General features: G+C 43.3%; 3 protein-coding genes and 1 long non-coding RNA gene across 7 annotated transcripts; all 4 read right to left on the reverse strand.

Annotated features, from left to right (window-relative positions):
• Positions 1-25,585: 25,585 nt before the first annotated feature.
• On the reverse strand, positions 25,586-29,973 carry RPS15A (ribosomal protein S15a). The gene is made up of 5 exons (XM_058849498.1): positions 29,829-29,973; positions 28,605-28,742; positions 28,370-28,449; positions 26,834-26,919; positions 25,586-25,721 (listed from the first exon to the last, which is right to left on the reverse strand). Exons 2-5 carry the CDS (start codon positions 28,735-28,737, stop codon positions 25,628-25,630), a joined length of 393 nt encoding a protein of 130 aa, XP_058705481.1. The 5' UTR covers positions 28,738-28,742; positions 29,829-29,973; the 3' UTR covers positions 25,586-25,627.
• A 400-nt stretch (positions 29,974-30,373) lies between these two features.
• Positions 30,374-36,867, reverse strand: ARL6IP1 (ADP ribosylation factor like GTPase 6 interacting protein 1). Of its 2 annotated transcripts, none has more exons than XM_058849497.1 (6): positions 36,737-36,867; positions 35,093-35,226; positions 33,350-33,466; positions 32,364-32,481; positions 31,656-31,740; positions 30,374-31,437 (listed from the first exon to the last, which is right to left on the reverse strand). In XM_058849497.1, exons 1-6 carry the CDS (start codon positions 36,770-36,772, stop codon positions 31,319-31,321), a joined length of 609 nt encoding a protein of 202 aa, XP_058705480.1. In that variant the 5' UTR covers positions 36,773-36,867; the 3' UTR covers positions 30,374-31,318. The 2 variants fall into 2 exon arrangements, with proteins under 2 accessions (XP_058705480.1, XP_058705479.1); XM_058849496.1 differs by having other exon boundaries at positions 33,347-33,466.
• Positions 36,868-41,737: 4,870 nt separating this feature from the next.
• Positions 41,738-99,854, reverse strand: SMG1 (SMG1 nonsense mediated mRNA decay associated PI3K related kinase). Of its 3 annotated transcripts, none has more exons than XM_058849442.1 (63): positions 99,553-99,854; positions 90,972-91,135; positions 87,881-88,036; positions 85,178-85,314; positions 82,929-82,987; positions 82,005-82,218; positions 81,113-81,238; positions 80,947-81,019; positions 80,124-80,221; positions 78,456-78,629; positions 77,250-77,474; positions 77,040-77,141; positions 76,348-76,617; positions 75,665-75,795; positions 74,800-74,961; positions 74,210-74,328; positions 73,695-73,782; positions 73,511-73,612; positions 72,836-72,976; positions 72,334-72,533; positions 71,896-72,092; positions 71,062-71,229; positions 70,129-70,283; positions 69,517-69,662; positions 68,662-68,863; positions 67,640-67,749; positions 67,104-67,251; positions 66,604-66,763; positions 65,861-65,981; positions 64,977-65,225; positions 64,414-64,698; positions 63,267-63,411; positions 62,855-62,993; positions 62,335-62,565; positions 62,059-62,236; positions 61,273-61,434; positions 60,787-61,004; positions 60,456-60,610; positions 59,336-59,558; positions 58,144-58,390; positions 57,323-57,552; positions 56,529-56,777; positions 56,008-56,146; positions 55,811-55,920; positions 54,984-55,202; positions 54,366-54,556; positions 53,600-53,772; positions 52,948-53,227; positions 51,962-52,234; positions 51,615-51,849; positions 50,187-50,413; positions 49,382-49,532; positions 49,100-49,289; positions 48,402-48,871; positions 47,250-47,387; positions 46,226-46,378; positions 45,714-45,893; positions 45,276-45,503; positions 44,642-44,853; positions 44,343-44,449; positions 43,848-44,027; positions 43,619-43,725; positions 41,738-42,988 (listed from the first exon to the last, which is right to left on the reverse strand). In XM_058849442.1, the coding sequence occupies exons 1-63, from the start codon at positions 99,639-99,641 to the stop codon at positions 42,911-42,913; spliced, it is 10,989 nt and encodes a 3,662-aa protein (XP_058705425.1). In that variant the 5' UTR covers positions 99,642-99,854; the 3' UTR covers positions 41,738-42,910. The 3 variants fall into 3 exon arrangements, with proteins under 3 accessions (XP_058705425.1, XP_058705424.1, XP_058705426.1); XM_058849441.1 differs by having other exon boundaries at positions 64,977-65,243; XM_058849443.1 differs by lacking the exon at positions 90,972-91,135 and having other exon boundaries at positions 64,977-65,243.
• Positions 99,855-101,508: 1,654 nt separating this feature from the next.
• On the reverse strand, positions 101,509-117,008 carry LOC131584699 (uncharacterized). Its single transcript, XR_009278785.1, has 3 exons — positions 116,886-117,008; positions 106,057-106,198; positions 101,509-101,698 (listed from the first exon to the last, which is right to left on the reverse strand). It is a non-coding gene; the product is annotated as an uncharacterized LOC131584699 (long non-coding RNA).
• Positions 117,009-137,344: the final 20,336 nt, after the last annotated feature.

Genomic DNA, 137,344 nt, shown 5'->3' on the forward strand with positions numbered 1-137,344 from the left:
TGGATCTCCACAGCTCTCCCACAGCTCTCCCCCTCCTGCAGGAACCATGGCAAACACTGGCACTTGATTCACTCCTGCTGAGTGAGACTTTCAGTCAAATTAAGAGAAATGCACAGGGAGAGCTCACAGGTTATTGCAGCTGGGATAACTCTTTACCTTTCCTTGCCAGAAATGTCAACACAAACAGGGTGAGCTATGAACTCAGGAGAGTCGCTGGTATTTGCCAGCTGGCTCCATCAAACTTCGTACGAGATGTGATAACAGACATGCCACACTGCCTCCCATCAGCCAGCTCCTGTCAGCCTCATCACAAGTAAAAATTATTGCCGTTTTCAAAAATTTATGTGTTTACCTATTTGTTTCTTCCTTTTTGGGAATCTGTCCAAAGAAACCAAGAGCAATTCTCCCTTTTCCCAAGCTCCAGATTAAAAGAGATCAGAAGCACTTAAAAATCCAATATGAAGGGATTCAGACACTACAACACAGGAATCACTTGTCTTGTGCCTGAAACACATTAAAAAAGTGAGGTGAAGGGAGGGTATCCTGGGAGAGATGCCAGTTAGTCTTTTCTATAAGATGCAGAAGTGTTTGATAGAGAGGGGTCTACAGCACAGAAACCAGGGCAGCCCCTTCTCCAGTCTGCTCAGGACCAGCCACCTCTGGCAGGCTGAAGAGCATCAGGCCATACCCTCAGGGATGTGTTGCTCCATTCTGTGTCACCATCATCTGAAGTCTTTGTCAGGACAGTCAAGTGTGCTCCCATATTAATGACCAAGTAGCTTGTGATAGAAGCCATTGTTTGAAATAATCCATTATTCCTGCATTCATTAATTTAGACACTTGAGCAGTAAAGGAAATGTACAGTGGGATGTTGCACGATGTGTTTGTGCTTAGGCTTACAGAACATGCTATGGTGCATTTTTGTCTACCCAATAAATCACACAAACTGCTGCTGTGTCTCATGTATTCCAATATATTAAATGCAATAGTCTCTTTTATATTCTTCAGCACAGAGGAGGATCTCACACTGGCTATGGAGATTGCTCCTAATGTCATTGAAAGTCAGCAGCCAAAAATCCCTGAAGTACTGAATGTCAGTGGCAATATTATGGTACATGGACAGATGAACATGATGTCAAGCTCTGTGTCTGCTCCAGAAGAAAAGCACTGCATGGGGAACAGAAGCCTGTGCAGGATGGTGGCTGCTGCAGAGGGATTCCTGGAGCTGCTCCCACGATAACTATTAAACCACAAATCCTCATTTCACAGCAATGCTAGACAGTTTTCTAGGAATCATCCCTTAGGAAATGAGGCTATCTCATCAGCAGTGCAGAACTGGCTGCTCTGTAAATCCATATTGCAGTTTTGAAGTAGTGGAGAGCTGCTGCCCCTCAGAACACGCCAGGCTCCCAGCGGAGAGCCCAGCACAGCTCCGCGCTGGCTCCCTGGTCCCTGCCCCTCCGGAACGCCCCAGTGGCCTCCACAGAAACCAGAACTGGGTCAGTTCTCCCTCCCAGAGCCCGTCGGGGCGCTCCCATCACGTCTGGGGACACTTCTCCATGGCCGTGGAGCCAGCAGCAGGCCCTGACTCAGTGCCCGAGCAGGGGCGCAGAGCCTCAGGGCCGGGACCCTTCCCGCAGGATCCGCTGTCAAACAGGAGGGACGCAGCCCCCAGCCTGGCCACCGGGCTCTGGCAGCGCAGATTATGGGGACAAAAGGTCCAGCTGCCATTTACAGGACATTTTCCAGGGAGAGCAGCAGAGCTGTCGGTGCACGGCAGGTCTGACAGTGCCATCTACCGAGCCCGCTCCGCAGCCCCAGCTCCATCCAGCGCTCCGCCGAGGGACACACGGGCTGCCACAGAGCCAGGGACAGCCCAGGAACGGGAAATCTTTTGGCTTTCAGTAATTGTTTCTCCTGTTTCGCTCCAGGTTTAGCAAGCATTGCACAGCTGTAGCACAGAGCAGTCAACAAGGCTCGGCTCTGGGACAGACTGACAGACACAAGTACATCCCCGTGCTTTTGGGAGCCACCACAACGTGCAATACTCTTCACTTGTTTTAGTTAACAGAGGCAGAATGAACTAATTGTGGCACTCGGTCTGGGAGCTGCACTAATTTAGAAGAACAGCGAACGTTTTGACAAAGTGACATAAGCTACCGAGCTTGTTTTAATGAGGGCAGAGGCTGTGAGAGCAGAGAGGAGGAAAGCGGCAGCAGTGTTAATGCCAGCACCTCCATCTTCATTAGCCCGTCCCGAGGCTGCAGTGGGGCCACATGCAACTCTTGGTAAGAGCAGTGATCTTTGTTTGAAAACAAAATTTAGAGTATGGCAGAGAAAATAGTGGTGCCAGCCTTTATACCAAGTTAGGTAACAAAACCTCCACAGGTAGAAAGCAACACAGTGCAATAAAGCAAAAAGTGGCGTCTCTTTTTTAACGTCCTGTAGTGTTTCCAAATCCCAGGAGTGAAGGAATGCAGATGGATTCATCTGACAGCTGCCTGCAAGGAGCACAGAGGAGCTGTGGCTGCAGAGGAGGTAGAAAGGGCTGCCAGCATCACAGAGCTGAGTCCAGCCCTTTTCAGCTGCTGGCACAGCTGGTGACATTTGCTGTTATGTTCCCATTCGTTTTTCAGCTCCTCTAATATTTCCTAGCTGGACAGGCTGGGTGGTGACTTGGCACTCGGTGCTGTGCCACACAAGCCCGACCAGCACCACCACAAGCTACGTGGCCAGTCTGTCCTGGCTCCCCTCCCGAGGCTGCCTCGTACCTCGGCTATACAGAACTTCTCATCTGCTCTTTTCCCCTCCTCCACCAAAGAATATGTCTAAATTATTTTCTTTCCCCTTGTAATATTTGGGAGTTTTAAAATTATCTGTTGCCAGAGACTAATCCCACCCTCCTAAAATCCCAGCACATGAGCCCTCTTCACAGGCAGCCACCTGCCCTCTGCAAATATCCCCCCAAAGGCAGGTTTTAAACACCACACCCCTCTATTCTTCGGGCTCAGTCCCACAAATTAATAAAAACTCAGGTCACAACCCAACATCTCAGTATTAAAGCACAGATTAAAAGCAAGTTTGAGTCCTATTTTCTGCTACCTGCAGTTCACACTGACCGGGGAACTTTGGTCCATATATTAGCCACTCGAGAAACTAAGAAATTATGAATTCCACTTGCACATCATGAACTATTTGTTCTGGTCAGACTAGGAATTATTTAGGGAAGAAACTCACAATAGTTTTTTGAGAGTTTAGCAATTTCCTCACAGGCCATTTTCAGACAGAACAAAGGAGGAATTCATCCAACAACTTAACTAATCACAAATTAATTTCTCATGTGTAACAGAAGGACTTTCCACTCAGATGTACCTCTTATGTGAAGGTTCCAGAACACTTTGCACACAGCAATGCAGCAGCACAACTGTGCTGTCAGAAAGGAGAAACTTGCTGTTATAGAAACTGAAAACAATGAACCAAAGCTAGGCACTGAAAAGTAACTAAAATACCCAAGGTAAAGAGTAACTGGAAATTGTGACTTTCAGATAATGAGAGCTCAAAAGATTTGTCGGGGAAACATTTCTTGTTCTGCAAGGGGAAAAAAAGACAAAAAGAGACAAAAAGTACATTTCCCCTTTCCTAGTTTATCCCAAGAAGTCAGGTCGAGACCAACATTTTCACAAACAAACAAACAATACCAACAAGCTTTGAGGAGTGCCATCAATGATCCTGAATGCTCTATTGCAGAATCAAGCAGATTTGCCAAACATATTTAAAAAAAAAAACTTTGAATCCTGTTTCTGCAGTTTCAGACAGTCCCCAGCAAAATCCAGTTTGGGAGACTTGGAGGAACAAGTACTTCCTTGTGACCTCCCTTTCTGAAAAACACTGAGTTCCTACTCTAATTGCAGAGAATTAGAACACAATCAGAACCACCCAGCTGATGAAACTGAGCTGGGATGTGCGGGGCGAGCGCGGCCGCAGCTCTGGCCCTCTCAGGGCAGCTGTGGGGAGCAGCAGAGCTGGTGACACAGCAGAGCTGGTGACACAGCACAACTGGTGACACAACACAGCTGGTGACACAGCACAGCTGGTGACAGCAGCACTGTGAGCCCTGCAGAACAGGAGAATCCCAGCTGTGCTCAGCACAGCCCTCCTGGGCACCACCCTGCAGAGGATGCCGAGACATGGGCAGGTTGCAGGTCACCTGCTCAGCTCACCATGGCCAGGACAGCCCTGCACAGGCAGCATCCAGCCCAAAGCATTCCAGCCGAGCACTTAACCCCAGGAAAGGCTTTGCTTTTTGCCGTGGAGTGAGGTTAAACTGAGTAGATGTGTCTGTGTCTGTGGGCTGGCCAGGGCTGATGGCTGTGCTTTGCTGTGACCCACAGAGTGCTGTGCAAGAGTGCAGGTGACAGCAGCTGTCGGTGATAGCCACCAAAAACAGCCTTGACAACGCCAGTGAAGCCTCACACAAACTGAGGCCTTAAAAATAGAGCTACAGCTGAATCCCCTTTCCAAGAGAGGCCTGTATGACACAGGTACAATAACAGCTGTGCTCCCTGTTACTGAAAATGGATTTCTCAGCTACATGCTGAGCACTCTGTCACTGGTAGTGAGGCAAACCTGACTCAATGCATTTTGGTTTCTAGTTTTGAGCTTGGACGTGTCTATTTTGCTTCCTTGAGGAAAGAGGCTTGTTTTCCTCTGCGTCACCAAGGTCTCCTCACCTTCTGAGGTGAGAATGCCAGGGTGGTGCTGAGTAGCTTCACATGGAGAGGTGACAACACAGCTCACAAGGAACACAGCCAGAGGGGGCTTCACCCCTTTGAAGTAACCCTACCAGACAGTTCAGCTTCATTTAGATAACTGTGAGCAATACGGCCCAAAACTTGTATCAGTATCCTCTGCTTACACCAATCAAAATTTTTGACCTGTAGTGTCAGGCATAAAATAGAGTTTGCATGGTAATGTACTTATCTAAAATGCCTCCTTATATTTAACTTAACTTTCAAAAACACTCAACTAGAATATCCTGTCAAAGGATAAAGTAAAGTTAGAATTTCAGAAGAGGCTGTTCAGTTGTTTTAATCATCTACTCCAGTTCTAAATTCCTACTGTATAAATAATACGTATTTTAATCATGTCACATAAATTAACTCCACATACAAAAGTGAAATCAAATACTTCAATTAAGGTTTGTGTGGTAGAAATATCCTCATCTAAATGAGCTCAAAGGAAAGCACTCTCAAGACTTGAAAATAATTTTCATTCTTTATCTCAGCACAGAGAGATTTGAGCTGAGGGAGGTTGGAGATGTGCTGCTCCAGCAGTTCAGGGTGTCCCCAGTGCTTTGCAGAAGCTCTGAGCCTTCTGGCCCTGGTTCCCCTCAGCTCATCTGCACCCAGACTGCTCCTGTCCTCCTCCTGCTCCTCGGCCAAGGCCAGCCTTTCCCCTTGCCCCATGTCCTGTGCTGCTGAAACCACTGCATCAGCCTGGCCCTCCCAGCACTGATAATGCCCAAATCCCTGCAGAAGAAATCTCAGAAAGAGCTTTAATTTCCTTAATCTCCTTGGTGGGGTCAGGCATGCCTGGGCCCTGCTGGCTGAGGATTGGGCTGTGTCCCCTGGGACACCCTGCACGTTTCCCCACAGGTGCTGCAGCTGCATTCATCCACACCCAGCCCTCCTCCCTGCCCTGCCACACGTGTCACAACATATCACAGAGACCACTTATCACTTGGTGATTAATAACACATCATTTAGTCCTAGTCCCAGCAAAAATCCCACACCACCTTCAGCCCTGAAGATATATTGCAAAAGCTTTGTCATCATCACCTCAATATTCCCAGCTCAGTGAGAAACCCAGTGTTCTTCCAAAAAGCTAGCACAGGATTTTCTTGGAAGAAAAGTGTAGGTGACATCAGTAGCCCAAGAACTTCCACAAATTTTAAAAAAAACCCTCAGATTTCAGAGCAGCTCTGGCTCTCAAAGCATCTGCCTTAAAAAGTTGATTTTGGTGGCTACTTAAAAGCAGAGCAAACTTCAATTGTCACACAATCAGCACAGCCAATTGAATTAGAGAAGCATATTTATGCACCTAACAAGTTTGAATCTGCAGGAAAACCTGCTGGGGGCGATTTGAAAAGACTAATGAGGCTTTTCCCATCACCAGACGGGTATATTCCCCTTTAAAGGTTTATGAGCATGTCATTTAGTTTCACTACAGCTTTTGCAAAATCATTAATGAACTTGTGAAAACAATTAGAGAGATAAAAGGCCAAGAAATTTATGTGTTAGTCTGAAACCTGTGATAATTCAGAGTAGGCAAGGCAGAGGAGAATGCACTGCTTTGAAGGCATCAGACAGAAGATCCTGGTGGTTTACGCTTTTTAAAATTATCATCCCTAGTTTTGCTCCTGATAATCTTCAAGTGGAAAAATATCTTTTTAGAACTTGATCTTGGAGACTCTGTTGCTTATTAAAAGAAGAGGGACAGCAGAACAATCTTGTTAGGGTGAACAGAAAGACATGAATGTCAGGCCATATAAAACACACCTCATTAATATCTGCATGAAGTGAATGGCAGAGGCATGAATGCTATAAAGACTGCATCTGCCTTTGATCTTTTGAAGCTACCTTTGAATAAGTCCCAACCAACTACAGATTGCAGAAGAAAAGCAAATGTTCAAAGGCAGAAAGGACCTAGAATCACAGACTCAGTGCCACAGCAGCCTTTTCTTACTCTGGGCATGCATGGATTACTTTGGCAAATGAGCCCACCAAACACTGTGACCAGTGAATACATTGAGTACTTTCCCCTGCAAAGGCATTTTCTTTTCTGTGCCAGGCTTACAGGAACAGGAATAGTCATGGAGAAAGCCCTGTTCTGTTTTAGAACACCACATTCTCCTTGCGAGCAACTCCAGCTCCCAGCAGCACAAATATCCTTCACGGGTGTCTGTGCTATCAGAGCTCTGGGCATCAGCACATCTGGGGCTCCCACACCCCGGCCACGGCTGGGGCTGGACATCCCAAGGGTCTGTCCCCAAGGATCTGTCCCCAGCACAGCCCAAGGGTCTGTCCCCAAGGGTCTGTCCCCAAGGGACTGTTCCCAGCACAGCACAGGACAGGACTGAGCTGCAGAAAGGTGTCCAACCTCCCTCCTGCTGTCAAACTGCTCCCCTGCTTCCCCAGCTGCTTGGCAGCCCTCAGCCCACCTCCTGCAGCAGAGACAGGACCTGCTCTTCAGCTCAGTGCCCGTGCTCCAGCTGATAGCATAAACCTCTTGTCTGTCTCCATTACTAAGGAATAACCAATTAATTTTAGAGAGGCTGCTCTGGGAACAAAAAAGAAAGTAGTGACCAGCTTCCTAAAGTGACAAGCAAGGTATAATTTTTCTCTCCTGTATATAAAGACTGTTGTATTCTCAGCCCTGTGCAATTGAGCCTGTGCCTGGGCATTCACCATCATTCCTCCAAGTGGTTTCTTTACTTCACTAGCTCCTCTCAGACATACAACTGCTAATTCAGAAAATGGAGACTGCACGCTTTACTTCTTCCCCTTTCCCTTGGAAACACCACAAGTTTGGCCAGCTATGTGTCAAAAAATACACCTAAATACAGGTAAAAAACATCAATTCTGCACGATTTACACGTTAAGTTTGAAAATAAAATCCAGTAGAAACTTGCTGTCTCTGGGAAAGTCTGAAAATTGAATCCCTTCTCCTCTGCACATTAATGACCTGGAACCAGCAAATGGGATCACAGTAGTCTGTCCCATCACAGCCTCATGGCTTAGGTAATGTCTGAAAAGCATTTGGACCACAGGAAGGGGAGCATTTCCAGTGCAGTTTCATTTCTTAGGTGACTATGTCACTTGCAGAAATAGAGCTTGGCTGCCTCCGTTATGCCATCATTTATAAGTGGTTTAACCTACGTGCTGGGCTCTCTTTTCCAGTAGCTATGGACAATTCTAGTTTGGGTTCAGAGTCCCAAGCTCGAGACAAGTACACTGAACTCCTGGCTGGGAGTCAAGTTGTCTTGGAGCAAAAGAACGAGTACAAATGGCTCAGAGTCAACATACAGCGATAGAAAAAAAGTAGGACATTTTACCATCCCCTACACTCACACAAACTGGACTGCACTAAGCAGGATTGGTCCAGAGCCCAGAAAAAGTACTGGAGATCTTGGCAATGACTCCAGTGATTTTAAATCATTTCTGTGGTGAGTGAGAAACGCTAGCTAGAATCTTCAGCCTCTAGGATCCACCTCTAGGAAGAGCTGCATTATACCCTCTGCTTCAACAATCAGCATCTTGCACAGACCCTTGTGCACACCAGCTGACACTGCAGCCCCTGCTGCCACTCCATAAATCTGCACATTTCCATGCTTGCTCCACTGTATCAGAATCTGGCCCTGCCTCTGTGTCTGGCAGGGAAATTGCATTGAAAGGTTCTCCACACTAGTCATTTCTCCTTTCCTCAGTCTTCTCCCTGCTCCAGTCTTCTAATTGCCTTGTTTGGATTCTCCTCTCATCCCTCAAATCTTCCTGATGGGAATAAAATACACAGTAGATGACAACTTTCAAGTCATTTTCATGTCACGTCTGATAGCTGCAGTAGGAAGGTTATTGATACTATTATTAATTCTTTCATTTCTATTTTCCCTATACATTTCTGCCCCCAGCAAACCCTCAGTATAAAATTATTTCCTGAACCGTTTCCAGCCTGTTCCTGATGTTGCTCTCAGAATGATCTGAAGACAGATAATACAGCTGTCATTTTTCAAGGCTCCACTGCCATGCTTTGATAAAACCCAAATCGTGGTTTTGATGGTGCCAGACTTTACAAGCCTATTAAGCTGTCTCTGCCAAGAGATGGTTTTCCCTTTACAAGTTCTAGGCTGACACAGGGTTTCCACGCTCTCCACAACATTTAACATCCCATCTCCACCCAATTGTCTGCCTTTTTTTTTTTTTTTAATCTGACTGCCATTATAGCAGCAGACTCAAATGAAAAAATCAGCACAACCACAAGAAGCAATCACTTTATTTGTCCTCAAGCAGGGTGTCAAGGACAAATATTTGCATTTAAACAGGAAAATATAAGCTATGTAAAAAAAACCCAGATACCCTGCCTTCTGGTTTGGATTTCTGTACCTTTTTTTCCTGCTGAAAGATCTCACATTCCGTCCTAAATCTCACAAGTCCCTCTTAAATCTGAGAAATTAGAAGCTATGCATATGGCCAAGAAATGCATTGAAATCCCAGCAGCTTTAATGAGACTCAGACACTGAAGACAGTAGAGATGTAGAACAGTTGGGAAGAACAAGACTTACATTTCATTCTGGCGCTGTTTGATTATTTCAGACATTTATTATTCTGATCTGCAACCCAGGTCTTACAGGAGATACCTGGCCTTCTCTTGTCCCCCTAGATTTTGCTCATGTGGACTACACTGCACAGAGGGCAGTCACATTAATTTAACCTTTACTTAAACATCAACTGGGCATGCTACCTATCTTCTGAGAGTTTTCAAGAGTTTCACCAATTCTTGCTGTAAGCTGCTAAATAAAAGAGAGTTTATAACAAAGACAAATGATTCATCAAAGCAAAGTGATGTCCCCTGCCAGCAGCACACAGCCTGTGAGCAGAGCCCACCAGCATTTGCACCAGCTCTGCAGTCAAAGCAAAAGCCTGGTACCCTGCACTGGCACAAGGGGAGGACAGACAGATACAGCCATCTGTGCCATCTGCTGCTAGACCACTTAGATCATCCCCAAAATGTGCACTGTGCCTGCATCATGGAACTGGCTCATGTTCCCAGACACTGTGGCAGTGTCTGTCACTGGGAATGTGCTGCCCAAGGGGACTGCTAGGGCACCGAGCAGAAGTTTGTACTCTGAATAGCAAGACCACAGCTGCCTTCAATGCAAGGGTCAGGCAACACAGTTCACTTCAAATTCTTCCCTTCCAAGCTTTCTAGAGTCCTGGAAGAGCCAGCAAAAAAGGGGGACAATATTGTTTGTTCAATTGTTTTTCCATTCATTACACATACTTACAACCAAGAGACTTCTGCAACTAGATAAGCAGCTGAGCCACATTTACACTTGCTCCTAAATCACTGACTTCCCAGTAACTGCTTCAGGATGGCAAGAACATCAAGTTAAGAAGCAGTAATTTTCCAGCATGAAGAGATGAGGTCATATCTGTCTATTCTGCTTTAGATTTTCCAGTGCAAGAGTGAGCCCTGTCTTTTTATGCATTGCAGGCGCCTTTCAAGCACACTGTAAGTTGTTTTCTAACGAGCTGGAACATCTTGCTTGATGACATCTCTGTTCAGATTGTTATTTTCCTCCAGCTGGGTCAGGGCTTTCTGACTCTGACACAATGAGAAAAGCACACACATTTGCCATGATTTATATGTTGCAAAGACTCAAGTGTCCACGCTGGCAGATGCAGTGCTCTGGCATCCATCCTTCTTCCAACCACTTGCTTCCCCTTCCTACCCAACTCTGTCCACAAGGGGACATTCCCCTTCCTGCCTTCAGCTTCAGGAGAGCAGAGCCAGTCACGGTCCTTGCACATGACAACGTGTCATTTTCTGGCCCACAAGACAATGTGAGAGAAGCAGCTCATGTCTGGCACCGAGGAGCAGCAGCACCAGGTACCCTGCACAGATGTGTCCTGCCGAGCAGCCAGCAGCATGTGACACAGCCACAGCTGCTGCCAGGTGAGCTCTCCTCTCACCACTCACAGATCCTCATCCAGCACTTGGCCAATTTGCAGTTATTTGCTTTTACAGTGTCTCTTGCTTGACAAACCTACCCATGCTGCAGCGTTTCACAAATAGCCATGCAGGGCTTTTCCCTTCAAAGGGAATTCCCAGCGATGCCGCTGTTTCCACTCCGTTACTCTTCCTCCACTGACACCAGGTGTCCACCCTCCCCAGCAGGCACAGAGCAGCAGATGTGTGGCAGACCATGTTGCACGATTTGTTAAATCAAGGTTAGAAAAAACAATAATAAGCCTGTCTGTCACGGTTTAATTACAGTTATGCTCTGACAGGAAGAATTTGCCATTCAAGCCTTTCATGGCACTCTCCCAGAAATAGATGAGGACCCCAAGAACATCAACAAATTTACCCTCACATCATCCCTGCTGGGTGAAGCAAAATCCATTTTACAGAGAGGAACATGAAATGGGGTGTATGCCTACAGAAATCCATGGCACACAGAATCTACCAACCCCTCTGATGTCACAGCAACAGAGTCTCGTGTTGGAAACTGAGGCCTCCTATCACAGTGGGGTAACTCATTTAACCCATGTGAAAAATTCTACCTAAAATGTCACAGTGCTTTATCAAGTTTTGTGCTGTTGTGCTTGATTTATCAGCAGAAAAACAGAACAGAGGTGATTCTTGCCTTCTTTCCCTCCCGGCCTGCCTTCAGATTATTCAGTAATTTGACAACAGAGTGCAAAAGCCATCCTGTCCTTCTCAGCCATTCTCCTTAGAGAGACTGGCTCTTGCTTTACACTGGTTACACCAAAGATGGCAAAAAATATCAACTGCATAGTAAAGATGTCTATCAAGTTCCACCAAGGGAGTTTTAGGTTGGACATTAGGAAAAATCTCTTCACTGAGAGAATTGTCAAGTATTGGAATAGGATGCCCACAAAAATGATGGAGTCACCATTGCTGGAGTTATTTAAAGATGTGTGGGAGACACAGTTTAGTGGTGGACTTGACAGTGCTGGGCTAATGGTTGGGCTCAATTATCTTAAAGATTTTGTTCAGCCTTAAAGATTCTATTACTCTAAAATTCTGTCCCAGCAAACTGCAGGAAAATTTCTCTGCCCCTTCATATGCAGAGACATGTGAGAAAGCAGTGGAGCCACCATCACCCAAGTGATGTAGCTTTCATCTGCTCTACAATTTCCACTGTCCATCCCAGGCAGCCCAGGCAAAGGAGAGCAAAATGTCAGCCAGAAATGGAATATGTTGGAAAAAGGACAGCAGCACAACTACATTAAACACCCCAAATAATCCTGCAGGGAATGTGCAGCCTGAACAGGAGCGAGCCCTCCAGGAGCAGCAAGGCTCTGAAGGGTGCACACAGAAGAGCAAGGCACAGGTCATCAAGAATTTGGTCTCCTCTCACCCTGACTTTGATGAGGTCCTCAAAAATATGGGGATGGAGAAATTGGAATTAGGGTCTACTTGAAAGTCAAAGGACAACTATAAGGTAGAGCAGTGCTTCAGCTGGTATTTAGGGGCTGGACTGTGCTCCCACTCTCAAATTATAGAGCTAAGAGCTCAACAAATGCATTGCCTGGACATCCTGCTTCTGGCCAGAGATTGTGTGGTGGCCACTGCCACCTCGTGGCACTGTCACCTGCACAGGGCCCCAAAGACCGAGTAAAGACTCCTCACCCTGTCACTCAGCCATGAACAACCCAGCTTAAAACAAAGGAGCTCTCTGGAGTGCACAGTGGCATAGAAGCAAGAGGAGACCAGACTGTAGTTTTCCCCAGCTGGAACACTCTTGCAAAACATCCTCTGCCTAATTCCAGGCCAGTTTATTCAGGCCAGGACTTCAATGCTTGTCCCTGTCAAGACATTTTTGCCAGTACAACAGAACAAAGCAGGTTCTGCTGCATTCAAAGCACACTTGTAACTAAGATTTTTTACATGTGGTACAGTTGCCCTTTAAAAAAGGGAAATCTAACATTTACAAGAAGAATAAGGCCTGGAGCGATGTGAAGTTTTCTGTTCTGATGCACGGCTGAGAAAACAAAACACCTGTACCGCCAGAGAATTTGTTCAGGGTGTATTGGGCTGTATCTCCTGTAGATAAGGTGGTGCTGGGATCATCCCAGCTGTCCCTGCTGCCTCAGAAGCTGTTCCAACAAGATCACTCGACACATATTTGGTAGGAGCTGAGGCAGAGCACTGTTTTCATGGTCTACACACACGCCTTTGGGCAAGAGTCACCACGGGTTAATCCAGGCAGCACAACAGCAGGAAACATTTCCTCTAGGGGCAAATCAAACCTTTTCCAATCTTCCCTTCCACAACTCAATAACATAGCATAGTTTTTGTAAAAATGTGAGTGAAACATGCAAGTTATATCCTGAAGATGGAACAGCCACTTTCAGGTGTCCAGCAGAAGACAGTCTGACCATGTCTTATTTTTCCCTGCCAGGTTATGTGGGAGACACACGGAGCAGGCACCCTTGTAATTTTAACTTTCATCTGCCTAACCCCAGCTCCTGGGGAAATGTGAGCAGAAACCCTCCCTCTTGCTGCTGTGTGACCCTGCCTACGGGCTCCTGTGACATTTACTGTTGTGGTCTCCCTCACACTGTAGGCTGTCTCCCAGAGTCTTTTCATTTTGGAACGTGTGGAGTAAATGGAAACACTGACAGGGAGAGTAATTTAGGCATCCTGAATCCAAGCTACCATTAAAACACTGGCACACACAGGAACACACACTGATATCCTAAGGAACGATAACCAATCTGAAAAACAATAGGCAATTTTCCTCTGTCTCCTGCTCTTTTTATGGCTCATACTACCTGTCTTAAGTAGCTTTTAAAGAGCCCATACTGCAGCATGGCAGAGAGGAGGGGGAAACCCAAAGTATGCTACAAAACATTCTCCCTCAAATTCTGCCCATCAAAGGGAATTAAATCTCCAGCTGCCTAACATTTAAGAAATATCAAGTAAAATGGTGAGAATAGACTGCAAAATGCTGGGTTTTGCCATTATGCTCACTACTGAGGGAAACATTTTTGATGGGGTGACCTTTGCATCGAGCTGTGTTCATACTGAAACGCATTCTGCAGATCATGAAAAAAAGCTGCTCCTTTTGACAGCTGAACTCAATACATAAGAACTATTTAAGAGAAGCTTCTTTACAAACAGTGGGTGGCAGATGACAATTAGGTTTTTTTCTTCTATTGTGGTACGGGGTGGGGGGTATGGGAAATTATCACCATTAGTCACAGTGTGCTTGATACAGCAACAAAGAAGGCCCAGGCTCTCTCTGTCTCCTTTCCCATGTTTTATTTTCCCTGTGTATCTGCACACATCACCTCTGTTCCCCCGTACATGCGCACACACTCTCATTCTTCAGTCTGTTCCAAATTTTGTCTCCCTTTGCTTTAATTCAACCCTAAATATATTAAATATTTAAATATGCTAAATGCAAATCTGACCAGCTTCCTGAGCTGTTGGCAGCGTTTTGCATTGGACCTTGAAGATCAGGATGAAAAAGTTGAATCCAAGTAAGACAGGGATTAAAAGAGGAGGAGGAGAAAAAGAGCAGTGCAGGGAAGAGAGGAGGCACAGCACAGATCCTCCAGCAGCACTCAGTATCAGGGACAGCAGGGGCTGGGACAGAGGGAATGGGGGAGCTGGGACAGAGGGAATGGGGGAGCTGGGACAGAAGGAATGGGGGAGCTGGGACAGAGGGAATGGGGGAGCTGGGACAGAGGGAATGGGGGAGCTGGGACAGAAGGAATGGGGGAGCTGGGACAGAAGGAATGGAGAGCTGGGACAGAAGGAATGGGGGAGCTGGGACAGAAGGAATGGGGGAGCTGGGACAGAAGGAATGGAGAGCTGGGACAGAGGGAATGGGGGGGCTGGGACAGAAGGAATGGGGGAGCTCCAGCTGGGCAGGGCTGGGGGGTCCTGCCTGCAGCCCCTTAAACCTTGGGTGGGCCAGGAGCTGTGCTGGGCCAGCAGTCCAACCTCCTCAGGAGCAGTGAGGTCCTCCAGACATGCCTGGCCCATCTGAGCCCACAGGCTGGACACGGCACCAGGAGAGCAGCCTGGAAAGGGCAAAGATCCCAAAATCCCTGGGAGAGGGGCCCAGTGTCCCCTCAGCCATGGGTAGAGGTGGCCTGGGAGGGAACAGCAAACCCAGGTGCTTCTTGGCCACAGAAAGGCCATTTTCAAAGTTTTAGAAGTACCATCCCATGTGAGGATCCCCAAAGCATCACCTGCCTCTGTGGAGAGCTCCTCATGGCTCTCCTCTGCCCCACCATCTGAGCCTGGAAGCACCAGTGAAGCCCAAAGGGGTTCAGGAGCACCAATAAAGCTCAGCTGGGTTCAGGAGCCCCAGTAAAGCCCAGCTGAGTCTTCCCATCACCTCCCCTTCATTCCCAATGACCCCACCAGCAAGGACCCTGCTCTGAGCTGCAGTCCTCAGCAGGAAAAGCTGTAGCGCTCTCTTGTTGTGTTCCCTGTTTCTATCAGTACTTGGTGACTTCATTGTGTTCTGGACTGAATTTGAGGACCCTTCCTGAGCACCAGACAATGTCCTGGGCTGAGTATGTGGCACCTTTTTGCTAAGAAAAGGACTAATTTCACCAGACTATTTTTTTATTTTATTTATAGTATATTTATTTTATTTTAAAGGTTTTTTTTTCCTCAGGTTGGCACACACCACATCAGACTGATGGGGCAGAAGCCACAAGGGCTCAGACCCATGTTCGGCATGGGCCCGAGGATGCCATGGGAGACAGACACAAAGACATTTATTGAGCACATTCCCATCAGGCAAGAAAGTACACAAAAGGGCAAGAAAAACTAATAAAAAAATCCTATCAAGAAGTTATTTGGCCATAAATGAACATCAGGGTGTCAGCATCAGATATGATGGTTCTCAAATACTTTCCCCTGAAGGTCAGGCAGCCCTTTAATAAAATTTGAGAATCACAGCTGTAAAGTCTACTCCTGCCTCTGTTCTTTGCCTGCAGAGAGAATATATATGCATGAATCTCTATTTCAGATAGCTGGGGCTAAGGATAACTCAAAAGATCTTCAGAAAAGGATAAAAACATCCTTTGTCAAACTGCAGCTCCCAAACCATGATTTTGGTTGAAAATAGGCACAGGCGTATGAAAAGCTACACAGAGCGTACAAAAGGCAACAAACAAAAGTATGTGAATTCAGGACGGCTGAATCATTTTAATATCAGCTGAAGCTTTGAAAATGTGATTAGCATATAGTTAGGAGACACTTCTCCTTTGCATCTAAAAATACCGTGCCAGCTCTGGAAGAGAGCAGCCACCAGCAGAGCAGGAGTTGCATAAGCCTCCCTCAGCCATTGTCTACAGGGAGCAAAAGGGCCCCAGGTGCTTCCTTGGTGTTGTGGAAATAGCAGTTAGTTAATTTAGCAGTTTGATTTTTATGACACTTAGCATAACAAACACATCAAGGTCAGCCTGAAATAGTCAAAAGACATACATATTCACACCAGACACTGACATCCTTTGATAAAAGGCTGTGCATCTCCTGTAGCACTTAAAAAGTGATACCTATTTTTAAATGAAGCAGGAAGCAGCATAAAGAGCCCTGGTTTGTGGCTGTGATTTGCATAAGTCCCCACACAGCGGGGACGATGACGATGGCCATGGGCTGCTCTTGAACCGGCCCAGCTGGCAGCGCTGCCTCTCTGGGCCAGCAGAGCCTGCTGGGGCTGGGCCTGTGCCAGCCAAAACCTTCCCTGCCATTGTTGGAGCTCTGGATGGGGCCTGGCTTGCACGGCCCTTCAGCGTGGGGAGGTTTGCTGAGGAAGGCCAGATCCCCACAGGCTGCCCCGTAAAGGGCAGCAGCTCGGGGCCGAGGACCCAGGCCGGAGCCAGGATCAGCCCTCATCCTTCAGACAGGCCATAAATTGCTTTATCCTTCAGACTGGGTGCTAAAGGCAAGGACCTGAATGTCTCCTGGACTGCAAGGGAAACCTGAAATCTCCATCTGCCTCAAGCCTGGGCACGGGCCCTTTGCTTTCCCCCGTGCCCTCCCCAGCTGAGCCCCAGCCCAGCCCGCTCCCCACAGCCCATGTGCTGCCCAGATAATCCCGGGCCTTGCTCTGGGCAGCCGGCTGCTTTTACTTAAGGCAATTCTATGCTTTTCATTGTGTTTTTAATTTTCATTTCGCTGAGATTCACTCCCACGACCGTGTTCTCTGGCTTCTTCCAGTTTCTGTCCTTTATTTTTACTGCTGGAGTCAGAGATGATTATCTCCAAGAAAGAGATTTCAGCTGCCTTATATTGATGGTAACTGCTGGTTTTCCTGCTTTGTCTGATTTTCCATGCAAGATGCTTTTCATGTAGTTCTAACTGTTGCAAATTGTTCGCCAAGTCTCCAAGTTTCTCTTTCCCTGCTGTGGAAAGTGCCGGCATTCCTAAAAGGAGGGGATTGCAGCCCCTGGCAGGCCCGAAGGATCAATCTGTTCAGCCTTGGAGAGGAGCACAGAAACCCCCAGGAATGCAGGCTGCTCTGGGGCACCGTGGCCTCCCCAGGTGGTTTCCTGGTGTCCCCAAGCACCTCTGTTTGTGTGTCCCAGGCTGGCACAGCTCCTGAGAGACAGCAAGGGGATCACAGGCTCCTAGCAGCCAGCATGTTCCAGAGCTGATATACAAGCTGTGGCACCTCCATCCTTGACAGCATGTTCTCCAGCATGAAATGGAGATCCTCCACCCCACTGGAAAAATGCCCAGGTAGCAGGGAAGCACTGCTGAAGCCCAGGACTAAAGGCACTGATGCCACCCGAAGTTAGAATGAGCTGGACCTGGCCAAAACTATCCTTCTAGAGCATCTTTTGGTCTGCCCCAGGAGGTTTATTGAGGTGCCACATGAATCTCCAACTCGAACTAAGCATCTTCCTCCTCCTTTCAGACAGAGATGCCCTCTCCACCTCTCCAGCAGCAGTGTTAGCCTTGCCCACGCCTCTTTCCTAGCACCGCTGTTGGGTGCTCAGCTGCTCCCTCAGCCACCTTTCCCAGGTCCCAGCAGCCTCACTGCTCTGACACAGTGCCATAGTGCCACGAGCTCCCTCACTTGCACGGGCACCTGAAGCTGGGCAAGCAGACAGCCCTGTAAGAGAAGGCATGGGCAGGAGAGCAGTGTCCCCACATTGCCACAGGTCACCTGCAGCCACAAAAGATCCAGCAAGTTCCAGCTGGTCATGATGCCCGTGCTCTGCAGGAGGCACTTGTCTGACTTCAGACAAGCCAGCACTGTAACCTCAGCATGGCAGTTTTCCCTCCCTGCCAATTTGTCAGCTCCCTCTGCTGACATTAACTGCCTGCTCATCTCTCAGCTCTGCAATGCCTCCCACACACCAAAAGCCAGCAGGACTGTGCCCATATCAGACCCTCACAACATCCCCCAGGCTTGGGAAATAATCTGTGTCAGGGCAATGCAACAGAGCAAGCACTACTGAAAGTTGCTGCTGCCTCAGCATTTTTATTTTCAATCAAAGCAGCATTTTTTATTTTTTGTAATAGTTTTTCCCCCTTTGGCATTTTCATTAAAAGACCAACAGGAAAAAAAATCCTCAACAATCCCAGAGTGGAAGTTATAAGCAGCCTGACACCTGGTAATGAGATATTTCAAGCTCTGGTCTGGCACTTTTATGGTATTTCTGGACCAAGCACTCAATCAAGTAGGTTTAGAACAGAAAGTTTGTTACTCCCAGGTTTTTCATCTTATATTTCAGCAGTGGAAGAATACAGTTCAATAAGACAGGCAAATACCTAGCAAGTAAACACTTTTACCACAGTATAATTATTCCCCTCGATGAAAAGGCTTGTGAGATGGCTCCTGGGACAGTGCTCAGCATTCACAGCCAACCTGAGTACACCTTGGCTTCTTATTTGAAATGCCTCATGACTTTTCTTAAGGAAGGAGGGCTCTAGCAGTCTCCTTGTCTGCCCACCCTGTTGTCTTCCCTTCCCCAAGCAGCAGTTCAATCCACCAGACACCTTCACCCAAAGCTGAAGCAGGACAATAGAGGTGCAAGATTGTCCATATCCACACATTATTCTTACATTAAAATGTTTGCAGAAGAGATGAGAAGCTGCTGTTTCAAAGCAACAATGCAAAGATGATGCCCACTGAACCACTCACGTGCCAGATTTCTCTGGAAGCTCTTGCAGGGAGACCCTTCTCCCTGTGCTGGCTGGCAGTGCCTGCCCAACACAGACTCAACAAAGCTTTCCCTCCCTCCTCGTTCCAGGGTCTTGGGGAGGATATGGGAACAGCAGCATGTGGGGCCCTCACTGAACTGCTCAATGCTTTTAAAGTTACTGCAGGCCCTCACTCCCTGAGGATGAGAAGTGCCAGACCCGTGGCAGGAGAAGGGACAGGGCTGCAGACCCCAGCATAGGCAGCACCACCCAGCACCATCCCTGCTCCGAGCAGGCACCTGGAACTGCAGAGCAGCAGGACAAGGCTCAGATGGGCAGGTTCCCATCAGCAAGAGGGAAGGTAACCTGCACATTCCAGCAGCCAACCTTATCCCCACCTGGCTCCTCAGGAGATAGTAAAGCTTTCACACAGTCACCCTCACACCTGGGGCTGAATTCCTGGGAGATAATCAGAATGTTTCCACTCCCACCCCAGCCACAACTCCAGTTAAGGCTGTTGGCTGTGGTCACCCTGCCAGGAGTCCTGGGGAGGCTGGCAAGGGATGTTTTGCCCTTGTAGGATCTCTGCAGCACCCAAAAGCAGAGCAGAGCCACCACGGGCAGGCCACTGGCGAGCAGTGAGACAGAGAAGAGCCAGTGGCCGCTCGTGCTGCTCTCGTTTTTGTCCTGTTTGATGTGAGGAAGGGAAAGTTTGTCCAAAGCACAGCCATGCCTGGGCCCCTCACTCACTGCCACAGCAGCTGACACCACCCAAACACCAGTGCTAATTGCAGAGACAGCAGAATCATCTGCATTCTGCCCACAACAACCCATTGTTATTTTTATGCACACACACACAGATACAAGTAAAGAACCCTTCTCATTTCAAGCTGTGCTATTATGCTAACTACAGAGAAATAAATATGCCACACTGTAGCTAATAAGTGTCATTCACATCAGTATTTATTCCAAACATGTTTCCCCCATCACGTCTGTTCTGCCTGGAACTGCTCATCACTAAAGAGGAGACCTTTATTTCTAGTGATTTAAGCAGACAGGAGAGAGTTAGCAATTAAAGCACACTTTTGTACAGTTTAATTCTTTTTATTTCAGCTATCAGGGAGCATTATGTGCTATCTCTATTTCTGGAGCCACCACCCACCAGCACTGGGTTTGTAATTTAGCAATTTGCAAGGTGGTTTCTCTGGCCTGGGGCTGACTCCAGATGTGCCATGGGCTTGTGGCTCTCAGCCCCACATCCCGTTCCACAGGAGAGGGTCTCTCTTAAGAAAATGGGATTCTCAGGAAAATCATTTTTGTTTATGCTCAGATACCTTCCTGCACTCCAGCACTTCACTCTCAGCCAGTGCCTGCATTAGGTGCTGACTGCTGGTGGCTGCTGTCCCAAGAGCTGTCCCAGGAGCTGTCCCAGGAGCTGTCCCAGTCTCCCACAGCCACACCAGGAGCTGCCAGCAGCCCAGCACAGATCCAGGCACCTCCGGCTCTTCCCCTCTGGGATTATTTCTCTGCTCATCAAAGGCTGGCAAGGACTGAATGTCATTCAAGGAAAGTATTTCAGAGCTAAAAATAGTCTCCTGATTTTTGCTTCCCTCACAGAGCAAACACCTGCCTGCAGATGAATCCAGTGACACACATCTCCTCTTTCACCTGATGTAACACTACACAAAGCTTCACATAAAACCCCAACTCCTGCTACCTGGGCTGGACTAGAATGTTAAACTGGAAATAGAACCGAGTCAGAAATCACCACCAGTATGGAAAACAAGCAAGGCTTTGGCTTCTGCCCAAGAGGGACAGATCCATCAGCCCATCCTGAACGAGCAAACACAGGTCCCAGCACGAACACCACGAGGTGTGCAGTTGGCTCCAACACCCACAGCCTGCCCCAGTGAGGTAAAAATGGTATCAGACTTGAGCAGTGCAGATGCTTAACAGAGGGGCTAATGTTGCTGCCCTGAGGAAGGAATCCCAGGGACTGAAGGAGGGCCAGTGCTAATTACCAGCCAAAACAGACATGTGGCTCATGTGTGAGGATCTTGCTATGCAGGAACAGGGCTGGGCATGTTACTGCAAGTGAGGAGACAAGCATCCATGTGAATTGCAGAGGTGGAGGGAGAAAAGGAAAAAATAACCTTTCATTTCTCCCTTTTTTTTCCATTCTCATGGTTAAAGGCCTGATTTGTGAAGATACTGAAAACCTAAAGTTGTCGTTTATGTTTCTGGACTTTGCCTTTTAAACTGGCACAAACAGAACATGGACCAAACACCAATTGAGCTCCATCCATGGAGCTAGTGAGACTAAGTGCCCAGAGGTGGGCCCCAGGAGCAACTTTTCTTTTAACATCACCCATCAACTACTCTTCCCCTACTCCCAGATAGAACCCTTGCCTCCTCCTGCTTACAGCCTGCTCCAGCTGAAAGCAGAGTTAACTTGCATCAGTGGAAAACAATGAGAATGGTTGTGCCACGTTTCTTCCCCACAAACAAAGGGGCTAATCCCCAATCTAAGGGGCGAGTCTAATCTAGCTGTGAAGGTGAGGATGGAGGAGTGTTGCACATAAACATTTCTACCCAAGATCATACCAAGTGTTTCAGTACTTTTGCCTTTTTCATATTTTCTTATATTAAGGCAAGAGAGACATCTAGAGATGACAGGCAGGGGATTGCAAGCTCCTAGAAAAAGACTTTTCTGGATAATGTGTAACACAGTTTGCTCACAGAGTGGGAACAATAAATCAAGTGAATTAAATATGAAAAAAATCAACCAGTAGTCATAAATTATAAAGGTCCAGGAAGAAATAGCAATGGATTACAGAGTAGCAGGAATGCTCTCCATTTCCATAGCCCTCACACAGAATTTCCCCCAGTCTGTTAAAAAAGCAGTCTGAGAGTTGGGAGGTGTCACATACCCTACTAGAGCACCTTGTCCAAAAGCACACCATGTCATAGAAATGCATACACAATGATTAAGTGCAGCATCAGCAGATAAAAGTCTCAATAAAATGTAACTAAACTAGACTAAGAATTTGAATCCTGCCCCAGTACAAACATACCAACAGCATCACTGATCCCAATTCCATCACATGCTTGATTAGATGGGCTGTCCTGAGGACCAGGAAAATTACAGCACATTATTGCTTTAATACAGAGCAGCACCTGAGCAGAGAAAACATCAGAGGCATGAACAAAAACGGAGGCCACCAGCCCCTGAAATCCCTTAACTAGAATAGTTCTCCAGACTAGACTGTGGTTAAATCCATCCAGATATTTACTGAGAGATGGATATTTACATTATTTAGCAGTAAGACATAGCCTTGTCCTAAATCTAAATTAGCTAAGTAGCATTAGACAAAAGTTTGAAGAGGAAAAAGTGAATTTCCAGTGAAGCCACTGTCACACACCAGGCTTCTTAGCCTGCTGCAGTATCTTGAAGATCCACACTAATTCTCATCTCCAATACTACCTTAAACTAGACTCAAAGCATCAAAGACAGAAAAAACTCTCATTGTGGAGCAGGGCACCGAAATCAGGATACTCCTCCACCCATCTCCTTCAATGCCCAGTGATTGCAGGTCGGATGCTGCCCTCTGTTGACACCTTCTCATACACCAGTAAATAGGTGTTTTTCTGGATCCACAGCAGGCAGGTAGACTGAACATCCTTCATCCTCTTCTTAAGCCATGGCATACAGAGCAATGGCACCCCGAAATACTGATCTGACCGCAGAGGTGAGACTGCGCTGTACCTTGCAGGGGCATCACCAACCTTCTCTCAACTACTTCCAATTTACTCATTTTCACACCTAAATTAAGTTCTGACCCCATTCTACCCCCTGGGACTGGACTATTGATGCTGGCACTGCCTGTGGCCAGCTGAGCAGCAGGAAGGGGCTGCAGGCAGGCCAGCTCCAGAGCTCTGTGTGAGTGGCTGCTCCACGGCAGCAGGTACGGAGCAAGGGCTCAGGATTGGTGTGCAGGGCAGAGGTGACACCATCGCTTCCAGCTCTGTCTTGGACCACAGGGGACCCAGGACAGCACCAGGGCAAAGCTTGGTAACTCAGGGGCTTCCTCAGGGATGCCCACCCTGCCAGTTTTCCCCCATGAAAGTCAGCTGCCTCTGTCCCACAAGGGATAACTCCATCACTGATGTTCCCTCTGCCCCACAGGGACCAAACCCCTTCTCTGAACTAACACTTGCCCCTGACCACCTGCTGTAATCCACCCTGCACTTCTGGCTTTGTGCCATTTCCCCTCTCACCTCTATCAATCCTTTTCTTACCCAAAATGCTTTTACCTGCAAACTGGCATTATACATGCCCTCAGCCCACTAAACATCGCCAAGCTTAAAAAAATATACCACTTTCAGATTTTAAACATGTCTGGGAGTAAGAATTCCTGCAAACCCAGTTAAAGCTGTTGTGCTGTCATGATCTCTCCCAACAGTTCCCAAGCCCACCTTCCAAAGTTTATGGCTCTCAGCCAGCAGCTGAGGAGTGAAGCTCTCAGCAGTGAAGTGCAAGCTCACAGATCATCTCAGGAACTCAAACCAGCCACAGCAGCTTCCACATGTGGTAAGCCTGGATGCAGTTACTTTTGTAGATATACTGTGGAAAAGGTGCTTCTGCTGCTGCTTCCTTTCCTCCAAGGCATTCTTGTTACATCAGAGCTCTAATTTCCATTTAATAATTCTATAAAAGTTGCTGGGCTGGCTTGTGGAATAAATTTACAGTGATCTGTCAACTGAGAACATCAGAAATTGTTACCTCAGGAGTTTCTGTGGGAGTAAAGGACACACACAGCTAAGCTGGGTCAGAAAAACTACCACATCCTGTGTAAAACTGATTTAAAACAGCTGTCAAACTAGCAGAAAACTTGCCATAGTAAATTCATCCAAAGGAAGCCTTAAAACTGTCATTGGCCTTAAAACTCTCATTGGCCTTCTTCCACTAGGTATAAGAAATGTGTTCTATTCTAGACTTGATAAAAATCAAGATTTTATAAAAAATAGTGCAATCTTGATACAATCTTCAGTTACTCTGAGCAAGAACAAAAACTCAGGTGTCAGTGCCTGGTACTGCAGAATGAAATCCATTATGGACAGGAAAAACCCCACCTGTCACTAAATAACTCCATTTGACAACAAAATAGGGGTTGAAATAGACTCTTGACTTTGTAACTACTCTCAGTGATGGTATCTTCATCAAAGCAGATTTGTTTCCAGTCCAACTGAGAACCAGTGATCCCATTTGAATGTTTCAATGCCATCTCCAATCCACACTTTGTGACCTTAACCATCACATCTGTGACCCAGCAGGTAAACCAGCTTTAGCCTGTGCCCCTGCTCTTCTCGGCCAGGCTCATTAGGACACTGGTGCCACCACGCTTCCTGCAAGCACTTTCAAAGCTCTGCTGGCTCTCATGTTCCTCCAGAGGCACCACATCAAACACACTGCAGTCTGTCAGAGCAAAGACCTTTTGCTTTACAGTATCACCTTCTCCTTTTCTCCATAAAGAGTAACAGACTGAACCAACAGAGGTTACAGAGTTATTGAGTTCAGGTGCCTGAAGGGTCGCTTCCATGCCAAGGTTTGTGATGAAGTATCACCTTCAAGGCATGACACTTCCAGCTCAAGCAACTGTACAGAGAGAAGGGGATGCATCACCAAGAAGGAAAACTCAGTTTCCAACTGTTTGTATCAGAACCACAAACTGACCAGCTGGTTGAGTTGAAACAGGCTTGCTACATCTCCATGTGCTCCTTCCTGGTGAGACTCCAAACAAGAAGTGAAATAAGGCAGGGCACTTCCAGCTGTTTTTGGAGGACAATGCCATCAGCCCAGCTTGCTTCCCATCCTCTACCAACTCAAGTTGTACTGCTCCATGTACTGCCTTGAAATACATCCGATTTCTCTGCATCAAGGACATTGTGCTGTCACATGCTTGAAGCAAACACCAACTCATTCAATACTAAATACTCCCTACCTGTAGGTTCAGACAATCTTACTTCCTCACTCTGAAAACTTAGAAGAAATCTCAAACAGCTTTGCTTCTATGTGCCAACATACAAAGCAGCTGCACAGCAACTACTCTACCCCAAATTCTGGTGTTTTGAAACACTTTCTAAGTAGAGATTTGAAGGAAAATAATTATTCAACCTCCCAACCTCAGTTACTCCTTTCACTCTATGATGTGGAACAAGTTTGTGATCTGAAATCAAACTTTGACCATCTTAATTATTCCAGAATCCCACACCCCACAACTTTTTTTAACCATTAACAGGAAATACCTTCTGGCAAGACATCTACTATTGAGCCAAAAAGTGAAACTCTAGAATCACACACGGATGTGGAGACAGGTATTGAACACCTGTGAGGTGAGGCCGTGCAGGACAGCTGGGATTAGCATTAGTTCAGCACTAGAGCTCTCCTGCTGAGATCTCTACAGTGACCCCAAACTGCCACTCCAGTGGTAACTTTTAGAAGTACATTATATCCTTAACAGAAATAGAATTGTGACCAGGGATGGTGTGGAATCCAAACATCACTTGAAGTGAAGCTGGAACCTGAGCACTATTGAAGATCTGTAACAAGAACTATCACAGGCAGTGTTTGAAGTCATTAAAATACCGACTGGAAACATCAGAGTCCATTTGAACAATTTATTAGTATCCTCTTTTTTTACAAGTTTTAGAAAAAGAATCCCAGGATTTTGCCTCCTGTGTGTTTTCGTCTCGCCTCCTCATGGTCCATGATGCCAGCTGAGGTTGTCAGTACAATATACCTGCCAAGAGAGAGCAAATGGTCAGTTCATCTCCCTGCTCCAGGCTGCTGCAGAGCTGGCAACTTCATCTCTGTTACAACAGCAAGGCCTGTTCCTGTAAGAAAGGGCCCAATGCAGTGAGATCTCATTATCAACAGTACAAAAGCAGCTCCTCTCCCAAGCACAGCTCTGCAGCACACACAGCACAGTGACAACTTCTGTGCTCCAACTATTTGCCTCTTTCCTTGCTTATTCCCACTGGGCTGTCCCTGCCCAGTGCTGGACAGGTTTCTAGACCAAGTCCACTTCTGTCCTCCACAGCTGCTGCTACCCAGTGCAGGCAGAGGTGCCAGAGTGCCAGACAGCTCCTCAGCTGGGATCTCTGCCTCAGTGCTGAGCACTGCCTGCTGCAGGATCTGCACCTGCAGCTGCTGTCACTGCTAATGCCAACATCTTCATTATCAACACACCTCACCCACACAGCTCCATGTCTGAGAACCTCTGTCTTAAAATCCCAGTGACAACACAGAGTAGCTACACAGGGCCAGCTGAAGCAGGAATTGCTGCTGGAGCTTTAAGAACAGGAACAGCACCCAACTGTTAATCCCTCCTTTGATAGGACAGACTGGCTGAGGCCCTGGAGACTTCCAGCTCTTGATTCTGCACACTTTGTGAAGAAAAGATACACTGCATAATAGTAAGATTACCTGTGTGGTGGAGACTGATTCAACAGAGGCTCTAAGTCCCTCATCACTTCATATCTGATTAATGTGCACATGATCTGGACATATGACTTCAAGTAGTACAATCTACTTCCACTGACCGGGTAACCTACATAACTCCTTCCCCATTTAAAAATGGCCATTCATAAAACCAAAACAAGTATGAGAAGTCCTATTTTCCATTAAACTGTGAAATGGTGAAACAAGGATTTTCACAAAGCCAAGCAGAAACAGATCCTTGCTTAGCAGTGACCCTTTGAAACTGGTTTAAAAGGGCATTTATATGGAGGATGTATTTTTAGACTGGAATTTAACTCCAGGCTGATCAGAGGAAAGGTGTCATGTGAATCTAACTCAGGCAGTTTGTGAGTGTAACAGTTTTACACATAACACACCCTTCCTCATACTCACCCAAACTGACGGGAAGGCAGCAGGTTGTTCTGCCACTTTTCCAAATCCTTCAGCTGCACATCAAATCTGGGACTGATTACACCACACTGTAAAAGAGGATTCCATTACAAACTGAAGAACTTTATGGATTTGCACATCTCTGATCCCAGCTCCCTGCCTGAAGAACTTTACCAAGTGCTGTCTCACACACTCCCTTCCTTAGCACAGGATGAGTGGTGCTTCCTCCCACCTGGGACCCTCCCACCCAGCAACTCCACACCTGTTAACTTCCTCAGCCTCTCTCCCTCCTCCTCACCTGAACAGCCTTAAACTGCTGCTCAAGCTACACCACCCAAGTAATCCCACACCTGAGAGAGCACAAAAGCACACTGTAACATCAGCAAAATTCCTGAGATTGCTCAGGGATATTCTACCTCTAACCATCATACAAAATAAACCCCATGTAAACTTTAAACAGGAAGAAATTAACATGCATAGAGATTACTGGAATTTTCAAGATAGTTGTATTACTGACCAAGACCACCAGGCACCACCACCAGTAACCTCACTGGCTCCAATGATCTTAACAATTATCCAACACCAAACCAGAAGCACACCTTCCTGCACTATGCACATTTTTATGTGCTAAACAACTGTTCCCTTGTTGCAATGATTGAGAGAAACACTCTATCCATTAGCCTGGAAGATCCATTATAAAATCATCCTGGAAGAGTTCAAGGAACACTACTCTCAAACCTGACCTACATCACTTATTACAGACACATAACACTGTAATTGCTGCAGTAATTTGGGGGTGTCAGGATTACCTGCCTTATACACTCATGCAATTTTCAGATGGCGTATTTATTCCTATCATATCATACCCCAACATATTCTGACCAAGTAATTTTTTTATTTCTTTACTGAAGAGCCAACTCTCACTTCAAAAGCTTAACTGTAAACAATGATGCACAGCAAGACACCACAGAACTACACAGCTCAGTAGTTTGAGACATAAGCATTTAAAAATTTCCAAACATTCACAAATGCCTCATATGCCCCAGGAACTTCACAAGCACCAATTAATGTAACATTCGACTTTCCCTCACTGCAGGCAAAGCCCACCTGGCAGCAGGAGAAAGGTTTGTCTTCCCCCCATCTGCAGGTATCAAACATCACCTGGAAACCAACTCAGCTCCTATCTCTTAAGACAAGTCTTCCAGATAGCTTAAATATCAAAGAAACTGAGAAAGCACAAGGCAGACAGAAAGCCTTTGAAGAGAGAGAAATACACAGCACTTGCAAGGAGGCTTCCCTGAAAGCGTATCTTACATATTCAGTTTAAAAGAAATGTAATTAGCAACCCATATTACTTTGAACCCAGACAAATTAACCACCCTTTTAACTGGTAACATCCATGCTACTCTTATTCACACGGATTCAACAAACACCACCTTCTTTATAAGCAGTTCTTTTAGAAATAGAGCAGACAAACATAAAATAAAGACTCATTTAAACACTGCATTAAAGAACTGAATTTGGGAAGACAAATCCTACCTTGTTGAGTCTGCCTGTGAGGTTGACAACAATCTTCCCAGCTCTGTGATCATCAATTATCTCAAATTCACCAATGTAACCTGCAGGAGAACAGCAGTCAAAGACACATATAACACCTAGCTACAAAAACACAACTAATGAACTGCGTTGCACCAAGCTACTTCAAGCACCTTGATTTACTTCTTTTACCCCAGCAGCACCCCCAGACACCCAGGAGAGCAGGGCCAGGACTTACCGTGCTTCATCATCACGGTCAGGAAGCGGACGATCACTTTGGAGCACGGCCGGATGAGCACCTGGCGTTTCCCACGCTTCTCTGCGTTGTTGATGCTTTTGAGAGCATCGGCCAGAACGTTCATCCGCACCATGGTGCCTGCAGGGAGAGCAGCACGTATTGCACCGGCTCTTCAGCACACAAATACTGAGCAGCGCTTCTTCCCAAGCTAATTTTAGATCAAAGAGATCCAACACTGACAGAAAGTTGCATCAAAACTTAAAAAGCACTCTCAAGCTAAATAAGCGAACCAAGTCACACACTCAGCTGTGATCAAGAAGAGTTACCACTACCATAAAAAGTCAGGAAACCTGACACAGTTAAACTTGACTCTATCAAAGCACACACACGATTCCAAAACCACCATCCAGACACCATGTCAGCAAGATAAGATGACACCATGTCATCTCCCCAGATAAATCGGTTTGGCCTTCAAACCCAGCTGCAAATACCACTCCGGTGCAATAACGAGATCCTACATAGTATTAAATCAACAGATGCTGCTCTGCTCACTGATCTGCAATAAACCTGTAAGATGAACAAACACAACGCTGCGGAAAGGAAAGCCGGCAGCAGCTCTCAGATGCTCGCGAAAAGGAGCCTCGGAGCACCCCAGCACGGCAGGGATGACCTGGCACTGCTACCCCTCTCTGACAGACCCCGGGCGCTGCCAGCACCGTCCCCAGGGTGTCCCTGTCCCGGGCACTGGGGCGGATCGTGCGACACGTGAGGACTTTCACCACTGAGACACCGACCCCGCGCGAGCCAACTCCCGCCCCCGGCCGAGAGCCGCCAGCCCCCCGCGCCGGGGCCGCCTCCTCCCCGGGCCCCGACCGCGCCCGCTCCCCCGCGCTCCGCTACCTCCTCCCCGGCCCCGCCGCTCGACCCGCACGCCCTACGGTGCACCAGCCCCGCGGCTGCCCCGCGCCCTGCCCGGCCCAGCTCCCCACAGCTCCGGCCCGGGCATCGCTGCGGAGCGCGGGGCCACGGCCGGGAGGCGCCGACCCCCCTCCCCGCATTCCGGGGGCTCCGGACGGCGCCAGGACCGGTGCCGGCGGCTCAAACCGGGCCAGGCGGGTGGGGCGGTGCCCGCTGCCCCCGGCGGCACGGGCGGGGCGGGCGCGGGGCTCGGATGGCGCCGGGACGGGGCGGATGCGGCGCGACCGCGGCTCCGGCCCCACTCACCGAGAGCGCGATGGCGGAAAAGGAAGAGCCCGGGCCGCGCGGGGTGATGGGAGGGCCATCGGCGGGGGGAGATATCGCGAGACTTCGCGCCTCAAGCCTGGCCCTCCCCATTGGCCGAGGCCCCGCGCCGCACTTCCGGAGCGACGCCGCCGCCCCGCTTCCATAGCAACGGGGACGCTTCGCGCGAGTACGGCGGGGCGGCAGGGACAAAAAGCTGCGTTCCGCCAGGCAGAGCGGGTGGCCCAGAAGCCCAGAGCTGCGACACCGCGACACGGGGACACCGCGACACGGGGACACCGCGACACGGCGCTGCAGTGAGCAAAGAGCCGGCTGATGGATGGGCTGTGGTCTGTACTCCAAAGGGGCACACGTGCAGCAGCGAGGCCGGTGTCAGTGTGTTCTCCAGCTCCGCGACACTGCGCTCTCCCACAGACAGGCTGTGCCCGCTCAGCACCGCACTCCCTCAACCCTTCCCACACCTCCTGCTTAACTGAAAAATGCACTGACACCCTTTTCTGTACATTGACAAGGAGAAAGTCTTCAAGTAGTTTCTCTTTAGTCTGTATTTACCTATTCAACAGTTACAATAGACACTGAAGAGAGTTCATTTTAAAACAGTAAACTTTTAAAACATTAACACAGGTTTTAGCTTTTTAAAGAAAAAAAGTTCAGTTTTAAAAAAGGAGGGAGAGATCATAGAAAAGCACAAACAATTCAGGCTTATTTACAGAGTCAAACTCAGCATATTCAGAGTGATTTTGTGTACAGACAAACATTCATTAAACCAAACGTGCTACAAGGCTCCATGACAACAGCAGTTTCCAGAACAATCAGCTGTTAAGGTTACACACACCTGCACTCATTTTCTACAGTCTCAGTGCAATGAGTTTACACTACAGCTAAATAACTGAACAACAAATTGATATATTCCAGACCCCTACTCAACACACTCCCAGGTACACACGGCCAAAAGCAGATTTAGTGAGACAATGGAATCACTTTCTGCCCCCATTTTAGATGGGCACCCTCAGCCACGGCCATTCTCACTCAGCTAATTGTCCTCCTGCCACAAGGATCAGTAGTAACAAGCCTCCAAGAAGCATCCGCATTCAGAACTGACTCTCACACTTGCTGCAGCCACAATTAATGATCAGCAAAACTAATAGAGTAACAGAAATCCTATCAGGCATTACAGCTCTCTGCTGGGGTGGTTATGCACAGGGTCTCTTAGTTTGATGAAGATACATAACAAGCTCCATACATCAAAGGAAAGGATCTCTCAGACAGGATCAGCTCCAGGCTGCAGAACCCTACACAGCACAGCAAGAGACAAACCCAGAGCAGCTGCTGGAGTGACTTTTTCACTTCATCAGGGAGCCAATTAAAAAAAAAATTCAGTGAGCAATACAACTTCTATTGTCTTAATTATACATTAATTCTCAAAACTGTTCCCAAGAAACCTTTTACTAGAATCAACAGCAGTTAAGTCTTCATTCATTTTTCTTTTCCTTGTGCTTGAGAAGTTTGTTGATCTCTCTTTTTGCCATTCCAATGTACTTTGTGATGATCCCATGTTGGTTTAGTCCAGGAAACAGTAACAAGAAGCTTACTACAGAGGAGAAGGAGAAAAAAAAAATTAATACTCCCTTAAAAAGCTTCTGTCACTCTACAATTCTTTACTTCACTTAAGCCCCATTAATTGCTTGAAAAAGCATAATCCTGCAACAAAAACATCCCACCACACTTAATCAAAAATTATTTCTACCAGCCTCAGTCCATTTCAGGCAGCTAACAAGAGTTCCTTGTGTTTTGCATGCCCACACTTACCAATTAGATAGGTCAGAAAGAGATTGTGAACTTGCTGTCCAATCCAGGCAATCACAGCAAGAGCAAAGAGCATGGTCATGAAGTACTAGAAGTAAAAAGGAAAGAGTTACCACAGACCTGTTGGGGATTCTCCCTTCTCTTCAGTATTTGGCAATACATTTAAAACTAACATGAAGCTTTCTGGCTCTTCCACACGTGTGCACAGGTGTGTTAAAATTGAGATTACAGGATCTGTAATTGGATATTCTCGTTTATTTTCACACCATCAGCCAGAGGGGGTGCATATTTTTTTTGCCCAGATATCCCTCAGTGCCAGACTGTGCCATCCCCAATGCTGCACCCAAAGCTCTTCTTGGGATTCAGTAGCTCATGTACCAGCTGACACACTACTAAAGATCCAGTTCTTTGGACAGTTTGTGCACACTGGAAACAGCTTGTTTCCAAAAATTAACCAATCCAGAGAAATTCAGTGTCTTTATTATCAAGGGTATGCTCCTAAATTGCACTGAACTGCAAATTTTTAAGTCTTGTATCTTTTCACTCCAGGTCTGAATAAATCTGGGACCAGTATCAAGTCATAGCCAGAACTGCCCATTATTGGTTTGGAATTCCAGTTCATTCATGCATGTGCCTTGCTAAAATACTTCAAACAAAGTTAAATCAGTCAAAATCCTAAGCCAATAGAGATTAATTGTTAGAACTCAGTACCATCTTAGGCTTTTCTTCCTTCAGAGTGAAGAGGCGCTTCCACCAGCCAACAATCCGGCGGCGAGACTTCACCAAATTGCTGCAAATCTCATGAAATCTCTGCTGCTGTTCTGTGGTCCTTTTATTAAAGGGAGGGGGAAATGCCAGAAATAAGAATTCAAGATTCAATTTAAAATTTTAAAAAATCTCCCATGGCATTTTTCCAGCAGTAAAAATGTACCCAGTGCTCCTCCTGGCATTTGCTTTGCTTAGTTTGATACCCTTCTGAGCACTGCAACAGAAGTGCCCATGTAATTCTCCTGTATGCTGACTCTGCTAAACTGACTCCCAAAGAACAACCACATCCAAACCAAGGATTGACCTTATCTGATACCAGTGTGATACACACAAATAATGCATAGCTACATAAGAACATTTATCCATTAGTCATCTGAAAGTAGATAACACTAAAATTCACCTTTAACTCAAAATCTTATTCAAATTAGGTTCTTCTTCACGTTACTGCTTTTATACAAGCCTTGCCTTTGTTCAAATCTGTTTCAATCACAGTCACATTCATATTCTCTGCATTTCTTTTTTCATCACATTTACTACTGCCTCTTTCTAAACATACAATCAATACTTTTCCACATAATTTTACTTCTTGGTATCTATTATCCATTAATTACTAAAAACTAGTCCAGCAGAACTAACTAGCATGCTTAACAGAGAGTAAAGAATGTGCCTACTTCTCAAAAAAAAAAAAAAAAAATCTTGTTTTTCCAGAAGAAAAGGAACAATAAAGGTATGTTGTAGTAATTATCTTCCAGAAAAAGAGTAAAAAGCATGTTGCTACTGTCCTCACTTCATGTATTCTAGAGATTACTGATTTCTCACTACAATGACTCTACAAAGTAACCATTTGATATCTGCAAATCAGATACACATTTTGATAAAGATCATAATTACACTCAAGAAACAGTTTCAATTGAAGCTTTCCTCACCACTTATTAGAGCCAAAGATTCGAGGAGCAAGAGCAGGAACCAGGTAATCAGCCAAACAGAGGAACATAACGAAACAGGAGACGCCTGAGAGAACTGATGGGTCCAAATAGTAGATCATCCTGCAGAAAGAGAAATTATTTCTGACTGCTCAAATTGTTAAATACTAGACATGCTTGGTCACTTCTTCAGACTGGCTTACAGCTTCCAACAGTAGACCTACTTTCTTGCCTAACAAAATTACAAGAAATGCCTTTTTTTTCTAATACACCAGATAAGAATATGCTACAAGCAAATCAGGTAAAAAGTTCAGCAGAAGTAAAAACTCATCATTATTATTCTCTCAGAAACTGACAACACACAGTGAACTTAACACTGAGGGATGAGGATGACTGAGTGAACATCTGAAATAACCAGGTAGAGTAAAAGCTCTAATTTTGTTGCTCAAGTCACAGAACTTAGACCCACTAGAGGTTGTCATTTGCTCTGTCTCTCCTGGGAGAGCCAGCCAAACCTGTTCTGGACAAGAGGCCATCAATCTCCACTTAAAGCAGTGCTGCATTTTCCATACTCAGTCTGCCAGCACTCAAACACAGCAGAAGGGCAACTGGATAAGAACCAGCTGATCTCCTAAGTGCCTGATAACACCAGCTGGGCCCTCTGCTATTCAACTGTACTTCACAGAACTTCCTGAACACTGAAACAGTAAAAGCAAAGAAATGACCCAGTCCACAGCGGGGCTGTTCTGTACATCTGCAGAGTGCTACTGTGCTGGATGTTTGAGGTCATTTTGATGAGTTCAGAACCTGAAGTAGTTTATTTCCACAAAGTACTATTCAACACAAGATCTTTCCTGCTATAATCACAGAATTTATAACAGAATACCCTGAACTTAATACATTTACTTCTTTTAAAAGTTACTTTTCAGCTTCCATTTGATTTCCATCTTCCTCATCTCCCCTGAAGACAAAAAAATTTATATTAGCCAAAAGACCAATTATCCCTGCCTCACCTGGTTCAACATCTTTTTTGTAATTTCTCTCCTTACTGCAGGAGCAGATACAACTGGCAAACTGCACAGCTGGCAGGAACAGCTGTCTGTGCAAGGCACTCAGGTCATCTTTACCACCATGTTACATAAAGGCATGTCCAAGTGCCTCCAGCACCTCCAATCAGACAGGCAACATCCTTCCACTACACTGACTGGAAGTTACCTGCATTCTTCCCTTTTCCCCTTTCTCAAAAGAAATTACAGAGAATATAAAAAAAGCCCTACCTGTGCAAAAAAAAAAAAAAATGAACTTATCCTAAACACCACAGCAAAGAAGCAGAAGAGGATATTTTGCCCGATGGAAACAAGCTTTCCGTCAGGATGCTGCTGTTGGTGTGGGGCGGGGAAAGCCAAAGGAGATCATGAGATCTGACTAAGAAGCAGGGTACAAAGAATGAGGGCAGCACATGAATGCACCACTGAAGAACATTCAGCTGAGCACAGTAAAAACCCCAGCAACAGCTGCTGGCAAACAGCTTTTGCAGAAATCATTCTGAGCAGGATGTAACTCACGTTACTTCCTGTTTTCAATTCTTCTGTTTTTAATTTCCAACAAAGTTCACACATTTTAAGAAAGATCCTGGAGTAAAAGCCTTTCTATTAGACCTCTCCAGATGTCCTACTAATTTTCTTAATAGGCTTGGTACCAGCCATGAAGATACAATGATGTTGCAGGCTCCCTCCAGAAAGTACTTACAGGAAAGAAAAGGAAACAACACTCATCAGTGCCAGAGGAAACCAGGCTCGCTCCCAGCGAAGAACTTTATCTGTAATCAAAATCACTTCTCCCCATCCTTGCAACTGCTCCTCCAAGCTTGCAGTTTCAGAAGCCTACACAAAAAGAGAAGAAAACTCTTTTACTACCCAGAGCATCAAAATAATTCCCACGTTGAAGTAGCTAAAAAAAACCCAGTGCAAAAATTAAAGATCCCAGCCACAAATCTTTCTAAGTAATTAAATTAGTAATAATAACATGAGTTTTGTACTAAGTTATGACTTTCTAGAAGTGATGCCTTTAAATAGTTAAGATCCTACTAGCATGTATAGGCCAAACAATACCTTCTCCCAGATTTTACCAAGGTGTTTTCCCCTTTTCTCCCATTTACCACATCCCATCCCCCCAGAATAGTAGAAAGCCAGGTTTTAAAACCTAACTAAAGCCTCTCAAGTTTTCAGTGTCAATGACTGGAAAACTGTAATGTGAGAACTATTTAAAAATAAATGTATTTTCCAAGACAACTCTACCACATTAAACTGAAGCTTTCTAGGTGTTGTTCAATGCCAGTTTATTATGAGGAAGATGGATAGACTCAGAATCCACAGTAGGGTTATCCAACTGCTCACACTTAGACATTAAGTTATCTCAGAAACTGTCCGCCCAAGACAGCCTTTAAACTCCACTTCCTATTATGGTTCCTACATTGCTCCCTACACCTCTCCTGCAAGGAAGCCCCACCTGTGCTGCCATCAGCTTGTTAAGCAGTTCATCTGAGGTGTTCCACATTTAACAGAGCTTAACAGCCTCCCCTCAGTGGGAGATGGCATCTCAGAGACCACAAAACTCAGGTGAACCGTGAACAGAACCGACTGCTGCCCGAGCAGTAAGAGGTGAAGTCATGAAGACATGCACGTCTGCTGTGCAGAGCTAACAGAACAGGTTTCACTCTCATCTACGTGCTGCACTTAATTCCAATGAGAACTCCGACGCCACTTGAATAACAAGGACAGTACAGTTCCGTGGACTTTCTACAAACTCTGGAGCTTCCCTGCAAGCTCTGAGCTCTTGGAGCTGCTGCCTGTGCCCAGCCTGGGTGTGCAGCACCGCAGCGCCCAAACGCTTCCAGCCCCTCCACAGCCTCCTACAGCGCTTTTCCCATTTCCCACGGCAGCCGCTTACCAAATGAGGCATAACCCCCTATGTATCCTTGCGTTTCCTTAACTAGCCAAGCCTATCTCGGCACGTTTAGTTAAGCTCATCACCCAGAGCCTGCCGCTCTCCCGTATCGCTGCGGCGTTCGACACCGACAGAGACACACGAGCGACACTCAGACGCAGACTGACAGACACGGACAGACACAGTCGGGGTAAGCCCCGCAGGTCAGGTAACGCAAGCGCTGCTGGAGCTCGGCCCGCGAGCAGCAGCGCAGCCGCCGCGCCCGCCACACGCGCGGCCGATCCCGCACCGAACCCCCCGGAGCCAAACCGCGTCACACATCACGGGGCCGAGCGGGCCCGCCAGCCACCGCTGCGGGTAGGACACAGCAGAGCAGAGCAGGGCAGGGCAGGGCGGGCCCGGCTCCGCCGCCGCCCCCAGCAGGCCCGAGCGGCCGCCCGCCCTCACCAGCTGGTAAAAGCTGTTGTTGTCCCCCTCCGCCATCTTGCGCCGCTCCCGCACCGCCGGCCACGCCCTCCCCCGCCACACCGCGCCGCCGCCTTTTATAGCCTCCGTGGGCCGCCTGAGCGCTGTGATTGGCCAGTGCCGGCGCCCCGCCGGCCGCCGGTTGGCTGCTGCGATTCGAACCGCGCGGGCCGTGCGCGCGCCCCCTCCCGCGCCGCAGTGCGGCTGAGGCGGCGGCGGGCCCGCGCCGGGAGCCGTGCCCGGCTCCGGGGAGCGGCGCTAACCCCACAAAAACCTCTGAGTCCAGCTAATGACCGAACACCACTTTGTCAACTGCACCATGGCGACACACGTCGAATCTTTTCTTGAAACGCCTCCAGGGACGGTGACTACCACCTCCATGTGCCGCACGTTACAATATCTAATCACTCCGTGAAGAAATTCTTCCTAATGTCTAACCCACCCACACCCCCCTTAGGCTCAGTAAGACCGTGTCCCCTTGTCCTGTCGCTTGTTTCCCGGGAGCAGAGCCCGGCCGGCTCCTTTTGACCAGCTTCCTAAGGTCACCCGAGGCTCCCTCATGTGCTGCAGCCCCTCAGAAGCGAGCGGCCCTGGGCTGGACACAGCGCCCGAGCTGTGCCCCCGTCAGCACTCCGCAAACTCTGCTGGTAACTTCAGAGCCCAACACTGTTTTATTGCCTTCAGAACTTGTGGCAGCATGGGAATAAACACAGGAGAAAGGCACTGGGATATAAATATTGTTTCTGACTCAGCTTTCTAAATGATTCAGGCACGTGTGTTAATGAACGTAATCACCATGCAACGCAAGGCTATAATGAGAGCAAAGAAAACATCTCGGGCACCAAAACTACTCTGGCACCAGCTTGATGGAGACAAAAAAAAAGAGAAGGACTAAGGAGGACATTGTAAAAGCAAACATATGTCTGTCCTGAATGGTTTGGTCTTTCACAGGGTGCTCACAGGTTCACTCACCCTAGAGTGTATGTAAAGAACAGATTCTATACTGAGTAACTTTCATTCACATGCCGCTAAAAGCTAACAGTATTTATGTGTAACGTTTTACACTTATAAATGGTGGAGTTCACCCTCAAAATCTGTAATTTTACCACAGCAAAGTTTACACAAAAGGTGATTTCGTAAGTGATGATGCCAGCAATAATTTTATTAGTATTTTAAAAGAGTATGGAGCCATACGGAAGCATGACCTCAGAGCAACCTTCCAGTGTCTTCATCAGGAACCGTAGTGACAGGACAAGGAGGAACGGGTACAAACTGAAAGAGGGGAAATTTGGGTTAGATATTAGGAGGAAATTCATTACTGAGGGTGTTGAGAACAGGTTTGCCCAGGGAGATTCAGTCTTGGGAGATGTCCCTGCCCATGGTAGGGGGCTTGGGACTAGATGGTGTTTATGGTCCATTCCAACCCCTCAGCACTGTGTGATTCTGTGATGCATTAGTTTCTATGGATATCTGCAGTGCCCTGCAGCAACACTGCTCTGGCTATGGGACACCATCAGCCAGCTCCTGGTTACATCTGTTTATGTGATTCTCACCACAAAAAACCCAAGCACTTACCAATGGAAAGAGCAGGCTTTGCCATCATCTCCAGCCCATCACATTCACCATCTTCCAGCCAGTCTCTCAAACACCAGCTCCCCAGCCAGATGCCCTTGCAGCTTTTCTCCATCCCAGAGGGCCTGCAGAGGTGCCTTTCCCTCCTGGCAAGTGGTGCTCCATAACTCAGAGGGGCAGAGAGACAGGTGAGTGCTGCTGGGTGCCCTCAAGCCCAGAAATGCCAGAGAGGGGCCAGTGCACTGTGGAACATGGAACAGGGCAGATCCCTGCCACCTGCCCAGCCCACCCTCACTGAGCAGCCAGGCCTTGTGAGGCATCACACCAAATTAAAAAATGCGTGCCTACATACACATGTATTTATAAATTCCATTGTTCAGATCTCAGCCATAGTGTAGGAGGCAGGGGATCAGCAGTAGCTCAGTACCTCCTGTACCTTACCTGAGCTACACCCAAATGTTTTGCATTGCAATGCATGGCACAGACCATGCTGCAATGGGATCAATCCTTCCTGCACCAAGATTCTCTCTTAGCAGATGCACAGAAAATTAAATCCCCAAGCTGGCTTGAAAGCACCATTAAAAGGGGCAGTGCAATTGCTCTGTGCATTTAGAACAGGCACACAAAGTTTGCATGTCAAGCCTCCACCCTTTCAGCATACCAATACATGTCTATCATGCTATTAATAAAAAATTAGCCTGATGAATGGCAGAATTGCTCTGATCAGCTATGCATTTATGTACACAGCATTAGCTGTAGTTAATGTCTGTAATTTCTGTGGAATTCTTTAGCTAAAAATGTTAACAGTGTACTCACAACTTCACTAAAGAGATAAATGCATTTTAAAATTTGGGACCACATTAACAAACACGCAGATGGCAAGTGTCATCTCAAACTTTTTTCCTAGTCAAATTCTTTTATGTATAAAGTGTGTCTGCTAATTTTAGGAAAAACTAGGGGAAAAAAAAAAAGAAAAAGCAAAGAAGCCTTTGAAGTACTTGAGTGTACTAAAACAGAATGGCTAATGTACCAGGCACAGAACATATTGATGAATAATTGAAGTAAATTAACCTTAAAGACTACAGCACTCAGAAAAACAGAGCTTCAACTTGGGGGACTTAAGTCTTTTACAGACATTTAAAAATATCAGACAAAATGTTACTATTTAAATAGAATAATCCTTGAGGGCAAAACTAATTGTTGCAAAGCAAAACCAGATCATGAAGTCCCTACAAAGTACAAAATTAATTTCTGTTAACTGTATAGATCTGCTGCATTTTTAATTTGTTGTATTGACAGTGCCATTATCCTACCAAAATAATCTAGGACACCAATAATGATTCCAGTTTAACACATCCCAGCAACTCATTTGGCAAAGCCATGTGCACATCCTGGCTTTACAAAAGGGGAGAAGGAAGAGAGGCAAAAAAGCAGCTCGATTTTCAAAGGGCATCTCAACCATGAGCCTATAGAATTGTGAGGGGGTAACAAAAATGCTGAACAAATGTGGAATTCAGCTTTGAGAAATTACTTTATAGCATGGTCCCTTGGTAAACATTTACTGCAGGTAAGCAGCAGGCAAAAAACTGCCATCAGTTGAACTGTTTAACTTCTATAGGTTCAGCTGGTTTGTGTGTATTTAGAGAGGTGATTCTAGACTTGCATTATTCTAGGTGTGCTTCACTGCAGAGAAAATAAACACCAGTTTTACTGAAAATAAAGGAAGTACCCTTATGTCTTTGTAAGAAGCATCTTTTAAGAGAATGAAACTAACACAGTCTTATTTACTATGCAGGATGTGTGAGCAGAATCTGATTTTTAGGTTTCATCTAGACTGTACCAACTTCCCATACTGTTAACATTTCCAAGAAAAATGCGTCAGCACACAAGTTGACAGTGACACTCCCACCAGCTCCTGCACATCTGAGCTGTCTCCTTTGCATTAGTTATGCAAATTTAAATCTCTGGAGGATCTTGCTCTAATCTGGGGTTTGGTTTGTATGTGTTTGTATCAAGCACTTTATTCTTCCCTGTAATTCTCACAATCACACAGTATTTGCATAGAAGGAAATTAAAACCACATATTCTTTATTTTTTAAAACTTTATTAAATTACGCAGTAAGAACCCATCTCCACACAAGTGTTTCATTTCTGGATGGCAGAGGTATAATACATGAGCCACAGGTGAGTGCATTACCCCCTCCCTTCCCCCCAGCTTCCAAGAAACAAAACAGCAGGTACAACACACTCCTGTCACTACACTTCTCCAACAGATTGTTCATAAGGTTATTTTTAACTGGAGAAAAATGAAAAGGACCAACAGTGTCAAGTGTCTTGTTCTGCATATGAATGTTCTTCACTGCAACATTCCGACAGCTTTTCCTGCGACGTGCGCGGCAGAGGGTCAGGAAGCAGCGGCAGTGGAATGCGTTTGCACGGGCACTGTTAGATGCAAAGCCTGTGACTTCCCTAGAGGTAATCAGGCAATCAGAGTGCAAGGAAGGCCATACGACTGTTGAAAACTCTTACACTTCAAAGTGCATGTCCACAAAAAATTGGCAACAGAGGAGAAAGTGAATTCTAAGACCTACTGCGGAGGCAGAGCAGTCAGCATAGTGCAAATACTGAAAGGAACAGAAGTTTGCCGGCATTATCCAAAAATCACCAGCCAAGCTTCCTACTCAGATGAACTGCTGCAAAACCCTTTCAATTAAATTAATTTTATGCCAGTAGTGGGCTTGGCTCAAATCTTTTAATACTTGGATTTTGACAGAGAAAATGCAGTATTGAAAGTGTGGTTTTACTCTGAAAAGTGACTAAAATGGCATTAAGGATCTTCCCACATTTTTCAGCAACTGTGCATAATGAAATCACCAAGTTTACAAAAGAGAAACTTTTTATACAGAGCTACAATGAATTTATCTGGGTTCAGAATGCCAGGGTGCATTTCTGCTTTAGCTATCGGCACCTTTACAATTCTGCAGTTGTAACTGAATTCTGTGGAGTCTGTTTGCTCTAAGAAAAGGAAGTTGCCTTTTCCTAAAGGTGTCCTACTTAAAAAATGAAGCAAGAAGTCTTTTAGACAACCAGCAGACAAGCAGGACCTTGATCTAAGGAATATGATGCCATTTTTAGAGAGACTTTTCTGACCATAATCACACTTTGAGAACTGATTTTAAAAAACCTTGGTAGAAGACTCCCTTATGGATGCATTACTGAACAACCATCTATAGAAGAAATATGGCAAAGGAAAACTACTTTGCAGAAATCTTTACAGATCTCATTGAACAAAAATTTGAGAGTCCTTCATTTCTTGGATTATACGTATACCCCTATGAAGTGAAGCACTAGAATTTACAAGTGTGAACTAAAAAGATTAGGAAAATGAAGTAAAAAGCATATCACTCTACCTCCACCAGAACATCACTTTATTGTTTATCTGTCATCAACAATGTAAAACTCTACTAGATACTCTATCCTGGTTTTTAAAAAGGTAAAGATTACATTGGATTAGCTACGTTGTACGAAAGAAACTACAGCAATCACAGTAGAATGAGATTGGAGGGACAATTTGAATTACAAAAAAGTGTACACTGCAAGCAGAGGGAAGTGCACATTAAATCAAATGCCTGTAGGAATCATTACTTTTAAATGCACAGTGACAATTTTGAGAAACTGTACATAATAGAATCACAAAAATGACTTTAAAATAACCAAAATTACATTTTGCATCTGACCATCCAACTCATAAGTAATCATTGATGTTCTATATTTTCAGTGCTTTTGGAAAAATTGCTTACCAAACAGAATTTAAGCTGTTAATTTGACTAAACTGTGAAGTAGAAGGCTTGAAATAAAAAGTATATTGGAAGTACGCCTAACCTACAAGAATAAGCCAAGAGGGGTGTATGCAAGGAGAGGCTGGAAGGAAGGAGAGAAAGGAAAGAGGAAAGGGAGAAGAGAACAAAGGCTTTTTCTTCTATCTCAGAAGTTCTTCCAATGCAGCGTGTATCTGATGTACAGCTCTTTGCTTTCAGTCCATTTCTGAAGTTTACATTTTGTAGCCTTTTCCCATACTAACTGGTCAACTCAACCAGCACTGCTGCCACGTAACAAGAGGAACAAGAATCTGAATGCATCAAATCTGCCCTTGCTGTGATTTCTTCATGGCCCCATTTTTCTGTTTTTCTTTGAACAGGGTTCGGTGTTTCCTGAATTGTTCACAGGGTCAGGTGGAATTGAGTTCCAAATCACTCTGCGGTTTGTAGCATCCTGATTTCTTTCTGCAGCTGACCCCCAGACACGTTTGCAGTTCTTCCGTAGCAGAAAGACAAACCGTGTTGCTCAAGCGGTGAGCTTTCACCCTTGACCGTGGGGGTTGCAGACCATTGTGTTTAGCGTATCCCTGAGTGCAGCTATCCTGCAGGATTCACTTCCCAGTGCACCGAGATTTCCTAGGTTTCCTCAGATTAAGCCCCAGTATGCATCACCACCGACTGTGGTGCGGCTACGGATGCCTGAGGCCGAGTTGATTCTGGTGGATGTCTGACCTCGCTGAACCAGACCGAGCTGCTGTCTCCCTACTCATACCCAGGCAGTCCAACCTTCATACAGCTGAGCCAAGTTATCTAGATTAGTTGCTTCCTTAATCACAAAGTCAACCTATTAAAAAGGTCAAACAAGGAATTAAAAGTAAGCTAGAATTTTGAAAGTATTTAAGTGATCTTAGAATTTACTGTTGAATGCCACCTGCAAATATTTCACTGTACTGCAAAGCTGTACTGCAAAAAAAGATCACATATCATCTCCTTCACAGCCCTGTCTTGAAAGTATCCACACTGTTCTCAAATAGACGTGGACAACTGTGTCCCCTGACTCCGTTGCCCAGAGACAGGAGTGGCTGTGTTATGTGAGTGAACACAGACAAGTTCTGTCCCTTGGGCAGCTGTACAGACCTCGTGTTCTCCCTGGCTATCAGCAGCTGTGGAATGAATGTTAGCTTACTGACAGACAAAAGGCAGTTTCATCTAACTCATGGTTTTACATAAACCTCCTGTATGAAAAACAAAAGCATATGACAGCAAAAAACCAAAAAAATAAATAAATATGCAGCAATACAAGGCAGTCACAACCTTGATTTGCACTGCAATAGCTCCCACCCTCAAAGGAACCCCCAGGATTTCAGTCTCAACAACAGGATTTCAGCCCTGAAGGCACACTTCAGCATACACACCTGCTAATTAGCATGTATTTAAAGCAAGGACCAGGACTGGAACTTTATTTTCAACTCACCTGTTCAGCCACAGACATTCTCCTGTTGGGATCCACATCTCGGCCCTCTAACTTGGCTTTGACCCGCTTCCACACGCTAACTGCGTAGGAATTCCTCTCCTGCACAGCTACAGGTACAAAATAAAGTTAATGCAACTTGACATTTCTGCACAAAAACCCACTGAGGTATTTTTTTGTTGTTGTTGCTGTCAGTGGTAGGGTTGCTGGGGTTTTTAAGGTTTGTATTTACCTTTTCCTGTTTTAGGGTCCCTGGCTGTCTTTTTGGGACTACAAGCAACACTTTTGCCAGTTCCTGGGACTGTGTTTGGAGGAGTATCTGCTGATGTTGCAAGATTTTTCTGAATTAGCTTTCTTGCGTTCTGTGACATCACCTCTGGCTGAGTTTTCTGCCCTGTATTGCTCCGTACAGCTGTTAAGAAAGTTTGTAAGTGCTTAAAGTCTTCAAAATAATAGCATATTATAGAGGCAAGAAATATTCACAATTAAATGCATCTCAAATAGACCTATCCGTTTTTCAGAACAAATGCATTTTAAATTCTGCACCAGTTTTTAATCTTTCCATTTTCTAATTTCATTTCATAAACAAGAAGTTTTATTCCACTGCTAAGAATTTATTTCTACTACGCAAACTGTCTGCATTTTGAAGTTCAGTAAGAGCTATGATCCCCCCTCTAATATCAATTCCTGTTTAATGGTTTCATGTCTGTACTTTTACAAGTGTTACCTGCAGCAAACGTTGGCTGATATGTAGCAGCTGAAGTTGGGCTGGAGCATTCATTTGCTGTATCCGTGACTAAGGGTGATGCAAACCCCACCAGATTATTGTAGACACTGGGAAACAAAATGGAGTTGATAAATACTCATGCAACTACTTATTGAAAACCCAAAAATTAAATTAATTCAAATTTTGCAAGATTTCTGAGTTCTAAGAAAATCATGAAGAACGTGCCCCATGTGTTCCTGCTACATGAAAACAGGTATGCAAAATGCCTTTTCTCACCTGAGACAGAGTAACTCTCTTACCTTTGGCTCTGTGTTTTAAGTTCTTTCAAGGTGGGAGTTATTTCCTGCAGCATTTCAGCATGTTCCTGACTGCGGACTTGACCCATAACCTGAACTAATGTAAACAGAACTGTCTGAATATTATCTTGCCACGATTTATATTCACCCAGGAACTGCCTAACACTGTTCTCATAGGGAACATCTTCACCATCTGCCAAAGCCGCTTCTTCATCCTGTAACCAAGATGTGCAAAATGGTCAACTGCTGTATTTTGGCTAAGAGAATAAAGTGGAGCATTTCTTAGCCCTTCAGTTTGTCATTTGATTACAAATAATTATAATTTTCAGTAATTATGTATGAAGAAATAAATTTTAAAATTAAAAAAAAAATTACAGATTAAGAACCAAAAGTATTTATAAACTCAATGTTTCATTTGCCAAGATAGAGAAAAAGTTCAGTTCAACCAAAGCCTGCTAAGGCTAATGGTAGAACGTTTTATGAATTCTTAAACATGAACTTTATGTCTTGATCTCCAAATGCACAAACATTTTACTGTTTCTACATACTTTACAAAGCACAAAGCTACAACTGTTATTTTTCTTAAGCTGTACTGACATAGGTTTGAGGAATAAATTTAAGGATATTTCAGGCATACCTTTGCCATAGCTTTCAGTAAATGTTTGACATCTCCAAGCTGTCTGTTATGACCTGTGAGCACAGTTTTAATACTATCCACCAGATTCTGAATTGTTTCACAAACTGTTTCTATTTGCTGTTCTCTTTCTGTTTGTACTGTTCTCTGTGTAGATATCTCCTGGGTCAACTGCTTGTGAGCTGAGTGAAGCCATTCAGAGCTGCCAATAGGATGTTCGAGACCAGTGCCCTAAAAATAACAGAAACATTTCTTTATCTGTAGCCAGAGTTCAAATTCACTTGCTGTGCAGACGGCACTGCCAAGTGTTTAACTGACAGCATAAACTCAGTAGCCACACTCCATCTGAAGGTACACATAACACTGAGAATGGAAGACAAAACTGAGAACTCCCTGCAGTCATTCTGAAATGTTTCATGTTTTGCTTTGCCCTGTGCTTACCACTCTCTGCAGCAGGCGAAGCTCCAGGTCAGACACTGAGCTGTTGAACTGGGATGCAAAGGAACACATTTGTTGACAGCGTTTGAGGAGTTCAAACAATGCAGCATCAAGATTTAGGGCTTCTGCTGTTCTCGTTCGTAAACTTTCAAAATGAATGATATTACTGCAAAGGAAAGTGACCTGAAAAATCAAAGCAATAATGAGAAAAATTATTCCATTTCAACTGCCTATTAGACAAACAGTGTTTTTTTCATGTGCTTTTAAATGAGGATTTTAAACACACAGATACTGCTCTGTTACAGTAGCAGTATCATCCCAGGGTCATCCAACCCTGCAGCAATTCTCACAAAGATTATTTCTGTTGCTTTCAAGTGAGATTCCCAGAAGTATTTGGTTATCTACATTTGCTCTTTGGATGCAGAGCAGAAAATTATCTTCTACATAAACCTCGAGTAGGAAATGCAGAGTGAACACATTCATGGAGTCAAGAGTACTGTGCTTATCTGTAGTACCTGACTTGCTCTTTGACTTTCTTTCAGTACAAGGTTTCTTCTTTCAGCAATAGTGGCATCAAAATCTTGCAAGACTGGGGCCAGGGCAGGATTAGCACCTCCTGCCCATTTTAAACGCTGCTCAATACTTGCTTCAAGTGCTGCTAGTTTCTCCTGCATTGGGGAAGAAAAAAAAAATCATATAGATAATTCATACTGATACACACCATTCTAAGCCTAACTTTACATAAATTATGCATATATAACACATGCAGACACTTTTTTACGCCCATTTATATGTAAAATACTGTAGCATTTATGATTGACAAATGTTAGTTTATGCTGTTTAAAAGTTTATTTCCAGTACACATCACAACTGGATTTGATTGCTATAGAAAGTCAACCTGTCTAGATTTTAACTTGTCAAAAAAAGCACAAAAGTAATCATATTTCTAGACTAAGAATTATGTAACATCATAGGAGTCCTTCCATTATTTTGCAAATAATTAAAGAAATGATTATAAACAGTACCTTCACAACTGAAAAAGGAAATTAAAATTCAGGAAGCTAAGCAGTATTTAATAAACAATTAAACATTCTATGTTACTGGCACCAAAGAAATCTAAAATACTGAGCAAAGCCACAGCACACAAACCTTAGCACACAGAATTAATTTTCCCACTTCTACAAAGGGAACTTCTGACATTTAGCCAGCAAAAACAATAGTAAGGATGATCTAAGGCAGACAAACTTAAAGAAAAGGAGCATTACCAGCCTTCAGAACGAAAGGTACTTTTACAGATTTGTATTTTTCTTCAAAGAGATTTACTGCTATTCCAAAGAGAACGTTTTGGATGAGACAGGAAAATCAAACAATGTAACAGTATCCATCAGACAGACTGAAAGAGATCAGTGACAATACCCCCATATATTTGTGTAAGACAGCAAGCCAAATAACATCATTTGAAGGTGGCAGATGGGTTTGTGGTTTGTGGTGGTCACACTTTGATGTGCTGCTGAACAACCCTCCCCAAAACAGTCATACCTGGACCGTTGCAATGGAAGCCTCAATCTGGCTGAGTGTGTGAAGTTTCTTTTTCATGCTGGCTAAAATTGCTGACCGAGGTGGAGGAGTGACAGAAATAGCCTGGGGGCGACTGATGAGGAGATCTTCGTGCTGCCACTTTAAGGAAGTAACAGCAACACTTGATTATTGATATTGCTCAGCACAAAATACTTTGCATCACAAACAGCAATTCCAGTGCTCTGAGATCCTTTATAAGTAAGGGCACTTAAAAGGGCTGCATGTCAGACAGTACCAGCAAAGTTCAAAGTTCTAAATCATTAGAGAGCATTAAATCATGCAAGCAGCCGCAAATTATGTTTTGCTGGCTTGGATGTTTATACCATTTATCAGTCCACTAACTTACTAAAAGTGAGTTATATACATCTTTTTGATCTAAAGGAAAACCCATCAATATTCAGAAACAATTCACTTGTGATACATTAAAACTGAGACAATTTTGCTTACCAGTCTATGAAATGATTTCTTAACTGACCTGGAGAAAGCCTTGTCCCTTAACCTACAAATCACTATACAATAAATATCACTGATAGTACAACACAACTGGATACCTGTGTAAAGGTACACAGTGGCATTTATCTAAAGCCTCAGAAGAGTATTCTTCAGGACTGATACTGCAGCTATTTGTATTTTTAATGAAGCAAAGAGTGGAGCAAGGAGAGAGTCAATGCATTAAAACTTTGAAGGATAGGTAGAAAATTACATTCAGCAACTCACACCCTCTGTTCTAAGCCATCTCCTCCCTTAAAGTCAAAATCTGCTTGAGAAAAAGGGGGAGAACAGGACATCACTGCTGGTAAGAACGACAGTGAATGACCTATTTTGTAAAAAAACAACTTAATGGCTATTGGAAAAAATTACATGTACTAATTCAAAAAAATTTATACGTTGCAGAATTTGCTTCTTGTAAAGCAGCTAGTCTTCAAAAAAAGCTAGCAATAACACTGTTCCTTATATATTTACAGCATAATTAAAACAAAACACCTTATGAAGTCCATTAAAATACCTTAGAACTTATTCAACAAAATACCATGTTTGTTGTGCTCAGACACTAACTCAGGCTCATTTTTCCCAGACCAATCTGGAAATGCCCAGCCTGTGCTGGGCTCTCACCTGGAACATGGCAATGTGCAGCTGCACTCTCTGCAGGCTGGTCTTGCAGGAGGAAATGCTGGTTTCCAGTCTGCGCACCAGGTCGTGCTTCTTCCAGGCCGTGTCGTAGGAACTGGCCAGGACTGTGGCCCTGTTCATCACCAGCTGTGAGAACTTGCCAATCTGGATATTGTGCTCCACAGCCTTCTTGCACAGGTCATCCACAGAAACTTTGCTTTCTGCTCCAAAGTCTTTAGCTTCTACCTGAGCAATGATATCGACACCCAGAGCGCTGATGAAACTGCACAAGGTCAGCCCCAAAGCTTGATTTGGAAGGCCAATTAAAAGCTGCCTCACAAAGTCTGCTGTAAAAGCCTTAATTGGCTTGGCCATTTGATCTTCACTAAAACAAGAGTTCCTGTAAAGGGCTTTCACATTGACAATTTGAACAGGTCCATTTACTGCATTCTGGTCTTCCAGTGAACTAATTCCTTTTAAAGGGAAAGAAAATTATTTTTGTTATAAATGAAACATTTGATGCATCCAGAAGAATAATACCCAACTTACAAACACAGCAGAAGCACGAGAATTCATTTTTAGTTTCTGCTTCCTTACCACATATCATGGGTAAGTTACAGCAAAAGTGACCATTTTACATTAATCTGTACGGGACGAGAAGTGGATAAAGGCATAATAAATACTTGATAACATTTACTTACCTGACAGTGTCTTAGAAAAGGTACCACAGAGCCTGAAAAATTCTTTAATTGTTTGCAGTCTCTTCAAAAAGAAAATTTCCTCCAGAACTTGCCGATTATTGTCATCATCAAAGAAGTTAACTTGGGTGCTGCGGGCTTCCCTAATTATGTCAATCTTGCGCCAAGCAAGAGGTATCTCCATCTTGTTTAGCTGAGCAATGTAATGGAAATTAATTAGTTTGTTTTTTTTAAAGTTTTACTAATTCTGACTCAAACAGCACTCCAAAAAGAACAAATCTATACCTTTTCAATCAATAAACCAAATGCAGTTTCCACTTGAGCAAACATTCCATCAAAAGCTACCAAAAGCATCTGACCAGCTGACATTTTGGGAGTTTCATCAACTGAACCATTTCTTGGCTGAATCAGTTCACCATACTGAGCATGAAGTACTCTTAAAAGGAAAAAAAAAGAAAAAAATTTTACATGGTTTTGTTTAGTCCCCAATAAACAGAATTTTCTTAAACTGACTGATTCCAGATTCACTGTACCACTGATGGAGCCACCACAACTGGCTCAAGATTTTGATTTGTTGTGTACCAAGCACCTATCCAGAAATGTACTGTCCCACATTACAAGGTGCACAAGTCTTTCTGTTTGCTCAGTGTTTTGTCTCATTTTGCTTTAATCAAGTCACTGACTCATTAAGCAAAAGCAGCTCATCAAACCTCCTGATGAGGAGTGCCGCAGTTGCAAGCTCTCCTTTTCACAGGTTCCTCCCACAAAATAATGAACTAGTTCCTATTTTTAGCATCCTTTAACTTCAAATACAAAACCACAACTATGTATTTTGGAAGAAGCTGACTACCACAAGTCAGCTCTAAGCAGCTGTAAGTGTAAATTGCCACAGCTCCATATTTCTGTGTATGCATGTGGATAAACACACAAATACATAGAGAGGAAATAAGTGCACACTTTAGACCTTGCACTCTGCTTAAGGTATTCTTGGTCAAGAAAAGCCTGTATATCAAACAAAGAATAATTTTACACAAACTAATGTTCTTCAGGCTTCACTCTTTCACACCTAAACTGAAAAAAGGTGATTTACCTTGCAACATCAATGTAATGAGTGTGTGTCTCCTCCTCTATACCCATAGCAGCATTTCGTAAGTAGGCTTGCAGTGATTCAACCAGCGTTTGCAAAGGGACTCCATCTGTTGTTTGTTCTATAAGATTATCCAATTCATGGAGCATACTTTCTAAAGTATACTCTCCTTTCATTAAGCACCTAAGTGCTTCAGGGAAAATGATCTGTCGAAAGTTTGAGTTCAATTCCTGTTGGGAAGTATGAAAAAGTAAATTTTCCCTCTCAAACAGTATCACATGCAACATCTTTTGTCATTTTAGAACTACACCACCATGCAGCAGACATGATCTGAAATGTAACATGATGGTGATCAGCCAAGCATCAAAAGACTACTCTTTGACAAACTTTGAAGAAATCAGGAATACATTAAACCCTATACAAAGCCAAAGGCTTGACATCTGTAGCAACATAGCAACAACCATCTCCACAGCATCAGCAGCAATACCTGACAGCCATCCTCAGCAGAGGCTGAGGGGGGGCAGAAGAACCAACATGCTCTGTCTCCAAAAGGAGATGGAACATACCAAAAAGACTGGTTATATTGACTGCCCAGTGAGCAGTGAGTACATCTTATCTAAGAGCTCACAACAATGTGTGGGTGAAAGATCCCCACTGCAATGCAGAAAAACTGCTGCCATGCACATTTCTGCAACAGGTCGGAAATGTTACAGCTTCAAAGAGGGGGAAAAAATAAAGCAATGAAAATCCAAATGCACTTACGCAGCTTGAGAGGAAAGTATTTCTCAAATACAATAATACAATGGAGCCAAAAGCCTCAAAAATCTATTTAACCAGCCACAGTTTATAAAGCACATCAATCTTCAGCAGATATTTCACTCAGACTGTCCCTCATGGGTTTTTTGTTTGTTTTATTAATGTGGAAACATTTCTGAACCACAAAATTATAAATGCATTTTTATCCATCCCAGTATTGGAGACAGGGGCCTGTACAACAGGTTTTCTGAGTTTATTTGAAACTATTTGATTCATGTGAAAGTAAGTAGAGTTTCAGAGGAGCAGAAAACAGAAAGAACATAGTCTGAACAGTTTGGAAGTTGTTCTGGACTGCCAGCAGTACAGAAAAATGAAAAGGAGACATGAAGCTGGTGTGTCTATAAAGCTGATACCAACCTCCTCCTCATGGTTACTTGACAGCAGTTTTTACAATTTGTCATATACAAATCAAAACGGTTTCTTTCAACCAATAAAAATGTGAATGACAGAAGCAAATGCCTCTTCAGCTCAATTAAACACAGCAATCAGGAGCAAGACATAGGAAAAAAAATCTTAGCAGCATCACAAACATTTAGCCCATTAAGGAAGAATCTATTAAGAATGACTTTGCTGAAGCCTTGAAGGATGGAGAGAAAAGTAACATAAAAGAATCACCTGAAGTGAGATATATACTCCATTGGCTAAGTGAACAGCTTCTGATGCTTCCATGGGGTTTGGAATATCTAAGTCCTGGGGTACAAGATGACACTGCTTCAGCAGCTGCACAAGGCACGTGACATTCCCACTCATGCTGCAAAGCTCCTCCAGGAACCAGGCTCCATCTCTGGAAGTCAAATCAACCAGCTGCTCTCCAGCACTGGACGCTGCACCTTCCATCATCAGGTTTCGCCTAGATGAATTGAGACACTTTGACAATGCGCCTGCTGTTGCACTCTTGACAGAATTACATTGTTGAATATTCCTGTTGTTTCCAACAGGAAATTTCCCAGGAGGGAACTCACCTGGTCAGCGCACAGAGAGCTGAGATGATGACACTGGCCAAGCTCAGTGAGCCCTCCTCGCCGTTCTCGTGCAGGAAAACTTTGATGCAGCGCTCGATCTCCTTGAGCTGCTCCTCACACACGGGCACAGTGACTGCCTCCTGCTTCAGCCGCTCCACCTGCCTGATGAGCCTGCTGTTGATATCGGCCGCGTAGCGCTGCAGCGTCATCTCTGTGGCCGTTATGAACTGGCACATGCTCGGCGGGGGCTGAGGCGCGTACTGCATCTCATACCTGTAAAGCACAAGCACAGCGACTGCATCTCCCCTCTGAACTGCCCAAGAAACTGCATTCTGCTCCATAGGTGGGAAAAACACTCCATGCTTGAACTGTTCCTATAACACCTACTCCTTAACTCTAAATACCACAAGAGGTTGATGACTACCCTAACAATAATTTTATAAGGTCCTAAAATGCACCATAGGCCACACCTATCTGCATGGACAACTGTCCTTGAAGCAAAGAATAAACAGAAGATAAAAAGAAAGGAAAGACTTCAGAGGAAATGCTCAAATATAATCTAGATCTTTTAAGCCATGCCATAATGTTGAAACAGCCTGACTTTAGAAGAAAAAAAGAACCAGAAACTGCTTGAAAAATCTACTAGATTTAAAAAAAAAAAATACCTCCTTATTGATTTTTAAATATGAGAAGTTTCTAAAACCCAAAGTATCACTACCCTGAAGCCACAATGGTTAATTTTCCATTTGATCATTACAGGACAACAATACTTGATTTTCATGTTGAAGTACACAGACTAAACTCTGGAACAGTATTTTTAAAGCAGTTTTTCTCATATTTACTCCAAATTTCTAGAGTTACTACTTAATGTAGGCTTGCTTTATAATTAGATAGGTCCTTGTAAAAGTATTTATTTTAATGATAAAATTAAGAGTAATAGCTTGAAAATTACGTTCTTTGAACAAATCGTTACTCTGCCAACTTACTTCCTAAAGATATCCTGGCAACGCTCTATTGTCATGTTACAAATGAGCTCTTCCATCCACGTTTTCCACTGCTCTATTCGGTGCTTCTGAAACACAGCTTTTGGATACTGCAGAGCTACTGTTGCATAGTTGTGCAATTGTTCAAGGCAACCCCGTAACACAGATCTTCTCTGCTGCAGAAGAGCACCAACCTCTCCTTCCAGTTGTTCACACTGACTGATTAGATGTGCCTGGCCTGCGTTCTGCAGAAATGCTGTTGCTGGGACATAACTTGGAGGACCTTTTAAGAAAGAAGGTCAAAAATGAAGACATGTCTGAGACACTTTTTATACCATACAAATACTGAGCATTAACACCTTTCCATTTTTTTTTTGAACTTGTGATAAAGGAACAGATAATTCATATTGAGAATTTTGAACACAAGGTAAGAGAATCTCATGCCCAGGTAGGATAAGATGGATGAGTGCCTTCAGGCAGCTTGGCACTGAAACTTTGAAGTGCTCTAAATCACCCTTTGAAGAAGCCTCTTTCTTTTAATTCATTACATACAGACCATTGCCTTTAAGTTAGAGGGTACTCATAATGCCTCCTGATATTAAACTCAAGTTATTTTCAAACCATTAAAACCACCCCCAGAAATACTCTTTTGTACCTAGGTCCATTTGTGTGCTAATTTCTTGGAGCAGACTTGCAAGTTGTGTTGCCTCTAAATTACTGAAGGCAGTTTGATAATGGGTTATCCACTGCTCAAACTCATTCAGCTTCACCTGGATGGCTTCCTGGACAGCTCTTTGTTGAGACTGCAACTGTGTGTGCTCAGAATACCTGCATTATTGAAGCCACAGAATCAAGTAAGTGCTACAAGAAAGAAAATACTTAACACAATAGAATATAGAACGATACTGAACATGCAACTGCTAACCAGGAAATGAACATGTTCTCACCAATTACATAAAACTAAAAATGTTGTATTATTTATTAATTCTGTTTTCTTACAAAATTATTAATGCCTGTGCCTATTCATACAATTCTGAAATACTTGATTCATTTCAAATAACCTTCAAAATAACTTAAAGAACTAGAAACTTAGAAGAAAAGATTTTTGCACTATTTATCAACAGCTCCCTTATATTGATTATTATGATGGGACACCACATTCAGAACATTTCCTCTCTTGCCTCAAGAGTCAAGTGTGGAACTTGGACTAGGTTATACTGATGGAAGCTCAGGACATAAGTAAGATTATTCAGTAGGAAAAGATTTTAGTAATAAGGAGTGACCTGCTTACTACAAGAATAGCTTTTACCCAGCTATTCACTCATATACAGATTTCTAACATTCAACCCATAAGTAAATTGCTAAAACACCATCTGTATTGAACTGTGAGACTTCTGACAGAATTCCTGGCTCCTCTGTACCTGTGCTGAAGTGTGTGGGAGGGATGATCCACTCCTTCTGCACCTTCCAGAAATTCTATCTCTTCCAGTAATTTTCCTTGCAACTTTTCTACATCTGTTAACTGCTCCTGCAGGTTCAGGTACTCTTCTAAACTACTGTCCAGTTTTGGCAGCACAGCAAGCATTTCATCTCTGTTCTTAAACCAGTTAACCTGCAATCAAGACATAGATGTTACTGAACTGCACTAAATCAAACAGGCAAGAGAAAGCAAAATATGGCAGAACTTAACCCTTCAACGCTATTCATCTAGCACTGCTTCCAGTGCTACAAGTGTCAAATCTTAGCAAACATTCTTTATTTAAACTGCTCTCTAAACTTCTATTTTTATTCTCCTAGCTCAGATTCAGACAAAGCACTAAAACATGCTTTAGAATTAAGCATGCAGAAACTGAGAGTTAAATACTTGCAAGTTCAATATAAACACTTCCCTTCATACAAACTCAATTTATCACAATAAAATTCATTAACCGTTGCTGACATATGCCCGTATCTTCCCCCATTCCCAAAATGCAAATAAATAAAATGAAAGCACAAAGCCTGCTTTGGTTTAAAAATAGAAATTACTGTAGTAAACTCACCTTTATCTCTGCCACCCTCGAGGAAAAGAGACTCCGTGTAATATCCCTTTCCATTTCCCTTTTGCTCTGTTTGTTTTCAGCCTGCTGGCCACCACCACCATAGACAGCCCCAGCAAATCCTGCCTCGCCTCCAGCTGTCCAGTCCACCAGTGGATCATAAACAAAAGCTTCCAGCAGTGTAAGCAAAGTTTCTCTCCCACGTCGCATAATATGAAGCACCTGCACGGTATTTTGAACAGACTCATTCCGATTCTGTGTCATCCTTGCAGAAGTGGAAACTTAGACGCAAAATACTGTACTTGAGTAGGTACAGAAATCCATAATGTATCCCTAACTACTACAGAGAGAGGAAGACCACCACACTGGGTACAAATACAGCTGGAGCAAGATCCAGCCTTCCATACAAACTATGCACAAGCCACAGACACTTCAGGAGGAAAAATCTCCCTTCTCCAGAGCTCTTTTTTTTTTAAAAAACATATCTGTCATGTTTATACAGGATGAGTCCCAAAGGAAGAGAGCAAGCAAAACATCCCAATCAAAAAAAAAAAAAAAGAAAAAAAAAATCAAGAAAATCATAACATTTTAATCTGTAACTAAAAGTCGCCCTTCCACCCTATATTTTAGTTGTGCCACTATTTGCATGTGCACTTATCAGACAATCTCATGTTTCTTAAATACCTACTACAGGATATAACTAAAGTAAGACCAATTAAAATCACAGCAGAAAGAAGGCTCTGTAAACCTGCAGCAGAATGTAGAATAGAAAAGTTCTAAGACAGTATTTGGCCATTGATGGCTCTCAGTTTTCAAATCTCCTACCATACCTGTTCACAAGAAAGCCTGAACACCCCTTCCACTCCTGTCACTCCCAGTGCTGTTTCAATGTTGTGAGTCATCCGGAATGGAACCTTCTCTGGGACCCTAAGGCTTTTCCCTTTAAGATAAAAAATTAAGTTGTTTCTTTTAATTACCAAGAAAGAAAACCTTTTATTTGAATAACATATAGCATTTTTTAAATTACCTTTTTCAAAGCAAACATTATAATCTATGTGGACAACTTCTCCTGTAGTCATATCTATAAGAACATTATCCAGATGTCTGTCTCCAAGACCAATGATGTAGCCAACCATGGACATAACTGCAGTGGATCTTGCATACGACTTAAAAGAGAGTTTCAGGAAAAAATTATTTGTGGGAATCCTCTGCCAACACATTGGATTGACTACCATCTTAAAACATTATTTTAAGTGTAAGTGTAAAACAAATCACACCCAACTTATTGCAAGCAGTTTTCTACTTGCTGTTTGATGGTATCTTACAAGAGTTTTCATTTTTTAGGCTGATAATTCTAGCACAATAACGTAGACTTATCTGGTCTACACCCATGTTTTAATTCCAGACGGCACAGTTACCAACATTTCATCAAACTCAGAGCAGCACTAGCTCTCCAAACTCACAAGTACCACACCTCAGGCATTTGTTGGCCCTCATCCCATTAAAACCACAGCCTCTCATATGTGAAATACAGCTGGTATGACTCACCTGTGTAACTCTCCACCACTCATCTGGTGTGGTACACGATGACCAGAGCTCCTTAGCAAGGAGATTCGGAGGAGTTGCTTCCATCAGCTCTTCCAGAACAGCCCTCATGACATTCAAGGGCCAGTCACGACGTGACACGTCAAGACTAAGCCCGACTGCCTTCAAAGCAGGTCCAATTTTACTGTAGTAAAGTTCACTGGGTCTAGGAACTATTCCAGGGTTCTGAGGGGTCTGGTAAGAGTCCTGAGCCTAGAAGAGATAAAAATGGTAGTTGAGGTATTAGCACAAAAACATATCCCAAATTCAGTTTTGGTGAAAATAAAACATGAAATCAATGCCTCAACTGAGCATGACTTCTATAGCTCAGAGACTGCTTCAAAATTCAGTAGTTAAGGTCTAAATAAACTGAAAACACATTGTTTTGGCCTAATTCTATTTTCAAAGTAGATCTCAAGTGTAACTGCAAAAACTGCATTCAGAATGAAATGAGTAAACAAGATACAGAATTAAAATACTTTCAACCAAGATTAATTCTATTTGTAAAAAACAGTTCTCTTGAATTATCATGCCAGGCTAGCATTTTTATGTTACATACTGTAATTACATATAAATAACAGAGAGGCAATTTTATTTACTTCTGATGAAGTCCCAAGTTACATGAATACACAGAACCTTCCTGCATTATTATGAGCAAAACGCAATCCTTGTAAGACTACGTGACTTAGAATTACAAACAAGTCCAAATAAGCATTTCTCTTCTGCCTTGTCTACTTAGCACACAACAGAGCCGTTACCTTTTGTGCCTGCAAAGCAGCTTCCCGCTGTTGCCAGCGCTTGTAAAGCCCAAACAAAGGCGTGGCTCCATCCACCCACTGGATGAGGCCTGACCTTGTCCCCAGAGGTGTCACTGAGTAGTGCCTTGCATGGAACCGTGGCGTCTCTTGCCGGTTGATCGTGGCAAACATGGTGTTCACAATGGATAAGAACTGCATGATTCTCTCATCTAGATGCAAGTCTTCCAAGCCTGCAATAAATTCATTTAAAATTAAGCTTCTAGATGAAAAAAATTTTCCTAAAGCTCAAAGTTTTGCATTTTTTTAAACCTACATTTCAGACTATGAATATCTTTATAATACATAGATTAAGGATGAGCTGTTTAGCCTAAACCATAGTGTTTACAGGGCATTTACCTACCAGTTTATGCCAGCTTGCTGTGTGAGCAGTACACAAAATAGTTACAACATAAATAGGCATTTCCCTTGCAGGGAAAACAAGAAGTCTCTAAAGTTTTCTTTTAGGGGGTACATTAAACTTCTGGAAAATTGCACCCAGCTAATCCTATCAATATGCAAGCAGAGCATTGCTTCTGATGAAGCCTTGTAAAGAAGGGATTTAACTTAAAGTTTCACAAGGCAAAACTCCTTGAAAAATATCTGGTGAAGTGGGAAGTAGGGAAGAGAGATGGCAAATGCTTCAAACTCCTTTTTCTCTGTATCATTCAGGCAAATAAAACTAGAATTGCACCATGCAATCTTCCTAACTTTCATACAGTCTAATTTATAACAAGAGACAGTATGAGGTATGAGAGAGGTATGAGAAAAATTCTATTACTTACCTTTGAACAGGTAGGGATAGTTCTTCCCATCTGAACCCAGGAAAAGCAGCTTTTTAGGTTTGGTTTTGGTCGGCAGGATGGTGATGGTGCTGCCCACACTGTGGATGGTGACTGTGTCCCTGGTGGACACCTCTCCAGGAAGCGCTATTTCAGTGTTCATCATGGCAGCCAACCAAGGACTGATTTCTTCAAGTCGTAAGAGGTAACTGGCCCGTTTCTGTGCTCTCTGCTGCAAACTCAGCATTACCTATTCCAAAGAATTTTCTTTTAGGCTGATGTTCACTTTAACAGTTAGCAGTAAGAACAAAAATACCATTAAACTGCCCTTAACAGAGGTCATCTTCCAGAAAACAAAGATTTTTCCTAAACTTCCTTGCATCCTTGCCACGCTGCTAATCCAGATACAGTTCAGGATGAAGATTACAAAACCTAAACAACACCTTCTATGCAGCAAATATACCCTGTGCAGTGGGTAAAAACCAAAGTCACAACAAATCATGCTCCTCAAGAGGTTTGCTCCTGTATTTATAAATATCTGAGCTGTGGTTAAAGCAGCAGCACTTGGCAGCCGTCTGTTTATGTATCTGAATGCTTGTTTGTTCTGCAAAGCAGAAGAGGAAGTACAAGGAAAAGAGGTCTATTTGCATGTAAAACCTCAGTTCTGCCTAGCAAGGTTTTAAAAACACCAAGCTGGCTCTGGATAGACAAGTGAATATTTTCTTTTCAGACCCACAAACTAAGATGATGACATAATTGACAAAGGACCTCTGGGAAGGGCTGATCATTTGAATGCTGCTGCAGTGCCCAAGGACTACGCTTAGATAAACAGAATTTGTTCAAATCTAAATCAAACAAACTCAAATAGCAGAGTTTCAGAAAGACAGCATTTAAAAGAAATAAAGTCCCCTGCTCCCAAAGCTGACAGCATCCCAGACAGCAGAAGATACAAGATTTGAAAAATGGAATTTCAATGAGTGGAAATGAAACAACAGACAATCAATAGCACTGTCTACAGGGGAAAATTATGGTGCTTTAGTGCCCAGTTTGCCTGTGCTGGCTGCTGAGGAGACAAAGTTTCAAGCTGCAATTTTGCTATGGTAAAAGAAGAGCAAGAGAAGGAGAGGGTCAAGCACATGGTGCAGCAAGAGCAGCAAGTGTCTCTATACTGTACTCTTCCTCTTGCATGTAATACCTCTTTAAATGGGAGCCAACTGCTTCCAGGTTTCGCAGGATTCAAAGGATTCTTAAGTTTCTCCAGTGCATTTTCAATTGCATCTCCATAGTTATCCTGAAACCATTTCTCATGAGGAGTTTCTGCAGGAGCTGCAGTGATGCTCCTCACGTGTTCCAAAGCAAACACAATGGGCTTCATCAGAGCTGTGTGCTTTTCACGCATGATTGCTATTTTCTCCTCTCTGTTATAAAAAAAACACACAAAACTTGCTCTTAATGCCATAAAACCAAGTTCTCATAATGATAGCATTAAACCACAAATGAGACATTGAAGAACTCACAAAAATTTTTAGTTCTCTAAAATGAGGTCTTCAGTTATGAGCATATTAAAATGAAGAGTATTTCATTCCACACTGTATAAATGTTCCTCTAAACCACTCTTAAAAAAAACCAAAACAATTGAAATGCATTGTTCACCGCCAGAAACCCTGATTAGAGGCTCTGAGCAGAAATCACTTTAATAAAGGACTGTTTTACTACTACTTGTTGAGGATGTACCACACTATAAATAAGTAGAAGAGACATTTGGACCATTCTGTTCTCCCATTCCATGTCAGTCCTGATTACAGAGTACAAGAGGCATTCTTAAGTTTAGCCAGGTGCCCAGTGAATGGACCTGCTCTTCCACTACTCTGTTCACAGGAGAATACAAGTGAGGGAAAAGGACAGACTTGCTCAACACTGAAAACTAAAAGCAGATTAAGGCATTCTGTTTGCTCCAAATATCTGCATTTACAGTGATCTCAACAGATTACACCCTTCACCATGCTCATACTCATTTCATCTGACTTGGAAATCGAGAACTATAGGATCTCATCATCCACAATACAATATACATTGGGTTCTAACATGTTATTACTAAAGAAATCACAACATGGATTCACAGGTAGACTGTTTCTCTCATTTGACTGGAGAAGTAGCTGTAGCATAAAATGTTCCTGAAATAAGGTCCCAGGCTTACAAATCAGCAGCCGGGATAGTGGGGACTCAGGAACAACACCAGTGTTGATTCATTTAACTGTATACTTCCCCAAGAACCAACATTTGTTATGATTATCCCTTGTACACGTAACACATACTTCCGTAATGTGTTGTTGTTTTGGACCCTCTTGACTTCATCTTCCAGTTGTTGAATCCGTCTGAGGACGTACATGTGCTGCTGCAGGAGAACTCCCAACCAAAGTTCATCCCAGAGAACCGTAACTCTGCGCAGCTCAGCCACAAGCATCTGAACCTGAATCAAGCAAGATGCACTTTTTAAAAGAACTAAAATTCAGATTTGTTTCAGTAGATGAACAAGTTGAAAAAAGACAAGAGACACAGCAAACTTTCAGTAGGCCAACACCCAAGACATACAAATTACATATATGTGGTTCAAGTACCCAAGTAACATACATTTGGATTATTTACCTGCAATACCATTGTTGGATTTGCAGCAGACAGTTTCTCCACAATTTTGCTATAGCAATCTTGCATCATTGCTTGATCTTCATTTAATCCAGCTTTTGTATCATCTTTACTACTTTCTTGGGAAGCTGGAGTACTCCCTCCATCACATTCACCACCCAACAGTTCTTCTCCTTGAATATTACCTAGCAAAGTCGGGATGGCAGAAGGCAGCTTGTTTCCTAAATTAAAAACAGATGATAAAATATTAGCTACAGTAAGATATATCACTCCACAGTTTATTTAGCATCAGGTCCCCATTAAGTACTGGTGAAGTATAAGAAAAATATGCAAAATCTGGTAAATCAGATTAAGGGTATCAGTGAGATCCCATCATAAAAATATTAAGATCATAACAGAGAAAACAAAAATACCTCAGTATCATCCTATCCAGTATATAAAAATATAGTAGCTTAAGTTTATTTGAACACTTTTTCCTCTTCTCCATACCTGAAGTCTGGGATTCACTGCTAAGTGAAATGGTTCCCACTATTGCAGGATAGAGGATGAGATGAGGAGAATCCTGAGCAACTCGACACAGTAAGTTGCAAATGCTCTGACGAACGTACACTTCTGGGTGATTCAGACGGGAGAAAAGCTGGGGAATAATACCTGCACAAAGAGGAAAAGGAAACGTGCTGATTCACTTCATTCCTCTTCAAATGAGATAAAATTTTAGTTCTACACAAGTATGTTGGGTTTTTTGCATAGGGAGACTATAAAAAACCAAATTTGTACGAAGAAGTACAAGTTTACTAATTTACAAAACAATCCAAAAGAAAGTGCAATTTTACAACAGATAGCCTCCTCCTCTTTGCCTCCCACACTAACTCCATAACCTTTGATGGAAAGTCCCTGAACACTCAGAACCTGCAGTGTAGTGACAAACAACCACTTCTGAAACATGTGGCTTTAGTCACAAATCTTTCTCAACTATAGCTAGAAAAAACCCACCTCGCTTGTTTTTTAGAGTGGTCATATGATGTAATACTTCGAAAACCACATCTCCTTTCTCCTTCCTATGTCTTCAAGTGGGGGAAGGAGGAGATCAAAATCTGTGCTACTTAACTACTTTACAATCAGAGTGCATGGCAGGCTTTAACATCTTCAGTGACATCAATTAATACAAGACAATCTCTTTTCCTCACTTAAAAAAGAATTTCATCAAAATGCAATGAACCACTTTAGGGAAAACACCTCAAAATCAATTTTAACACCTAGATAACATATACTTACCTCTCCAAGGAGCAGTAGGTGTAGTTTCTAGCCCATGCTCTAGATACTGTCTAAGTTCTCCAGCATGTTTCACAAGCAATCGTAACAGTCTCAGGGTTGCCATCACAATCACATCATCAGTGCTTTGCTCAGAGGTGTTTCTTAAGTGCAGTCTGGGATCTTCCTCATCAAGTGGAACCTTGAAACAAAGAAATACTCCTCTAAGTTAAGTATATAGTTCATATCATTATTTAGAAATAGTTCTAACTTGGTTTCCACATTAACATGAACACTAACCTGACCAGCATTGAGTTTGAGGAAAGTAAAGTATGCACTGCAGGACAGTTTATAGAGACTGAAGATTCTGTCTACAACTTTCCTCCAGACTTTAATTAATCCTTCTGTTGCATTTTCATCAAGATCTGAAAGCCAGGGACAACTTGTTAATAACTGACGCCATATCACATCCACCATATCATCTTCTTCATTGTCCTCATTTTCAGTGATTTGTAGAGTCATATCTTCATCCTAAATGCAAATAAAGGGAAAGCGGATTTGCTTAAGTCCTCCAACAACTTCTACAAGCAATTTTAGTTCCTAAGTCAGTTTTTGTCCAGCAACTCATACAACTGCATTATTTGATCACATTACCATAGCTCATCCAACAGGTGTGTGACCACTTAGCTAACAGATGGTTTCTTGTACTGTCTGAATTTTAACTTTAAAACACTTACAAGAGTTAACATGAACTGCAAGAGGAAAATAAGGTTCATGCAGAAGCTGAACAATTATTTTAAGCAAATAAATCTACACTTACTTGAATCCCAGCTGGCCGACACACTGCCTGCCCGAGAATCCCATAGATTTTCTCTTTATCCTCCTCTGCAATGTTGTCTGGAAGCAAGTTCTGAACCTCAGATTTCTCCCGGGGAAGCAGCCGAACACCTTCTCCCTGACTGTAACATTTAATGAATTATTGATCCCCATTACATGAGTATTTGTAGAGCTATTGCAACTCTATATACAAAACTTCTTCAAGGAAGAAATTATCTTTATCCCAGAATTAGGTTAGTTTTGTTTTACAGAGGGCAAGTAACCAAGAGAATATTCATTTCTCCGCTCACATGAAACCTCAGACCATATACAACGGTAATCATAAATACACAGATAAGGCTTATCTTAAGAAAACCAATTGTGCTGTATAAATTCAAGCATCAGGCTGTATTTACCTGGCATTATCAACTACTTTGCGGCCCCATCTATAAGCCCAGCTAGCCAGGGCTGCCCAAGACTTGGCTACTTCAGGTGCCTGTACTGAAGACAAGTGATACAGCTGGCCCAAGATGAAGTCTGGTTCTCCAACTCCAATGTTTACTGTGATGGGAGAAATAGAGTAATGTGTGTTACAGTGTAAAACTTTCTTCTGCCTTCCTTACCACAGAAAACAACACCAAAAAATAATGGGTATACAGTATCTTTTTAGTAAAATTAATACCCAACAGTGCAAAATTTTCCCAAATGCGATTATTTTTCGGTTCTGACACTGCTTCAAAATAAAGCCCAGTTTCCATTTGCAAAACAACCACTGCTGTTATTCTACAATTCCTTCCTCTTCCACAGAGAGGTGGAACTGAGGCAAGGAACTCATGACCTCCAAAGGAGCACAATGCTCCAGAGAGCAGACTTCTGTAAAGTACCCACAGCACTGTGGTTGTGTTTATTTACGTATTTTCTTTTGCCATCAAGTCAGAAAGCACCTACTGTTTAACATTCACCAACAGCTCTACAATAATTCTGACTCTGTATGAGAGGAACTAAGTTATTTTAAAAATCTAGGCTTAAAGAAACACAGAATTTATCTTAACATTTAAAGAAAAGTCTGCTAGAAATTAGGAATAAGGACACATTCTGCTACCACAGCAGAAGTGTTCAGATTAATAAGTATAGATTAAAGATCACAAAAAAACCTAAAGTACTTTCACACATATGGGTGTCTTCATAACATAAATCCTGCCCATGCTTAAACCTGAAAGATCTACCGCAAACTTTAGCAAATACACAAGCTGAAAGCAAACTCACACAGGATAATAACTGATAGCCTCAATACACAAGAAACATATCCCAGTTTCTTCCTCAAGCCACCATTACTTGAATGAGAAAAATGTGACAGAAATATGAAAGATTTGTATTAAAGTGTTTGGGTTTTTTCCCTGTGGATAGTTACCTATTGCACAAAATACACACCCTTGACACATGTATTAGGAAAACAAATACATGAGTGATGGAGCATTTAATCTTTATCAGTATAACTGGTGTTATCTCTCAGTATAATTATCAGTAACTAATTGTAAAAAAGAACAATGAGAACAAATGTACCTGTAGATTCACTTTCAATCCTAGGATATTCATCTTCTAGTGTATTAACAGCTGGCAGATCAATCAAATTATATATGTTTTTAGACAAGGTAGACAGGCCAGTGTGATTCTGCTGCTGTCGAGCTCTATATACTTGTTTCAACTGTCCTGAGATCTCTTTCCATTCTGCTTGAATCCATTTAGCCAGTGTGAGAATAGATTTAGCAACTGCATATTCGGCTTTGGCAGATTTACAGAAAGATATGGCACAAGAACTCAGCATTTCCATGGCATGTGTTGACTGACCTGCATATCATGAAAAGCAGACCTTCAGTACAATGCAAATTTACACTAACTCTCAAATTCAGCACATTCAGATATAGCTTGGAGCAATGTATTTGTACACAGAAAATTGTCTTTTGTAGAATGACAAGCATGAAAAAACTTGTGAAAACACTCAGACAACAGCTAATGGGATGAAATCAGTTTCTAATGGTACTGCCTTATTGTGACTTCTTCAAGGTGAGGGGAATTAGCCTGGTTATAAGGGAAAAAAGCTCAAGTCACTACAATATAACACTCACCTGCTGTGTACAACAACTTTGTTTTCTCAATATCAAGTTCAGGACCCCATTTTTCATCTATCTGACCTGGTGCAGACAGTTTTTTAAAGTGCTGGACTAAGTCCTGTGCAGTGGTGGTTTTCCCCAGCTGAACTTCGCTGCACTGGGCGAGCAGTCGTGTAGCCAGGGCAATGTTTCCTCGCTTCCGTGCAAATTTTGCTGCTGTTAAGCCCAGTTCCATTAGATGGCTTTTAATTGGGACTGTTGGTTCTAAAGGAGAGCAAAATACTGTAAATAAAAGTATTAAATCACTGTTTGACACACACAATTTCTGCCCCATGTGTTGTGTACATGGACACCAGTAAAAATTGCTTCAGAAATTTAGATGACTTCACTTCAGCCTAGAATATTTACATACCCTATCTCAAACAAAAATTATATCCATAGATTATCAGCTGGGCAAAAGACTTTTCCCCACTATAACCATTCTTCTTAGTTAACAAACCTGCTTGTCCCCTGACAGAACTTTTCTCCCCCATTACTTCTTAACATACTTCACATTTAAATGGCTTTTGTGACTGTGAAGACCCATTACTCAAAATGCTGATGTGCTCAAAAGTGAAAGCAGCTAAAGTATGAAGTGATGAGCAAGTAAGGGGTTATTAGGAGAGAAGTATACAACTATTAAATACTTCAGAATGTTGTTTTTCTTTTTGACACTGTCTAGATCACAGCACTAATCAAGACAATGAGTAGTAAACCAAGACACCTGAAGGAAAAACCATGTTTTTTAAAAAGTACTCCATCTAAATAATAGAAAAAGACACAGCTGCTGCTTTCAGCAGAAAACTGAAGTTCAAATTCTGCATTTGCTTTTCGTAACACCATAATGAGAGCTTGCACACCTTTAAGCTTTTCCATCAGTTGATTCTGGTACACCGTGTACCTCAGGGCATGCATCCATGGCCTTACATCATGCTGCTTGCATGACCTCAACGCTTCATTGAAGAGAGGTATAAGACAGTCCTGGAAGAGGCAAGAAGTTGCACAGCTGTCATGAGAGACTTTACTACAATGCATTTGCATTAATTAAAACCAAAGATCATTTTTAGAGCAAACATTCTTATTTATATTAGTAGCCACACTTCATCATTAACTAAGTGAAATGTTTTATGCTTGATTTTGAGAGGACAACATGAACTGCTCAAAATCAAGCAGAATTGTCTTCTGAACAATGTGATTAGAAATGACATCTAGAACAGCCATAGTGGTTGAAGTCTGACATTTAGTTTTTAATTGCTGAAGTGATTTTTTTTATTAGAATTTTTTTAAGTTGCTTTGAAAGTAAATTAAGTGTGTGTTACAACGTATTCAGAGAAGAAATACCAGCACTCTAAAAACCAACTATCAATAACACTCCAAAAATACTGTAAGTGAAATTGAAAGAGGTATATTTACAACTATGGAGAAGTCCAATTGAGATGCAGACTTGTAAAAACGTAGGCCAAGGCACATTAGAAAACTAAATGAGGTCTTTTTACAGTATGATTAACAGTTAAAACAATTAATGTATGTTTTATATTCAATACTCCACAATGTCTTGGCAAAAGATATGATCCCAATTTAGGCTTTAAACACACAGAATTACCTCTGATGTCAGCCTGTTGCATACAGTGTTTTCCAAAGCAGAAGAACAGTACAACTGAAGAGTGCTCAACACTGGTAAAGACTGAGACACGGTGAGCGTGGAAAGTCTCAAAGGCCCAATAGCGATGCGGGATGTTTGCTTTAAGTACTTAATAAGATTTCTGAAATTAAAGAATCAGGACAGTCATTTTTCTTAGCTAGACTTTAAGAGTAAACAGTGACATCAAAATTGCTGAAGAAAAAACAAATTCAGTATCTTTAAAAGGATGATGAGAGTGTTGAAGTATCATACAAGGTATGTTACAATATTATTAAGCTGACACACAAAAGTACTTAATCAATGCAAGTACTTTATAAAGTATATGAATTCCAAGTTAAACATCAGCTTCTTTTTCCTCAGTAAGCTTATAAAACAGCTAGAAACTGTCATAGATGCTGCAGCTTTATACAAAGTTATGTTTAACAGACTAGAACAGGTTTTCACAGCACATTTCAACTTACTCAGATATGGACTGCCACTTTTGTTCCTGTTCTATGTGGTTTGCAGCTGTTGCCAGACATACTGAACTTCTCAAAAGCTGTACTTCAACTGCTTTTTGAAGTTCTCTTGGATCAGGACTCAGCATATTAGGAAGGAGCTTCTTCATGTCTACATGGAGATTAAACAATTGAAACCAACTAGAACTGCCAAATTCTATCATGTTTCACCATCTGAGAATGTATTTTTGACAGCAAGGAAGTTAGGGAAAAAATACCTCTTTTAAAAATATATATAGTTTATATGTGTATGCATTCAGAATAGAAATTCATCACAGATTACTTATAAACAGACACATTAACTCCAGAAAACACACTTGCATCAACATTTATGATGACCACTGCCAATCATTTTGAAGCTTGATTCATAAAGGTTATGGCCATTCCACTGAACATAGCAAAGTACATTCAGAAGTTTCAGTCTGTCATTTATAGAGACAGACACATGAAGAAATATTTACATTTGCATTTGAAGTAATATTTAATTTATGCATTTATACCTATTTTTTCTTTGGATCCTCCTGCAAGCAGGTTGATATTTTCTCCTGGTAGTAATTCTAGTTGTTCAGTGCACTCAGTAAGTTGTCCAGACTCAAAGCTGCTCAAAGATCTGCAATTCAACATTTATAGTTTTATTTTTGTATTTCTTACTTCACTCCACTTGCTAAGTATATTACATAGCAAAAAGACTCAAACTCCAAATCCTACAGAGCACTAATGATTAATTCTAAGCAAAAATTTCAATTACCACATACATCAATAAAAAGCACTAGTTCTGCACCAAATGAATTAATCCAGTACCAAAGGGAAATAAGAGCCCCTTTCTCTGAAAAAAAGCCTTTTCTGACCTGCAAGATTTTATTCCACTGCTTCCTTTGGTGCTTTTATTTTCAGGTCAAGATATTTCAGCCAGAAGGATTTTACTATTTTTACCACAATCATGCAGAAATGGAAAGCAATCAACTTGTCAAAAATAAACTATCCTTAAAATTTGAATGTCTATTCAATGTCACAAGTATTTTTTCATGAGTCAGAAAAATATCAAAGGTCAAGAAATAAATCCACAATTCTAAATTTCATTTTAAGAAGAAACAAAACTAAAAAAATTCAGCAGCCAAGACCACTTCTTTCCTATACTTTTTCCATTAAATTAGTAAATTAAGATATTGTTAAGAACCACTGAAATACATTTTTATTTAAGTTGTACAAAAGGATTCATCTTCTGCTGAGTAAAGCAGAATAAATTTGGTATCTTTTTTCTTCAATGGTAGATTTTTTTTCTTGAATACCAAGCAGCCTCAGCAGCCAGAAAGCTACAGCAGCTCTTTAGAATTATGTTACCTCTTCACTCATCTGTCAATGCCTGGCCAAGTTTTCACCCTCCCAAGAACACACCTTTCTTCTTTGCATGCCTCTACTTAGAAATTGACACCCAATTTTTTAAATCCATTAAAACTTTAATATTTCAGTTGTAAAACAATGAACTCTAAGATACTGTTGAATAAATTAATTATACCCTTACTTTATGTAGTTAAAATCTGCTTTCAGATTGATTGAGGTATTACTATTGCTCTTCTTCAGTTCATGGACCATGTTTTGCCACTCCTGAACAGCTGACCAGTCAGCAATGGAAATGTAACATTCACATGCCTTGTTACCCAGGTAGTTTATCACTTCAGGTGAAGAGTCACTTGGCTTAGTCAGAACAGTTTTTCTAGCTTCTCCTGTGAAATGAAGAAATGCTATATAAACACACAAATATATGTTTTCAAACAGCAGTTCTATTACTCAAACATTATTTCTATGTCTTTTGTCAAAAAAAACCTCTTACTTAAAAAAAAAATCAAATAGTTACACAACTTTTACCGGTATTCTTCCACTGACACTTGCTCTGAGAGAAAAAATTACCTTTTCAAATGAGGTTTTGAAAAAATTTAGTTCATATCTAAAGGAGCATCAAAACAGAAAAACAGAACAACTAAATTAGCAACAAAGGAGGTTCATTTTCAAAGATGAAACAGAATGCTGCAATCAAGTCTTAGTAGTTAAAAACCTCTGAGTAACTTATGATACAATTATGTCATAAACACTCAGGTTTAAGTTATGATTATCTAAAATAAACTAGATTTAAACTAGGAACTTACAGAATATTTTACCTATTACCTTTAGTTTCATTCAGCTAGACCTCAGTACTGCAAACCCCTCTATCTACACATAATATTGGTTTCAAGGGCATTAAGTGGTTCAGTTTAACTGCAGACAGAAACAGGTTTTCAGATTTCAGAGTCAGACATTACCACGGCTGCATCATTCAATGTTCTCATTTTATGCACACACATTTACACAGTTATATGTCTCTTAAAAAGAAAACACTGACCATTCAAGGAATGCTTTGGGCTGGCATTGTTCACACTGTTTGAATTGGCCAACTTCAGAACAGTCTTGTCAAAGCCTGTGATACAGCAATCCACTCCAGTCATGGAGCAGAGATGCTCCTGATATTCCGCAGTTGCTTTTTCAAACCTGCAACAGTTCAGTAATTCAGTCAGCATCTTAAAGAACCAGGTTGGGGTTTTTTTGTAAATAAACTAGATTTTGAGCATTATTTTACCCCAATACTCTAAAAGCTCATATCACCTTGAGCAAAAGAAAGGGATTAAGATAGTATACAAGTTTACTGGCTGAATTTCCAGGTTATAGCATTTGATAAAACCTTGTCCATAAAAGTTTTAATGTCAACTTCAAATCAAGTAGAGACAGAAGTAAATAAATTTTATATTTGACTGTGACAATTTTAATCTGAACAAGTAGAGCTGAATACTGATTAAATACATATTATTGCTCTGAAAAGCTTCACTGACTATAACTGACAAGGAAATTCATCAGCAGCCTTGATTTGTGCCACCGTTTAGAAGACTCAGAAACAGAACTTCCCATAGAAGGAAAGGACATCCAAGTTTGTAGCATCCAGTTATTTGTGAAAACTTACCGCCCTTCTGCTTGCTGAGCTACGGAATTGATCCAGGAGAGACTCTTCCCAACTACAGCAGAAGACCAGACAGCAATACCCTGAATAGCTTCAGGACAGTGAAGCTCACATAATGCTTCTACCAGCATCATAATTGTCACTTCCAATTCATTTCCCTAAATCCAAACCAAAAGCATTATTTAACAAAACTCATCTAATGCAAGAGCCACATATCTCAGAAATGGTGAAACAGTACTTCATTAGATACATCTACAAGTGCTCCTTGTATCCATCCACTACACTGCTTTTGGAAAAGCAGGGGAGCCAAGGAAAGAGTTTGTGCTGTGAATCCACAGCCTGAACATCAATGGTTAGCAATCCCTGTGTGGTGGTTTTGTACCTCTGGGAGAATTCATAAGGCAGCACAAAGTAACAAATATCTATGTAACCACCCTTGGTAAAACATTTAAGCAGATCAAGTCATGTACTGAAGAAACTATCCAACCTTTTCAAGAAGGCTTTAACTACTTTATCCACCCATGCCACCCCTGAACTTAGCTGCTAGCTAGAGGAAGGATACCCCCATGACACAACTCTACTTCTCCTCATACCCACAGGTAAGCAAAGACCTCACACTACCGTAAGCCTGGGATGGCCTCACACTAATGCAGCACCAGCTTCACAAGATTTCCACTAAATTAGAAACTGTTCAACTGAAACTGTGAATGAACTATAGCATTCATTCCTGTATAGTATTTGACCACGTCTTCAGTATCTCCTAACCTCCAATCTACAGTATCACAATCACAATAAAAAGATACAAATTAAAATGTGGCTTTAAATAACTCATTCTTTTACATAGCACTTGGTTTAGTAACTACTGATTGCCTTAGCCTAGTTCTTTTAGAATATCACGGTGAATATTTCTGCAATACTCTACAGAAAAGGGAGTACCTGAGAGATACTATTATTAGTTTTCATTTCTGTGAGTAAATCAAATCCATGCCTGACTGTCACAGCAGGCTGGCCAGCCAGCAATCCAACTCTCATGATGGAAAGTCTGATCCGTGTCAGCCAATCCTGGCATGTCTGGCGATTGGTATAAAAGAACGTCCTGATAACCTTCAGAGACAGGAAAGAAGTTTCACAAGAACATTCTTCTGCACAAACCAAAATACTTAAATACTTAAGATTGATATCAAAGGCAGAAAGGTTTCTTTCCTCCAGTTTTCAATTAATCTTTAATTTTATTAATGTAAATGGTCTGAAATCACATGCAGCATGCAACAGGCCCAGCACATCAGAAGTCTTAATATGAACTATAAATTATGTATTACTGTCACATCAAAGTCTGGTAATTAAATAGCTTATTTCAACAGTGAAAAAATGTTTTGCACTTAGAATTACACAACAGGGTATGTTGCTTATAAATAATTACTACATTTCCCAAAAAGCAATGAAAGCTTTAAATAACTGTTACTTTATAATAGGTCTGCTGACAATATACAAAATAAGGGACTGCTACAAACCAGAGGTACTACAGGCTTGCTGGATTTGTACCCCTATACAAGCTGGTACTCCAGAAACAAAGCCCGGCTTTGTTCTTCTTTGTTATTCCTACATGTTCTGTAGGAATACACCAATGTCAAAGCCAGAGTTTTTTAAGAGTCTCTAACTTTGTTTGTGAAGTTTTTCTGAAATTACATGGCTAAGAACTGAAAAATCCTGAAAACTCTGTTCATTCAATAGACTGTTCCAAGCCACATCAGCACTGCAAGAGAGACAAACCTTGGGTGGAGAGGTAAGGGCATTGGCACATCCTTCATATGCATTGTACATCAATTTTTCCAAGTTCTCCAAATACTGCAGAAGGAGAACAAGCCTGAGCTGGTTGCTACTGTGTCCTTCATCATTGTCTGCAGTAGTCCACTGGCTGACATCTTGATCAGGGTTTAATGTGTGGGCTGCAAGGCTCCTAATAATACCTACACATTTTCCCAAAACATGGGGAAAAAAGAGTTACCAGATGGTACTGTATTTTAATGTGCAAAGAGATAGCAATGCTACCTCCCAAAATCTATCAGTTAACAATAATTATGCAGCATCTTTAAAATCTGTAAGCACTGAAAAATAAAGTCATTGTGCCTCTTGCCTTAGACATGAAGACCTTGGCTTCACAACCCTACCAAAACATCACATTAAAATAAAGTCTATTTTTTACCTCACCTTCAATTGTTTGAAATGTATCTTGGGCTCTCCCCAGAGGAGTTCGTAGCTTTGAAAGAACAGTGAACTGAGCTGCTTCCCAGACAGCCCATTGCCACAGCACAGCATCAGTCTTCAACAGGTTCCGAGGGATGGTTGGCTGATCTCTCTTATCCAGTCTTTGACAGCTATAGAATAACCTTTCTAACCAATTATCCTTCCTGAAAGAAAACATCAGTGCATGAACAAGTTCACATGGTAACAAGTTTATACTGCACCCACTTCATCTCCTTATTGTTCGCAAACAAATCTCTCACAAAATTAATTTACAAGCAGCAACGTATAGAGGAAAATATGCCAAAAGGTGTGTATGTAAGACATTTATAAATACTTAAAAGTATAAAAATGTTTGAAAGTAAAGCAATGTAGTTTGTAATGATAATTACAAATTTTAAACTAAATATAACATGGACTTGTTTACTAAAATTCAACATTCATAGATTTCAGTTCTACAAGTTCTTACCCAGTTCGGTGGAGGTTTCCATACAAAATAAAACTAATGACATCAGAGAAATCCTGTGGGTGGAATGTGTTACTTGGAGCTTTGCTCATGTGACTTCTTATAGCCAAAGATATTTCTTGTATTTCTGTGTGGGTACGGTTACTACAGGAAGAGAGGGAAAACAACCCAGGCTATAATGTACTTAAATAAACCAAAAAAGCTGTGTAAGAGAATTACACACACACACACACACTATATATATACAGGTAATGACTGGCACCAATTATGTGCTTTGGTATTAATACCAACTGCTTTCAGACCTCAGGTCTTCAAGACAAATTATAGGACATAATATGGCTGAAGCTCTGGGTAACATGGAGCTTACAGGTATTCAGTGTTTGCTTCAGGAAGTGATGCACAACTTATCAATTTTATTGATTACTTTGTGTACTATATACTGTTCTCAGACCTGTAAAAGCATAGGATAGCACAAGATCTATAATCACAGAGGATTGGATGAGACCTTTAAGATCATCAAGCCCAGCCATCAGCCCAGAACTACCACTGTAAGCTCATGCTTTTTGATTTTGAACTAAGACAGTATGATGACAGTCCACCAGCATTATTTTTTCAGGTTAAGTGTGTCTGAAGAAACTAAACCACAATTTACACTTAAAGTTGGTCTGAGCAACTTACCTCAACACAACATCTAAAGGAATTGACTTCAGAAGTTTTCCAAAAGCTTGTCTCACACGAGCACCACTGTGGACTAGTTGAACACGACACACATCAACACACCTGAAACACCAAAACAGAAAGAGGTGTTAATATCTCCATTTTCAGCATAAGTCAAGTAACATACAGAACTCTGTGCAAGTACCTCTGTAAAAGGTCATCTGGAAGGGAGGAAGACAGGGCATGGAGGCTACTACATGCTTGAAGACAAATGTTCACATCTTCCAGAAGTGCTGAATTAAGGAGTTGAAAGGAGAAAAAAGTCACTCTTGCTGGAATTAGGTAACTTCTGCACTACTCTGCATTCATAGCCATATTATTTACAGATTTTGGAAGTGAATACATCACAGAACTGTTCCAGTGCTTTTGATAAATAATTTTTTGTGACTGGGAAATTCATCTACCAAAAACGTCAGTGATGTGTCAAATCTCTTAAGACTATAATTTATTTTAAGAAAATGTAATTGTTTAAGTAAAAGGCAGGGATCCACTTTAAAAAAAAAAATCATAGAACAGCATACGTTCTTGCATAATACAACCTTGAAGCATCCTTAAAGTAAATGAAACAAGCACAGTTGCTACTATCAGTGGAACAAGGCTATTTATGTACTTAGTTTTGAAATGTAAAAGACAGTTAAGTAAAAATATGCAGTATCTTACTGTTTGCTAAAAGTCCTTTGCAAAACTTATGAAAAGATGGGAGAGAAAATAGCGGAGTATATGTTTCTGATTTCTTCATCAGAAGAGCCACTTCCAAAGCCCATGTTGTAAGTAGTTTCCTTCAAAAACCAAGAATTTAGTCACTCTACACAGTTACAGAAAGGTACTTCCTGATAGAACTTAAACTACTTCACATTGCATATCACTATCACACCACAGCTCACACTTTTTAAACAAGTTATTTCTTAACTTTAAATATGTCCCCAGCCCTCACAGCACTTTGGTAATACAGGATGGCAGCTATTGCAAAAGGATACTTTCAGTGAGCAAACCCTTTCAGTGAAGTTTGACAGCTCTGCTTCTACTGCATAGATCTTAGGATGGTTTAAACTTTTCTAGTTTTCATGTACAAAAAACGAGCAGCTACTTTTCTCCACAAGTTCATTAATAATGTTGAAAACATTCCAAATATTTGACTGGTAAAATTTACCCCAAATTTTACAAATTCAAATTACCCTGGTTTCTGAATTAATGTATTCTACTAGACAAAAAAAGAAAAAATTCCCAATTTCTAAGAAAATTTTCTTTACCTGGTATCTTGAGTAAGGTTATCCTTCTTAAGCAGTAGCCCCAAAAGATTCAGTATGATTGAGAAATGTTTTTTTGTTGCTGTAGTTACAGTACTTATAACTGCTCCATCAAACAGAGAAGGAGAGGAAGAACTGAGGCTACTGGATATGAAATGGTCGTGCCTGAAAAGGCAAGGAAAAACAAACTGTAACTCTACCCCAAGATTAGAGGCACTTCCCTAAACTTTACAGGAGGAGAGAAAACATCAACAATCAGCAGCAAAAGTTAAATGAATATAAATAAATACACAAACCACTCTATGTCAAAATCCAAATATTTTGATCCCTAGTCTAAAAGAACAAAGCTATCACTTGCCATAAGTCCATGCAGGCCAGTAACCTGTTCTCAGCTGTGTCTGGTATCCAATGCTTAGTGAAAAATCACTACAGCTAAGAATGTAAAGAGTAACACTTAAACTGGTATATTCCCTTACTTTAACAACAGTTTGTATTAATAAGGTCTAGAATGTATTTACATCTGTTGTTTACATCTCATTACCTCTCCTAGATCTCTCAGTAAGTAAAACAGTAAATAATCTTTCTTCATTTACTTTCAGTAGAGTTCTCCCTCGGTTCTCTCTATTCAAACACAAGATTTCTAATCTGCCTTTGAATAAAAGGCCAACTTTAAGCCAGGATATGCTTTCCTGGCTGAGATACAGCTTCCCTGCAATTAATGAACGTAAAAACTAATTAAGGAAGCTTGGGCAAAAGCTTGATTGTAACAACAAACAACTATTTCATTTCATCCCTCCAACAATATATTCCATTCAGATCAGTCCATCTTAGTGCTCTTAAAATACTGCTGAATGATGAAAGCTCATACCTGGAGCAGTGTGAGTACAATGTGTAGAGCACTGCATACTGGACAGCAGGGAAGTGAACTGCTATGTCACCATGAACAATCATCAGGTTTTTACTCAGCAGTGCAAACACAGTTGGTGAAAGGGCCCACATCTATAACACAATTGCAACACAAGCACAAAAACATAAAAAGTAGGATCTTTATTTAACTGTAATTTTCACACCATTAATTAATGTCTTTTCCTTTTTCCCCACAGAAGGTAATTTAACTCTATTATATACTGACTGTTTTCTTTCCCATTTTTTAGAAGTCTGTTAAAAGTAGTTTATGTTTTTATAGGGAAAGATTTGGGAAGTGTTTTCCTATGGCTGATATGCTACTGAAGGGCACACTACAGCTGCTTTTATCTGTCTTGAGTTTCAAAAGCAATTACTATTATCATCTTAGCATTAAATCCTTAATAAACCTGATAAGACGCTCTTCCCTTGCAACTGCTTTTCATTATGCACCAACCAGAGATACAATCCACTCACTGTTTCCCCTAAGTTTTAATACTGGAAGTTTTTCTAAAACTTAGGAAGTTTGGAGGCAAATATGATCATTTTAGTTATATATAAGTGCCCTACTAATGTAATACATTCATTTTAATTAATCAAGTATTTTTTACACTTACTGCATGAACTATCTGTTGAGTTTTTACTCACCCCAATTAATGAGTTTTTAGCATTTCCAATAGTACTTAGAGCACTGAGGTCAAATATAACAACAAACTTGGCGTTATCCACATTGGATATAAGCTTCTTGAAAGAGTCATGCTGGATTTCGGAACAGGCCTCAGGAAGATGTAAACTATGGAGAAGACTATTTAAAGCACAGGTCATTTCTCCTAGAATCAACCTGTAAGCAGTCTCCAGAACAGGAATGTTCTTCAGGCTCAATACAGCTTGGTATACAGCAAGGGCTGCTGCAACAACCTTGAGAACATAATTACAGCAATAACTGATTAGAACAAATCATAAAATATACTTATCAGCAACACAATTTAAAATCACTCTTCTTTATCTATGAACAGCTTAGTCTGATACACATACATATCTTCAATTTCCTGTACATCTTACTTACAGAATCTATTAATCATTTTCTTGATCATCCCCCTAATACACTGAGTATCAAAGACAGATGAACTAAGGACTTCTTTAACTGGAATACTGGCAAACTTACCTATTTCTTATCAAATCTAAATGCTAAAACCAAGAAGTAGCTGTATCTGCCTTTTCAGAAGTTTCAGATATTCAGTTAGACTAAAACACATTTAAGATGAGCTGTGTTTACAGCTTAATATATTCTAGGAAGTGCATGAAAGCTGTTGGAATACACCTGTAGAAGTTACTCTTACCTCTTTCTCCTTATGATAACGAAGAACAAGTAGTTTAGACTCTGGTATAAATAATTTCTCTACAAATGATGATGGTAGTTTTGTATTTATTTGTTCAACAATCTGGGGATAAAAACAAAATTAACTTTACCTGAATTTTTAACTAATTATTAAAGATTAATCAAAATACTGTTTTTCTAGTCCCCCACAACAATAAAAACATGTACAAACCAGTGTCAACAGATTCAGGACTGAAATGACATAGTCAGTGCCACAGGTCTGACAATTTTCCATTTGATCTAATCCATAGGTGATGACCATGTCACAGTGTATGGTCATACTGGGATCCAGGCTGCCAAGCAAAACACCAACACACTCATTGGCAGCTGTAAGCACAGCTTCAGAGAAGAAAACTTGGTTTGCTGCAGTCACACATCTCATTACTCTGTACAGAACCTGCAAAATTAAAAACACAGCTGAGTTAAACTCCAGTAAAAAGAAATGCTATTTAACTGTACTCCACCCATTTCACATCCTGTCCCATCACCTACTCTGCAGCTTGGTCAATTCTATTCTGAATAATGTCATCCTGGAATTACACTTCAGGAGTGTAAGAAAAAACAAGCTTTCAACTGCTTGGTTTCCAATTCAGTTAGAGAACTAAGTTAGAGACCTACAAAACTTACATTCGTTATTCATAGTTCTGTTCAATTCCAACTAACATCAACAGAACTCCCCTTGCAAAAGACAGATGAGTTTTCTTGAGCTTTCAACACAAAAATCCTCTGCAGATTAAGGCAGAAGTTACATAACTGTCTTGTCTTCAACTGGGAAATCCATACACTTATTTACCCAAGAAGCTGTGTCCCTCACAAATTTCTGCAAGGGCATAAATTCCAGTTGTGCTGGTCATCCAGTAACCACAAGACTTTGACTGCAGGTATTTTTATCTTATCTCCTTACTCATTACAGAACTATAGCAGCTACTTAGCATATTATATAATATTTATTCTGAGTTTACACCATCCTATACTATAGAGCTAGAGAAGTTTGCTATCAGATATAATAGATACAATTTCAACAGGAATAAAAACCATCACATTTTATAAAAATCAAACTCATAACTACAATTCAAGTTTCTAGAGTGACATAGTTATTTGAATAAACAGTAGTATGGTTTCAAAGATAACCAGCAAACCCAGCCACATGAAATGCCTAAAAAGGTTAGTTTCTGATATGACTCCCATATGCCACTATCATGTTCCATACTTTAATAAAATTATTGTAGCGTATTTCTTGGAAAGAACATACTCAAAGCTGAGAATATACATATTCATGTAACGTTTGTAAAACCTAAATTAACTCACTCAATGGCATTGCTATATGGTGACAAAACAGGTGAGCAACAAAGGAAACCAAAGCAAATTGAGTCCTTACATCAGTTACATAAGCTTCTGTAATTGGTGGTCCTCTGATGGGGCTGAAGCGCTCCCCAATGCTCCTCACCACAGTGCTGAACACCCGCAGAAGTGCAGCCAGTTTGGGCAGCGACACCGAGGGAGGAGGAATGTCCTCATCTACCGATTCCCCAGAAGCCACGTGGCTGAGATCCTGCAGCACACAAGGTTTATGGATCAGCACACATCATTAACTTACACATGGGTAAAATATCAAAATATGAGATTGCAAACACTTATCTCTTTTCCAGACATTAAACTGTGCAATCCAATTACAGATGTATTTATCCAATATCTCTTAACTACACACACATACAAATGTGGGATATAGGCATGCAAAGACAATGAGAAGTTAGAGTAGCAATGAGTTTAACCACTAAAACAAGTACTCAGACTGTATCTGGTAAATTAAACTTGAGGCTTATGAAGTTCCTGGTCTCTGGAACATGATCATCTGTATTGCTGCACTGTTACAACAGTTGTCTCCACACTTCTACCACTCTTCCAAAAAATTCTCATCCCCAAACTAGAGCTGTTTGACTGGCCATTCCCACCACACACACAAACTATGCTGATCTGGAGACCAAGAGTTCACTAAGAGACTGCTCCATGCCAGCTGGCACCAGTGCCTGGGAACATTCCCAGAAGTGCTGATCTCATTAGTAGAGCTGCAGCCTTGGTCTACCCCACTGTGAGATAAACACACTGGCTGGAAGCACCTCCTCCATGTTAGCACACGTTATCTTAAAACTCTTCCGTGACTAAGAATACACACATTGACCAGAGCAGCAGCCAGCTTGATAAGCAGTGATTTACTGCTCTGCCCTGGGAATCCTAAAGCTGCCCCAGCAAAGGCCCTGGTAACAGAGAAGGACACTGACCAAATTATTGATTCTGCTTTGAGTGAAACTAATTGTCCTCCAGGTACAATTTTACCTACAGGACCTGCATATTCACATATACAATATAGTATAAACTACCTATAAGTATGTTTTCATATGAGCACATACACCTTAAAAGACAGCACACCCCCCACCAATGCCAAAGCTTTTCCTTTAATGACAGCATCAGATAAACTTCATGCCCTGTTAACTAAGAAAAGGGTACAAAGTCAAAATTAAGTACATTAAATTAATGTAATCTAGTTTTCCATCAGTTCCTGCTGCATGATTTCCTGCACCATATAATCTGCTGCTTTATTTTAAAAAGACAGATTTGTCATTAATCTTTTGAAGCATTAAGATTTCCTCTCTTCCCCCAACAATTACTAGTTCTGAAACACTGAGGTTGGACAATTAAAGAAAACACCAAGGAAAGACCATGAATTGTCTTCACATCAGCTCTTCAAAAACAAAAGCATTCCTGTTTGGTTAATTGTAGTTTAATTCCAACACGATATTCTAGATCGACAATGGCTAAAGGCCTGGTTGTGATACTAATTAAATAGTTCATGAGTATTTGTGTAGTTGGTCATTGCACATGACTGAAGTATAGTCCATAATTTGGTCCTATTTTCACCAGGAAACCCATGTAATTTAATTTTCTACAGAAGTAATAATATAAAAATCTGAGATAAAAATCATAGCAGTGGATTTATTAAGAAAACCGTAACAGTTAACTTTGGTATACACCATAAAGTCTTGTTTACCTCAGCATAAGCTTCCATATCTTCCAAAAACTGACCCAAGAGTGTGGTAGAAAAAGTTAGATCAGCCACCCAAAAGGGCTCCAAGCTCTGCAGCCATCCTGTATAAAAATACCAAGCCAATTAATATAGGGTGACATATAATCATTAAATTTTAGTTGCATATTGCTGAGGGAAAAGTTGCTGAGCTAAGAGGTCATCTACATGAAAATACTAACACTAGATGTTTTTAAACTAAATGTAAATGGTATCTCCCTCTTCTGTCCTTTTGCAAAAATCATTTTAAGGTTCAGTTCTGCCCCACAGCAGTTAAACAGCAAGGATAGAATCTAGGACTATGACACAAGAAACATAATAAACTTGCTGTGAATAACTCCCAAGTAAACTGATAAAGCTATTGGAAAAACTTCCCCATTTTTCAAATGCCAATACAGTATCTTTACCACAAAGATTTTCTAAAAGTACTTAGGAAAAAATGTATCCTTTCTGTCCTAAACTAGGACACTAGTCACCCCAGGACACTTTCACACAGGATATCCTAAGATCTATACATTCATTAAAGATGGTTATAATATTGCAGAAAACAATTGGTGTTTAAACGTACCCTGAGTAAAGCACCCCATTTTTCCAGACTTAGCATAAAATGGCAAATAGAAACTTGCTAAAAAAGTTAGGAACAAAGTATCTTGCTATGTAGCCAGAAATTCAATTTGGTTTTATGTCAACTTCCATGTCAGTAGAACCAGACTGGTGTAAGTAAACCCCTGACATCTGCAAGCCAGAGCAGGCTCTGAGACTCTTCATGAACTCCTCTGGCCAAACTTACCAGAGACCTGTTGTGTCAAAGAAGGTTTCTGAGTGTGATCTATGTGCCACCCAACCAGTATGTCCACTGTGTCCTGGAAAGCAATTGTGAAAACAGAGTCATTACTCAGTTTGTGCACCAACATTTCTACTGTAGAAAGAAAATAGAAAATATAAAGAAAGCTTACCCTAAAATTGGTGCTGAAAATGTGTGGGTAGCATCGAGACACCAAAAGGATGCACTTGACACACTTGCACAGTAATTCTGGTGTATCAACATTTTCTAGGATGGACTGCAGGCTGGTCATTACAAGCTGAAAAGTAAAGCAAAGCCACCAGACATTTCACTCCATTAAAACGTGAGAGAGAACACACTGTAACAAACTACTTTGATTCAATCAACAGAACTCTACTTCTTCTGCAGGAACAAAATGTAAAAAGCATCACATACACTGAATGAAAATTATCACTTCAAGGGCGCATTTGCTTGATATTGGCAGAGCCAGGGAACACTTTACTTTAGCTCTTCAGCCACAGAAAAGCTGTGAGTTGTTTTAAGTCCCATTTCTCCTATGAAGCTTTTTGGCTCTGTAAAATAACTATTAAATTGGAGCACAGACCTGGCCATAGCTGTTCTACACCCAAAATAATAAACCCTAGAATTTGAACAAGGAGACTTCATCTTGTCTGCACACATCCTACTCCTTTCTCAGATCTATCCACAATTCCAGTGACAAACTGTAAATAGGAGGCAGCACAAAACAATTAAAATACTGGGTTTTGTGTACCATTCCACTTCAGTTCTCTTTTTGGTCTCATCAAGATTCTTCTTCTTGGATCTGCCATAAATACTACTAAGTAGCATCAAAATATATATCATCCTCCAAAGACTTGTCATTCTTTCCTAATGTAACCAGAATCAAAGAATCCCATTCAGCCAGAAAGTTTCCTCCCAGTCATAATGATATTTACTTATTATGTCAATGTAGCATTACTTACTGTTCATTCCAGTTTAAAAAGTTCATTCAAGCATTGCACTGAGAAAATCATTAATAATCACGTTTTAACTTGTAGTCTTACCTGCATTAAAGATGAAAACGCTTTCTTTTCTCCTACAGTCTCTAGTGCTTTGTAGGTTGCACACAAATAAAGAAGTTTAACTTCATCTTTTGTAGACGAACTGAATTTGCTAAAAATCCATTTAAAGATCTTCTCAGCCTCGTAGCTCAGAGAAGCACAAAGAAGGCCAAGACAGCAAGCTCCTTCCTGTCTCAATTCCTGAAGCAATTTGCTACTGTATTTTTGGAAAGAAAAAAAAGAAACTTGGGATCTCCAGCCATGACAGCAGAACAGAAGCATGAACAAAATAAAGCATTTTCTAGAGCAGAATAAAATATATGCAGAAATTAAGCTGCTTCTCTCCTACTTATTGGCAGCTGTGGCAAAGCTAAAGTAAAATTCTAAGAAGTATTATTTATATGGAGTAAGTCAACTTGAATAAATGTATGAAAATGTGCTCTTCTACTTGCAATACACTAGCCAATGGAAATAATTCTTAATATGTAGCTGACTCTGGGAAACAACACTGACCTAAGCACCTAAAATCCCACACAAACCTCAGCTCCTCTTCATACACTCTTAATTGGATGTAAATGAGACAGCTTGTGGAAAAATTTATTTCATTTTGGAAGCTACACCCTCAGTGCAGCACACAGCTCCACCAGCTGATTGAACACACCTGAGACACCACACCAGCTACAGCATCAAAGCCACACTTATGCCTTCACATTCTGTCCAAGGGAGCTGTACTCCTTGGTGTACTCTAGACAGCCCAACAGGATTGTTGATATGCCTAAGAGTCTTCACCCTCCCCTGATTTCATTCTGCTCCTGCAATGGGACACCCATGCAAAACTGACAAATTCATTTCTCTCAACCTTTCCCCTCTGTATTTCAAACATAATGCTGTCATTATTTTCCCCTTCAGAGTATTTTTCCAGATTACCTTTCATTGAGCACATCATGAATGGCAGTCAGGATATTATCCAGTTGTTTAACAAGTACCTGCAATAGAAGATACATAAAAGGCATAAGCAAGTAATTGCCCAATACTGCCTTCACTACAGGTCCTGTTTACACTCTCATTAAAGACAACATTGCCAGTTCTCCTTGCCAAGAGAATGCCATTGTGCTTGCCATGGCCACTGCAGACTAGCATGAACTATATTAAGCAACACTGCAATGTTATCCTAGATGTTATATTTGATATTTATTTACAGTAGCCATGAAAATACTGGCAGCCTGCTATCAAGGTCTGTTCCAAGTTTAGTTCTTGCTGATAACATTACATCACCATGGAAGACTCATCACACAGCTCGTGAGTAGCATCTACTGAAGACCGAATCTCTAATACTAACAAATCAATTGTATCACTGGAAAATTTAATGGAAAACATAATATAATCTCAAGTATTGAAGTTTATACTTAGGCAATCCTTAATTTCAGTGAAATGGAATACAATTTTGGGGATGAAGCATTATTGATGAAACAGCACTTCTCAGTAAACATAACCAGAAAGACTTGCTATCCTAATATGCACGTTGAAAAATCACACATTAGCTGCAGCTGCATAACATATTAACAGGAAGTTTTCTTGACAAGTTAATAAAAAGGTTTATTCTCTTTTCTTCAGAAAGATATTCCTCTTTAACACAGTGGATGGTACCCAATTTTTGTTTAAAGTTTTGAGCAACATTACGCTTTTGAGAGTGGAGGGACAGAGATCCACATGCTTGACCCCTCAGAACTCACAAGGGCATTTTGAAAGTGTTTCTGGCACCCACAAGACAGGCTAAAAAGGAAAAGGCATCTATATGACTTAGAAGCTAAAGCAGGACTCCATTAAATAAGTGACTGACTTCTACTACTTTACTTTGAACTAATATTTCAACCCTGAAGATAAAAGGAACTCAGTTAAACTACACTAAGTAGTGTAAAGACCTGCAGGAACTACTGGTAGGTTAAACTCTGTCCATTATGAAGCTTTGGCCTTGATATCACTTGACACTTATTCTCATTAGTGAGCTCAGAGAAGCTTAACCAAAAGTTTCTCAGTGACAGCCTTTTAATATCCTGGCCACTAACAAAGTTTGTCATCACTGAGTTAGACATTAGAATGGCAATTTCAGTATATTCTGAGATACCAATAAACCTAAATAAAATGCAGTAACAAAATAAAATTATAAAATGGGGAAAACCTTAAGGAGAATAATGGAAGTAACTAAAAAAATAACCACAGAATAATTGTACAAAGCATTTCTTCTTAAACCCTTGTAACAACAAGAGGAAAGATGAAGTGTTATCTAGACTTGCATAGGGGCTGCTTACACCTAGGTGCACAGACTAGAACACTCGCCATATTCAAGTCTCATGTCCTTTGGAAAAGAGCACAGTTATCACTGGTCAATTAGCATAAAATGAGAAAATGAACCAATTTCTTATAAATAAGGACATAGATCCCACAGCTAAAGTATCAGAGTATGGCTTGCAAATGAGTGGCAGGATATTAAACCATCACTTCCTGCTTTTTCAGTACTTGGAGAACTCCTAAGCTTTCCAAAACAGCAGGGGAGATGTGTCAGACAATATGCTCTTTAATATTTCATTTTGAAATACATAATATTAAAAATTTATACCCACAGTGGGATACTTCCCTTCCCTCATATCCCTAAAAAACACTTGACATTAGAGACTTCAGCAACCCACCAAAAACCTTAAAGATGTAATGAAAACAAAGATTTACTTAGCTCCCTTCCCATGGAAGGGGAATCCACAAACAGAGCTGTTTAGTTAGAAAGCTGAGTGGCTCTAAGATGAGCTGTTCACAAGACTAAACACCCGTGTATTTTTAATTAAAAATATAGAAACAGTTTTTGAACAAGACAACACTTTACTTCCCTTTCCCCCTGCTTCTTTTCTGAGGGATCCAGAAGCTATTACTAAGAGCAATCAAAGAAAGCCACACACATGCCATGTTAATTCCTGCAGTTCAAGCATTCAGTTCAGCTTAAGGCAACACATCCTAGTAAAACATTTCCTGAATTATGGAAACAAGACAGACAAACCAGGAATACACTCTTCTTTCTTGTGGAAAGAAATCTTTTGTACACAAGATAATCCTTGCAGACATATCCCAATACTCAGATTTGAAAAAACCAGTTTTATAAGAGAAGAAATACCCAATGCTCTACTGACCAGTTTGTTTTCTGGTTGCTGAATGAATTCTTTCAGTTGCTTTACAGTAGCCAGTCTTCGGTCTCTGTCGTCTTCCCGAGTAATCCTCCGAAGAAGATTTGACAGTCGAGACTCGTCAGAATAAGACAACGGTCGCTCTGAAAAAAGCAATTATTTCTTTTTTCCTACAGCACTAATCAACAGTACTGTATTGTCCAATATGTGTATGAGTGGAATCAGTAACTCATAATAGTAATTTGAGAAAACAATTAAAAATAAATCCTGATAGGTTTTAGATTTTCATAAAAATGAAGCTAAATGTAAAATCTAATTGAGCTACCAAAATATTTAATTTCTTCATGTGGACAGCCCAATAGCTGTGTTGAATTCATTCAAAACTAAGCAGAACTGTCCTACTTTACACAAAAACCTGGACTTAGCTCCCTTCTACATAAAGAGAACTAAAAAAGTGTGAGGTAAAATTAAATCAGACTTCTGACTGAATAAACAAAAATAATTCAAAAAATTATATTTCAAGAAAACCTCGTGGAAAAAACAAGCTGCTTCCTGAAGCAAAGAAGCAGACTCAAGTTCAAGCAACTACAAAGAAACAGTATTTTCTCTCTGATAGGTAGCAGGGTTCTGCTTTGAAAATGAAAATAGATCTGCTCTTTTTATTGAGGAACAAAAAGCCCTCAAGTGTGAAGAGGGACCTGGCTGTTCACTTAGCAGATCATAATGGGGGAGAATGAACACCTTCCCAAGAAAACACCTCATTAAACCTGGCCAATAGCACTCCATATCAGACAAAATCACAATGCAGTTTACCTGCTTTAGGGACCAATCACCTATGAATTCATACAAATAATTAATTTCCCTCGTTTGCAAAAACTTAGCAGAATTTCTTTCAATAAATTTAATTTTAAATGTTTCATGGTGGTTCAAATCAAGAGGATTCATGGAACATGATGAGGCTTTCTTAGTCAACATTACTTCAGTGAGAAAATCCAAGACAGGTACAGACAGCTTTTTGCTCTACTCTGCTAGACATCAGTCATCTGATGTGACTAAAGCAGCTTTGTCTTTATTCAGTTAATAGCTAATCTACATTGGCATTACTCCCCAAGTGTCAGCTAATTGTCAAGTCACAATTATAACTTTAAGAAAAAAACAAAACCAAAAAACACTAACCAGCAACATGACTGAAGCTACACTAATCAAAGCACTAGTTAACAAATACCTGTGACATCCACTTAGTGAAAATTCACCAAGTTCTCAGCCACATGCTAACTCACAGAAGACTATTTTTAAAACTGTTTAATGAATATACTAACAAGAACACATCAAAGAATTTAAAACCCAAAATCTTGTTGTAACGTTATCCCAGTGTATTTTAAAGAAGATACATGAAAAACCAAAATGACTTGCTAAAACCTACAACAATCAAGACATCCAAGTTCAAAAGGAGACTCTCTTGAAATGTGATATCTCAAGGAGAGAAAACATACAAGTCATAGGGAGCAACTTCAATCATCCAAAATTATATATCCTAACCTTTTAAGGATTAAAAAGATGGTCACATACCCAGGAGAACAGTCTGAATTAACTATTATTTAGTACTGGGAGAAAGTTTTTTTACTGGAAGAGTTATCTATTTCCTCTACATAGAAAGACACAAAAAGGACTACATAATTTTATATTAAGACACCAGAATGTGATTATAAAGTCTGAGTTTAACCCACTCCTAAAATCCCATTTTTGAAACAGTCATATCACCACTTACACCTCAGTTCTTCCACCTGCAAAGCACACTGAACATTCTTTTTACTCCCCTGAAATATTAATCCTTGAGAAGAAACAGTCTGTCCTCATGTTTGTAATGTGCCTGGCATAAAGCAGACAGTTTTCACCAGTGGCTCAACTACTACTTATACTAAGTGATGCAATAAGTGACAGTGCTTAGTCATAACGTTTCTATTTTCATTCAAAAATGCTTGGAATAACTTCTTTTCTTTTTTTTTAAACTGTGACTCAAACCTCAAATAGTGAGAAGAGTGAAGCCTTCTTCCTCAAAAACACAAGCCCAGCATTCCTGCACCCTCTTGAAACTCCAAATTTGTTCTTGCTGCATCTCCCAAGACCTTGCCCACATTCTTAGGATGCTTCCAGCTCCTCCCTGGCCTCTATTCCCCAGCTGAGCAAGAGGAAGCACAAGCAGTGGCAGGCTCGGGAGGACACACAGGGTGACTGAGCTGGCAGGAGGTGATCACTGCTTGTCCTGCAGCCCAGGGAGAACAGGGAACAGCTGAGTTGTTCCCAACCACTGCTGCTCTTCCCACACTGGGGCTCTTTGATTACCAACTTTTTATTCAGGCATCAATTTGCAATAAATCCAAAATAAGTTCTCCTTCTTAGAGATGTCTTTGCCAAATCTGGCTAACCTAAGTAAGGGTTCAAAAGCCATCTAAAGGAAACAGAAAGATTGACAGCCTAAGCCAGGTAGCTGAGACATCTGCCAAACCTATGGAGGAAGTATCAGCACAAGGAACAGTAAAACAAGATGATAAAACAAGTTTTCATCAACACCATCTAATCACATATCACAAAAAAAAAAAAAAAGTCCATACAGACTGCCTAACCATAGTGAACTTCTCTTCATATTCTGAACACAAGAAATGTTGCCAGATGAGATATCCTCTTCCCAAAAATCAGCGATGTCCTTACCCTGTGATTTCCTCATGTCTTTTGTGGCTAAAGCACGATTCCCATGCGGAACACTGGTAAAATCAGGATTGGTCACATTGTTAACTCTCAGCTCTTGCCCCAACGACTTCCGACCATAAGTATTTTCCCCAGATCCTCCATTGACACTGTAGCCACCTGTGGACAGACCAATGTGACATTAAAAGAGGCTCTCAGGCCACATATTCAGCAAGGTGGTGAGTTGTGAGTTATTCAATTCATAAGCAAATTAGCTTCCTTTTTCACTTCCACATGCATCAATGTTTTGTTATATCCTTTAAGTTTCCAGGTCACAGATTTAGAACCTCATCTGTCCTTTTTTGAAGTACATGGAAAAAAACACTATTGACATGAAGTTTAACATCAATTTTGTTGCATTTAATGTTTTCTTATTATTACTTTGACATGAAAGGCTTCGTAAAATACAAGGTCAAACTGCTAGTACACATGACTAAATACTTTTACTTACCTCCTCCTTTATGCAAATGAAATATCCATTCTGTTTTTGCTATGAATCCACCACACAGGCTAAGTAAAATGGCCAAGAAAATAAAGTTTTTGAAATGACAAATATTATCTGTTTGCACAGATTGAACAACTCTCCTTAAACATAAAAAGGTCAACATTTTCACTAATACTGGTATCATCCTTAATCTCAATCCTACATTCTCCCACTTAAGATACATCTTTAGTAACAATGAAAATAAAAGCATCATTTTGAGTAATTCAATTGATCTTACTCCTAGATCCACAAGAATAAACACAGTCAAGTGCTGAGACTGGAACTTTTCCAGCCCGCCACACCACTTGGAGAGGCAGGTTCTTCCCCTCAGTACTGTAGAGAAGTGAAAATTCTCCCCTGAGCCTGCTCAATCTGTCATTCAATGTATTAGAGCTCACTTCCAAGGAGGATCTCTCAAGTGCCTTCCCTGTCCAAGACAGGGAAGAATCAACTAATAAAACTGAACCCAGAACAAAAAACACAGAAGATTTCTTTCAGAAAATGTATTTCCACAAGTCTACCTGCCTCAATGTATAAAAGACTGTCTGGGGAAAAGGAGAGGTAGATCCCCATATGAGGCTGCCTATTGAGACTAAAGGATTAATAAAAGTAAGTTCAAACATTGAGGTGAGCCTGGACCTTAGGAGATGTAAAGAATGTTTCTTTAAGGCAAATCTTTCGATAAAAAGCAGATACTAATCACCAGCATACATTTCTGTGCATTCCTATACAGATGGGGCTACCCTACCATTACAGAAAACCCTGTACAAAGTCTCACTTGTAATTAGTTACCTACAATTACAGTAAAGATAGTTTGTGTCTATTTAGATTTACAACATTATTTTTTACAGCTCAGTTTTTAAACATAAACTAGCAAGCATGTCACCTTCACATTATTTTGCCAGAACAAATCTACACTGTCCTATGAAGGAAATAACTTCTAACAGGAATTAATGCATTTGAGTCTGAACATAAGAGTCACATCCTTGGAGGTTTTCAAACCTGAAAAAATTCCAGAAGTTATCAATTTGTAACTAATTTTTATTATCAACACCAGAAACTGGGGAGAGGTGGGTAGGGGGTGTGTGGAAGCCAGAACAGAAATTCTCAAATGAAAATTCCATGCTGGCAGACTCCAACAGACTAATTGAAAAATCTTAGTAAACAAAAACTATTCTGCATCCATAAGCCTACAAACTTCTTCAGTAACGAAAATGAACTAGAGATACCTGGAACTTGGTTTTATAGTTAGAATATCCTAATCACCTCTTTTCAAGTCACACCTGAACAAAACAGCACGAAGCGCTGAGCTAGCAGAGACATGCCCTGCAAGATACAATACTGAAGGGAGAGCCAGGTACATTTTTCTTCTCAAATAACACTTTCCCAGCAACTTCACAAATTACCTTTCTGAATTTGTCCAAAACTTACTATTTCACTGCACTGGCAGTACATTCTTTAAATACTAGCACCCTTCAAATTATAAGAACAGCCTCCTATGCCAGTCTGTGTTAAACACAGTACAACATTCCACATTAGCAGACAGACAAAAACACTCACTTCATACACAGTTTCTCTACTGAAGTAAAAAAACTTAAGATTCTCAAACTATGCAGATAAACATGCTTCATGCTTCTGCCACCTACTAACACTACCTTCTAACTACAAAAAAATTAATTTGCATCCAGCTGTAACTTCCCCAAAGATACAGCAATTATTTACAGTCAGTCACAGGCCAGACAGGTGGGGGGAGTTCAAATACTTTTTAGGTTCCTGAACAAAAACTCCCACATGACTATTCCTGTGCAATTTTTTCTTTTCAATCTGACCTGCCTGAGGATTTTACACAGTCAAAAAGTGACTCCACAAGTAAGAAATTCTCCAATTTGATGTCTGTATTTGGCAAATACAGAAAGAAAAAAAATGAGAATATAGATTTTTCATAAATACAGAAAATACATGATTCTGACTGTTTAGCTATTTTCAATAGATAGTATTTCCACCCTAAAAGTAAAAACAACAAAAACAAAATCAAAACCAGTAAAAATGTATGAATCACACATCACATGATTTATATGAAGTCAGACTGAGGTACATGAAAGTAGAAAATGCCACTAATGATAAAAAAATAGATCTGATTACTAAAGAAAGATTCCAGTTTGGTGCAGTAAAGCTACAACAGGCAACAGATCAGTCTACTAGCCCACTTAATCAAATACCAGAAGTACTGGAGACTATTCAGGAAGAAATTGCATCCTGAAGACCAGACACAACCAGAATATTATTCTTCAGAAAAAAGTACTTTATCTGTTCACACATCAAGTCATCTCTTGCATTCTTCTCCTAACACAGCTGCATATTTTTCTCAGTATTCACATCAACCACAACATTTCTTTGATCCCTGACAAATCTCCCAAAACAGTGATACTGTGGCAATGAGACAAATCAGCTCACTGCCTTTTTCAGGGGGAGAAAAAAAAACAACAAAACAAAAACTTCTCCACCATTTCAGTTTACTGCCTTTCCCTGAATGTCCCCTCACAATCATACATGAAACAGCAATCTGTGTACCTTTTTCTTCATTCTGTATGTCAGTGTGGACTCTGATATCATCGTGTCTTTGCCGAGACACCACAGCTGAATTTGAGGGTTGTAATCCATAGGAGGCAGAACTGCCCCGATCTCTGGATGAAGAATATTTTAAATTGTCTTGGTCAGCTGATGCACTGTCAGTTCTACAAAGAGAAAAATATTTTTTTTATGTAGGGATATAACAGGAGTGGGATCCACATTCACTTATAAATACAACATATTTAAATTACAATCCCAAATGTATTTCCCTGCGTCAAAAATGTTGTCTAACCTGCTGCTTAAAAAGTGGCCTTAAATTCACATGGGGATGGGAATTGACTCATTATCACAGCAACATGCAAAGGAAATTTATTCTAGTGTGCCAGTGCCTTTTCTTATGACCTTCTCAAGTCTCTTTTCAGTTGGATGTCTCTACAAGGAAAAAATTACTTCCCAGAGGTAACAAAATACAACTAGGTCCAGGTATGTACCACAGCTGGATGATACAGTGCCTACCATTTGTGAAAGTCATCACTAACCCACAGATGAACATTTACATAATTTGCCATGGGCCTTACTGAGCAACATGAACCCTCTTATTAGAATGTAACTGATCATCAGCACAAAAATCACAAAGTAAGTTTTTACAAAATAAAAACTGCAAAGCAAGGAAGCAGGCTTTACTGCGAAAATACTGAAAGGTAAATTAAGAGCAGTGATCCTTATGAGTAAATGTCTGCAGATAAAAGGCAAGTTTAAAAAAAATCTGCATTAGGTTTAAATTGCTCCCATATCAGAAAACTGATATAGCCCAGACTAAACTTTTAAGGAAAAAGATTAAAATTATTAAATCAACTCTTCTCCCTGGACATACTAAGTGGTTTTATTTTTAAAAATACAGAACTTTAATAAATTTGCATGCATGAGACTTCAGAACACAAACTCAACCAATCACTTTAAATGCACTCTTACAAGCAATGATGGGGGGTTGACATTAAAACAAATAAAGCAATACCCATGCAAAGGGAGAGTCAGCAGAATTACACTCAACTCCAGTGTATCTGGAATCAGACTATTCAGATTATTTACAGCAAGCTTTCCCTATGCAAACTCTAAAGATCTACTATTTTTACTTAAAGCTTTGGGTAGTTCATTCGATTATTTAACTAAAAAGCAGGACAGATCATTCCTGTAAATTAACTACAGCTTGTGTAAGGATAACCACCACACGTTCCTGAAGAAAAAATCTTCCACTTTTACTTTTCAAGAGAACACTGTGATTAGAACTGGTAGACAAATTCAGGGAAAAGGGAGTCAAATACATCTCAAGGCCAAAAGGGAGGAACACAGGTAAACTTTCTGATAAGCAGTTGTTACTTAAGCAGTACTAAAGGCTTGCTACTGTCCAATACAGCTTGGCCTCAGTACAACTGGAAGAGGAATACCATGAGCACCGACACTTGCAAAATCAACTGGAATTAAAGACACACATTTTATTCTCCTGAGAATGTTAGAAGACATTATATTATCGATTTGGAACAATAAGAAAATTATGTTTTTCCCCTGTTCTCACAGGGCAAGTTGATATTAGATTTGCCTGGCAGATATTATTCCCTTTAGCATGGTAAGCAAGTTCATTTTTAGATATACACAGCAAGACACTTTTCCTCATTCAGTATTCACTGTGCCATCACATCTACTGCTTTGTTGGGCACCTGCTCAGACTATTTAAAAAATGGGCTATGTTACTCCAGAGGCAAAACCTTAGTATTAAGTCTTTATTCATGAAGTTAACTAGGATTGTAAGAATCTTTATTTGATTGTGCCATCATCACTCACCTAAGCTATGCTGAACAGGAAAGTTCTGCACTGTACCTTCACATGGTGTGAACTTTAAATGTGCCCCAATCATACAAATTTCATGCAAATTTCCAGACATACAGAGAGACCCCAGATCTTCTCCTTGTCCTAAAACCTCCCAGTTCACTTTGAGCAATTATGTTAGCCTTTCAATGAAACAGGCTGACAAATTTTCAGCTGGCCAATTTAAGTACTCATGGCATCTTACATTTACCTTCCCAAAGGGCATCATTTTTTTTAAGGCAATGTGCTGTAAACTGAATCATCTCCAATTGTCAACCATTAAGGCTGAAATTCCTATGTCTGAAGAAACACTGATTAAATGCATAATTTTTAACACTGCTTTGTGCATCCCTATGAACTGAATGACTACACATGTTCTCAGCTAACCCCACTTCCCACAGGACAGCCTTTGAATGCTCTGTAAAATTTTCCATTGTGGTAAAATACATGAGCCTATTGTTTCCCCGGGAAAACCCACACACTCACTTCACTCTGGCTTCTGGAACAGCTATCTGCAAGGTAACCTGCTCACACTTCATCACCAACTAAAAGGTGAGTCCAATTTTAGTAAAAAGTATGTAACTGTTCTCCTATATATCAATTTAAGAGACAATAATGCCCACTGACAACACTGTTCCCACTACAATAAATGTGTAGTCTAGGCAGGACAGAAACTCATGGCTATCTTTATGAGGCAGACACAAAAAATATCCTAGAAAGATGCTGATGTTCTGTGATCCAACTGACTGCTATGGTCCATATTGCTTGGAAAGAGGATTTCCAACAGGAAGGCGCTTGCATGGAGATGCTTGGCAGAAGCAGAGCTGAGGACCTGATGGACCTGTGCATTTCCAGCTGCCCAGTGACACATGCCGCTTCCCAGGTGGGAAGGGAATTCCAGCTCAGCATTATCATATGTAACAAATCTTAAGTTACATCCACTGACACTGCCACAGACCTAACAAACATCATATATTAATAGAGTCTCTATGTATGACGTTAGCAGAAGCTCAAACACAAATGCTGTATCAGACAAAGTCAAAATGGGAAATTGCACAGATGAACATGACTAGGATTACCTTATACTGTAGCTTCCAAAGCTTATTTGATACTTTATGAGAAACTACACTGTATTACTTCTACTAAGCTGAGTACTTCAAAAGCTCACATGAGAGCTTTCACCTGTGTCTGGTTCTGGTGGAAGATCACCCATCACCACCAACTAGCTGCAGACACTGTTTTAGCAATATCATTTAAACAGAAGAGACTGCATTCAGTTTTCCGCAGGGTGATTTTAAACCTGCCTTTGTCCATCAGAAAAAGAAAGTAGTTTGCCCACCTAAATAAGCAGATATGGCCACTAGTGTGTCCTCCCTCTCCAAAAAGGCTGCTTATTTTTTTGCCATTGGCATACAGAAGGAAAGATTTTTCAAAAGTAAGTCTATTATCTCAATCTATCAAAAGTATCAGTATGATTTGACTTGCCAATTTGTCTGACTGAAGAAAGCATGGCTGAGACCTACTAGTTTAAAAAAGAAAATCTTTATCTAGAAGAAAGGAAAAATAGATCAATCAAAAATATATTGTTACTCTAGTTATATGGAAGCCTTAAGAATTTTTGCCCAAGAAACTTGCTACAATCTGGTGTATACTGTTCATTATGTGTAGCTTTTTCAGAACAACCCTGCCATATGGACATTATTTTGAGACAAAAATCACTTAATTATTCTATTTGATTCTACTTCCAAGTGCAGGACCTACATGAAAGATCTACTCCAAGACAACTCTACTGTGTGAGCTCCATTATTGTTCAAGTCAGTTGATTATACTTGCTTATTTGCTCTATTTGCCAAGTTTATTTGCTGTAATGCAGATAAATTCTTCATTACTGAAATTCTTTATCAGTAAAATATTTAAAACTTAAGAGTCACTGTATTCACCCAAATTAACAGCTTCCCATCAAGTTTCTGACTATTCTACCACTGGCATGCAGAGCTTCCTTTTGCCATGATCTTCCCATCACTTGGTCCACCCTTCCAAGCCAGAGCCTGGCTGAGCCCACCTCAAAGCCTACTTCTGCTTCTTCTCCTGTACTGAGAAAATACAAGTGGCTGTGTTTTCTATTCATGAAATGACTAATTAACTATCTACTGCAATTCTGCAATCTCCATTGCTGGACATCTGCCTGCCATCACAGTAGGATTTTAAATCATCTCTTGATTCTGTGTCACTCCCTTCTTAGACAGTAGATCATCAATTTCATTCCGTCCCACAATGCAATTATTACAAGGGAATGTCAGGGAAAGGTATTGCATACATACATCCTCTACATCCTCTTCTTTTTCCATAGGTATATTCCAACAGACATTTTGGGCTGCAGGATGTTAAGCTAGCTAAACCCTTGGTCTGATTTACCATGGCTGTTCTTACATGGAAAACAAACTGCACTCCAAGCTTCTTGTGCTTCCCCCTGACACTTTCATCTTCTTTAATCTTTCTCACATCTCATTCTCCTGTCCTCACTTTAAAAACAAAGGTTTTTACATTACAAATTTCAGCTCCTCCATTTTACCAAAACCCAAAAAAACTCTTTGATCTCACACCTTCTCAAGCTTATCAGCATATTTAACACAAATGTGAAAGGAGATCAAGAATTATGGCTGCAACTCCAGAACTGAACTCATTCCTGTTCAGCATCTCCCACATGGAGCCCATTGAATCTCTTCCCAGGGTTTCCATTGATATTTTCACAATGGCACCTTACAACTGATCCTGCATCTCATTCTTTAAGCTGCCTTCAACATCACTGACTACTTTTCTCTCTCCCTCCCTATCTCAGTCTTTGCTCTCCTCTCTCTCAGCTACCCTTGAAAAGACAGAGAAGTCTTATCCACTTTCACCCCACATGACTCTACACCCATTCTTAGGTAATCACAGCAACATCCTCAAACATCTCTATGTTGCCAACTTTCAGGTCTCTCACCTGTGCAAACTAAGGTTTCAGCCTATTCCTAACAAGCTTTTTACAGGTACCTTGCTGTACATGCAAGCACAGCAGAAGCAGAGTGTCTGTTTCAACCCTCCTTCTACACAGCACCTGCTACTATCACCTGTTTGTCATTCACAGTCTGGATGCACCATTATGATCGGACAATTTCCACACTGAGTGCTTGCTTTTTGCAGAAGACATGCCTCTGCCCTTCACAGCCATGTGAAATGTGAAAAGCACTGCTCTGAACAGCACTTTCCTGGCCATTTGGTCTAATGGGTTTCTTTGCTCCCTGCCAATATCTCCCAACCTGTCTGTAATTAAAGACAGGGTACTTACTTGACCTCAGTTACAAACTTCCAGCCAATATGCTCTCCTGCTTAGGCCACAAGCTAGCTGGAAGGAGACCATATTCCGCTGTCTTGTCTCACCAAGTCTAGACCCATGAGGACCAGGCAGTAACTTGGTTTGGCAAGCACCATGCTAACAGAAATTAGTAACTCATAACACTGACTTACATTGTAGGAGAAGAATACACACCATTTTCATTATTTCAGTACTAAAACCTAATAGGACATTTCTGGAAATTTGTGAAAGATGTTGTTTGACACTTTTTCACATCCTCCCCTGCTAACCTACATTTATGATAGGAGGGACAGAGAGGTCCTGTTAATTAAAATCTTATCATCTTTTTCACACTTTCACCTAAGAATGCCATGGTGCACCCCGCACTTGCTACCCTGCACTCACACTCCTGCATTTCCTCCCAAAGGGCAATACTGCTTGTTTCAGTACATAATTAGCTCTCAGCACTCTAACAAATTAACTCTGTTCACACACAAGGCCTGCACACTGAAATGATTTTATTTTTTGCCCCAAGAGTTGTAACTGGGAAAATGCAGTGAAATCTGTTAAACAACAAGAAAAGAAAGAAGCAAAAGTCTAGAGAGCTGAAAAGATTAGGAGAAGGGGGAGCAAGATCTTACCAAGCCCTCTCAAAAAACCGTTCACTGTTCTCTGTCACATCCATCCAACATCTATCTACAAAGTTTTTCTGCTGCTCTTAATTGAGTCTGGTACACAGCAGTGCACAAAATAATTTGTCCCTATAAATCAGGACAACTTCTTCCTCTAACACATAGACAGCTCTAACTGTACCCACACTGCTGGGAAACCAGTCCACGTGCATCTGATGTATGATTCCATCCACACGCAAAAAAAATCTCATTTTAATTAGAAACTACTTTTACTTTCAAAAAGCTCTGTGCTCCAACTTTCAGTTTCACAGTTTTCACCACAAGCCCCAGTGCTGATCAGCATTACTTAAAACAGAGAGGAATCTGAACCTACTAGTGAAAATCAATCTAGTCACTTGAACACACACAAAAAGGTGCATTTGAAAATAAGCCATCTGACGATACACCCATGTATCAGCAGTTCCTTTTCTTGCCTTTAGGAACTTGAAACAACTACAATTACTACAGCTTTCACTACTTGGGCTACTTCCTTCACCTCTTCCACGCCCTGCAAGAAAGCATTTACCAGCAGTTATCACCTGAAGTAAATGAAACAAACAGCCAGCAGAAGGGGAAGGAAAGAATATGTGGGTATATTTGTGTTGTGGGGTTTGACCAAGACCATATTTCAAATTATGAAAGAAACACAGACTGTCAGTTTTATGTAACATATCTCCTTTCAACTGTGCGTGTGAATCACTTTTAAAAATTAGTTAACACCAAATCAACAAAGTCTGATTTAACCTCTGCACTGTCCTTAAATTCACAGTGTAGACTCAGGTTTCCCATCACCAATCTTTCTGAGATGTAAAAAAATGGAGTACTGCATGTAAATGAAAACGTGCTGTGTTTGGGACTGTGTGAACATTTCTGATTCCTGGTATCGCCCACCATAATAAAATAAATTTTTAAAAGTAATATTTAAAGGAAAGGATAAAGTTAAATTCTGAAAAGTGTCAGGACCAGTGCAGAGGTGTTGGCTATTAGCAGAAGCTCTTGATCACACAGTGTGATGGAAGTAGAATGAGGCCCTATCCATGCTGAGGCTCCCTCAGGCTGCCACACTTTCCCTGGTGCTCTCAGAGCTCTGGTTCTGCTGTGGCTTTGTGGACAATTACTTCAGCTGCCCAGGTCACACAGCTGTACTTGAGAGCTAAGGAGGCACCAGACTACAAGAGAACACACCAGAACCACACATGGAGGAAGCTTCTTAAAACAGCCTTATCACCAGGAAAAGCATTTCTGCAGCTGCACTCTTACTTTCCCCCCTAACACTACTGAGTCCACTGTAGGCAATACTACATTGGATGAAATCAGCTTCCCAACCCTCATAGGATGTATTTTTTAGACAAAAAGAAAGAACTCATGACAAATTCATATATCCAACCAAAATGCACTTAAAGAAGTCATCCACCGCAAAGACATGTCCAATTTCTTCCAGGTGGAAAGGTCCCATGTTAGGGCCCAGAATTACAGACTGCAGCCCAGAAAACTGAATCAAAGAAGTAGGTAAGGAGTAAGAGACCAGTCTTTTTAATTCTCTCCCAGAAAAATCTAGATGCTCTAAGAAAATGTCACCAGTGAGATTCATAAGTTCTCAAGTGAGGGAAAAAAGTAAGTTATGTGACCAAGTATTTCAATCACAGAAGAAATCAGAATTTAAATAACCGTGCTCCACACACCATTAAGAACTGAACAGCCTCTAGCACTGGCCCCAGAGGCTGTGCTGCTAGCTGTTCAAGCAAAAGGAAAGCTTCTTTCACAGTAAATGCTGAAGTGACCTTCACATCCACCCAATTTCTCTAGTCCAAACTGCATGAGCCTGGGATCATCACCTGTCAATATATTCCCAAGCACGTGCCACTCTTTTTTTCTACTGGAAAGTTTGTAAGTATGGTCCCATGTTATGTAAAACTTTCAAAAACACTAATAAAAGCCTCAAATCCACATATTAAAAAAAAAATCAAGAAACATCAAATTTATTTAGGATTTCTACATGACAATTATGATGCTGAAAACAGCAACACTGAGCAGTAGAGCAAATACACTGACATGAGACACATTGGAAATAATTAAAACCTGAAATACACTCTCTACATCTAACTAAGGAAGTGAGCAAACTTTGAATTTTACTAAAAAGTGCCAGGTATAAACACACCTAAAGCCTTACAACGTATTTTTGGCTGGGGTGAAAGCTTACATAGATCAACTACTCTTCCCAGGTCAAAAAAAAAAATAATACAACAAAATAAACCTATGTAGTATTTTGTTAACCCTCAAAAAACTGCGAGTACTCCTGCAGCCTCAGTTCTCCGCTGGCTGTGTTCCAGCTGGAAAGCAGGCTGAAAATACGAGACCCGAGCCCACCCCCGGCTCCCCCGCCCGCCCCGCGGCCGCAGGGAGGGACGCGCTGCCCGCAGCCACACACCGGCCACCGGCCGCACACGTTACAGGCCGCGGCAGCGGGGGCTCCGGGGGGAGCACGGCGCGCTCCCACCCCGCCGAGCGCTGACAGAGCCGGCCCCGTCCCGCCTCCGGCAGACGCGGCCCCGTCCCGCCGCCTGGGCCCGCCCGCCCTCCCGCGCTAGGCCCGGCCGCCAGGAAGTGGCTCCGCCGCCGCCCCGCTCCCCCAGGCCCGGCGGTGGGGCCCGGCCGAGCCGCCCGCCCCGCTCTCACAGCCGCGACCCGCGCCCCCGGCCCCAGCCTTGCCCACCTGGGTTGCCAGTCATTCCAGCCCCGCGGGTGGTAGTGCTGCCTGCTGCCGGTGCCGCTCAGCCGAGACCCCGGGGCTCTGCGGCTCATTACCTTGCCCGAGACGGCATGGCCGGCCGGGCAGCGGCGCGGGACAGGGCGGAGGAGCAGCAGGAGCAGGAGGACGCGGGGGGAGAGGCGCGGGCGGCGGCTCCTCACTCGCGCTCCGCAGGCGGTGCTGCTGTCTCACAGCGTAGGGAGGGGACGCGGCCGCCGCGGCTGCTCCGGCTGCTGCCCGGGCGCGCAGCACGCCGGGATGGCGGACATGAGCCGCCCGCCCCTCCGCGGGGCACGCCGGGAGGGCGGGCACGGGGCGCGGGGGCGGCGGCTCCGCCTCCGGCAGCCGCGGGACGGGATCCCCGCCCGGGGGGTCCCCGCTGCCCTCCGCCCGCGCCTCCCCCGGCAGCGGCCGGCCGGCGGCGGCACCGCCCGGGCGGTGAGGGGGGTGTCAGCTCCCGGCCCTGTGGGGAGCCGGTGACAGCACCTCAGCTGCCAGGGGAGCCCGTGCGGGAGGGCAGCCAGGGCATCCCAACGCCACCAGCGTGAAGGGATCGCGGAATCCCTGGGGTTGGAAAAGACCTCTGAGATCATCGAGTCCAGCCTCTCTGCGAACATCACATCAACTGCTACACATCAACTGAACCATGATACCCAGTGCCACGTCCAGTCTTTCCTTAAACACCTCGGGGACGGTGACTCCACCACCTCCCTGAGCAGCCCATTTCCGTGTCTAATCCTCCTTGTGAGCTTCTTCCTAATATCCAACCTAAACCTTCCCTGGGCACAGCTTAAGACGATGTCCTCCCATCCTGAGGATACGGATGGCCTGGGCCCCGAGGGCACTCTGGCGCCCTGAGGAGCCCCGGGGTGCCTGGGACATGGAGGGAGGCGACAGCTGCCAGTCCCCAGCTGTGAGGGGAGCCAGGGGATCCCAGAGCCGGAGTCCTGAGGGGAGCCAGGGGATCCCAGAGCTCGAGTCCTGAAGGGAGCCAGGGGATCCCAGAGCTCGAGTCCTGAAGGGAGCCAGGGGATCCCAGAGCCCGAGTCCTGAGGGGAGCCAGGGGATCCCAGAGCCCGAGTCCTGAGGGGAGCCAGGGGATCCCAGAGCCCGAGTCCTGAGGGGAGCCAGGGGATCCCAGAGCCCGAGTCCTGAGGGGAGCCTCGGCCCCTTCAGCGGGGCTGAAGTTTCCAAGGCGTCAAGGGAGCCTGGGGCCCCGGGAGCAGCCGGGGCTGACAGGACCTGAGCGGGGCTGGAGAGCAGACCCTGCCCTGCTGCCATCTCCCCCTCCCCTCTGCACGGATCTGTCTGTGATGCCCCATGCCTCGCTGGGGTCCCTCCCAATGGAGCAGATCCCCATCCCCACGCTTCTCCCCATCAGGACACATCGCCCATGCAGGATTGACAGGGAGCCTGATGTTCAGCAGCCATCAGCAGAAAGATGACCAAGCCCACATTAAACACTAATTGAACCCCTAAGATTTCCCCATCTTCCTCACAGGAAGCTTCTAAAATGCATTTCAAAAGCAAAATAGTGTCTTTCTAAGCCCAGATACGTTTCCGTGTATCTCCATGGTTATCCATGCTATTCTCCAAAGCTATCTTCACACTTGCTGGAAGGGCTGGCAAAGCCTGTCTGTTACCAGGAAGGCAGACAATTCTGAGGAGATAAAAAAGGTCGCCTCCATTTGGTAGATATTCTAAGGACATTTCCCCAAAAAGAAGTGTGTACATGGTCTCTGGCATATTTTTATTTCTCCTGCAAGGCCTGGAAACTTACATTAGCTGGTTTGTTAAGTCCAATTCCTGAGAGCAGTATATTCCTTAGTTATGAAAAATCATAATAGTTTGGTCAAGTATACAGCAAAGAGACATGAGTAGATCAAAATCTTTTTTTAATTGCAATATCCAAGGCTTGAGACCACTGCAAGACCTGAGGAGGCTTCTGAAATTCTCCTGTGCCTATTTCCATATTAGAAATCCTCCTGATACGGCACGGTTCTGTTGGAGTCTTTACTCAGACAGATGGCATCCTGCCGCCTCCTTGGACTCTGCTGGGCAGCCCTCATCCTGCTGATACAGTCCTTGCCTTGCAGTCAGTTAGCAATGCCTGCAAGACATAGAGATTTCAAAACCAATTTCAGGACAAAAAGAAAAAAAATTGTATCACAAGGTTTCATCACAATAAAATGCCACTTTCATGGAACAATCCCTGCCCATCAGAGTTTCAACTGATGTGCATTTGTGTATCTTAAGTGAATTAGTTTTGAAAAACCAATCAATTCAGTGAGCCATGACAGATTTTTTTCTCATCCTTTGTAATTGAGATGGACATCCAGAATTACACAATATGCCACAGAATTATTTTCTGTAAGTATAGAAACAATACCTGCTGCAAATTTGCTGACCCTTCCCAATTAAGTCGAGCAGATCCTCTGCCCCTGTGATGCAGCAGGTGATTGTTGTAGTTTCATTACTGAGTAGCATCCCAATGGTAACGCCTTGAATTACTTGAGGGACAAGGTAATAGTAGCAATGTATTTTTAACTACACTTCAAATTAATTTAGCAAGGGGACACAAGAAAGCAACCTGGATACTATGACCAACAATTGCCTCCATCCACCAAGAGTTTAAGAACCACTGACATAGTGTTCAGTAGAGTAAATTTTGTGTCAGAAATCCTGTATTCTAGTGGTGAATTTGCTGCAGTCTGTGTGGTCTAATGCAGATCCCTCTTCAGAGTGCAGTTGTCTCCATTTGTAAAACGGATCAGTGATGTTCATCTTTCTATACTGCTTTTGTGCACAGCCTTAACACTGTAAAATATTATATAACTGCCAAAATAAAAGGGATTCTAGATTTGTTTCTACAAAGATAATTATATTGTAAAATTTGAATGGTATTAAAGATATTAGTTAAAAAGCTCATCAAGATTTGTGAGATAGAGTAATAATTATTCCTATAGCATTTTCTCAGTAACAGATTTCAATCAGTCAAAGATGGATAAGGCCATTCAGATACCACACGAGGAATTAAGAAGCCCAAGGAAGCTCAGGCCAGGATTTTCAAAACTGCCTTCTAAATTTCAGTCCTCAGGTACTGAACTTGGATACTGAGTAGCCAGCACAGACATCAGTTGGAGCTGTACATTCAGAAGTCTTGCTAAAAAATAAAGTGTTTAAATTTGGACCCTCTCAAAATAGAAATATATGTACTTAAAAGACCTGCCTTAAATTTCAGAAAGAGTTGATGACACTTGTGGAGATACGTGCCCTGTCTCACTCCTGGGTGTGTGTGCTCAGTCCACTGCACCAAACTGCCCACATCCATCCTAATGCACAACTCTGGAGTGACAGACACTGTGAACCACACTTTTCCTGCTTTATAATTCATGCTAATGATTTCTCGATTTAATATATCAAAGAAAGCTGCATTAATCTGAGTGTTATTTTTAGTTGGAATGAAGTGCAGATTGTATATATTTAATGTGCTGAAATAGGGTGGTAAGCACCATATTGCGTCTTTTACCCCTCGCTAATTTATTTCCTTACTAAGCAGTATGTCTGGAGAAACCAGCATGTGCTGAGGATTGCAAGTCACTCCTGACCCTTGGCTCCCTCTGATCCATAATAAAGCTACAGATTGAGAGAAAAATAATCACCAACAATGAGAGGGGAAGAGATGATATTTCCTCTTGTGGAAATAGGACGGAAGCCAAGGAGCAAAACAGTATTTAAGTACAGCAGAGAAGTACCAGTCACCAAGATCCTGGAGTCTGTGTATTTCAGATGGATGCCTCTTAAAAATTAGAGAGTATTCTTAGAGGAGTTACTCCCTATAGCTGCCAATTCTACTGTTGTGATGGCAGAATCCAATTTCTACCAATAACCAATCGAATTTTCAGTTGAATGGCCCCACAGACCAATTTCTGGGCATAGCAGCCTCAGAGCACATGTGATGTGTGGCCAATCTGTGCAGGCACTGAGAGCACAGTCCAGAACACATTGTTCCCGTGGCTCAGGCACAGCCCCCATGCGTGCACAGGAGCTCCCCCAGGACTCCCACAGTGTTCTTCATTAAAAATGTGGGCAGCATCTACCGAGGTCTCTGACCAGCAGGGACACTGTCCATCAGCAGCAAATGCTGCAGCCTCCATTGAGGCCTACCTTGTCTCATCCCAAACAGAATTTCCTTATCTTATGAGGTGTATTGATACAGAAATCCAACGTACAAATAATTCTAATAGCAATAATAATATTGAACCATTAGTTCACCACCAGTTTTGTGTTGAAAATCATTTTAGTGTAAAAAAGTTAATCTTTTGTTTTGGAATTCCAATTTGAATATCAACAAAAATAATTTTTTGCCTTCTTTTATTTGTATAAAAGACTAAGGAAACATTGTTTTATTTTTTCTGAGTATTTATAAAGCCACTTTGAATTTAAGTGGGATAGCACATGTAACCATCTGCTCCATTTCCTCAAGGTCTTTTAGAGGATATCTTTTCCTGAACAGTATTCCTCTACAACAGAGCAACAAATAAAAGACATCAAATTTCTTAGAACTTGCTCTCCTGAATTTCCTTATGATTATTACACCTTTAAGGCATTTTACATCTCCTAGGTGAGATGTACATCTCCTAGCATTATGTACAGTATGTGAGTAAATATCTGAGTTCCTGTCACAGACATCATCCCATCATAGATTTATTACATCGTGGGCTATATTAGTCCTTGTTTGTGTATATAAGCTGTTTCTTCATTGTTGTAGTCTAGGGCATTGCACTGCGGAAGAATTCGGGATTGTAACGGGAAGCTGCTAGACCCCCTCTCTGTTAGGATAGCAAAACCTGCAATTAGCCAATAGCACTTAGGTGTGACGTATGTAGATGGGAGTAACACAATGACCCTAGGTTATAAATTGTCAAATTCCCCTGCAATAAACGCCATTGCTTCGCCATCCATCATATTGATGTCTTGTGGGTAGATTGGCCAGGGTGGCCCTGGAGAGAGGCCACGGGCTGGCTCCTGGAATAAGGGTGTTAGCCTTGCTTAGAAAACCCACACTTCATATTCTGTTTATTAACAGTATGTTTTTCTGTTTGTTAAGTGTATATTTCCTTAAATGTCCTAGACATTATTTACATATTACCAGCAACAGTCATACATAACATACAAACTGAGCACTTCCATTTAAGTGACAGGTTTCCAAGTACTTGTTGCAGGAATTTCTACCTGACAAATACATAACCTAAACCAGTTTCAGGTCTTTAACTATTTAGGTCCTGAAAGTCCAAGGAAAAATAGTAGAATTGTAATTTTTTTTCTTCTTCTTCTTCTTTTTTTTGTTGATACAAGCAGTCAAATTATATCTGTTAAATTTCAGCCAGGGTAAAAATGGTGAGAAAACCCAAAGCAGTAGTGTCCACACTGGTTTCAGGATAGTGGGAGCTGCAGCAATCCTCTTCTGAATTTTGGAATCCACACAGAGCTCCTTAGAGAAAAGTCATAGTCTGCCTGCAGTGTGTTACATAGTTAAATTGACAGCATTATAACAACTCAGTTACAAAAATTTTTCAAAGTCTCTGCAAATCAAACTTCGTGGAACAGCTGAATGTCTGATGTGTAGACAGTGCTGGCTGAGAATCAAGTGTGCTTTTACTCACACCAACTGCAAGGTGCTCCGCAGGCAGCAGCTCCCTCTCCTCTGCTCGGTGAGACAGTGCCGTCCTGCCCGAGATGTTCTGTTACCTGCAGCCCAAGCTTGGCTGCACATCAGCTCATGCTGCTGCAAGAGCTGGCTCTTCAGGCAGCTCTGGGGAGATTTGTGCTGCTTGCATTATCCCTGAGAGCCGGGGCAGAAGCCTGAGAAGCATTGCATCCTGCAAGAGGGAGAAGCTGAATCGGGGCTCAGCAGCAATTGCACATTATGAAATGCTGCACAGTGGTGGAGCAGAGCTGGCGTGCGCCGTACTGCACTGCAGAGAAAGGCAGAGTTGCAGCAAGGAGCAGTTATCTCTCACTGTGGATGCCAATAGTACAAGACTATTATACTGTGAAGCTCTTTTGAAAAATTAATGGTGTACTTAATGCTTCACCTTTCTGGTGAATCTGAGAATTTCCACCTGTTAAAATAACTGCTTTTGCACATAAATTTTCATGCTCTGCAGACCCAAGTCTATGTCATGTTTGTTGAAAGGGTAATTTGAAAGAGGCTGCCAGAAAAGTATCAAGCCTTTAGGCATAATAAACCCAGGGAAATTTGTTTGAATGGTGTAATGAATCCAACTTGTTAATTTAGCTCAGTTTCGTTCTTATGCTGATAGTGGAGTGCTATGAAAATGAAAAGAAAAATTGGTCTAAAAGGTGCAGTACAAATAGAAGAGAAACATACAGTAAACTCCCCCAAGGTATTTATCCTTTAATCTTCTCTACTTTTAATTGCTTTTTCTAGGCTTATTTTGCTACCTGTTTTTTTAATGTGTTCCAGATCTCAACATTACCAAGTCCTTATCTCTCCATCTTTCCTTGAAGCCTCTGGAAAAGACTTTGATGAGATCAGTAGAGATGTCACTTGAGTCATACTTCGTGAGACAGCTCGATAGCCAGCCTTTATGAGAAAAAACACAGTATCAGAGCATGAAAAAGAGGAGCTATGAGTCCAGAAAGAGAGATTTAAGCAGCAGGTCCTTATCTCTCAGAGTTCAGTGCTCTGACCCAGACAATGTTCTGTAGGACTAATTTTATGTGTGATATACAACCAGATTATCTGGCAGTTTTGCACACATTTCTCAAGCACCACTCAGGTTTTCTCACAGCCCTTCTGAAGGGCATTTTTGTGGAAACTCACAAGTTGAGGTGTCCAGCCACAAAGCTGGCAATGGGACCAAAAGTAATTCCTAGAGAACCCATGACTCATCTGCTGGCCAAGGGACCATGTAAGCTCTGCTTTCATAGGAAACCAGCTGAAAAGACAAAATCTTTCACATCTCTGGATGTTTGCATGATATCATGCTAGCAGGGTGGGAAAACACTCATCAGCAGAAAACAAATCAAGTTAGACTTGTGGCATGTGGATAAAATCAGGGTAAACACAGGGAACAACAGCAGTTTCTCTGGTTCTTCTGCAAGCAGGGCGCTGCAGAGGATGGGCATCCCTGTGACAGCAGTCACTGGCACTATCTAGAGCAAACCCCAGAGGGTTCAAAGTCTCCACAAGGGGAATTGAGGCCCCAGGCACTGCTTGGTTGAAATCTCACCTGCATAGTTGTTATTGCATGTTATTTTTGTGAGAAAGGCTGGGTTGGTGTCTGAATAATGACACAATTCAATCTGAATCAAAGAAGGATAAATTGCCTTTTACTGCCAGATACATGCAGTGCAAGGACTCCTTTGAGCCTATGAAAAGCTTAGTGTGGGAGAGCTGTCTAGCATTATGTAAAAGAGAATCTGATTTCTCAAATAACATACACGCATTGTAACCACCAAATCATCTTCCCGTAGTGTCCTGTATAAATCACTACAATTTGCAGCTTCTCTAACAACAGCCTTACAAACCACAGCTTCCTTCAAAAGCAGCTTTGACTCATCTCCAGGCCAGGATGAAAAAATAGCATATGGCTTTGTGCATGAAAAGCACAAGTTATTCCCAGTCAACCTGATTTCTGACTTTTTCTCCAATTTTCAAGTTTTGCTATTTTCAGCTTTCATAAAGTTCTTTTAATTAAATTTTTGTATGTTTACAGAGAAAACTCCAAGGATTTACTCAGAAATAAGCACAAGAAAGACAGCAGATCTCATCAAGCCCTATTGGCATGTTCTTTGAAATTTTTATTTTGTCATAGCCCTTAGTCCCCAGTACTTGTGATTTCTCACATAAAAACATGTTATTCTATAAACTGCTGTATATATTAAAGTTTTCTAGTCAGGAATTTCATTTTTTCTTAAGTTTAGAACAGTCAGACCTTGATCAGGTTGGCATCTTGAAGCATAACATAATATTGTCTAATAATTCTGCTGTAGAAGAAAGCTTCATTATCTGAAGCAGAATGAGGCTTTAAACAGAGCACATCTCTCTCCTTCTATTTCTCATTGTTTTCTTAGACCACATTTATGCTACACCTTTTCCCAGTTCCCTGTAGCACCACCATCCTCCTTACCCACAGCCAATGCACACAGAGAATTACAGCCCTGTTAACAAACATGATCAGCCTTTCATTCAGCTAGAAAAGTTACATTAACTTCCTGTTTTCTTTCACATAAGTTCCTTTAAATTCTTATTTGAGATATTAATTAGGTTGTTTTCAACATATGGTTTGCATATGTTGAATTTGTAATCAAATAATTATTTGATTATTTCAGTTCCTTGAACTTGTTGTTCCACCTTGCAATAATCGCTAATGCACAAAGATAGTGCTTCATCATGGTGCTTTTTCTTGTTATTTCTGTTCACTGAATATAAAAACAGTCAATGTTTTGTTCTCTCAGCTCATTCATTCAAATGTTTTTGTAAAACACTGACAGTAGAAGCTGCCCTGCATTTATTCCATGTCTGATGTACCATTAGTTAAACACCTACTCTCCAGATAAATGGAATTTAGCTCCAAGCATGCAGACCCAGTCCACAAACCCTTTAATGACATGTTTGCAAATCCATAAATCCTGGCTGTAAGCTTTCACCAACACACAGCTGAAGAACAAGCCAAGCCTTTAAACACCCAGAAGAAAACTCATGATAAGACAAAAAAGTTCCTCTGAGAAATGTAGCCATATGAACCAGAGCTGCACATGGAAATGCTGTTTGGGCATAGCTACTCCTATGAAATACAATCCCATGTGTGGTGTGTGCATACATACATTTCTGTGTGTACTAACTGCATCCACATTATCAACTTCCAATCTGGGATCCAAGTTGGAAACAACAAATCTAAGTTTGAGTGAAATATAGCCTTTACCTTTTGAACTTCACAAGATTAAAAATGGCACTGAAGCAAATTACAGAGCAGCCCATCACTGCTGAGACACATTGAAGTGAACTGCTCAGGGTAGATTTCTAATGCATTTCCCTCCTCTTTTCCTTCTCCACTACCTGTGAGTGTGTTGGTTCAAGTGTGCTGGCTCCGTCATGCAGAGGGGGATTTCAGGGTGCACATCCCACACCAGCTCAGCTCTGGGTTGTGCTGAGCCAGCCACAGTGCAGCACATGGAAACAGCCCAAAACACATCAGGGAGATGCACATCAGCATTTTAAAGCAATTTCATGTGCAGCCAGCTGATGTTATAAATCAGTGAACAGAGAGTGATTTGCATAAGTGACAGGATATATGTGAGTCCTTTGGGTTTCCCAAACCCTACTTCATTTGAAATCATGTGCCTTAGTAAAATATGTAAATTTGTGCATTTTTGTTAAATGACTGAATTGATTAATTACTTCATTTTTTTTATTTATTTATATTCTATTAGCTGGATTCAGCTGTTCCTAGTACCTGTTGAATATTTATGGTCCTGTGTAGCACTAAGGTGGAGATTTGGAGGCTGTCTGGCTACTTACAGATTTCTGGGTACAGATGGACTCTGACTTACACAGGGAAGGTAACGGAGTCACTGTCCCCATCTCAGAGCCCTGCTATGGCCTTCTGCCCCAATAGCCAAATAACAGTCTATGTGTCCTGAGCTACTGCAGGGCATAGACTGACATATTAATGCAAACTAGAATTGAGGATTATGCTAATATGTCAGATTGTGCACTGGAGTGGGGAGACAGGGCAGGGAGCTGGGAACCGCAGCCTCAGCTGCCATCTCAGCATGAGCCATGGAGCTCTAATTCCCACCTTGAGCATGGGATTTGCTTATTTTATAGGCTGCCCTATTTATTTTTGCTTGCTTACTTTGGAAGGGATCTTTCCATGGTATTAAGTCCCTGTTGGACTATTTTGCAAGGATCCTTGTCCCTTGTGTCTCAGAAGGAAGATACTCTGGTATGATCAAACCCACTGCTGCAGGTCCTTCAGCCAGCAGTGATTGCTTTCCTGTGCAGCAGCTTTTGTAAATCCCAACTGATAACTTCTCTTATGTCTTGGTTTTCTCAGTAAAGGCTACACTTCTGCACTGACCAAAGTGGTTTGAGTGCACACACTCAGGCTCTTCCAGGCTGCTGGTGCCACTTTTACTGCTGGGCTGCTGCTGTCTCCAGTGCAGCTGTCCTCCATCTCCCTGGGAGCCCAAGTGCCACTGCTTGACTGACACCAACTCAGGAGCTGCCCTGGGGGGGTGCAGCCCATCTGCAGCATCAGGAGGCTGACAGCCCTTGGAGCTGATCAAACCCAGCCACAGATCCTCTCACTGCTTCCCTGCACCCTGCTAGCCCTGCTGCACTGCTCCCTCCCTCCTGCCCTGCAACAGAGCCCAGCAGAGTGGTTCTGTCCCCTCTCCTTTGCACTATTAGAGTTAGGCATTTTTCTTATTTTCACCTGTGTTCAGAACTCAGCAGAATGCCAGCTGGAGACCTGGAGAATGAGAGGGGCTTGGACTTGAAGAGCTATGCCAAGTAGCCAGGACAAGCATTTGGCTACCTCTCACATGCGAGGCTTGTCTCAGCATCCAGACTGTACCCACTGAAGACACCTTTGTGAAGCTCTGCCCTCAGAGCCCTGCTGTGTCAGCTCATGAGGGCTCAGCACAGACAGTCCCTGGCATAGCCAGGCTGGACATGCAGGTGAACAGCCAAAAATTAAACAGCACTCCTTGTTCTGAGGAGTGAGTTATGAAATACACATTCCTCGTGGGGCACTGGGGAGTTGCTAAATGAGTTTGTGATAGTCTCCATAGCAATGGAAAAGCATACTAAGAGGAGAAACTACAGAGAAGATGTATGCCAGAGATATGTCTCCTTGACAACAACCCAGGCATGGGACTGAGAGAGCTGCCTGGAGGAGCTAAAGCTGGATCCTCATGTCCTTCTCTCTGAAGTGACTCAGGACATTAGAAGGAACTGCTCTTAATAAAAGCAACAAGCACCAAGATAAGGATAAATTAAACCACTAACACTGATTTATGTGAGTTAGAAATATAAGTCTGGGTATAACAGTTCCTTTACATACCTATATGAATCATGTATGAATTTTATGTATTCATATGCTGTGAAGTCAAGTATTAAAAAATTATCAGTCCTACTCTAGGCCATGCAGCTATCTCCAGTTCTCCTGTTTCTTTGCCTTTCAAGATATTCTTTAATAACATGATCAAGGAGATTTTTCTTGTAGGACCCATGCCTTGTTCAGCACAGCAGGCAGATGATGATGCTCACTGAATTGTTGAGTCAATATTTTGTCTTTCCCTTGTTCTTCAATAGCTTGCCTCAGGCCTTCTTTATTTCATGCAGTGCAAACATACTCACAAAGAATAAATTCCCTCATGAAAATTTCTACAGCAGTTATTATAGCAACAAAGTTAAATGCTACCAAACTGGAATAATGCTAAAAATACCAGCAAAAAACCCCAAACCCAAAAAACCTGCAACTACAAAGGCAAAAAAACAAGAGACAGCAAGCCAAAGCTTCTCCAGCTGTGCCACTCACCAGCTTGCCTGAAGTCAACAAATCCAGCTGTTACTTTTACTCTCATGTCTCTTTCTATTTGCCCAGATTTTGATACATTACTCCTGCCAGGGACTACTGGAAGACTCCTCTCACATCTTTCTCAGCCCCTTCAGGGAGAGCCTGAGATGGCTGTGTGCTCCGTAGAGGAACTACAATACTTGGGGGGATCTAAAAAATATTCTTAATGAGTAATACCCAAACAAGCAGGTCATCATTCAGTTTAGTGCTGGGTTCTCCCCATGAACTTCTGCACTTACAACAGATATTGCTGCACAGACTTGGGAATGTAATTTTAAAACAAGGTGTAGATTGTTTTCTTTTTCAATCAGGTGCTGAATATTAAGCAAAGTCCATACCATGGTTAATTAACTGAACGATGAAGGTAAAGCATGATATTTTCAGGTAGAGTATTGCAATGCAGGAAGTTCTGTCACTTTAAATTTAATTAAAATCATAGCTGAGTTGGCAGAGGTATTGTTGAAATTAAATATTATTGTTTCCCTCATCATGCTTATAATTAAATGAAGTAATTGCTCTTTGATTGTTTAGGTGATTTAAAATTAATTCCATTGTTATCCTACTGCATTTATTAGCTGACAGATGCAAATCTCCCAGGACCATTGAATAGCTCTGGCCATGTTCCTCCTCCCTCCCTCCTTGCTGACTCTTCCCTGCTTTGGGGCTTGCAATATTCCCTGGAAACCAGGAAAAGCCCATGAATTCTCCTGCAGCAATGTCAGCAGAGAGGACTTTGCAGTTTGCTGCCAGCTGTCAGCTTTTATAAAAGTAAAGAAAGGAAAAGAAGGAAAAGGGAAACTCCAGTTTCCTGAAGTACCTGGAGCTCGGCAGGCTCTAGTCCTGAAGTGACAGGTTCCCCAGACAGGAGGCTGCTGAGGAGCCCTCCCTTCCTCTAGGCCAGCTGCTGCTCAATCCTGGCACGTCCTTCTGGACCACAGTTTGCCCCTGTGAGAGGGAGAGGGCCACCAAGGCACAAGGATGAATTTGAGAGCTGGGTTCATCCTACACATGTAATTGCTGGCACAGAATAAAGTACAACCACATTGACTTTGGGCTCACCCAGCACATTTTCTTCTAGCAGCATTATTACTCCCTGTGATCTTTCTGAGCATATTTTTAATTTTCTACATAAAATAGCAGATTTTTATTGTACTTAGCCCAAAGCTGTACACACTGCCCTACTCTCTGAGGAGGTTTTTCTTCCAGAGACCATGATGTCATCAGTGACTTGGACCTGGCTACTCTGGATACTGTGTGCCAAATGAAAAAGAACAGTGGCAAAATATGTCCAAGGCTGCCAACAAGACAGACCGTGGCACGAGGTGCCTGCCTGGGAAGCCAATTAAATCCACAGAGCTTGAAGAGAGCTCAGAACACTTGGTGTTCTCACACTTGGTGTGAGGGCACAGCCCTGCACATGGGTCAGGCCCAGAAAACACAACACTTCTGAAAAAACAGGGGAGATTTCCTTAATGTCTTTTATCTATAAAGGCAAAACTGACAGTCTTCAGATGTTCAGACGTAGATCTTGCTCACATTGTGTGAGTAATACCACAAAGATACACCACTTGTGTCTTGTGGCAAGAAATGGCTCTGTGTCAGCTTTGGCCCAGCCTTGCAGCTCACCATCCTGGGGTATCTGTTGTTGTTGCTGCAACACAGCCGGTTCTGGAGCAGGGAATAACAGCTCAAAATACAGCTCAGCAATTTCTCAAGGCAAGCACACAGACTGTACCTCTACCATCCCAGGCTCTGGGAGTGGCTCAGGCCCCTTAGAGGTCAGATATTCTCCTTGAAGTTCAGGGATTCCATACATAAAGGTGAATATGGCCCAGGTTGACACAGTGGCAGAGGCTCTATGTCTCAGCTGACTTCAGCTGAGCTACAGGTAAGCAGAAAGAGGGTAAACAGTAATGAGAAACTGCCTTTTGTCCTGCCTTTGCTTCTCAGAGATCTGGGTGGTTTTCTTTAATAGAAACAGATTTGGAAGAGATTTGTTAATATTTTATGTTAATATATATAATGTTATATATATCAATATATAATGTTAATATATTAACACCAAACTCAGCATAAAATAAAGTGTTCATGAATATCCCAGTCTCCAGCTTTGTAAGGGATCAATATTCATTCTGTACCAGATGTGGCAAGAGTAAATGTAGTATTAAGTGCTATTCAGGATATTATTAAACTATCAAATAAGAAAGGAAATTGGAATACAATTGCTATTGTAGGATTACAATATCAGCAGTGTGTGGAAAGACTTTCACTTACAATTAAGGACTGTGGTAAGAGTGAGCACAAAGCTTTGCACTTAACAGGGTGAAGGAATTGCACAGGATTTTTGGTCAAAGGAAGGTGCTCCCCTATAGGGCCCCATAACAAGGAATTTGTCCCCATACCTCTAAAACCACAAAAACCTTGCTCTTCTATAGGACATCTCCACCAATTCCTGAAGGTTTATTTTGCACTCTAAACTGAAACAAAAACATAGTGCTCCAACAAAACAGTGACCACACTGTACTCAAGCTCTGCAAGTCTGGGCCGTATTTGTTCGGAACAGCAGCTGGATCCAGATTTTGCAAATTGTTTAGGTCTGTATAAAAAACCAAGCTGTAAGCCTTGTGGCAGACTTGTCTTGTCCAAAATGTATCCAAAACTGCCAAGTGTGAGGATGCGCCCTGTCACAGAGAGAGCACAAACCTGAATGGTTTCTGGTGAGACACTGAGAAATGTGAAATAGAAAACCGAGTTGGAAAACAAATGAGCAGAAGTGAATCAATACATTGCCTGTCACATATAGAAGTGATTTTCAACATGATGACAGCTGAAAGTAAAAAAAAGGCATGTTTTTTACAGATGCAATCAGAGTCCCTGCCTGACACAAATCCATTGCAGCAGTAGAATGACCCCAGAGCTGAACCAGGGGCTGGGGGGTTCAGGTGGTAGCTTTTGATAGATGGGACTTTCCTCTTCTCCCCCAAGAAGACCAGAGCAGCAGCAAGCACATCCTGAGGACTGCTCTGCATGCTGGAGGCTCCAGCACCGGCCAGCCAGGGAACTCCACTGCTATTGAACCCCATCGGTTCAGCGTTATCTGCAATGCATTTGTCACCTCTTACCCAATTCTAGCTCTAACTGTGGGACATGTCCTCCAGCTCACAACCCAGACTGGAGACTCAGGGTTCCCACAGATGGATACAGTTCAACAATTCAGCTGCCTCTGTTGAGGATGGGCTTGCAGGGCAGAACTCTGGCTGTGCTGAGAAAATTCAGGTTTAATTGAGCAGAAAGAGATGTAACAAACATCTTTAGGAAAGATCGAAAGAAAATGGCTGTGCTTTTTTTTGATCTCTCTTCTAGAAACCTTCCCTGACTCACTATGTTTGTGTGGGTTTAGAAGTCACATCCTCTATTTTCACCACCTAAACACCACCTCAGTACCTGCTGTGATGTGCCAGGGATGAGCTTCTGAGAGCTCCCTCTGATGGGAGGAGGATCAGACACTCAGATACTGTCAGAGCTCACCTGAGTACCTTTGGGCACGCTGCAGAATCACATGCCCTTACAGAACTGTTTTTGTACAGCACAATACCAACTTTCCCACTTTTACTTTAGACCTTTCCCACACTGTGGGTTTTTCATCTCCCCTTCTTTCTCCTCACACCTCTCCATTTACTCTCTTGCCCAGGTATTGTACCCTGGTTTTGTTTCCACGTGTGGTCCCTGACTCTGTAGGTCAAAGACATCAGGCAAATGGATTCCTACAAACATCTCCAGCCGCTGAAAGACACAAACTTCCCCAGCAGCCTGGGAGAGCTTGCCATGGGCCAGCAGAGTCAGCTGCTGCTTGCCACCCACAGGCACTATTACAGACCAAGATGGTGAGCTCCAATCTGGATTTAGGTTTCTTTACATGCCAGGAAGCCCAGATGAGGCTTGCGAGCCCCCTCCCACCATGTGGAGCAGATCCCAGCGCCTCTCAGGGTGCTGGGGTCCCCTGGACCCCCTCTCCTGGCTACAGCTTCTGCAGGAGCCAGTGTGAAGGGGCTCCCTCCTGCCATGCCCGTGCAATTCTTGCTGTCAGCAGCAGATGGCCAAATATTACCACACATACATAACATTTACATCCAAAAGGGCACATAACGGGGTAGAAATCGCCTCTCCTTGCCAGCATTTATTTATAAAATGGCATATGTATACTTGGCATTTACCTTTCTATATGCAACATTACTAAATGTGTGACAAATGGTGACACTCATTTCCTTTCCCACTCCTGACGTGCTTGCCAAAGTAAAGAGCCTAAAGCAAACAAGTAGTAGGATAAAACCTTGTCCTAAACCGTGTAAACCTTATTTATAATTTCAAATTTATTTTACAGTATAGAAAAAGCCCCCAAGGCCCGGAGCCAGCTGCAGCAAAGCCCAGGTCAGCAGCAGCTGGTGGCAGGTGGCAGAGCGAAGGGCATCTGGAATTTGAATGCAGAAAGTGTTTCATTAAACACGTCAAAAGGCCCAGCGAGGGGTTGGGTTGGCAAACGCACAGGTTCATGGTTTTAGCTGTTCTGGAGGAGGTCACACAAAGCTGCTCTCTCAGTGCCTCACAAGAATGGAGGGAGGGGCTTTACCTGCACTTTGCAGGTAATCGGCATTGCACAATGTTTGAAAATAATCGATGGGTCACAAGAGCTAATGTGACAAACTGGAGCAAAAAGGCAAGGAATTACCTTTCCAGCAGCACCTCGGGGCATGCCTGTGCAGACAGTCGGGCACAACACACTGTTGGTTCAGCCAGGACATGTGCCAGAACACTGAAAACAAGGCTGGAATTGCAGAGTTCTGGGAGCACAGACACCTCAGCACTGGATTCTCCATCACCTCTTGGGGACAATGGCAAAAACACACCTGTGTTTCACTGCTTTGGACAGCACTCTCCACTCGTCGGTGCTGCTGTCTGCCAGACCCATCTTTCCCAGGGTTGTCTGGAAAACCAATTTAGTAACTGGCTCCACATCCTTCACTGTACATCACTTAAAGAGGACAAAGTGAGAGGGAAAAGCTCCATCACTTAAGCATGCTTTAAGGGAACAATTTTCCTGAGATGCTGTTTCCAGTAGCTCAGAAATTGCCATTTAATCTTAAAGTGATTAAAGATTACTCCCGGGTGCCAACCACAACCAAAGCAAAACAGCTCTTTGTGTACTACTTGTATAGCACTGGATTTTACTTTCCCTCACACTGAACTCTGTGCTAGCTTGCCAGAAAGCTGGGTAGTAGCACAAGCTACTGGAAAGGTCCTTGGTGTCACCATCAACTGCAGGAAATGCATGACTGCCCCATTCTCACACCCTACTTAATTTTTGGCTGACATTTACCAACAGTGGCAGCCTATGACTCTCACTTACAGAAAGAATGTAGGATGGCTTTCTAAAAATGCGTGATCTGGGGACCAAGGTGGCAAATAGGGCTGAATTGATATTTGATTTCTGCCTTTTATGCTAAATTAATAAGACTGCAGGTATGCACAGAGGGCTTTCGTGCTGAATGATAATGCTCACACCTCTTATCCCTACCCACAGCCTAGGAGGGGCGTGAAGATGCTCCAGATGGGGTCCTGGGTGTAAAACACAGCAGCACAACCTACTCCCGACTAAACAGGGTGTGATATTCAGTGATCATTTACCTTAAGCAGAAATCCAGTCTCTGGTTTGGATGCTGTTGGACTCCTCCTGGCAGCTTCTGACACACAGCAGAAACCCTCTCCTGCCATCAGTGTTCCAGCCCTGGTGCCTGACAGAGACCTTCTGTCTCACAAGCAGCATCCTCCTGAAATAGCATCTGTCCTTGCAATAACACATCCTCCCTGATAAGCAGGCAGTGGGTTATCAAGGAGCTCCTTGACCTCCAGTCCCTCCCTCAGCTGCCCAGATCAAACAGTTCCCCACTCCAGCAGCCCTCCCTGCACATCCTCGCTGCCTCCTTTGCCTGTGCCCAAAGTCCTGTGGCTCTGCATCACCACTCTCCAGCTTGGACACACTCCCTCACGTGTCTGCTCACACATGATGAGGGGATGCAAGTGCAGCAACAGGAGCTGCAGCATGTCCTGGAGGGTCTTGTGCAGACAGGAATGGGATGTGCCCCAAAATGCATAACAGCCTCAGCCTAATTTTTCAGGTCTATCAGATTATGGAACATGCTTACAATTGTGCATCAGCTTGGGCTTCTACCATGCTGGAAACCAGTCCCTAAAAGTCCTGTGTATTGTATTTGTTCCTGCAGTAACTCATTTCAGGATTTTCTTGCTTTAAAAGGAGCCTGTCAGGGCATCGAGACTTAAAAGAAATCTTTCTTCAGCTTAATGTATTTACAGACTTATCTGTAGCTCAGCAATCTGATTTGATCAATTTCAGTAGATATAGTTTAAGTACCAGAGTTTTGAATTTGTGAAAATTTTGTCTTCCAAGAGCCCTAATTCTAACTGAGAGAATCACTGACTTTACAACAAACGTAATTCCCCTCTCAGACACCAGCAATCCTGGTAGGCAGCTTTAGACACATGCAACTCTACATCGTGTCAGAGAAAACAGATCATGTGAAAGTAAAATGGCTCACCAAAGAGTAAACAAAGCATCCTGCCAAGGCTTATTGCACCGCATTTCCTTGGCTGTGCTTTCAGGACTTCCACAGGGGCAAGTTTGGAGCCCAAGCCCCTTTTCTGATGTCTGTTCCCAAAGCCAGCAAAGCCAGCGGGAAGGGTCTGCTTGCCAGAGGGGTGAGGGCAGGGGATGCGAGAACCCCCGGGGAGCTGTCCCTGCTGCTGGCAGGGGACACCAGTGCCCGGGGCAGAACCCCGCCCGCAGTCTGGGAGCTGCTGGGAGCCCCAAGGAAATCTCGGCACGGGTGCATCAGCCTTCCCTTCCCATCCATCCTCATCCCGCCAGCGCCGCGCTGCTAAGCAACTAAAGCCGGCGAGGAGGCGCTTTTGAGATAAAGCTAAAAATAGCCCCCAGCAGGCGAGACAGCCGAGCAGCCGGAGCCGCTGAGGCCGAGCTGTCACTGCTGCCCTCGCTGCCGCTGCCCACGAAGGGCTCTGGTGGCCGGAGCTGCCCGCGGTCCCTGGCACACCGCTGCCCCTCGGCCAGCCCCTGCACAGAGCCCCGCTCCTCCCTGCCCGCACTGCATCCGCACCCAGCACAGCAAGGAATGGAAAGAAGCCCCTGGGCAAATGTAGTGTTAAAAGGAGCAATTTGATTAAACTGACAAAATCACGCACGCCATTGGAAATGACAGATGACAGCTACAAACACGGTACAAACACGAGGCAGAGCACACACCTCCCTCTGTCTCTTCAGTCTGTTGCTGCCAGCAGCTGAAATCACTTTCGTACCTCATCTGTACCAAACCCAGTTTGTTTGGTTTTGGTACAACCCTCTCCTCATGCAGGGATGGCAGAGAACATAAACCAAAACACAGGAATAGGTGTCCATATACTTTATGCAGCAGTGTTTGAAGTTCTAGGTCTGGAAGAGGGAGAAATAGCAGGAAGGAGCCCTGCATTTTACCTGTTCGGTAAAAGCACACTCATCACAAGGGAAGAGCCTTCTCTCCACTAGCTCAGTCCTGTCCAAAGTGGGCTACTACAACTTTTTTGGGGAGGCACAGTGCAAAACCACTCCAGTGAACTGATCCAGCAAGAATCACCCCATTCTGTCCACTTGTCCTCTCTTTTGGCAGCAAGGTATTTCTTGAGCACACCCTTCCTCCATGATGGCAGCCCCTCTCCAGCCCCCTTAACCACAGCAGGGAAATTATCAGGGTGAAAAGAACCCCCCAGCTCCCTTCCCCCAGGGGTATTTTGGCTCAGGTCTGCTCACTCAGAGCACCATGCTGGGCACCCCAAGTTCCAGCAGGGCTGAAGTGGGATGAAGGGAGTGTGCTCCTGTCAAGAGCTGTGGGCAAAAGGGTTGGTTAGTCACAGGCATTGAGCAACAGCTTCTTTCACCCTCTTGCAACACCAACTGCAGGAACAGGAAAGTCCAGGCAGGTGCTACCCCACATTTAAGGATTACTTTGATGCATCTGAGAGATGTGTTTAACTCCTTGAAATACTACTTTCTTTTAAAGCCATGGCCCAAAATCCTGGGGAAGTTATATCCCAAGTTGCTTGAGTACAAATTCAGCAGTAAGAGCCCCCTGCTTCAAACCAGAAAAGGAGCACACCAGCAATGAGCAGGACCTGGTGACACCCACACAGGGACACCTCTGGGAACTGAAACAGCTTAACTCAGTGTTCTTGATAACCCAGGCAAGTACCTTTACTGCACATTCTCCTACCTCATGTATTTTTCTAAGAAAGCAGTACAAAGCCCTAGGCACCAGCCTTGCAAACTGACCCCACATCGCTTCCCTTGGAGGTTCCTGGGATGGTGTTTGTTCTTCTCCCCTTAAGTCGTTGTTATGACCCCAGGGTGCAGCTCTTGTGGCAGGTGATGTTTCCACCTGCAGCCAGCACTCATGATGTGGATCATCATCTCCTTTGGTCACCCAAAAGAAGCCCCAGGAGAAGGCAGCAAGGTCTGATGAGCAGCTGGTGGCTCCCAGCTAGCACTGACCTGTTTGCTCTTTCCAGGACCTTCCTCCCAGCACACAAAAACACACTCAAATGGAGAAAGGGCAGAGCTAGAAAACAAACTGTGACGTTCATTGCAGAGAAAATGGCCTCTCTGCAGCTGGGCCATAAATTTCCCTGTGAATGTAAGGGGAACGTGGGTGCACATGTCTTCCAAATACCAATGTCATTTTCAGTGGGAGTAAAACCTAATTGATCTTTAACATGCAGCACTTAATTTCAGTGCCTTTTGTACATCAACAGTACTAGTGAAACAAACACCAGATTTTACTAAAATGAGTACGTGTCAACATATTGGTGACTCACACACACCCAGTTTCAGGCTCTGAATTATCCAGAAGCTTTCTCCTTCAGCACTTTTTACCCAGTAGTGATAGAAATATCCCAGCTGGAAATCCTGGTGCATCCCCAGTCTTTCTTGTTCTTGCCCTGAAGCTGAGGTTTCATGTTTGGAAAGAGATTTCCAGGTGGGAAATACCATATGTGTCAGCATATGTTTCCATGCAGCATTGGAAACCTCAAGGCAGCAGCTGCCACTAAACCTTTCTACAAACCCGAATGGAGAAGGTTCACCCAAAATAGGAGGCCTGTAAACATTTTTGAGCTGGCTTGTTGTGACCCTCCCTGACCACCCCTGCCACTCAAGTACACTGAGCACTTCCTGGGAAAGTGGATCTGCCTGGGACCCTCGGATGCCCAGCCTGTGGCTGCAGACTGCCACAGCTTCACTTATATTTGCTGCTGCTATTTACAGCTAACTTTGAATGAATCATCACAAAAAAAGCTGAGGGTTTGATACCTCACAGCTGTGAAGTATAAAGAAAGACCTTTAGTGATATCTTGAGCCATAAATGTATTTGTCTGTGCTGGTCTATATCTAGGTGATAAATGAAGACACTTGAAAGAGCTTCTTAATCTTTGAAAAGCAAACCAAAACCAATAATCCTTTCTAGTTTTATTATAGCAGCCATCCAATTTCCTTTGCTCTGCTTCCAAAAGCATTGATGGCAGATGGGCAGTCTACAACCTCCAGCCTGCTTGGGTTTGTTGGTGGGGTTCATTGCAGGGCAAAGGCACTGGAACCACTGAGCAATTATCCCCAATGTACTGGCCTCAGACTTCATTAGGTCTGCAAGCCTTCTTCCTCAAGGCCAACTTCTGACAAAATCTCATATCAAACCAGAAAATCCAGACTGACCTTTAACTTAATGTGTATAAATATCTCAAAGAGAGGTACCAGAGGATGGAGCCAGATTCTTCAGTGGTGCCCAGTGACAGGACAAGGAACAATGGCCATGAACTAAAACACAAGAAGTTTCACCTCAACATGAGGAAAAATTCCTCTACATTGAGGATGGCAGAGCACCAGACCAGGCTGTCCAGGGCGGTAGTGGAGTCTCCCTCTACAGAGACCTTCAACACCCATCTGGATGAATTCCTGTGTGACCTGCTCTGGGTGACCCTGCCTTGACAGGGGGATTGGACTGGATGATCTCCAGAGGTCCCTTCCAACCCTAACTATTCCATGACTCTACTAGATACAACTCTACAAGCTACCCCTCATCTCCAAGGAGATCTTCTTGCAGAGCTCTGGTGATTCTCACAAGTTCCAGGCATCCACACCAGTCTACAGACACCCACAGCTCTCTGAGGACCCAAACCCAGCCAACAAAGAAGACCTACCACCATCAGAACCCCACAGTGAGGTGGGAGGATGTTACAGAATCAAGAGCCTGTTGCTATGCTTCCTTTTCCCTCTGGGCTCCACCATGAATCCTCTTCAATAATGGCTTTATGGCTCCATCAATCTTATTTAAACTTCAGTACAAATAAATTGCAGCACATTCAGAGTCCCATCACAGCGCTCTGACTCACCCAGTCCCAGCAGACATCATATATTAAATTAGCTTTGGAATGTATTCAAAAGCAATTGTTTCATCTTGTTCAGCTGAGAGCTCCCCATGCTGTGTGTCAGGGGAAAGCAGAGCAGGATGTCAACCCCAGTGTCTTTGGGCCGGGTTATGGGGTTTGACACAGCGCTAAATTCCTCCCCTTGTTCCCTGCCTGGCTGCAGCAAGGCGCTCCTGCTGCAGTCCCGTGTGGGACAATTCCCACCGTGGGTCCCCACGGATTGCAGGGACACAGCCTGTCTCACCATGCACCACAGCACCTGCCTGTGGTCCCTGCAGCACCTCCTCCTTTCTTCACACTCTTTCCTTGCTCCAGCATGGAGTCCCTCCCACAGGAAATAGTTCCCCATGAATTTCTCCACTGTGAGTCTCCACAGGCTGCAGTCCTTCAGGAGCTGCCTGCTCCAGTGAGGGCTCCCTGTGAGGTCACAGGTCCTGCCAGTACACCTGCTCCAGCCTGGGCTCCTCTCTCCACAGGTCCTGTCAGGAGCCTGCTCCAGCATGGGCTTCCCATGGGGTCACCCAGCCTACTTTGGGCACCCCCCTGCCAGACCTAAAGAGGGAATTGTGGTTTTAATCTATCACAGTGTCCCCTTCAGAAAACCAAAGACGTATTCTTAAAATAATTCAATATTATCCAAAACATGTGGTCCTTTATGATGGAAAGAAGTTAAAGACTGAGTTCCCTTCCATAGGGTCCCATCTTTGAGTTACAATTCAGGGGCCTGTTGGATGCCAAAAACCCAAACAAACAAAAAAGCCCAAAACCTAAACTGAACACCCCTCCCCAAGCACAAAAAACCCAACCAACCAAAGAACCCCAAATTCTGCTGTTTTCTCCTCCTTTGCTTTGCTGCAGCAGCAAGGAGCAAGGCTGCGTGCAGTGTCAGCCCAGGGGCTGGGGGTGTCCCTGTGTCCCACAGAGCCCGGGGATCCGTGACCTGCAGCCTGGGCAGCATCACAGCGCCACATGGAGATGCAGGAGTGCCAAGCCTGCTTCCAAGTAGCAAAACAAAAAGAGTGTGCTTAAGCTGAATTACTTTTTCACTCACTGGCTGGCAAGATAATGATCTGACACAGCTAATTAGCACATTCCTGAGGCTGTTGTAACCCTCAGACCAAAAGCATACCAAACTCCTTGTTAATTCAGCTGCTTAGTCTCCTCTGCCTCCTCTTATTGTGTACCCTTATCTCCTTTGAGAAGCAAACGGGAAACACCTTCCTGTTTAACTGCTTGTGCTCTGGAGTGGTTTCCAATCGGTGGACACTAGCATCAGCTTTGGATACAGAAATCCCATTAATCTAACCTGCCTGCTGGCTGATTGATGCTGAGAGGCTGGTGTTCAAGGCAGAGTGCCTCCGGAGAGCTGCCGCTCAGGCTGATGTGTTGATAGCAAGGATTGTGCAGGCTCACACTTTGCCCACCCCTGGCTCTGTGTGCAGCAGCAGCCCCGGCCGGAGGAAGCAGCGGCTTTCAGCTCTACTCCTTTAACTTCAGCCGCATTTCCATTCCAAAGCAAAAGGCAGAGGATCTGTGGTGATAAGGACTTCCAAGGTAAAAGGGCATCTCTATTGCCCTTGAAAAGCTACTGAAATTTTTACCTGTGTAGCAAACTGAATTCAGCCTTCCCAGGTCCTGCCAGCATGTCTCATCATTTTCTGGTTTTGCTGGTGTTAGGGGCTGTACTAAACTGTGCTGATCAAGCCGGGAAAATGACAGGTACTGAGGCTTTTCTGCTTCCTTTCTAAATCATGTCAAGCTGCTCAGCAAAAGCCACTCTGTGACATCGATGTTCTGCAGCTTTCCTGGATAAACCCAGGTATTCCCCAGTCACTGGCCATGTGTGTTCAGATGTGGAGAGGGCTCACACCGTGCCTGCAGCCCTGGCACTGCCCCAGGATGCCCACTTCATCCTGCCAAGCACTGTGTTGGTCCTCCTGCCAGGAGATTTTGGGGTGAGCATTGCTGGTACCTCCTACCTGCAGGGCCATGGTGAGCCTTGGGCACTCATCATGGAATCACAGAATACTTTAGGTTAGGAAAGACCTTTAAGACTATTTAACCCAAATGTTAACCCAGCGCTGCCAACTCCACCGCTGAACCCTGTCCCTTAGTGCCACATCTGCGTCTTTATAATATCTCCATGGGTGGGGACTCCACCTTCAGATGAGGAAGGGGTATGACCCCACCAGTCTTGATGAGCTCTGTGCAAGTGGGTGCATGCAGGGTGTTCCAGTTATGGATCAGGAGACATGCCACGAGGTGTCTTGAATTCCTGTGGGCCAGGGCACCGCAGTGCCAGACTCCTCTCTCCTCACCTGATTTCCCAGTCTCAGTGAGACAGGCACCAAAAGGGCTCTGGCACAGCTCAGCTGGGCCTGACCCTGCTCCATTGCATCCTGGCTGAGCTGGGGTAGGGAGGTGAAACGCTGCCTCTGCATCCACAGGGATGCTCTGGCAGCTCTGTGGTGGCACAGGGGTGGCCAGAGTGCGGGTGGTGCAGGGCAGGCTCAGAGCAAACCTTTTCTTTGCTTCCTCTTGCAGGGATCACTGTCACATCACTGTCACAACAGCTCCACCACACTCAGACCCTCAGGGGCTGCCTCTGTGGGACTGGCCAGGTGGGAGCACTGGGCCACCACTGGGCCACCCATCTCATGGCTCCTCTTCCACAGCATCCACTCAGACAGAATCTTCCACAGCCTCCCATCCCCGCAGAGGAGCGGGGCTTCTTCTGGTATTGAAAATAAAACATAGGGTGTCTGGCTTCTGAAACCATGTTTCCATGGAGTGATCATTGTTTTGGTGCTGAGGGTGGCTGGGATCAGTCCCGCTCCTGTCAGCAGCAGAGGAGAGCAGCAGGTTTCGGCAGCCTGCACTCTGAGGCGCTGCGCTGGCAGCTGATGCTGTCTGCTGTGATGACTCACTGCTGTTGATTTGGGCAGAGGCAAGAAAAACAGCCTGAATTGCACCAATTTAACATTCTTATTCTCAGCAATGGGCTATTAGCTCAGAGCAGTTCCCCATCCCATGATCCCCCCATCTCCTTTCAGCGCAGCATCCTTGAAATTTATTTTTCAATATTGGAAAAGTGATTTATTGTGAGCCTTACAATTGGAAAACCAGCTTACATCACTACCAGAGACATCATATACAAATGGATCACATCTGCATTAACGAAATACCTGGCACACTTTGACTTGATAATCTCCCCAGGCAATTCTTTTTTTCTTTTTTTTTTTTTTAATGGCTGCTCAAATGTTTGCTTTATCACACTGGGAAGGATAGGGGGAACCTGTTGGGCACATGCTCACGATAGCTGGTCAGGACAACAGTCACGGGACTGTTCTCCCAAAAGCATTAATCCCAAAAGAGAATTTAACCCAGGGTGAACTCCCAGGAGGTATTTCAGCCCTGCTGCAGCTGCAGCCAAACCACGGATGGAGCTGCACCAAGTGCCAGTGGTGGATGCTTCCCCACTGGAGAAGGGATCACACAGCACAGACCAGCCCCAGGGGGGTTCAGAACATGGCTCTGCAGTGTGGGTGGCTGCTCAGCTCCAGCCTGTGTGGGAATTGAGCTGTCAGGTTGCATTTCCCACATCCAGCCTCAGCAGCCACAACTACTCACTTATATTTTTCCAATAATTTCCATTTTCTCTATTCCTTTTCAAAGGACCACAGATGAGCTATAAGGTCTCACACAAAAGAAAAAGAAGGGCTGTCATTCCAACAAATAACCTTTACAGCTGCTGGTACCCTGGAGCTGTCAGAGCATAATCTGTTTGTTTTGAAAGAAATCACACTGGTGGATTTTGCGGGGATGGATGGATTGAGTCATGCTTAGCTCTGAATGGGCCTCACCAGAGAGGGATCAGATATTTTATTTTCTGAAGTTCATTTCTGAAACCTGTTGTGCCTGGTGGTAGTAGTTACCATCCAATCCTGGGCTGCACACAGACTAAACACTGTATATAAAATGGAATGTTTGCTTGTTTGCTGCTTGTAAGCTCTGTTTTTAAGCCCAGGAAAGGGCTCATTACATGGCTCTGGATATTGCAGTGTGCCCCTGAAGCAAACAGGAGGGCCTGAGATTTTCCATTACTTTCAGTAGATAATTTTCAATTTTACAGACAATCTATCTGTGTTGGGTTGAAACACTAAGAGCAGCCACTTGAGTATGTTGTCTGGGAGAAAGGGCAGCTGGTGTCCCCGTACACAGTGTGGTCCCTTGGATGCTCAGCTTGGGCTGTCAGCTGCCACCACGGTGTCACCGCAGGCAGTTCTGAGGGCTCTGCCCTGGCACACAGCTCACTGCACAGATGAAGGGAGCACCGCTAAAAGCACACAGATGTGGGAAGGGACATTTCCCCGGCAATGCGAGTTTCCCGGGAGCCGCTGTGAGTCGTCTGTGCCTCCCGATTTGCATAGCCAAGAGATGGCAGCACGCTCTCACGGATGTGCGGCTGGACACGCTCGCTGCCGGCGGGACACTGCTGCTGGGATCCGGTCCGAGCCACGCCGGGGGGACATTCTCGTGTCCCAGGGTGGCTGTGGTGGAGCTGCAGCGCTGGCCGCGTGGGGACGGTGCCGCTGCTTCGCAAAGCCCCCGCTGCAGCCCCCGCTGCAGCCCCCGCTGCAGCCCCCGATGCAGTCCCCGGTGCAGCCCCCGCTGCAGCCCCCGGTGCAGTCCCCGATGCAGTCCCCGGTGCAGCCCCCGGTGCAGTCCCCGATGCAGTCCCCGGTGCAGTCCCCGGTGCAGCCCCCGGTGCAGCCCCCGGTGCAGCCCCCGGTGCAGTCCCCGATGCAGTCCCCGGTGCAGCCCCCGGTGCAGTCCCCGATGCAGTCCCCGGTGCAGTCCCCGATGCAGTCCCCGGTGCAGTCCCCGGTGCAGTCCCCGATGCAGCCCCCAATGCAGCCCCCGATGCAGTCCCCGATGCAGTCCCCGGTGCAGCCCCCGGTGCAGCCCCCGATGCAGTCCCCGGTGCAGCCCCCGGTCCCCGCCGAGCTGTGGCACCCACGGAGGACACGGCAGGAATGGCTTTGAGGACACCGGGTCATCCCCTCCGGTCCTGAGCAGGTGATGGCCTGGGCATCCAGGCGTTTGCCGGGAGTCAGTGTTCTGTTCTTTATCCTCGGGGTGTTTTTTGGGGGAGAAAAAAAAAAAGTTAACAGCATCCTTTGTCAAACTGTGCATCTGGAGTGGTTCTCCCTTTTCCTGTCCCCTGCACAGTGCAGCTGCCAGTGCCCCCAGTGCACACCAACTTCTGGTTTGAGTGCACCATCAGAGCTGGAGCAGAGAAACTCCGAGAAAAACCTCAGTGTTTGTCTTTCCCAAAGTAATAAATCCATCACATGACTGCTTTCATTTGCTTTTCCCCCCTATTCTATCCCTATTTCTTGCCTGGCCTTGTTCTTAGGGGTGCATCCCCAGGAGCCTGCTGTGCCCCATCGTGGTTGGCTTCCCTTGGGACCCCACCAGTCTGTTGCCACTGCCTGAGATCCCGGCCTTCAATCCCAGCACTTTGTAAACAGAAGAACCTGAAGTTTGCTTTCAGATGCAAGGCTGTGCTTTATAATCCCTGTGAAAACAGAAGGAACTAAGCGGGGGCAAAGAGCTGCAGGTAAATCCGGCTGGCAGCTCACAGGAGGAAAGGCTCAGGGGTGGCAGTGGTGCCCTGCCGTGGTGCCTGCACCCAGGGAAAGCCACTCAGCACAGAGAAGCCCACGGGTGACAGGGCACAGCGGCTCACCAGGAGCTGCCCTGCCTTAGGATAATCTCATCCCGGTGCATTAAGGTCCAAGTCAGGGCTGAGCATTTCCAGCGCCCCAGGGGCCCATCTGGCAGGTCTGGAGAGCCCCCAGCAGAGGAGGTACCCTGGCTCTGCGATCTTTCTGTACCAGATGCTCCAGGTCCAACCCAGCTCTTCGGGGTCACCTTCCCATCCTGATCACAGCCCCACGGCACTGCCTGCCCACCCCACCCTCACCCGAAATAGTTGTGTATCATCAATAACAACAAGATCCTGTCGGGAGAGGATTTCAGCAGTGGGAGCCGTGACTCATCCCCTCCGGCCTATAGCTCATACAACATATGGCAGTGCGCTTTCAGAAACTCGGGATGCAAAGAGGGAGACACAGCACACGCCAAACCGGAGCGTGGCAAGAGGCTCTCTCGATAATGAAGTTGGCACATGGCTGCAGATGGGCTCCCGTGTCCCTCTGTGTCTGGAGGGGACATGTGAAGCCCAGGAAAGCGATGGTGGCTGTCCTACATCCCACCATGTCCCCCTCCCACAGTCTCACCTGTGTGAGCTGCACTACTCTCACCCAGCCTGCTTGACTTTCTAATGGGGAATGCAAGCCAGAAACACCCACAGGAAACCATGCATCCTTTGGTAAACCAAGAGAGATCAGATTCCACCTTGCCAAAAGTATTTGTGTAGCTCCTTCTCTTTTCCTGAATGGTCTCATTTGTCCTGAAATACCAAAGGTGATTCAGCCCAGACTTCAGACTGTGGAGACATAAATCTAGAAGCAATTCCATTGCCTTTAATGATGTTCTGTTTCATTCCAGCACATTAGAAATGAGAGCCTGGCGCAGGTCACAGGCAGGGATAGATGAATTATCAGAATATCATTGTGTCTGCCTTCTTCTTCTCCCTTTTTTTTTTTTCTTTTCCTTTTTTGAAGCATTTCAGGAATGATTGTGACATATTTCAGTAACTTATTTAGGGCCTGCATTTGCAACACTCTGGGCTCCAGCTCAGCACCATCAATGTGAGCTCTACTGCAATATGAACACAAGCTGGGGTAAATCCTGTCTAAAGGGAACTGGATTCAGGACTAAATCATATAAAGAAAATCACAATAACTGTTCAGGAGTACAAACGTTCAGTAAGTCCTTGGTGATGGCTGAAACTAATTTAACCCTGTGGTTGTGCCATGTAATTACCATTCTTATTGCTGAATCACACGCTGATTGTTCAAAATCATATTCTAAAGGAGGGTAGGGGAAATCACACTGATGCCAGACATTGCCAGGGATGCAGTGGAGATGTGCTGCACTGTCTGCATGATGATAGCTTGTAATACAACTGCCTAGAGCAGCCCCAGCCTTTTGGAGAATGAGCCAGGCGTGTGCCAGCTGAGCCCCTGCACAGCCCCTGACCCACAGGGCTCTCCAGGGCCTGCAGAAACTGCCAGAGCAGAGAGCAGCCAGATGGGATTTCCCTTTTATCAGGCCAAAATTCCATCCCTGATGGAAAACTGCTGTCCAGCTCTGCTGGGCACTCCAGGAGGCACCAGAGATGCAAACTGCCAGCACTGCCTTTCCCTGGGTGATGAATACCATAGAGGCTGGGTTATTCCTCCCTCTCTATCCCACCTCTTAATCAAATCTGACATAATTTTCTGTTTGATGAAGCTGTACATGGGATTGCCTCTGCCTTGCTTCCTAGGATAGCCAAGCTCAAGACAGACTTCACCACGCTGGAGGGGGCAGAAGGGACCATGGCCAGCATGAGCTGCCCCAGAAAGCTGGTGCTTGATCTCCCTGAGCAACGAGGGGCTGAGGTGAGACATGGCCAGGATGGATCCTCAGCAGACTCCGGCATTCTCCCAAGCAGGTGCCAACTGCCCCACCCCTCGGGGCTCTGTGCCTGCCTCCCTTCCCACCTACTTCTTAAAAAAACCTCTTCTTTAAAACCTCTTGCTCATCTCAGAGGTATGTGCCATCCCACAGCTCCCCCCAAATCAGAACATGGGTCAGAGCCCACAATGCACTCTCCATCTTGGGGAGCCCAAGCAAGCACCATCACTAAATCCACTAAATCAGTATTGATCCACTAAATTGGGGTGCTCTGAGTACACACTGAGAGTCTTGGGGCAGACAAGCACATGGATACCAGCTCCATTTATAATTAAAAAGTCTCTAAAGTGAGTGGCTAAGATACAGGTTGAAATAATTTGTGTGGCCTCTGCTCCCATGCGCAACCCCCCGTCCTTCAAACCTCTGCACAGCCAAGTGCTCCCCCTGGAAGCCAGGGAGCACTGAAACATGGCCAGGCTCTCCCCATTGCACAAGCCCCACTCCAGAATTGACAGAGCTCTGTTATTTTCAGCAGATACACAAGAACCAAGGGACTGAGGGGAAAAAAAAAGGCAAAGCTCAATGGAACAGGAGAATGTCCCAGTCTCCCAGCAGAGCAGAGCTCCACAAACAGTCACTTATCCACAGGGCCCTTCCAACACCTGGATAGCCCCAAAATCTCCATGTTGCCAAAAACCTTATTGACTACTGGGCTCTGTTTCTCTCAGCTATTCTCATCAGAGCACAAAGTGCTCATGGTTCAGCTCAGCCAGCTAATCAGGCTAATGAGATGAAATGCACCACAACTTCCTGTGGTATACAATCAGCCTGAAATTAGGTTTTAGTGTAAATCTTACCAAATACATCTTTAGAACTTCAAAATCATGTAATTGGACAACTGCAGAAGAAATGTCCATGGGAGACCTTGATGCTGGTTATTCTGCACAGGGTGGGAGAAGGAGAGAACAAGGTGGGGCTGGATGGGACTCAAAGCAACCTGGTCTAGTGGAAGGTGTCCCTGCCCATACCAGAGGGGGTGGAACAAGATGATATTTAAGGCTCATTCCACATCATTCTGTGATTCCATGATTAAGTGTTTTCACCAGGTTTGCTGAGACTGAGTGTTGGCAAGATGCTCCAGAGAAGTTACATTTTGAAAGTGCAGTTTAGGAAAAAAACCAGCAAATTGAAAATGGGAGGAATGTTATCCTCTGTCAACTTGTATTTGGTACCCTTGAGTTACCATAGTATCCACTAGACTAGGAATGGAGTGTTTAAGGTCAATTTTGGGTGGTGTTTTGGAGGCAGGAGCTCCACAAATATTAGGTAAAATATATCTCATAAATAAAGATAACATTTTTAAAAGGGCATATTGGCTCCACCAGAGGTGGAGCTCAGACAGCCTAAATGGTTCATTTGGCCTCTTCTCAAAATAACTTGACACTGTTCTCTGCTTGCTGGACTCTGCATTTCCCCTTATGGGGGCATCTGTCACAAGGGCTCATTTTGCCAACAGTTCAGTGAGGTCTGTGCAAGAGTCAAAGAGCAGGGCTCTGGGATACACCCCAAATGTGGTGGATGGTCACTCTCCCTGAGCTGCAACCCCACTCTATGACCATTCTGCACACCTAAAAATACCTCCCTTCTCCTCTTCTGCTTCTCTTTTGTGAGAAGGGGAAGGGATCCCCTTCTCCTGCTTATGAGAAGAATTTCAATATATTTCTAATATGGAAAATGTGTTGAGCATGAAAGCAATATCCTTTAAAAGTACATAGACACTAAATCTTGTCCATTAAGCCATTTGGCATATGCCACTCATTGCGAGAGTTCCTTGGTGAGCACAGACAAGGCTGCTGCCACCGCTGGAAAATTCAGACATATCCCCCAAATGGCATATTAATAATGAGATCTTTCAAAGGAGGATCCATGACTCATCCAAGAAGAAAAATGGGTCATTCACTACACTGAACTCTTCAAATAAAAGAGCAGCTTTTTTTGGGTTTGCCCAGTTTAAACCAGAAAAATCGAGAAAGTAATGGGAGAGAAAATGTGGTGGCTGCAGCTGCCAGACATCATGAGCACTGAGAGCCTGCAATGACATTTTGGGGTTAAAAATCCCACCCTGACAGGCGTTTTGTGTCTTGTATGGCTGTTTCCTAAAACCAGGAGTGCAAGAACTGCAGCATCCTTCATCATCACTTCACCCCACTCCACCCAAAGCCACAAACTCTCTAGTTCTTCCCCAAAAATTCACCAGTCCTTTCCCAAAAATAACATCCTGGGGGTACCCAGGGTCAAAGGAGCCAAAGCCACCAGCACCAGGATGCTTTGGGAGCCCGGTGGCTTTTGCCTTGGCACTCATCCTACAAGGGATGTGCCTGCAGCAGGGAGCACCCAAGGGGCCAGGGCAACCTGCAATGAAGGGTGAATTTGCTGTAGATGCAGAATACATCCAAAACCATCAAATCTGAGCAAGGATTTTCGGTGCCCAAACTGTGTTACTGCCAGGGCAGGAGCTACTCTGCCTCACCTGTGTGGATATGGGGCCCCAACACTGAAATCCCAGTCAGGCAGTGCACATGGGGGATCAGAGGGATCATGTGCAAAGGGACACCCAGAACCCCACTGATCCCTTGATGGAGTCAGTGCAGAAAACAGGGCAGGTTGCAAATTTGGCATTTAAGATCTCATTAGAGTTGTTAATCTTATTGCTATTACTATATTACAATCGCTTTGACGACTCATCTAAATCCAGGGCAGCTATCCATTCTGGATTATTACGTTCATCATTTGCATTCAGCATTTATTTGGGACCATGATTTCATATAATGCTTTGGAGATTAATAAAGGCCACAGCCCTTTCCTGTAAGCACTTGCCCTCCACACTGATAAAATACCACATTTAATTGCTTTAACCCATTCTGCTGCTGCTTCCTTCCTCTCCCTCTGCCTGGAATCTTCACATTCAGTGTCTGCTGAGTGCAGCCTGTGCTGGTGGTTGAGGACAGAGGCAGCTGGCCATGATGGAGGTGAGTTCCTGCAGCCCCCATGCTCCACATGGGCAGCCACATGTCAGCTCCACACATGCCAGCACTGCTGAGCAGACTGGGACCCTATGAAGGTGTTACAGCCTCATGTGAACAAACTCCTCATTTAATTATCTCAACAAGACAAAAGAGGAGCTCATGGCAAGTGGCTTTTTGCAGCTAAGCAAATACTTGATAAGGAATGCTGAGCTCTGAAACAGCTGCTGGGTTGTGGGTCAATTGACTTTCAGGAACCCAGGGCCATAGAGCCTAAACAGCATCCAAATCAAATTAATTTTTCCTTCAGGATGAAAAGAGAAGCCTGCCCTGTCCTCTTCTACAGCCACCTCTGAAAGTTCTAGCCAGCCCCGCAGCATCATCCTTTCCCACTGCTCCACAGTTAGTGCCAGCTTTGCAATACCAAAACCCAGTAAGCATTTAATCTGAGCTGGCATTTTTCCAAGCCTCCAAGTCTCTGTGCACTCTGGAAGCAGAGGATGGTGGTTATTTCCCTGTGAGCAGGATCACAGCCACATCTCAGTGGGTGGGTGCTGCTCCTGGGGCCCCTCCACTCGTGTGGTCTCACCTCCTCCCTTGAACACATGGGGACACAGTTAAACCTCTTGCCTTCCTACCCTGTGGCTGATTCTCAAAAACAGCCAGAGGAAGATATTTTATGAGTCCTTTCCTTGCAAAAAGACAGTTTCCTGTCAAGCCTTCCCCTATCCCATCCTGAGTGTGGTCTCCCATGACAAGTCACTCACATTTTATGTTAACCCAAGCAATGGCACAAGTACTAACGAATGTCAGAGGGGATGAGCAGAGCAAGCACCCTCTTCCTAGGCCAGGGGTATGTTCCTGGGTGTCTGTGGGAGGGATGCTGTCATAACACACCCACACTCCAGCAGAGTTCCCATTCAGAAATCTGCTCAACAACAGCACCACTCGCTCCCTCACAGCCCTCGACAAACAGGGATTTGTTGGCATCCTGACAAAGAGCTTCACAAACGAGGCAATCAGCAGCCCAGTATAATTTTCAAGAAATACAAATGAGCAAATATCTAGTTGCCATGGTAACCCTGAGAGCTGGACTAGACTTTTTTGGTAGATTGCCAAATACAGCTACATTTTGCCAGCACAGCAGGAGCGCGGTGCCCAGGACCCCGCTTGGGGACAGCAGCCAGGATTGCCGAGCAGCACCAGCTCTTTCACACCAGCCCAGAACAGCCCTGTCCTCTCTGACCAGCTCCAGGCACTCACATGTACAGTGCCAGCTCTGGATCCCTCCTCTCTCACGTCACCTGTGCTTTGGCTCTGTGTCCTTCAAGGCTGACCAGCTCTCCGAGCAGGGACCGCAGTGCGAATTGTGTTCCCATCAGATCTTGCTTTACCTCTGATCAGTGGCAGCTCTGGCAATTTGCACCCAGGAATGAAAGTTTCCAGCCAAGCTACTGAGCCCCAGGAAAGTCAAAGTGGTTAATGAAAAACATAACCACTGTTTTTAGGTGGCTGTGCTGCAGAGCCTGTGCCACTCAGGGATGGGTACTGGTCCTCAGCCAGCTCTCCACACCAAGACAGTTTTCTCAGGAGGCCTGGAAATCCTTGGCCACAAAAGAGGAGGAGACTTTTGGGGTACGAAAAGGGAACAATCAAAAGCATAATGGGACCTGACATGAAAGGGTTCCTGTGCTGAGCCAGCCCCATCCCAGCGTCTCCCAGGCTGGGGGAGCCCCTGGCAGCTCTGAGCCTGTCCGAGGGGAACTGGTGCTGCTGGAAGTTTCACTGAGCTTTTGCAATTAGTTCAGGTGCCATTACACACCAGCAGCTTCCAGGGTGTATAAATCCAGCCTGATTCATGCCTCTTTCAGGAGGCATGGCTGCTGCAGCTGAGCCCTCAGGCTGCCCAGAAGGAGATACATTTCCAGCAGGGTTGTCCCCACTGGTTCCCACTGTCCTGCTCATTCCCTGGCAGCAGCAGGGAGCAGATGGTGTGAGATGGGATGGGAAAGCCGTCCTGTAGAACAGCAGGAGCAGCTCAGTTAAGCCAACATCCACTGGGACCCACACAGCATGGGGCCAAATCCTGCTCACCTTCCCCTGCTCCATCTCTCCCAGACATTTGGGATGCACTAAAGCTGTGGATTTAACACTAACCCCACTGCATAGATGGATAAGAGCATTTATCATAGAGCTTTGTGGCTTGGGGTGTTTTGGTGATGGGGCTCACTGTTGCAGCCAGTCTGTAATGTACTCTCTGAGCTGCTCAAAGCATGTTTTTTGGTCCTGAGATATTTTTGTTCTCTGTCAAAGGGAACCACTCTGTGGCATCCTGGCCTCAGGGCAGGAGTTGAGCCACTACTCAAGCAATTAAATCCAAGGGAAAAGCACAAGAAAAAGCTCATGATTCAGCCTTCTTCTCCCAGTCATTTACAGGAGAAAAAATCTTAACCCAATTAGTAGAGGAAAGGACAGCCCAGCCCAGGCAGGCATTGGAGCAGTCAAGAGAATCACTGGGGAGGAAAATCCTCACCAGGCTGTGCCAGGGCAGCCCCAGCATGCCCAAAAGCTGTGACATCCATATCCTGTATCACAATATCCAACAGCACATCTCAGGAGATAATCAAAGTAGGAATAAAAGGAATCCAAAGGTCAGAGGTGCAGGCAGGCCCATCTGGGGCTGGGGGCAATATTGCCTCTACAGCTCAGAAACAGGGGACAGGAGGGTTAAGCCTGTTTTGCTTCACTCCCAGGCTGTATCACACACTGTTCACACTTATCCCAGCTTTCATGAGTTACAAAAGAAGGTGTCCAACCCCTGAGAAAATCAGTGTCATAAAAAGACCCTTGGGAATCAGTCACTTGCAAGTGATGTGCAGAAGAGGTGTCAGAGTCCTGCTGCTGCCAGCTTTCTTCCCATTGCCTGCACCACAGAGCGAGTCAGAAGGGAGAAATTCAAGATAACAAGGGAGTGAGGGGTTATGGGACAAGGAGAAGAGAAAAATAAAGAAGTTCAGCCTGGAATCTGGAGCTGCTCCAGGCCATGCAGAGTCTGGAACCATCCAAGCCAAGAGAAAGGGCGTGGCCCATCTTTCATCAAGCCAGATCCACTAGAAGTTCATTAAGGAGGTGAAAACTCCTGTTGTTTTCTGAATTTTATTTGATTACTGTGAAACAGAAGACACTGGCAAGGACAGAGGGTTGATTTTTAAGTAAGGACCCTGGAGCCAAAGGAGAAAGACAGGGGGTTTGGGAAACAAAGCCCCTATTAACTTTGGTCCTGACTTTCAGGTCATGCATGTTCAGTTCTTTTTACCTGGAAATGAAGACGTAAATTGGAGGTGACAGCTTTCATTGGGCTCCCCATTAGCAATATTTTTAACCACAGTAGGGCCCAGGTCTTCAAACGCTTTCCCAAGGGAAGGTTTTAACCTTTCTTTTGAAACATCTCATACCACTTGCAGGGAAAAAAGACAGTTGTTTGGCTCCAGGCATACCAATCCCCAGCCCTGATGAACTCCCAGCTCCTCTGGACAGGAGACACAGGAGGAACAGGGAAAAGAAATGGGGAGGGGCAGCCTGGAGCTGAGCTTGGCACGGTGCAGCAGCATCTCTGGGGGTGGGTGGCTGTCCCTGCAGCCCCCAGCCCTGCCCTGGCACAGGCTCAGGCACGGCCAGCATGAGGGGACGCTGGGCTGGGCTGTCCCCTGCCCTGTGCTGCTATATGTGTTATAACCCTCCCTCACATCTACCTGAAATAACACCTGAGTCAGTGATTAATGTGCAGACTCTCCTTTCCTGGTCAGGCATGAAAAAATTAAGCCCTTGTGACCACTGAAGAGAATGAATAGTTGGTCATGCATGTTAAGATCCCTGGGCTGTATAAATCCCTGTTAGAACAGAGGAAAAGCTCACCAACCCTGTCCCAACTGTCCTGCAGAGGAAGGCAGCATCTGGCCAGCGATGTGTTCTGTCACAGCTGGTCAAGCAAACAGCTGTATTGAACACCAGCTGTGAAGTATCATACTGCTAAAAGCTTGCCATGTTTCCCATACCATGTCAGCTCTCTGGCTGCACTTTGGTCCCTTAGTACAGTGGGCTGTGAAGGAAAAAAAAAAGCTTTGAGTATCACATCCCACACAGGACCACGGCTCAGCATCTGCCCTCAGAACCACGAGTTCAGCAGACGTGTCCTGCACCACGCTTGGCTCTTCAAACTGCCACAGACCACATCAACTTTATCCAGCTTGCTGCATCCAAGAGCTTTCTTTTCAAACAGCTGCTTTATCTACATACTTCCATATATAATTTATTATTTTCAGGTGAAACAAAAGCCTCTAGAAAACACATCCAATGCTGAAATCCAGAACTGAAAACTACACAAATGGCTAACTTTCCATATAAATATATGAATAGGGTGTATATTAATTTTAAAAATCCAATAAAAATAATAGTTTTATTTATATGTATTGTCCATTTTTATATCTATATAAATATTTTTATATATAAAAACACAAAATCAGGGATGACAGCACTTTCTTGTTTTAGAAACTTGCTCCAGCACACACATTTCACTTCCAACACCATTATTACCCCCACCAAATTTTCCAGTTCCTCTCCAGGTGGAAACATACCTTAGCCAAAAGCTCCACTGCCATCTGAGGAAGCAGTTCCAAGCTCCCAGTGGAGTCTCAGCTACTGACCTCAATTGCATCCAGTGCAATCACTCTGGAAAGCCTTCGTTTTGGAATCTTGTATTTCTAAAATGGTGGCATCAAGGGGGACCAGACAATTTTATGACAATGCTTCTGACAGTACTCATCTTTGCAGGCAGCAGCTGAGATGGGTCAGCCACTGTGGCTTTGCCAGAGCAGGGACAAAAGGGACTCCTGGCTCCCAGGACAGGGCTACCTGCAAAGCCACCTGGATGCTATGGGGATGTGAGGGATCAGAGATCACACCCTGGGGCTCCCTGGGGAGCACTGGATT

The sequence above is a fragment of the Poecile atricapillus genome, chromosome 14, assembly GCF_030490865.1.
Source record: "Poecile atricapillus isolate bPoeAtr1 chromosome 14, bPoeAtr1.hap1, whole genome shotgun sequence".
NCBI classification, from domain to species: domain Eukaryota; kingdom Metazoa; phylum Chordata; class Aves; order Passeriformes; family Paridae; genus Poecile; species Poecile atricapillus.

Coding starts and splice junctions, on each gene's coding strand:
- RPS15A (XM_058849498.1), bottom strand. CDS start 28,737: ATGGTGCGGATGAACGTTCTGGCCGATGCTCTCAAAAGCATCAACAAC. Junction 26,920..28,369: donor TCACAGGCAGACTCAACAAG/GTAGGATTTGTC, acceptor CCTCTTTTACAG/TGTGGTGTAATCAGTCCCAG. Junction 25,722..26,833: donor CTGCCTTCCCGTCAGTTTGG/GTGAGTATGAGG, acceptor CTCTCTTGGCAG/GTATATTGTACTGACAACCT.
- ARL6IP1 (XM_058849496.1), bottom strand. CDS start 36,772: ATGGCGGAGGGGGACAACAACAGCTTTTACCAGCTG. Junction 33,467..35,092: donor GTTGTTTCCTTTTCTTTCCT/GTAAGTACTTTC, acceptor CTCTTTCTGCAG/GATGATCTACTATTTGGACC. Junction 32,482..33,346: donor ATCTTTGGCTCTAATAAGTG/GTGAGGAAAGCT, acceptor CTTTAATAAAAG/GACCACAGAACAGCAGCAGA.
- SMG1 (XM_058849441.1), bottom strand. CDS start 99,641: ATGAGCCGCAGAGCCCCGGGGTCTCGGCTGAGCGGCACCGGCAGCAGG. Junction 81,239..82,004: donor CGTTTTCATCTTTAATGCAG/GTAAGACTACAA, acceptor TTTACTTTTCAG/CTTGTAATGACCAGCCTGCA. Junction 61,435..62,058: donor ACCTACTGCTCCTTGGAGAG/GTAAGTATATGT, acceptor CTCTTTGTGCAG/GTATTATTCCCCAGCTTTTC.